This window comes from Cimex lectularius, unplaced genomic scaffold (genome assembly GCF_000648675.2).
Source record: "Cimex lectularius strain Harlan isolate CLEC.00 unplaced genomic scaffold, Clec_2.1 scaffold141, whole genome shotgun sequence".
Lineage (NCBI taxonomy): Eukaryota > Metazoa > Arthropoda > Insecta > Hemiptera > Cimicidae > Cimex > Cimex lectularius.
Window position 1 is genome coordinate 318,666 of NW_019392838.1, and position 144,179 is coordinate 462,844.

At 33.8% G+C, this 144,179-nt stretch overlaps 1 protein-coding gene across 4 annotated transcripts; it reads right to left on the reverse strand.

The window, feature by feature from the left end:
• Window positions 1-2,115: 2,115 nt before the first annotated feature.
• LOC106672043 (muscle calcium channel subunit alpha-1) lies at window positions 2,116-114,248 on the reverse strand. Of its 4 annotated transcripts, none has more exons than XM_014403141.2 (43): window positions 114,012-114,248; window positions 61,800-62,037; window positions 55,624-55,729; window positions 55,408-55,547; window positions 55,131-55,237; window positions 54,897-55,049; window positions 52,597-52,799; window positions 52,326-52,429; window positions 52,090-52,256; window positions 51,397-51,496; window positions 51,111-51,256; window positions 50,830-50,903; window positions 48,974-49,125; window positions 48,014-48,224; window positions 47,810-47,930; window positions 47,400-47,491; window positions 46,689-46,822; window positions 46,494-46,585; window positions 42,348-42,471; window positions 41,008-41,137; window positions 40,782-40,948; window positions 40,597-40,684; window positions 37,101-37,208; window positions 27,166-27,218; window positions 26,761-26,907; window positions 24,868-25,069; window positions 24,539-24,808; window positions 24,385-24,468; window positions 24,127-24,315; window positions 23,967-24,069; window positions 23,717-23,868; window positions 23,420-23,644; window positions 23,139-23,343; window positions 19,909-20,042; window positions 18,816-18,917; window positions 18,651-18,752; window positions 18,361-18,399; window positions 12,717-12,832; window positions 11,176-11,277; window positions 11,016-11,063; window positions 5,788-5,996; window positions 5,366-5,496; window positions 2,116-2,568 (listed from the first exon to the last, which is right to left on the reverse strand). In XM_014403141.2, the coding sequence occupies exons 2-43, from the start codon at window positions 61,973-61,975 to the stop codon at window positions 2,368-2,370; spliced, it is 5,709 nt and encodes a 1,902-aa protein (XP_014258627.1). In that variant the 5' UTR covers window positions 61,976-62,037; window positions 114,012-114,248; the 3' UTR covers window positions 2,116-2,367. The 4 variants fall into 4 exon arrangements, with proteins under 4 accessions (XP_014258627.1, XP_024084384.1, XP_014258645.1 ...); XM_024228616.1 differs by lacking the exons at window positions 37,101-37,208; window positions 42,348-42,471 and adding exons at window positions 31,497-31,604; window positions 42,806-42,920; XM_014403159.2 differs by lacking the exon at window positions 37,101-37,208.
• Window positions 114,249-144,179: the final 29,931 nt, after the last annotated feature.

Sequence of the window (144,179 nt, forward strand, 5' to 3'; positions counted from 1 at the left end):
ACCCCACTTCTCTTCTCCACTTCTTCAAGTAATTATACTAATCATAATATCAATACAAATTTTGTCATTATTTGAAACTTGCAAAGCCTGAATACAAAATGGCCAAATAAGCAAGAAAAAGTATGGTTAAAAGTGTTAACGCCCATTATTGTCAGATGCCACATCACTCCTTCCCAAATGATAGCTAGGAAGGTAAATTTTTGGCCAGAGGAAGTAGTATAAAAAACTGACATTCTTACATATTTTACTCTTTGAAATAGCAGAGGGCTTTTGTTCAGAACCAGAAAAGCTCTCTGTAATATTGCATTTACGTTATTATCTACCACTTAAAGGCTTAAAGCTTTTTATCAGATCCCAAAAGGACTCTTGGCTTTTCTCCCATGAGTAGGAATATCTGCTTGCTACCAGGAACAACTGAGGACATGTTCTTCTTTCAGGCAATACCTGGACAGGCGTGTTTCTGCTGCTTCGAGTTTCCTACATATTTTTCAAGTTGTACTGGTACTGCCTTTAGTTTCAGTCCTTTACTCTACCCCAATGTTTCATTGAACAGAGAACTTATTCTTGGCCTTATTATCTTATTAAATATTAATTGTGTTGTGCATTTTCTTACATGTAAGAATTTAAACATTTTTATTTAGATTCCTTTAATTATCTGGCAAACAAAACATTTTAAAACTACTTACTAAGTACCATATTTTAAACCTAAAATCACAAGTCCACTTAGGAGTCATTTCTTTAAAAAAAAAACATCATAACATGGTATTGTTTAGTTAGTCTAACATTATACAGCCGGTACCACCCATTATAGCTTTGATGACTTAAAAAATAAAGTAATTAAAATATCTACTTTCATTTTAAGATAAAAATTCGATATATTTATAAAATGAATTATAATCCAGGTTAGGCTTGTTTATTATTTCATTACACGAATTAAAATTTTGCGAATTAATAAAATAATGTGCATTTTTTTATGAAATACAAATGTAAAACTTACACAATTGTTCAACATTCAGATTCCTTTATTAGTAAATTTTATTCATTGTTTTTATTTTAAAAAGCCTCCATTTTATTGGTAATGATAAAACCAAATTTATTTGTACAGGTAACAAAAACAACATTTTAAGTGGTATAAAAAATTATATAAATTTCATTAAGAAAAACATTTAAACCCTTTTATCACATTTTATAACTGAAAATAATAAGTGTTATATTATTATATTACAATACTGATGAGTTGCTGAAGGGGAAATAAGGGTGAGGACTTTGAATAAACAAGTTTCATACAAGGAATTTGAACAATGCAATGTAAATGATTTTAACCACCAAATTAATTTATATTTCAAAATGCCAATAAAACTGAATACATCCAAATGACAAACATTGACATACTCACATTACCACTCTAATTTTCTTGTCTGTATCAAGAAGGCATTTATCATTTGCATACCAATTTTTTCTCTCTTTTTATATAAAAAGTATAAAACATTCACTGGGTATATTTTAATAATAAAAACTTTCTTTTCATAAAGTTTTTCCAATTTTCTTCAAAAACTTTTAATGGACATTTATAAAAAAACAAAACAACAAAAGAAAATATAAGAAAAAGAAACAAAAACATACAATTCCTTCATGCTCTTAAAATATAGGTATTTAACACATATTGAATGAACACACATACAGACATCAAAATATTTGGGTTGTAAAATGCAACATTTTTTCTTTCTCTAAGAACTGGATTCATTGTCAGGAGCCATTGTCAATTGTACTGCTTTTAATAAGCAATTATTTTATTCTAGTTATTTTTTAAAATTAAATTACATTGGTGAATAAAGTTAAGAATAATTACTGATTGAATTAGAAATATCTTAGATATGTATCACATGTTTACCTAATTTACATAAATTGAATGCAATAAAAATTAACAATTTAGATAAACAATAAAAAATAACAATAACTGATGTCAATCGTTATTAACATATCATATAAATGTACAAAACAGCCATTAATGTATTTTTCTTACCTGTGGTCTTTAAACATCTTATTTATTTTTACAACGTGTAACAACATCAACAATAAAACCTTTATAATACTCTAGCCTTATTTTAATTCATATGTTTGAAAGGCAAAAGAGAAGGAAGGACTGTAAGAAATTTGCATATTACTTTGTTCATATATATAAACAAATTAATCATAGTTATTATTATATATAATTATTATTAACAACAATCCACCAAATAATACATAATTTATCAGTGCGATGAAGTTTGTTTAAAAAATATATAGTCATAAAGATGGAATCCTAAAGTCATAATTATTGGACCAAAAATACTTTAGGCACTTAGATTTTAAGAATTGGGCAATTTGCTATAACTGAGGACACGGCCTCGAAACGTTTTCAGGATTTTGAAACGACAACGGTCGGCCTTGTCTCTCTTGCAACAATATACGGTGAGCGGCTCGATCCATTTCTTCCTGCGTCATATCCAATGCTTCTTGCATTTCTCTCGATGTACAACGCACAAACTCTGGATCGCAGAATTTTCCTAACCCTTGCTCAACCAGCACCTGTAATTAATAATAAAATTCAAATTCAATTGTTATACCAAGTAATTAAATAAATTACAAGTTATTGAATTTAAAAAAAAAATTTGATACAACAGTGCTAAAACACAAAAAAGCAACTTTGTTTATAAGAAGAATGGGAAGTAATCTACTTCTATCTTAGTACCATTTACTCACTAGGGAGGAAATTACAAGTCCATTGATGCTTTAGGCATCTTAGAGGATTGTCAGGAAGAGTTAGGGAGGAAAGGTGTTTAATTAAAAGGTTGGGATGAGATTTTATTGAGGTGTCTATCGGCTTTGGTTTGAGGACAAATGAAATTTGAGGGTCTATGTGGATATTAAGGTTGGATACTACAGCTTGAGCAATGGTTTAAAGGATTTTAGACTAGAGAGACTGAATTCTTTGAAGGTTAGAACACTCGGTTGAACACCACAGATCTGTACAATAAGATTTTTGATCTTTTGTCAAGTAGTCTTTTGAATGGTTCAATTTATCTATTCAGTTCTAATCTTTTAAATCGAGTGAGGAAATTCCAAGTATGGTACGGTATGGTAAAAAAGGATACTAGGAAGCGGGGTTTGCACTCCCCAGGCACTGCAGCCTTCTGGCTTATTGTACCTTCCTAGTTCCTTAGTTCTGTGCAATAGACTCAATCCTTCTCCTTAGAAGTATCAGGTCATTGACTGTCGCTGCTGCAATTTGATTCCCTAAGTTTTTTCCGTACGTTAGGCTAAATCTCCATTGAGCTGTTGCTTCGCATTCGAAGATGATATGAGTGGCTGTTTCTTCCTCCTCATTACATAATCTGCATATGGGATCATCGTTGTATATACCCATGTTGTGTAGATGTTTTCTCAGATACCAGTGGCCGGTTAGTAGTCCTACCACTCCTCTGAGTTTGGCCCTCTCCAATTGCAGCAATGCTCTGCCAGTCTTGGTGAGGGTTGTTTTATCATAAGTTTACTATGTCTAGCACTTTGCTTCGTCTTGCTTAGCGTTGTAAAGACCAAATATTTAAAAAAAAATCCCATTTCACCAATTTAATAAACAAAATTGTCAGAGGCGCATTTCAATTGCTCCCATGATCCTTCGGGTTCCCTATTGATAGGGCGTTGCAAGAAAATAAAAACAAAAGGGCATTCCAAGTTGGGAGCTCCATGAAAGTACTTGCTACCATCCAGTGAGTCAATTCCCTTTTTTTTTTTTCTGTGAAAAGAAAATCATTTCCCTTTCCATCTTCTGGGAGTGCGCCCGCTCCTTTCATTAAAAATTTTGTTTAATAAAATTATTAAAATAGGTTTTAAAAGAGCTTTATATATTTTATTCATGCTAAGAGAAGCAATTATGTTCATTTTTCCTATGGTTTCAGTCTTTTCATTTTAGTTCAGAGCAGGTTCTTATTTTATTTTATTTTTATAATAAAAGCGATTTTTTTATGTTCCAATTTTTTTATTTATTTCTTTTCCTCTTTAAATTTTTGATTTGTGGGCATACTTGAAGCACAAGTCATTTTGGAACTTTCAATCTCCATTTATAAAATTTAAAAAAAACCATGCTCTGCTACCAATATTTTACCAAACTCCGATTGGAATGCGCCTCTGACAATTTTGTTTATTTAAATTGGTGAATTTTTTTTTTTTTTTGAATATTTGGTCTTTACAGCGCCTTTGCTAGAGTTTATCCACTTCTCCTTTTGTTGCATCCATTCTGCAATGGTGGATTCTATATTTGTTTTTGTTATCCCAAGTATAGGTTCAGGGCCTATGTACGGTCTTGCAGATCCTCCTCTGGCCAGACTGTCTGCTTTCTCGTTACTCAAAATTCCCCTGTGCCCTGGCACCCAAGATTTCATCAGGTTGTTGTGTTTCCCCAGGTTTTGGAGATTTTGGATGCATTCACTGACTAATTTTGATGTGATTCTTTTACATGCTAATGCTTAAATGGCTGCTTGGCTATTAGATCTTAAGAGGATTTTTTTGCCAGCATAACCTCTTTTAAGATTTTACAGGGCACAAACATTGATGGCATGTATTTCTGCTTGAAAGACCGAAGTGTACTTCCCTAATGAGTTTGATTGCTCATGTTTTGGGCTTGTACAGAAAATGCCTGATCCGGTTCCTTCGTTTGTTTTGGAGCCATCTGTATACCATATCGTGTATCTGATGCTCTCCTGTGTTCTTCCTCTTCTTTGTAGTCCGTTGAGATTTTATAGGAAGTTGTGAAGAATGTTTCCGGGATCATATAATCAGTCCCATTTCAAATAATAGGTGTCTGATTTTGTTGATTATGGTTGTATGCCCGAATTGTTTAGTTCCTTTCCAATTTAATTGTTTCTGGAGGTTAAGTGAGCTTTTCCTAGCCTCTCCTTGTACGAATATTTCCAATGGAGGTAGGTTTAGCAGAGTTTCTAATGCATTTGTAGGGGTTTTTCTCATTGCCCCTGTGATACATAGGTTTGCTAGTCTGCTATGCTGCCTAATGTTTGGGTAGGTACTTTTTGTTGAGGTTTGTTCCACCAGATTAGTGATCCATAGGTTATTCTGGGTCTTATTACTGCTATGTATAGCCAATAGGCCATTTTCGGTTAAATTCCAAGTAAGTAGTTTGTTGCCGTAAAATCCCAAAGAGGAAGAGTAATAGATTAAAGGGGAGGCGGTACGTTGAAGGTCTTTATTGGACTTTGGTTCTGTTGAACCCTATCGACCATTTCTTGAAACATTCTTTCAAAACTGAAAGATGGTCCTGCAGGTTTGTAAAGACTATTGAATCTGTGGAAAGAATGTTAAAAATATTTACCCTCCCAACTAGGCTCTCAGCAGAGCCTACGACTTCTGGGAAATTAGGTCTTCTGTCTGCAGGGCTTCCTGGTAAAGAGTGAGAAAGTCTTTCACCTGCTATACTTCCATTTGATTCTGCTCCCTTATTACCTATAAAGAAATTTAGCAAATTGTTAAATATTTATATATTTCAGGTTAGTTAGGCAAATAATTGAAATCGGATCTTAATTATTATAATTCAACGTGAAAAGAAAGTTACAATTTTTTTCTTTCAACAAACAATCTTACCAATATTTCATTCATGAGAAAAGTTAACCATCCCATAAATTCCAAAAATAACAAACAACCCCCATTATTTATATTACTAGTAACTAAGAGTGAGATTATTGTTATACAAGATTTTCCGAAATTGAATTTTAGAATCGTGTAAATTAAGCATACCTCGTCCGTGAAACGATGCCCTGTGCAACAATGGGGATCGTTTCGGTTGGGGGTAGAAACCAGCAACTGCAACAGCCATTGCTTGCGTCTGAGCAAGTTTCAAGCCACTTGCAATTCTGGGGAAGTTAACAGGAGATCCCGTACTACCGGTTACGAGGCGGACGCGTGCACTGTGCAGTGGACTTGTCTCAACCCGACTTTCTTCAACTCTGTTAGTAATAAAACATATGCATGCATTATATAACACAAAAAAAGCTTGGTTATTTCCATAAAGTATAAATTGTAATTAATAAGCATAGCAAAATCACTAAATATACAAAAGAAAGTTAATTTTATAAGGGGAAGAAAATTACAATTCACTCATTTAATGGTTACGTTAATAAAAATAAATGGATATTTTTCCCTAATAATATAAAAACTAGCAAACTACAGTTTTTGGAAGTTTATGTACACATTTCATTAGAACTTAGTGTTGATATAAAAAAAAAGTTTAACCCCCCCCTTAATACATAAAAAACAATATTAATGCAATAATATTTACAGTATATCAGTAGAAGGTAAAAAAAATTACTTCCGATTTTTTGTAATACACATATCATTTTTATGTATTACATTTTTATTTAATAATTAATCTGAATTCCTTTGTTATTTATGCCTATTTATTTTTCTAGGGTAGAAATAGCAGAAATATTTTTTTAAACATTATGTTTGTAATGCCCAAATAAGGTATAATTTAGGTATATTTGCTTGATAATCATGTGTTTAACAAGTATTGAAAGATTAAGGATTTATGACTATAATCATACTAAAAGGAATAAGAAATTTTTTTAAGGAACAGAAGAGAACATAAAAGCTCTCTATATTCAATTTTTATTTAATGATTGTTCTGAGTGTAGGAGATATGCTGTCTAATTACTCTTGGTATCTATAAACATTTGGAATCTAATATTGTAAATTAGTAATTTTTATTTGCGTTATTTTAAGTGAAATTTGCCTTATTCCAGAGAATTTTTTGCTCTACCAATTTTTCAATAGATGTTGGATGATGTACATACATGCTTTTTGGTATTTGAAATTTGGTTATTTATAGTTGTCACTTTTTTAATAATTATTATTGTGTACTGGTTCAGATTAATTCAAAATTCATTAGCATTTCATTTTTGTCTAGCCTATTAATAATCTGTATTGTCCTTTTTAAGTCTTCTTAACCAAGTCTATTGTCAGATTAATATTTCCTTTAATAAAAACATTAAGGTTGATGATTTTTTAAATTAATTTTTTTTAATGTACATTTTTGGGGATGTGGTAAGGGGTGGGATTAGGGTAAAGTTGGGTTGGGTTATGCTAAATAAGGCTAGGAATGTTTTGGTAGGGATAAAGTTAGGGTTAGAGTAAAGTTAGGTTGGGATGGGTAAAGTTTGGTTGGGTTAGGTTAGGTTAGGCAAAGTTTGGGTTTAGGATATTGTTGGGCTGGGTTAAGTTAAGGAAGGTTAAGAATGAATGGTTTGGTAGGGACAGAGTTATGGACAGATTAAGTAGGGTTGAGCAATAGTTAATGGATAAGGTTATGGTAAAGTCGAGTTGGGTTAAGTAAGGTTAGAAATGGTTTGGTAGGGATAGAAATATGGACAGGGTTAGGTAAATTTGGGTTAGTGTAATGATTTGAGTTGGAATGGGCAAGGTTAGGATAAAGTTGGGTCGAGATGGGCAAGGTTAGAGAGGGGCTGTATTAGATTAGGTAGAGTTCAGTAGGTGTAGTTCTTAGAAACAGAAAAAAATATGCGAGTGAAAATGTTCTATAACACATTCATACAGGAAACAAGAACAACATGTAGATCTCTTTCTTTGCATGTGAATGTGCGTACATATACATGTATCTTTTTGCAAGTTAATTTTCATATCTTTGATTTCACATTACTGGGGAGTGCCCATCATGTGGGTTAGATTATTTTGGCCAGAGTTATCTGTCCAGAATAAACTGCAAAAAATTATCAAAATGTATTCATTCAGATAAAAGAGAAAAACTTATCTTTCGTATTGCCTAATGAAAAATTGAAAAGTTGTTTAAGGCGAAAATCAAAATTTTGGCAAATCGCATGTTAAATTAAAGGTTTATTTTTTCCCCAGCATCCTGTAGTGGATAAAATTTCCCATAAATAGGGTTTTCAAATTTGACATTGACATACTTGTTTTGCGCAATTTTTGACTTAATCCACTTTTCACCGTAACCACAAATTTACGAGACAATCCAAGAAGACATTTTGTATAAAAATAAATACATCAGTGAAAATAAACGAAAAAAATTATCTCACAGTGAGTGGTATGCTTCACAACTGCTGTGAATTCAAAACAAATTCATGTAGATTAAAAAAGGAAAAATCAAATAAAAATAATCACACAAAATATAAAAGAAAAAGCATAATAGCAAACACATTGTATGTGTGTATTATTCCAAGTGTTAGAGAAATATTGATGGTAAACAGAGTATCCACTGTATTTTAATACTGGTGATTAAATAGAGAAAAGATTGTAGTTAGTACTAGGATTGATAAGTTGTCATGAAACAATTGTCATTTGTGCTTATTGTTAGTTTTAAGAGGAGTGGCCGAGTGGTTTGGGCATCCGACTTTTATTTGGCTTGTTAAGCTTTCTGGATTCGAATCCTGACCCAGCCAATGCAATTTTGATTTTTAATATATAAAAGTGGTTTGACCCTTTGTCTTTACTCTTGTTAGTTTTGAAAAATGCACATTGAAAAAACAGCAGTACTGAGCAGTTCATACTTTGTTGTATAAGATTATCTCTTGCTTGTATATGCTACAAGGACTTGTTTACATAATTCGCAGAACAATTAGTTTGAATATTGTTATATCGTAATAATAGTGTTTTTTGTGAAATGAAAGAGTAAAATTTTAGGTTAGTTTGTAGGTTAGAAAGTAGAATCTTTTTTATTTTGAATTAAGCATGATGTTACTTAAAAGTAAATAATCACAGATAAAACAAAACAATTAGTATAATATTACGAAATATTGACTAAAATATATTTGATTTGCTGTTTGATGCTCAAATAGTAAGTTAGGAATAGTATTTTCAACAACAAATGAAAATTGTACTTTTTATGTCTCGCAATTTTCTTAATCTTACCATAAGCACCTGGCAATTGAAGATAGTTCATTCCTGGTTTTCTGAAAATGGATTTTTAAGAATGAAAAATAAAAAATAAAATAAAACTTATATACAAATATAAAGAAAAATAAATTAAAATAAAAAGGAGAATGAGAAACCAATAAAATTGTAGGTATAAAATCATCAAAATAAGTCTATCCTAAAATCAATGAATTTTTTTTTTAAACATAATTTGTGCATTTCATGAAAATAACATTGATATATGCTAGAAAAAAATGTAAATAAGAATAGCTGTGCTGTAGTCAATAAAAATAGCTATTGAATGCCAGTAAAGTTGCATAGTTAGTCAGGTTCTGGATTATGACATAGACAAAATAAATGGCAGTTAGAATTGTAATTAAGCCTGCATTAAATGTTAACAAACAACCAGTAAATGTGATGCGCAATAGCTAAAATATTTATTGACATGACGGTGATGTGGAAATACATACTATTAGTTGAAACGTGAGCTATAATTTCTAGAACATCAACATTGCTTATCCTTCAAGTGCATTCTTTCGTAAATGAAGAAACAGTGATTGAATTTAATAAAACAAAACCGACCAATTAAAGAACAGATAATCATAATGGTGTCTAATATTTTTGTTACTGGTGTCATTTTTAATGTGCAGTAGTGGAATAAAATAAGTGCAAAGTGTACTTTCAATGACTGCCGTTGTAAATGAGGCAACTAGGAGTAGTGTACAGTTATGTTTTAATTGATAGTGATTGTTTGAAGGGTTCTTATGTGACCTTAGCACTAAGAGCAGTGTTTTGTGTTTGATTAATTGTTTTTTCCCTGAATGCAATGAGAATGCAAATGTATACCTCATCGATCGTAGAAGGTGATGAGTCATATTTGTAAACTGGATTGGCAGAGGAAATGTTTTCAGTTATTTTAATAAAATGTTTCAGGTTGTCCTGCATCTGTTTCGTAACACCTGAAAACCAATGATCCACCCATTTTTAAATTTGGACTATTGAGTGTTTAATTTAACTGTCTAGGTTAAATGTGCTACTGCATACTGTGTTCCTAGTGTGTTTTGAGAGTGAATGTATTTATTGGTGTGAATGTATAGTGTAAGAAGGACGATAGCGGAATATTGAGTATATTGAGTAATCATTGACCCTCAATTAGGTGAGGTTATGCAAAGAAGTATTACTGGGAAACTGATTATGTCGGGGGATCAAAATAACCTAGCAGCAACGTGGGATGCCATCGTCCATTGCCCCTGGAGTCCAGAGGTATGACCCTCAACTGCCAACACCCAAGGGGAGTGGTTCTCAAGGCCTACCAGTAATTTATTGTAAATCCCAAATGCAGGATTTGCTGGTGGACTGCAAGAAGTGATAGGTTCAGCTCTGTACAATGTGCAGATTTGAGCTTGTATAAAATAAGTAATCTATTTTAATTACTACTAGGGGAAGCATATTAACAATATTTTGTCTTAATTATTTTATTTCATTGTATCCGCTAGTGCTATATAGTAATTTTCTTTTTTCTTTTTTCTCTAATATTATCACTTCAAATTATTTTATTTTCTATTCTTTATATTGCGCTACCAACTCTAACTTTATAATATTAACAAAATGAAAATAAACGCTTAAATAAAAATAAACTAAACATTTTACTTTTGCAAAAACACTTAAGTATGAAAAAATTATGCTGGGTATCTTAATATATTATATACCGAAAAATCAAGTATTGGATTGACCCGACAAGAAGTTATTACACGAATTAAATATTTGTAATTTGTCCAGTTTCTAAATATTTTGTTCCTCTACCTGGCACTGTATCACAGAAATGTTCATGAATAAATCACTTTGAAAAAATTAACTTGGTGCTACAATGGGAAGGATTACAAACAAAATGTGTACTCATGTTTTACGATTTGTCATAACACTTGTTAAGCGAGAGATAAACAGAACTATTCCTTCTAGATTTGTTGGAAATGATGGATCATACATTTCTATTTATTTGCATTAGCACATTTAATTCTTCCATTTATTTTCTTATGTATATTTTTACTTGAATAAGCGTTATTCGTGCTATTTATACAAACCTTATAGACAACGTTGTGTCTTTGCCTTCTTTAAGTTCCTTTATTTCCCTGATGGCATGGAAATATGGAATTTCGGGTTTAAATATTTAATGAATGGAATTATGGTTGCAAAACTACTAGTTTCTATAGGTGAAATTGACCAGTTGAAAAATGAACTTACTCCATGGCTTGAAACGGTCTGTACGTTCTATCTGGTTCTAAATTTCCACCTGGTAAAGAGCGTAATGGGATGCCATCGTCATAATGAGACTCTTGCATTCCTCTAAAGAAAAAAATATTTAAAAAAATATATAAATAAGAACTATAGTTTATAAAAAGTATTTTTTTAATAAGCCAAGGATTTGAACTTATTTTTCAAAATTATATTCAAATAGATAGAACACTGTCATTCCTTTAGACTTGCAGGAAGAAGTTATGTATATATTTTCATCAAAAACATACATTTAAATTGTTAACATATTTCATGAGATGGCGTTATAATGACAAAATGTGATGGCGGCTCAACTTTGACAGACCATTCCAAGTGGTCATAGATAAACTGATCTTAGGAAGGAAGGCAACCTGAAATTTCAGAAAGGGGCCGAAAAAACCCCTTGGACTGGCTGCAGCAGTATTCCAAGCTGAGGACCATGAAATCCAATCAGTGCACAGGAGGTTATAAAAAAGAAACTGAAAGATTTACATACTTTAGACTGTCAGGCAGTTATAAAAGCACTAAATGCTTTTAGCCCCAAACTAGTCCGAGAGTACCTAAATTTCCTAACCTTGGTCTAGGTTCTACGATATGAAGGTATAGAAGGACAGGCTGACCACTAGCCAAAGAAAGGTCTGTACAACCTGAAATTTCAGGAAAGGGCCCTAATGTGGTATACTGATGGTTCAAAGAGAAGGTGTAGGAGTAAAGGAGGCTTGATAACACTCAAGAAAAACCCCTTATTCTGGGGGCGAGGCAATCCATCTCTGTGCACAGGAGTTGATAAAAAAGAATATGAAAAATTCATGGTTTTACCTACTTTTGGACAGTCAAGCAGTCCTATAAGCTGTAAGTTAACTTAATGCTTTAAAACTAGTCTGAGAGTGCCTAAATATTCCAATGGCCCTACCAAAAAATATTTTGAGGTGGTTATAAAAGGACACAAATTGAATGACTGATCAACTAGCCAAAGAAGGGACAGCTCCGGAACCACAATTTGGCACACCGTAGAATGTGCTAAAGTTGTTGCTGGAATAAGAAAAAATCAAGCATTGGGCAAAAGTACGAAGTATAAGGCAAGCTAAGAGATCTCAAAAGTAAAGTAATTCCTGTTATACAGGAGGGCTTAATCTCTTTAACATCCGAGTTGATGGTTGCGGACGACACATTACAATACATTTTTCATACTATAATACATTAAAAATCCATGAGCTCTGAAGGAATTCGAACCCCGAATCGCTAGTGTGGCAAATACGAGTCGGATGCCCTAACCACTCGGCCATCGCGGTCATCAAAAACGAATGTATTTATCACTCTGGGCAGGCAAGATTTTAGGAATATTATAGAGCCACTGCTCTCTGAACTACCACCTAAAAAGTGGACAGAGACGGGAACTCATTCTCTAAAGAGAGACGAGAGACATTAGCACACATGGTATAGCCATTTCAAAATGGAGGGAAAAATTTATTAAGTTAAAAAAAATAATTAAGTAGTTTCACAGAACTTACGACAGTTGAGGTATCAACGTATTCCTGGTAAGATTTGTAATATGGTTCATCCCATCAGTGACCGTCTTTTGCAACGAACTGAACGGTAGATAATCTATAGAGTTGGTTGGCGAAACCTAAAATATTAAATAGGTTAAAAAATATTTTCTATTATGAAAGATTAGTGTATGTATACATTTTTATACAGTGTTGTAATAAGTTTCATCAACTAGAGATACAAAACTTATAACAAAAGAATACTTTATTTCTTACATGCATTAGCAACCAGATAGCTCTGTGCTAAATCGCTTAATTCATGCACATGACAGTAGCTGTGAAAAGCAAAATATGAGAATAAATAGCTCATTTAGAGTTTGCTATTTATTAAAACCTTCAGCTACTTTCTATAAAATAAACAAAATGCTTATATTAAACTAAACTTGTGTTATTCTTGAGATCAAAGTAGTAAACATTCAGTTGTTTAAAACTGCAATAGCGGGGATACAAATTATTTATAGTTATTTTACTGTGTGGGAGTAATTTTAATACACAAATTAAATAGCAGTGTAATTCACTTATATGAAAACTTTGTTAAAAGAATGAACTAACAAGTCATATCTACGTCCAAAAACAGATTAAGTACAAAAACTGATCATACAAACAAATCTATCAATACAAACCTTAATAGAAAACTACACTTTATGTAAACAAAAATAATAAATATTAAAGTTAGTGATTATTTAAAGATCGTGAGATGCAGTTTGGTGTGATATAGGTTAGAAAAAGATTTTCTTTATCAGGCCAACGTTTCAATCTTTATTGAGATCATCTTCAGGGCCTGGGATTTAGAAATATTGTTTAAATTATACAAATACATATCACATATAAAATTATACAATGATGTATTCAATATGGAAATTTTAGGTTTAATCAAAGTATTTGTACTCATTCAAAGTGTGTTTTCTGTGTAGTCGTGAAACTGTTGTGTGTCATGTTGAGAGTGTTAGTGAGATTTTAATTTTTTTGTTTATATATGTTTGCTTTTAAAGGAGTGGGGAAGGAGGTAGGGATAGAAATTGGTTTTTCTATGAAGAGTCAGCTTTTTTGAGGTGAAAGGGACCAGCAATGGAAAAAAAGTAATTGTTTGTCGTTCGGGCCTGGTTCGCCATTCAAGATTATTATAGATGGGATTATTAGGAAAAGGAGAGACAAATTGTTGAAAATTTAAACTCTGTACAATTGTTTGATGTGTGGAGTGTAATGTTGTTGTATTGTTTTATATACTGTATTATATCTTTTGTAATGTAGCTGTAGCTGAGTTTACATGTGTCTGTTCTGTAAATGAAGCTGTGTTTATCTCTGTTGATGTAAACCATTACTAAAAAGTTACATTTGTTTGTTTTGTTCTGTGTTTAATATTTTTAGATTGTTGAAATCAAAATTGTGTTGGTGTTCAAAATAGCGGGTAGCCAGTGCTGTAGGATTTTGTTTGGTGTTTTGCAATCATAGATATGTTTTTATAACCTCTTATCCAGATGTACAGGTTACTGACAAACTGATTTTAATTCTGAAAAAGTGTTGAAAAATTCATAGGTGAAAAAATAGTAAGTTGATAAAGCTCAATTTCCATTGCATATGTAACCTAACCCATCCCTAACCCTATCATACCAAATACTAACATTAACCCCAACCCTACCTAACTTAACCCGTCCCTTATTCTAACATAAACTAACTTGACCCTAACTGTCGCGGCTATCTCCCCCGCTAATAATAAATCATTATTATAAAGCAAATGAAAATTCTGTAAAAGTGTTTATAACATTTACTGATAAGGTAATTAAATTTTAATATGGATTATTATACCACTAACAATTATTATTGTCATTTGTTGAGATTAGTGGGAACTAATGTATTGTAATTTGATATTTACCAACTATAGTAATAAACTTATATATTTTTTTACAACATTACAAAAAATATACAAAAGATGATCTGCTAATCTTAGGAAAATTGTCTGTCACACCCACTCAATTTTCTAAACGTTTTAAATGCAAAAAACATATTATTTAACAATTTTCCATTTTAAAAACTTATTAATCGATAAAATGAATGCATGTCTACCGCAAATTTTCCCTTTAAAATAAATGGATTAAGCAAAGCTTTAAAAAATGTCTATTGATCATTAAAACGCAAATCTCTCTCTTGTATATAAGAGATAAAATTAGGAGGAAATGTATTTATTAATTAATAAAGTTGTGTATCATGATACATTTTCAAGCATCAACAAAAATAAATTTTAAATGTCAACACCACAGTTTGCAAGTTGCATCTGAGATATTTCATTTTTGGCACATTTTCGGTTCAAAGGTCATCACAAGTTGTTCCTCGAGCTTCTCCATTTCATTTAAGTTCATAATTTTTGCCCAGGATTCTGATTTCCAAATTTGCCTTTTTCATCTTCTACAGAAAGTTTTCATTATCTCTTTATGATCTCATTATATCTTTCCAAATTTTTAAAAAATAAATAATTAGGTTTTAGAATTATAATTCACTACCATCCATCAACCGTATCTAAATAAATTTACACTTTTGAATGTTGAAAAATTAGTAAATGCTGAATAATTTAGAGTTGTTAAATTTTGAGAGATACACCTTTTGCCTAGACCAAGACATGGCAACCTGTGGCATTAAATGTTAAACTCTTTGAACATTAGAAAATTTTGGGACCTTTTTTTGTGGAAGAAATCATCAAAATTTGCTAAACTCCAAAGAATCACAATTAAAGGCTAATGAATACATCCTCACATTGTTTATTAGTAATATCAATAAAAAGTATATAAAATATAACTCAATTCTTTGATTAAATTATGAAAATGGAAAAATAACAGTTTTTGTTTTAAAGATTGGATTTTTTTAAAATTTGGATGAATTATCAGTTATCAATAGTAAACTTTCATATAAACAAAAATATAAAACGAAAATATGTTATCATTCAAAAATGTTTATTGTAGTCAATATTAAATAAGCACTACTCAGCATCACCTAAATAAAAAAATCAACACAAAAATAAAAATACATTAAAATAAAAATAGATGAATCTGCTATCTCAATTTAGTGTTTAAAAGAAATGTGTAGGCAGTGTAGGTTTAGGCAATTAAAAAAAAAAAAAAAAAAGATATATACGGTTTATCCTTGTTAATGGTTAAATAAATTTAACTATTTTGACAGAAAACGACGCCAGATTCATGTTAAAAGTTATTTTTGCTTAACACAACCTATGAGTTAATCAAGTTAACCTATGAGCGGTCACACTGGAATAGTTTTGTATCTCAGTGTAATTACGTGTTCACCTTTATTTGTCGTTGTTTACCTCATTGTAAATGGTTTTCTTTACATCTTGCAAAACTGAATCCCCTAACCTTGTTCATTTCTAAAAATAATCTCTGACAGATGAGATATAAGGAGTGGCAAATGGCCATCCATATAAAGTGCACAACCTCAAAGAGCAAAAATAAATTTTTTTCAATAATCTATTTCAATATTTTTCCACTATCAATTATTTATATTTATGCCATCTAATTTGTATAAGGCATTTCTTAATTTAACTGTCTTGCACAATTTACTAATGAGATTATTTTCTAATCCTATAATTTACTAACATAGCAAAAATTCAAGCAATATTCTCTGGCCTATTGGATTCATCAAAGCATTTTTCTCATAAGAACTTGCAAAAATGGCTGCAAAATTGTTTCAGACGTACCACGATCTACCAGGAGTTTCTTCTTCTCTGTTGTCCTACACCATTTGAATTCACATCAAGAGAAGGTTATTTGCTGGGATTTGGTTTCGTTAAGTCTAAACCTCTATTCTTGGAACCATTCTTCTAAACAGGAGAAATGGTCCTGTTGTTTTATGAAGGTCTGGGTTTGCTGAAAGGCTGGCAGTATTGAACATATATTTGAGAAGAACTGTCTGCATTGTATATTGCATAGAGAATGGGGCAAAAGATGCTGCCTTGTGGAACACTTGTTTTTATTGATTATGTATACCAGGACATTTTGAGAACTGGCAACGTGTCTTTTAATTAAACCTCTGGTGTGCCAGCATGCTTCCATCAAAGAAATTCATTTCGATGAAGGTCACTAGTGGGCCGGGTTTGCTGAAAGGATGGCGGTATCGATAGCATATGTGAGGAGTATGTCTGCAATGTATATTATTTAGAGAATGGGACCTAGGAGGCTGCCTTGGGGAACACCTATTTTGATATTTTCATTTACTTTTTATATTTATTGATTATGGATACCAGGAACTGGAATTTTACCCTGAGACCTGCAGCTTTACAGCTTATTGTACTCCTTCCTAATTCAGCTTTTGGAACTGGCACCAACACGTTTAAATTGAGCCCCAGTGTGCATGGGAGTCAGGACCGAATTAAGGTTATTGAGACCCGATCCCATTCTGGACCTTCCATTGATGAATGTCATGCCAACTTTCACTCTATCCACTGAAATCAGAAAAATCCAGAGGCGACAGTGCGAATCAAACTCTTGACAGCACGCTCTACTAGCCAAGAGTAGAGTACACCTTAACCACTCAGCTGCCTCGGTCCCCTCCACTTTGGCAAGGTAGATGATGAGTATTTGAAAGTATCAGTCAGATAGGAACTTATGACAGAAAACCACCTTAGCAGCATTCCTTCACGCAGAGAAAATGATGATGACTTTTTAAATTTACAGTTGATTTTTACTAATTTTGTGATAAAATTATTGTTATTAGTAAATGAAAATAATTTTTGCTTGCTATTCATTTCTAATATATATATATATATATATATAACTTTTGGTAACTTTGTACAGCTTGTGTTGTAACACCGGCCGTGACCGCTCGAAGGTTAAATACAAATGTAAAAATGTAATTTATTATATAATATTTTTTTAAATTTTAAATATTTAATTGACCAGTTAGAAGTGTCAATTTACTTTACCTTTGAAATGTGATTTTGAAAACAAATTCATAAGTTCAGTAATAAATAATTAACTTTTAGTCAATTGCGATATTATTCATTAAAGAAATATGGTGAAATATGAAGTTAATAATTAACCCATGTTAAATTAAATTATCTTAAAAAAATGAATTTGCATTGTTATCATATGTTCTATTGTTTAAATTTATTTTGATTGTTACAGAGTCGTTTCTTTAAAATAGTTAAACCGCCATCAAAACTGCCTTAAATAAATACTTTGCTGGCTTTTTATAATAGTTTTTTTATGCTCTATTTTTATATTTTCTATTGTGCCTCTATGCTAGTGCTAACAGAAATTGAATATTTAAACTATGAAATCCAGTAGTCTTTACAAAAATATCCGCTACCATACTATTTTACAGAAACATGGAATAACTACAGATATTCATTCATAACAATGATAAATTCAATTATATTCTAATCTAAGATTAAAAAAAAACGTATTCACTCACTAAAAAATTAGACAATTTATTTTCATTATTTACGATGAAAATTTGTAACTAAAATAGTTGCCATTTGTAATTATAAAGGGAATTTATTTATGGTAATATAAAAACTATAAACCATGAAGTGTTTGCTTTTAATTAAAAATTGATCAATAAATGTAGTTATCCATTTATCACATATGCAAATTGAGGCTACCTTTCTAAGATTTCTTCCTGGTAAGTCCAGATGACTCATCTGTTGAAATATGTAGTATCAATAATTTTATTTTGAACTAACTATTTTTAAACAATCAATAGTGGACTATAATACGTCTAACGAAATACTGCTGAGTAGAGGCATTTAGCCTTGCAGACATGCTACAAAATTAAATATTTCTCCAACAGTTTGATCTTTTTGGAGAAAATTTGATAATGTATGAGAAAACGAAGAATATTTAGTGTGGAAAAATGTGGATCAAATTTTATATATAAATTATGCAAGTTTACCTTAATGTTAGACGAGTTTAGCTTTAGTGATTTTGCTCTGTTAAAACCTCCATGTCCTCTCCTCATCGAAGACCAGACACTTCCAAACAGAGAATGATTTCTCTGAAAAGATAAATGAAAATGTTCTTTTATGTTGTGATAGATTATTACATTAATGAAATATACCCTGTGCATTGGTTCTGGATTGTCATCGAGAAGTTCTTCAAGATTTCCAGAAATGGCACGCTTCAATTCAGGACCAGCATCATGAAGAGTCCTGAGCCCTGCCTAAAAATTAATTAATTGTCAATAATAATAATAATGTTTGCGAATATAAAATTAACTTAGAGATCTACATGTTATTACTGCTCAAAAAAATATATATCATTTTGTTAATTCTTGCTCACATAAAAAGGTTATGTTTTTGTTGGAAAATTACAAAAAAAGTTAACCTTTTCGGGATTGATTTTAGAATTTTAAAATGTGTTCCAGGGCCTATATTCTCAGCTGCTCATGAGCACTGTCGATAGGTGGCCCTCAGAGGATCTGACTCGTAGAAGAAAGTTCATCCTCACCCAATAAAGATAGGTCATGCGAGGCTGACACACGAACCCTTACTTTTGGGCCAAAGCCCATCTATATGTAGAGAAAGATTGCTTGATGTATACCACCTAATTGAAGGATGGCACTCCTTGGCTTCATATAGAGAGTGTGCAGGAATGCCACCCAATGCTTGAGCACAGTAGCAAGTATTTGGGTCTCCTGTTCTGTTTTGTTGTTGTGTATTGGATAGGATTGTTTTACTGTATACAGTTCTTTATAGATATCTGGCTTTGTGTTTCTTTTGGTACATTGAGAATAATGTACTTATTAGTGTGAGTGCTGTCATCCATTTACTACCAAGGTGTCTGTTACACATTGATTCAACCTCAGCCTAATCGCTGTCGTGAGTGTCCAGCTTGAACTCTTAAAATGCAAAAAAAACATGAGAACAAAATAACTCATCACAAGTCCTAGCGAGTGTATAAGCCCAAACGAGCCAACTTGTCATGAGTCCTGAAAAGGTTAATTATGAGATTTATGTTGTCTAATGAACCTGAAATTTGGTCATTATTGATAATTTTTGTCCGCCTATTGTCACTGGGTTGGTCTATCAGACACCATTTAGACAGTTCTGACAGTCATGGACAGATCAAAATGAGCAGTAATGATAAATTTCAATTATATTGATCGCTAAAATGTTTAATGTTATTGGAAAATTGTTAATTGATTGCAATACCTGTAGGGTAACTGTGTTATGAGATTCTTTGTCACCATCTTTAAGTTCTTGTTCTTTCCTCTTTTTAAACCTTCGGAAGTAATCCTGAATGAGGAATGTGGCGTAGAATTTGCCGACTGTCACCTCATCATCAACTAAAATATTAAAATACAATTTAACTAATGAAACATTAAATAGAGTTGTATTTTCTTTCAAAAGTGAACTATGTTACAAAACATACTAGAATAATCCATTATGCCAAATCAGAAAAAAAATATTGATAAGAATAAAAATATTAATAATAAGAAAACAACCAAAGAAAAGAAAAAAAGGGATTATTGATGTTTTGCTTGTTTTGTAAACTAAATTATTTTTATATAGGCTTGAATGACCATAACAATTAAATACCTGGTAGGAAAACCAGATATTACAAATTTGAAAAAAATCATTTTTGATAAGGTTATTTTGATGGTTAAAAAAATAGGTTGTTAGTTGTTCCATTTGCTAAGAGTTGGTTGAGAATAGTCCTAAACCGAATGATTCTTGTCTTTAATCTGTGGAAAAAGGTTGTATGCTGCAAATGGTGCTAATGTATGAATGAACAGGCACTCTGAAAGATCGAGAAAGAAAGCTGACCAAGCTCACCCCAAAATGATCCAAAAAATGACAGTTAATCTTGATCTGGGATTTTCACTGAAAAGTTCTTGATGAATAATCACAGTTTCTTTTTCCCCAAACACGATGTTGCTTTTACAGCAAATGTAGAGACAGAAGAAAAAAATACGGGCGATATAATTTTTCTGTTGTTGTTTTTTTTTTTTTTTTAATTATTATTGGCCTTATGATCTTGCATATTAGCCATGGTACGAATTCTTGTGTGTTCAAATTGGGGGTTATCGGGAAAAAAGGGCCAGAGGCGACGGTGGGAATCGAACCCACGACCGCGGCGTGAGAGTCTCTCATGCTAACCACTCGGCTACCGCGGTCCCCCTCTGTTGTTGTTGGGTGTTCGAAATAAATCATCAGACATAATAGATATTGTGTTTTCAAAGAAAACTAAGAAGATTAAAAATACCAAATTTACTTGGTATAAACTAAATGCCGGTGACCCTGCCTGTATGCTAGAGAACAAGGACTTGGATTTCTGGCCAAGTTTTCCCAAACAAACCCACCAGACTATGAAAAAATCCCACTTTTGTACAATGGATCCTTAGAAATTGAAATTTTGTAATAAAAAATGCTGACGGGTATGATATAATATTTTTATGTGGAGTACAGAAAATTTCATGAAATACCACTGCATGATCTCTGAAGTTTCAAGTGATATAAAAAGTTCATTTCACATCTGTGTTACCTTTTGATTGGCTCATAATTTTTTTTTGCAATATAATGATTTTAACTGGTAAAAACACTTAAACAGTTCTCCAAAATTTGAAAACTGTAACACATTTCCCGCCAAATATACATTTATAAAACCAACTTTGTTATTTATTGTTTTTATTCAAAAGGTTGCTTCTTTTTAAAAATTCTGCCGGTTTCTTTTTTGTGTACAACCGGTAGAACCAGTCTTTTCATAAAATTGTATATATCTTGATGCAGCTTCTTAAGTAAAGTAATTCCTGTCACATAGAAGCGTTTAACATCCAACTACCCGTTGGATACCATGGACGATGGGTTAAACCACTTTACAATTCATTTCTCATGCTATAATCAATTAAAAAGCGATGAGCTCTGCTAGGATTCGAACCCAGAACTGCTAGCATGGCAACAAGTCAGACATCCTAACCACTCGGCCAGCATGGTTGCCTTGAAGTAACCTCTTTTTTATGCTTAAGAGATAGCAAGGCTGCTTTGAAATATATACAGTTTTATAAAGACAACTGGTTGTACTCTCCTACACAAAAAAGAAACTGACAAGAAATAATGTGTTTTTTTTTTTTTACTGACCGGTTGTTTAATAATTTGTTGGATTTGTGAAGAGTGGTCAATAATAATGTAGGTTAGAAAAACACCTTTTTCATTTTTTTGCCAATGTTTTGACCTTTATTCGGGTCATCTTCAGAGCCTGGGTGAATTACAAAATATATGTTGAATAGAAAAATTACACTACAGATGTAAATGTAAACTTTGAACCAAGTATTTAATACTCACATGAAGTGTGGTGATGTTCTTGTGGTGATATATTAGTGTTGTATGAAATTATCGTGAAACAGATTTATATTCTGCTGTTTTTATATGATTGTGACAGGGTGGGGGGCACGATAAATCTGGGAAATTTTCTTTGATCATAGACGGTTTTATTTAACTCAAAGGAAGTTGAGAATGGGAATTTTCTGGATTGGATTTGTAATTTGAGGTTATTCAATATTGGAATGGAAGTTAATTGTTAAGCATAAGAACAAAGGAAAGGGAAATACAAAAATATATTTTAATAATTTATTTGCTTTATGAAGTTAGTGTAGCTACAGCTGAGTCTGCATGTATTTGTTAATGCTGTGTGTGTCTCTGTTAATGTAAACCAATTCCAGAAAGTTGCGTTTTTTTTTCCAATGTTTAGTATTTGTATTTTGTCTAAATAAAAGTTGTGTTGTTTTCAACATTCAACTCAATTCTCGACTTCCTTTGAGTTAAATAAAACTGCCTACGATCAAAGAAAACTTCCCAGATTTATCGCATCCCTCACCCTGTTACAATAATATAAAAACAGCAGAATACAAATTCACATTTCACAATAATTTCACACAGCACCAATACGACACTACAAGAATAGCACCACACTTCATGTGAGTATGAAATACTTGGTTCAAAGTTTATATTTAAATCTGTATTGTAATTTTTCCAATCGATATGCTTTGTAATTCACCCAGGCACTGAAGATGACCCAAATAATGGTCGAAAAATTGGCAAAAAAATGAAAATGGTGTTTTTCTAAACTACCTCATTCTTGACCACTCCTTACAAATCCAACAAATTAAGAAATAAGATTTGTACCCAAATTGTTTTGATAAAGTTTATCTGTCATCCTTCTTTTTCTACATAACACCTAGAAAAATTATGTTTGAAATAAAATTAATATTATCATAGTGATTAATATTGGTGAAATACAGTACAGTTACAATGACTGAAGTAAAGAGACCTTAAGTCTGTATGTAAAAACCAGAAAAAAATTGATGCTTAACATTGCATCTGCTTTACAATATGCTGCAAAAATTTTCATAAAAATAATACTAAAATAAAATAATAATATTTACCACCAGGAGGAGGAACAACTTGGTCCAACAATTTAGGACTAGTCCTTTTCCAAATTTTCTTTATTACAGCACGTAATTCTGCATTAGCGTCATCAATGTTTCCCTCTGTTTTTATCCTAAGAGATGTTCGTACCACAGCAAATAGAGTGGCGTTGAATAAAACCGTACCATCACTATTCAGTGGCATATTCATCGACACTAAGCGCTGTAAAGTACATTGATTATAAATTTTTGTTTATTTTTATTGTTGTTATTTTTAGATAAAAAGTTGGCTATTTTACCTTACATGCTACCCTATGAGGACAAAGTTTTCCAAAACCTAAAGGAGGTGATATTTTACGCAGTAATGTAACTACGTCTAAATGTTTAATACGACCTTTTGCATCTGGATCGTATTCACTCCACAATCGGATAAATTCATCAAGATGATGAGGCCCAAGAATGGACCAATCTCGTGTGAGATAATCAAAATTGTCCATGATTACAGCTACAAATAAGTTGATAATCTACAAACGACATAGGGAAAGTATTTTCAGTTTCTTAATAAAATATCAGTAGGATAAAACAAAATTAATTACCAAAAAGGAACAGAGCACGTAAAATGATATAAAATATGGAAATGCTATATCAGATCCACATGTAGGGCTATTTACATCGTCTGACATTGGATCACATTTTACTTTATCAGGCCAAGCTGATGAATCAAGCATGATATCTTGCCAAGCCTCACCTATATACATCATATTTGATAGATCTCACATTTGGTATTATACAAAAATTTAAAAAAAATCTTTGTGTGAGAAGATTGTAAATAAAAAGATAATTCACCTGTGGCTGAACGAAATAAAACGAGTACAGCCTGAGGAAATGTTTGGAAATTGTTATTCCTATTTATAGATGTATCATCATCCAACGCGATTTTCCCAAACACCTATTGAAAAGAGTAACAATGAGTATGGCATCTTTGTATCTTTCAATTCTACCATACCTGCATCCCAATCACAGCATAAATGAAAAACAGCATTACAATTAGTAATGCGACATAGGGAAGGGCTTGGAATGACTTAATAAATGTCCAGAGTAATGTTCTTATGCCCTCTCCTCTACTGAGCAATTTGACAAGCCTCATGACACGAAAGAGGCGGAAAAAATTAATTGATATAAGACTAGACCCTGGCTGAATAACAAAACAAATTTTAATTCATTCAAACACTTCATTTAAAATGTATACTTTTTTTGTACTTACATTAAGTTCTGAGTAAATAATATCTATAAAACTTCCTAAAACTATAATGAAGTCAAAAACGTTCCAGGCATCACCAAAATAGTTCTGAAATATAATTATTCGTTAAAAAAAAAGAAGAAAAGAAAAGATATTTGAAAAGATTCTGAATACAAACCTTAAACCTAAATGCAGCAAGTTTAAATACAAACTCTAATGCAAATACAACGCTAAATACGATATTCAGAACATCAAGAATATTAGTGTAAAAATCGGGTTGTTTATAAAACTTCATTGCTAGAGTAATCGTATTTATCATAATTAAGGTGAATATAGTATACTCAAAGGGTTGTGAAGTCACAAACCACCAAACTTTATATTGGAATCTTTGTTTCGGTATATACCGTCTGACTGGTTTGGCTTTCAATGCAAACTCAATACAATTACGCTAAAAAAATATGTACATATGAAAAATAATTAAAAACATACAGTAATTAAACTAATTACCTGATTTTTATCGAGTTCGCAATTCTTGTATTCTTGCTCACCTTCGTTTTGGAATGTAACAATAACAAAACCAACGAATATATTTACCATGAAAAATGCTATTATAATAATGTATATTATATAATATGCAGCGACAATTGGCCTGAAGTTATGTATGGGGCCAACGTCTTCTTCATTGGAATCAATCGAGACATAAAGTAACCTGAAATAAATAATAAAAATTAAATATACAACTCAATAAAGATCGTTCAATACATATATTTGTGTACGTGTTAATGTACTGAACTACAATATGTTTTAGCTGATATTTAAATAATAAATTTTCATAACCCATATAACTGTGAAAAATAATTCAACATGGGAACAGTACTTACACACAGCAGTGTACCGTTAAGTCAAGTCCCAAGGTCTGAATTTTGAAATAAACATGGATCTTCTGTAGTATGTATTTGTTTGAAGTAATAAAAATGTTTTAAAGTGTGAAATCAGATTAAGGTCAATGTACGATGGTGCTGATGGTATTGACCCTCAATTAGATTAGTTGTATGACTTGTATATATGAAGGGTCGGGGGGAAAAATCATTTTGACAAAAATAATTTAAGGTTGTGAGGTTTACTACAATATCTAAAAGAATACGAGGTAATAACAATAACAGATTCATTTAAAAATGTATTATAAAATAAGTACGAATGGGGAAGATGATAGTAATTCTTGTGATACAGGAGAGTTTGGAGTTCAACTGCCCATTGGGTGTTGCAGACGTGGGTTCATATATCCGCACAAAAAAATGTGAGGTAGGATTAGGGTTAGGTTGGGCTGAATTTGATTGGTGCTATTGTTTGGGTTAGAGACCGGTTAGTTTGGTTGGAGTTAGCGATCAGTTAGGTTAGGTTAAGTGGGAGTATGGTTAGTGACAAGTTAGTTTATGTTAGAGTAAGGAATGAATTATGTCAGGTTAAGTTAGGGTGAGTTAGGGTTAGGATTAGCGCTAGAGATTGGGTAAGATAGGTTAGGGTTAGTGTTTTGGTAGAGTTAGGGTTTGGGGCAGGTTAGGTTACATATCCAATGGAAATTGAGCTTTATCAACTTACTATTTTAACCCTATGAATTTTTCAATATTTTACAAATAACATTTTTTCAGCATTAAAATCACATTATCAGTAACCTGTACATCATCACTTATATGTCATGTGTTAATACTGACATACTTACAAATAGGCTTTTTTTTTAAAACACCAGCCCCCCCAGACTGATATGACTTTTGCTGTTGCGAAACTTGTAATATTGAGCTGAATATGTAATCCAAAGGGAAGTTAAATTATCAAAATACCTCAGTAATTGTATCATAAATATATGTCGTGTGTTTATACCCAACATACTTACAAATGTTTTTTTTTCTAAAAAAAAGTGGTATAATACTTACTCAAAAATATTACATTTTCAATATTCAATAATTCACATTCATATTCAGTTCAATATTCAAAAATACATGGTTGATATAACCTCTGCTGTTGCAAACTTCTGTTTAAAAAAAAAGTTACATTTCTTCATGAAGATAAGAGATGACTTTGTCTTCATCTTGCAGAATTTGTATCAACCCAACCAAGCCTAAATTATCGCTACTATAAAGTGTGTGGGAGCATTTTAGTCAGTTGCTATAAATTTTACATGACAAAAAACTTTTTTTTCTGTTTAATGAGTGAAAGTGTGATATATGTTTAGGTACAAAAACATTCACATTTGTGGTAGCCTAATTTTGTTTGGATGGACTGATAAGACTCAAATTTAAACCACAGACTGCCAACAAATCAAGATTAGGCGATTCATGACTTGCCACCCATTTAGAATTATAAATAAATAACATATTTAATGTGCACTTATATATTATTTACCCAGGCCAGCCTTCGAAGGTAGACACAGTAAATAGGGTCAGCATAGCTTCAGCAACATTGTCGAAATGGAATCTGTTTTGCATCCATTCTCTTTCCAATATTGTAGGCCTGTTGATATCTCCTCCTTCATATTCAATGTATGAACCTCTGAAAGGATTTTTTGTTTTTAACTGTATTCGATACATTTATTTGTGAGATACTTGTAGTAAGTTTACAATTATGTTCTAAAATGAAGCATAACTGCCCTGATATGTATTTTTTTAAAATTCCTAGTTTATATTGTAGAAACAATATTAACAAAACAATCTGTGCTAAATGTAGTGTACGACTGTTGTAGACTAGCACAAAAATGCAAATAATAATTGAAATATATAATTATAAAACAATAGTAAAAGGAAAACTAACCTGCATTCTAATTCTGTCATTTTTGAACCATCGTTACATTGATGGAATTTACCCTGAAAATACAAAAATATAGAAAATAACAGACCAGGTAGAAAGTGGATTCTCGAAATGTAATATAATGCAAAAAAAGTCCTTGGACTAACAAAATGCCAGTTAATTTTTATTTATTTAAAAAAATTGTTTTACAGAAATTATTTGTCTTTTCCAGTATTAATGTGGCCAAGTCCTTAAAAAATGGGACAATATGGGTATATTTTGCAATAAATTTGTATTAATTTGATGAACATTTATCCAATCTGATGTCTCTCTGGTAACTCAAAACTATAAAAATTTGTGTAGATGTAAATATAATTTATTAGTTTATTTTGATAGGAAGATGCCAAAGTAAAAGTGTACATCTTGAAAATAAATAATTAAGGAATACATTTCTAAGGTTCGTTTAAACTTCGAGCGGCTGCGCTTTGTACCCCAGAGCTTTGCTTTTAACCACGAGTACATAAACTAAAACTTAGCTTTGTTCTTTTCTAAAAAATAAGCTATAATAAAAGAATGGACAGGTGATGGTTGGCATGTTAGAACACAATCAAGCCTCAAAGAAAAACCCATCCTTGAGATACAAAATTTTTTCTGTTATGTTTTAATTTATCTGTCTTACATAGTTTGCTTATAAGATTATTTTCTAATCCTGGGAGAAGTTAATTGATGGGGAAAAATGAACTCACAAAAGTGGAAGAGAAAATGTTTCAAAATTTTGCATCTTGCCATGAGCTGTAGGAAGTTTCTTCTTATCCCCAGATATCTTACATTTGATGATTGAATTCACGTGAAGACATTGATTTGTCAATAACTGTAAGCAGTGTTACAAGATACAAGTACATACAAGTGAATATATGATTGATGAAATATAGTATCAAGATACTAAGTTTTATGCGCACAGACACTCTACACCGAAATGTATGTAAGGATTCATCTTTCTACTGACCCTTATCATCCTTTTACTTCATCATATTATAGTGATTGAAACTTCCAACAAGAATCTAACAGACAATTGGTATTTATGACAAAAATATTGTTTGTTTTTTGAAAAAAAAATTTGTACACTTAATTATTGATAAATTATTGTAATCAGCAAATAAAAACATTTTTCTATGTTTAACATTTGTTTCCTATTCATTTTGTAAATAATAACCCTACAGCAATATACAAATGGGCTGGGGGTAACTAACCTAACCAAACTTAAACTGTCCCTAACTCCAACCAACTAACCTGTCTCTAACACTAACCAAATTCAACTCAACTTAACCTAACCTAACCTTAAACGTTTTTACAAAGTTATTTCAACTACGAAGTTATATGAACTGTAGGGGTGTCAGTGTTTTTGAAAAAATGTAAGTAGGTCGGAACCTTTATCTTAGTCGCTATGTTAACACCATAACCGTTGCAGCCACCGACGTCCCCAAATTCTTACTTTTTTAATTTTAGAATTGTTTTTGAAAGATTGTTCAATACAATTAAACACATTTGTATTATCTAACAGCACACCAGCCAAACAACAATAACAATTTTTCATTGTTTAATTTATTTTGTAAAGCATATAGTCAGTTTCTGTAGACATTTGTCTATGTGTAACGTTTATTTCTAATGCATTTTGTTAATAATAAACCTACAGAAATATAAATAACTTAAAAAACAAATGAGCTGGGGTAACTTTGTTCCTCACGCAACCTCTCGAAGGTTTTAAGATGGTATTTTATTTTAGTATGTAATAAGTCACAATAAATAAATACTGGATGACAAATATTCTGAAAACCAATTGTTGAAGTATGTTAAAACAAAATCCAAAATGTCCAAATCTAAAATATTTCATAATAAATTAAATTCTATATGAAATTTTATACAGTCTCATAATTTTCAATAAATAACTTTATTAAATAAGATTTACATAAAAATATACACTCATGCAACATGCATAGCGTTGTACTTCAATGGGGTGTTAAGTATTTCTGTTTTGTATGGTTTGTCTGGAAGTATTATACGAATATTAGTATATATCTTAAGCAAAAAAAAAATTAAATTTATTTACAATACATAAATTACAAATTTTGAAATAGGTTATAAAAACCCTTTTGACACTTACCATTACATTACACTAAACAGAAGAAATACTAGTAAATAAAAACATGCATAATATATAACAAAATATTGGTACTGGAAAGATTAGGATTGCATACACAATTGAGCTGCACTGTAATTATAAACAATTTTGAGGCAAGGCAAAAACTTAAAAATTATTACAATATTTTTAAAATATCCTGGTGATGGTAAAAAAAACTTCAATGCATGCTAACAATATAAACACTTAATTAACAGCAAGGTTTTTACCTATTCCTACCGTTAAAATGACTAATTTTATATCTGGCAGAACACTCACAATGTAATAAATATGGAATAAGCAGTGTAGTTTAGTTACATTTAATATTTTCTGCAAACCTTCTGTCTCACCACAGGGTAAAGATTTTAAAAATAAGCAAGTTCCAAGATATTTTTTTCCATTGTAACAGAAATCTTTTTGTAAAGTTCGTAATAGAGGAAAGGAAGCTTATATAGAGGAACAGGAGAGCATGAAGCCTATCGGGGCATTAAAATTGTAGTCTTTAAGCCAGCTAACTACTTAAAAGTATGCTTAGCTTTGAAAAGTAACAGTGGATGTTTTAATGTTGAGATAAACCTCCAAGGGAAAGCCTGCATAGTGACAGTAGTCACATTCTTTCCAAAATCAACAATAAAACAGTAAAAAGTTTGTTCGCATCAATTTTCTTCTTGTATATTTGTATTAATTAACAACTTTTAGAACTGAGTTTATTGGCTTATCCTAATGCAATTATTAAATATTAAAAAAAATAACATATACATTATATGTTCTCTAACTGGTTGAAAGTAAAATCATTTATATCGTCTGTTTGGATATAAAATTAACATTCTTAACTCAGGAAAAAAGAAGGTATTTTACTCAGTCATACCCATCACAGCCAATAACGATAATTTTAACAACTATAACTAAAATGCAATATTTAAATAAGTTATAATATTTAATGGACAATTTTTTTCAACAATAAACAAAGCAGTATAACATAATCATCTAGAAGAATAAATTGTACAATAAAATAAGTAGAATTGTTTAATAAAAAAAAGTAGAACTTTCTTGTTTAATAAAATTTTAATATAATCATAAACTGTCCCAAGTAGATAATTAAAAAAAAGGAAAAAACTGAATAATAAACATATTTAAAATGTTCCTTCCTTAAATTAATTTTCAAAAATTATACAAAAAATAAAACACATTTAAAAAAGGAAAGAAAATTTAATACTGGACTTATTAACAAAGTAAAAAGAAAATTGACGAAAAATTTAGGAAAACGTGTCTTCAATAAAATATACCAACATTTTATGCAAACGCATATAATACCAAATGTTCAGTTAATATTTGATGTATTAAAATCTTATGACTATGTTACAAACAGTTTCGGGCAAATCTTAGAACCGATACATGGTTTTACCTAATAGTGTTCAAATTAAGATCCAATTGTGGTTAAAGGGCAATTGTAAGCCAAAAATTTGTAATAAAAATAACTAAAGCTTGTTTTCATTGTGGACTGCAGGAAAACGAGTTTGTTTTACTTAAAATACTATAAACCTAAATGAAAACTCCATAGTATTTTGTTATGAACAATTAATATTTTGTATTAAGAGCTGTAGAAGTGTTATTTTTTACCATTTAAAGAAGTGTAAGTAGGTAACATAATCCAGGTAATATCGCACATATATATATTTTTTAATGTTCATTTTAACTAACATGTCTAATGCTATTTACATGAATTTAGTCTGTATTTCATATTATGTAGTTAAAATTTGTGTTGTGTGTTAGTATTAATCACTGTTCTATTGAAAAAGTTTGGTTAATAATTGTTTTATCACTGAAAATTGTGTTATTTGAACTTAAAGACAGTATATAAAGTGAAACCACATCTACTACTATGCGTATTTACGGCCATGCATATTTTCCAGTGAGAAAAGTACGAAAAAAGAAAAGAGTGCTTAAGCAATTTGCCAGCCGTTTAACTGTAACTCATTTCAAATAATAAAGTTAAAAAATTATCTAAATACTATTCAAAATGAGTTGAAAATCTAATGATTTGATAAATAAGCGGTCGTGCACAAATTTACAGAAGAAGGCGGATAGAGTGAAAGAGATAGATAATTGATGAGAAAAAGACATAATAACATGAGATAAGAGAAATTTGTTTTTTGACCATTAAGAAATGCCCAGTTACCTTAAAAAGTTGGACTCCTATGACAGCAAACATGAATTGGAGTAGATATGTTACCAGCATGATATTTCCTATGGTCTTTATCGCAACTATCACGCATTTGACTACGTACTACAAACAAGGAAAGAAACATCCGGGAAAGAATGGATTGGAAAAACAAATCTAATTCTGTAGAACTATAGCTAACATTAAATAGTTAAAGTTTTATAACCATTATTTTTCTGGAGTTTTTTTTTTTAATGCACCTTAATAGGTGAAACTGACAAAAATTGTATAAAACAAATGCATAATAATTGAATATGTCAACTTATATTTCAACCATTTCTAAGCAGAATGATCAATTCCACATAAGTGAAGTGAATTTGTACAATTTTCTTACCAGAGTAACTAAATGAGATCAAGATTAACAAATTATTTCTATGAATTTAAGCTTTGTCTTGCAGGGTTTGCCATTAAAATGATCTTAATACAATGAACAACTTTTAATGGCTTTAGAAAAACCAACTCCTTAAAAACAAAAAATGGAATATGTTAATAGAGAAAATAAGAGTTTTGTATTTTTGAAAAAAAAATCATTAAAATAAAATGCTCAAGTAATTATTCTGTTTTCAATAACAAAAACATACTTCTATATTTTAAGTAATGTTTAAATCTTTAAATATGTTACCATGTTGTACTTTTAAACGTCACAATGACACATTATTCTTCAAGCCTATTTTACTATTGCAACAAGAAATTTTTGTTGCAATGCAAACTAAAAAACAATTTCTTTGGAAGAAGATTAAATTTTTTCTTACAGGGGAATTTAAGATTATTGATCACTCTCCGATTGCCAACTTACTGAATAATAAATGTTTGTTTTTAACGTATAAATTATTATTGTTTACATTTGTATTGATTATTGGTCAAGGAGTCGGCCAGGGAAGAAGAAGAAATCAGTTTTTTATATAAAACGTTGTAATTCTTGATATTTTGTCCCAATGTAAAAGTAACGGATGTGAAATGCATTTTTCAATTTCGTTGTTTTTTTGTGGCACTATACAAGGCATACCTTACGGTAAAATTTCGATTCTCAATGGCATCCGGAAGGCTGGATCAACTATGCCATTTTTATAAATTTCTACTATTGTTATTATTATTACTATTCATGCTAAGAAACAAATAATCGTATTCGAAAGTTATGTTTTTTAAGATTACCTGAGGTTGTAGTAACATTACCAATTAAAACCTCGGCATAGTTGCCTACTTGAGTTGTAGTAATGTTACCAACTAAAACCTCAGCATAGTTGCCTACTTGAGTTGGTAGTAATATTACCAACTAAAACCTCGGCATAGTTGCCTACTTGATTTGGTAGTAATGTTACCAACTAAAACCTCGGCATAGTTGCCTACTTGAGTTGGTAGTAATATTACCAACTAAAACCTCGGCATAGTTGCCTACTTGGTTTGGTAGTAATGTTACCAACTAAAACCTCGGCATAGTTGCCTACTTGAGTTGGTAGTAATGTTACCAACTAAAACCTTGGCATAATTGCCTACCTGAGATGATAGTAATGTTATCAACTAAAACCTCGGCATAATTGACTACCTGAGATGATAGTAATGTTATCAACTAAAACCTTGGTATAATTGCCTATTAGTTTCATTTTAAAACAAAAATGCTCTGCAATTAAATTAAGTGTAAACTAGCGAATCCAATGGAAAAGTGCACATTACATATCATCCTTTCAATTTAGTGATTCTGCAAACCTCTATATATTTAATTTTATTTATAAGTTTTTAAATTATTTAAATGATGTCAATGACATTATATAACAGTTGTGCACATTATGAGGCTTAGGTATAATTTGTGCGCATTCTTTTAGCGAGTGTGATGAGAAGAATCATAAAACTTTTGTTCCAGCAGCAATTGTTGTTTTTAAGATATCAAAAATTACAATGTTTTATATATATAATATTTCCTTTTCCCTGGCTGTCTCCTTGACCAATAATCAACAAAAATTCAAAAATTGAATTTAACACGGCTGGTAAAAAACAAATTATTATGAATTATTTCAAAAAATATGGTTTGTAGAGTGAGTTTCTTTTATGGAACTTAACAACAACCAGTTATTGTTTTTATTTCAACAAATGTGTATATTTCAAGAATGAATAGACATTTTTCCAGACTCAGGGTAGGTCATCGCTGAGGAGGGGTTGTGGTAGTCCAAAACACAATTTTTGAAATGAAACCAATAACTGGCTGTTAAGTTCTCTAAAAGAAACCAGATGTACAATTACATGAACAACTTTTAAGTCAAAAACTCAAAACTTACAACAATTTATTACAGTTTGTCTTCTATATAATTCAGTGTGTTCTTGCAGCAAAGAAATTTATACTTTTATACAAGTACATTTATATAATAATAATAAAAATTCAAACAATTTTCAAACAAACTTTAAAAACCAATTTGCCTCATTAATTGTAAATTTTTAGCTTAATACTATTTTTTTTATTATTATTTCTTGTCTTTTGATTCTTTAAAATTATTTGCGAAAAACGAATTGAATGTCTAAAAATTTCATACACCATAAAAATCTACGTTTTGAATACATCAAAGCCTAATGTTACTTTGAATATGGATAGTATATAAAAATATGTATTACAGTACTCATCACAATATTTTTTTTTACATATGTATTTTATCCTTTTTCTTAACATACAGTATAAATATCTTAATACTGCATACTTTTCAGCAGGCGAATCACTTAACAGGGCTGTAATGTTGTGTTATATACCTCGATGTACTGACTGATATCAGAATTATATAAATTAAAAGATACATTGTAATAATTAAAAAAATCACCTTAAGAAAGTATTATTAAACAGTTTGATGAAATAAATACAATTTAATAATAATAAAAGACAACATTTTTGACAATTTATAGTAAATAATATGTAAGAAGTGTCTTTGAGAGTCAATATACTAAATGTTTGCATGTGAATGGAGCTTTCTTTTTAACAAATATAAACTTGCCATCATCATTAATTTTTTGTACTCCCTATTTACCTATGTGCCAGCAACATTATATCACTTATTATTATTTTTCTTTACATTCATACTTCTTTACTTATGCACCACAATTAATTATTGCACAATAGTAATGCACAGTAAAACAAGAGAAAGCTATGGATGTGGGATCACCGATTTTAATGAAACTTTTTTTGGTGATACTAGATCAAATATTTAACATCAGTACAGGCATTCTTGCCAATAGGCCCTAGCAGCCAAGAAATATTTTTTAAAAATAATTTACCTATGGTTTTCTTTGTTGTGCATATATTTCAGGCTTATTATATGCCAGTCATTTTTTTAAATTTTACATATTAAATGAGATTAGATATAAAATATATAAATAGGTATAAAATGTCAGAAAAACAGAAGCATCCAGTAAAAAATCTGGAGCAAGGTGACAATGGTAACTTCTAGACTTTAGACAGTGTTGTTACCAGTCCGAAAAATAAGGATATCAACAAAAACTCCTGAAACTGTTTATTTTATATTTCTGGTTCTAATTTATTTACAGAGGCCAAGTTTATGCCATTACATTTAGTTTATAGCGTTCTAAATTTTTGCACTTCCTGAAGATCGACAGAGATGCGTTAAAGCTATAGAAAAAAATATCTAAAGCATGTGGAAGAGAAGAAAAATAAAAATAAAATATTTTTTGATCTTCTCGAAAATTTGTTTTGGGGTTCAGAATATCAACTTTATTTCTTACTAACAAAAGGCTGAATAAATATCCCCCCCACAATTAATAGCCTTGATATAAATGTACAGGAAAGGCAGAAAACATAATTAAAAATTCTCTCTCTTCTTAATTCTCTAAAAATTATCAGATGACTTAATTTTTTCTCAGCTCCTATAGCCGGCCAATTGACAAGAATCCTGAGACAAGGGACTAACATTTTATGACCTAGTCACCAAAAAAGGTTTAGTTAAAATCTGTTATCTTAAGTCTGTATACTTCCCTTGTTAGTAAGATACAAATAATTCATAATATAGGTGTTATCTAATGTCTAGTATTACAATTTGGAGCCATAGTAATTTCCTAATTGTACTATTTCAATATGTGTTTGGTTAAAAAAAAAGTGATATTTCAGAATTGAATTTTACATATAATCATGCTGTAGCTTAAAACCACTTGTCACGTGTGCATAGAATGCTTTTTTCAACTGGCCATTTATGTACACTCAATTTAATATTCAAACGTATACAAGACAAACTTGTTATGTTCTTGGTGCATTTTAGGCGGTTTGTTGAAAACGTGAATAATTTATAAAAAGCAGTGCGTAATTGTGTTTGAAAAATAAATTGCTTTCACCTGGTTACAACTATTGGGCATTGACAGAAAAAAAAAACTTATTTTCATTTTTTTCAAGTCATAGAAATTATATGGAATTCACTGTAGTCTAAAACCCAATGGGGATTTAACAATTTGATATTGAATTTATTTACATTTTTTCACTGTTATAGTATAAAAAGAAATGGTTAAAAGCTGGTTGCATGAAAGTTTTGTTAGATAGCTCAACAGTACAGCCAAATTGTGAGATTTTTGTTTTTGTTTTAAACAAATGGCTGCTAAGCTGTAACAAAAGATGTTAAATAATTTGGGCTATAAAAAGACATTTGATTTCTCTAGGCACTAAGTAAAAATTAAATTGATACCTAACAAATTAATGATTGACAAAACTGTATTTACATTCAAGTTCTTAGTAATATTTCTTTTAAATTGGTTGTATTAGACAACTTTTATAAACTCTGTATACAACTTTTAAAAAAACAATTGAACAAAACCCCTATAATAATGAGATTTTAAAAATACATTTGTACACTAACAAATGTGTATGAAGGTACATAAGAATGTAAAAAAAACTTATAACGCATGTACTGAATATGTAATTCTTACCAAAATTTCAATAGAAACTTAAAACAAAACCAAAACCATAAACTCACTCCAAACCAAACAAGCCAAAAGTAGAGCAGTAATATTAGTTAGTGTTTAGAATAGTGACAATGAGTTTATGTTGATGATAAATAGTCAAATTTCTATTAGTGAGGATATAATTAATATTGGAAGTGTTTAACTAAAAATGTATCTGAAAATTTGTTGCATCCTCTGTTTTATTTTTGTCTCCATTTATACGTTTAACATTGAAACTTCAAGAAAGGCAAAATGTAAAAACCCGGTATGGTAGAAATAAACATTTGTGTATAATACATTAGTTTAATAGGGGAAGGGATTTCTATGTCTACATTGGATGTACTGGTGATACTAATCCTGTTTTGAAGAAAAAAATTAATCATAAGACTATTGACTCATGGTTTTTTTTAAGTAAAAGAAAAAAAATTCACAAATCTATTAATGTATTAATATCTTCCGTATTGGTATTCAAAGTTAAAAAGCAATAACAATATTGTTGAAAGGGTTTGTCAATATAGAAATAGTTGTATCCACTCTGGAATTTAGTGTTGAGGAAGGGCAAAACAGAAGAGATGAGCAGAAATGCATGGCAAAATTTTTGTGGTGGTTTGCACAGGTGGGGGCGCAGGCGTTCAGCCCTACCTTGAACAATTGAACTCCTATTACGGCAAACATGAACTGGAGAAGGCACGTTACCAGCACAATGTTCCCAATAGTTTTTACTGCGACTATCACACACTGCACTACATGCTAAACATTACATGATGGGCCAACATTAATCATCTTCTGAAAACTTGAAATTGTAATAAAAACAAAAAGTAAATTATAAAATACATTTCAATGATGATAGAGGTGTTCATTGGCTGAGATTATCTTTAAAAAAAATCAACATTCACATTCGAAGCATCCTCAATAACGTACAGTCAAAGCTTCACATCGATTGCGTTTATCTTGAACACATCTAAGTACTGAGTAGTACTTTATCCTTTCCTTATTTTTATACTTTATTAAAATTCACCAAAATTTGATATCCTTTTGTATGTCGGGCAAACATTACAAAGAGAAAACTTTCCAATTCTTTACAATAAGTGAGAAAGAACTTATAAAAAAAGTTATAATAATTCTATAAAATGAGTAATTATGTTATACAAAGTTAAGAGAAGAGTTAAAAATAATATTTCTTTGATGTTTCTTTGATACAAGTATGTGGTATAAAACAAATATTTAAAAACCGAGTGTTTTAAAAAAATGTTTAAAGTACCTACTTTGCTATTAAATACCATAAATATCAACCATGGCCGTGCAATATCATAGCAGGTCTTTATAAATATAAAACCCACACTTTATTTTCTGCTTTTTTGATTATGTTGCCAATTGTGGTATCATTCAAACTTAAGAATATTTTCACTTTTGTATCCTTTTACTTTCCAAATTGACAAGAAAAAACGGCATATTTGCTATTTTAAATAATCGTGCTAAATGAAAATTTACATGATTGATAATTGTAGTACTGCACTTAATGACTGGAATTCATAATACACTGACAGGCAAAAAATTCTGCCCACTTGATGTTCATCATTTTCGACTCCAGGAAGTTCGAGGAGTACAAACCTCCTAAAGAACGGTTCAAAGAACGTTAACTGATGTATTATTGGCTTTTTCCGTCAGAGCTGGATTGACCACAATAGTCAGTAAGGATGAGTCTCAATGATCTCAAAATGGGTCGTTTAGAATTGGTTGTTGTTTTGTGAATTTTGGAAATTTTGGAATCACATGTATTACCACCATTCTCAATGATATCAACGATTATCTGATTTGTATTTCCTATTGCCCATCCACATGTTGTTTGCATAGCCCAAACCCTTCTGGAAGACAACAACATTACTGTTTTCACCTGGCCAGCCCATTTTCCTCTCTTAAATCTCATCAGACAGGGGGATATGCTCAGGAGAAGAGTAAGAGCGCGTGCAACCTTTCCTGATACACTTTAGAATCTTGAAAGGGGGTCATGAAGAATGGATTAATGGCCATGGCGTCTTCTATTAACAAGAGGATGAACGTGATATTAGAAAGCTAAAAATGTAGAAAAAACATGGCACTTTCCACTTGCATATTTTTTCTGATTTGTTAAAAAAAAATGTTGGGTATGTAACCTTACCATAATTCTATCCTGCCTAACCTAACTTAACCCCATCCCTAGCCTAATGCAATCTGTCTCTAACCCTAGCTAACCTAATGAAACCATTTTAATTTTCTGAGCAATTATTGTTTTTCTTTTTGAAACGAAATATACTCAATTATTAAAGTAGAAAAACTTTGTAAATTTAAAACAAAATAGATATAAAAAATTATCAACAAAGAACAATATTTACAAGTGGGAGAGACATTTTGCATGTCAGTGTAGCATAGTGTTTTCACGATCTGAATCTGTATATATAACAATAAACAGTTGTGATGAATCTGTTTCAATTGGATTTTTTTTTTTTTAATTGGTCTTATGCTTTAAGTATTGGACAGATTCCATATATATTTTTTTTGTAAGAGGGAAGTGGGAAAGAAAATTCCAGAGGCGACAGTGGAAATCAAATTCAGGACCGCGGCTACGAGCCAAGAGACTTTCACACTGACCAGTCTGCCACTGTGGTCCCCCAGTTGTAAATTTCATTGATATAGCAACAATTCATAATTAAACAGAAACAAAAGTATGCATATAAAATCTTGCTTTTTAAAATATAAATTTGATATTGAGCTTCAATAAATGCATCACTGTTGATCGCAATGTGGTCTCAAACAAATTCTGACGACGAGTAAACTTTTCAATGCAACAAATATTCCTTAAATCTAGCTGCTGAGTTTAATTATTTATATGGACTTCAATAGTAATTACATCTTAATGTTTAGAAAACGTAGAACATTCTATTTTATTATGAATTTAATGATTCATAAATCTTTAATTATGTCTAATGCTTAGTGTTGTTTTTTCAGAATATAACATCACGATTGCACATTATATGTGCTATTAATATACAAAAACGTTTAAACATTCAAAAAAGTGCTATTTAAAATTAAAGGCAAAGAATGTCGCAGTAGAATGAATTAAGTGGTAATAATATCCTTTTATAAATGAACTGATCATTTGTTATCATTTAGTAAATCTACATGTGTTTAATGATTGAATTTATAACAGTATAAAGAAATTTACAAAAAATTGTATACATATAAAAGACTAAGAAAACAAAGATAATGAAAAATAGATTAGTGTTGTCTCTACTTTTTAATCCTTGATGCCACAGGTTGCTATGTCTAGGTCACAGATGCAATTTACTCAACAAGTCAAACCCAATTATTCAATATTTACTATTTTTTTTAACTAACTTATACTGGCATATCCCAAGATTTTATAAATCCAAATAATATGATTTTTTTGTAAAAGTGATTTGACCCACGTCCAGAACACCCGACGGGTAGTCGGATGTTAAGTCTGTATGACAGGAATTGCTTTACTCACTAGTACTTTCTATTATTTGTCTTTCTACAAATGGAAAAGAGTTAGAAAAACTTACTAATCCACTGCAAAAAGACAATTTGGACAATGGTCATTTGAACTTTCGAGCGCCACAGATACTTCTCACACACTTACTAACAGAAATGATGAACTTACACGAAACTGAAAGCAGAAACTTGAGGGACAACATATTGCGACTTTGAAAATATTGTTTGAGATTTACATTGGCGTCTGGCTAGTGCAAAACCGATTAAAATTAGCTATTAAATAACCTGTATAACAACAGACCTGTGGCACTGAGGATTAATATTCGTTGAGACATTTACCTATAAGGACAGGTAATATCATTAAAATAAGAGAAATTCTGACTTGTGACGATACCTTCCTATTTAATGTGCTTATTTATCGATGTGACATTAGAAAAAAAATTAATTAAAATTTCAGCCTGTAAAATAAATCTGTATGCATTTATTAATTAAAAATAGTTCAAAACAATTCAATGTTACAAGTCGTAATGATTGAAAAATATTTATCATTAATTATTTGACCTGTCTGTACAATCTTATTGCAGTAGTTGTTCCAGTATAAGTTTATGCTAATCAATGCTGCATGTAAAATTTAAAATATACTTACTTTCAATCCTTTAGCTCGATTAATTGCACGCAGTGGGCGCAACACTCTGAGCACTCTTAAAATCTTTACAACAGAAATCGCTCCTGAACTGAAAATTTGGTTGGTTTATTTAAATAATTTGTGAAAAAATATTTGACTTCTTATTACAAACTTTTTCTGTGAGATAAATTTTATATTATGCTTACCTGAAAAACATTGAGACAAGAGATACACAAACAACGAGTAAGTCAAGTAAATTAAAGGCTGATCGACAAAACGCACCGTCATGTAAAAAAGCACCATAAGAAATCATTTTCAAACATATTTCTATGGTAAAGACACTTGTGAAGAAATAGTCAAAGTACACCAATACCTGGAAAATAAAATACAGTAATTAAAAGCCTCCCTAAATTATGGTCTAAATTGTATTACTTTGTTTCTTGGGGAATCAGCTCTTAGTGGGTCTTCAGCTGCTAGTAGAGCAGAAGAAACCATAATACAAACCAATATGACATTTCCAAAGTAGCTGTGGTTGCAGAACCAATGACAGAATACCCGGAATCTGTGTAAATAATATTTATTAAAAAAGAAGATTTTCAAGTTTAATCAGTTAGTTTCACTTATAATTTATTCTAAAACTCATCTGAGTATTTCAAAACTATTTTTATAACATACTTTTAGTACAAGTAAAGTTAAAAGAAAAATGCTTTTAGGAATTTACTAAAATTATACAAATCATTGAAACACAATATATAAAGAGAACATTGTGATCTGATAACATACCAAAAAAAAAGCAAAATATCAGTTGGATCTATTCAAATGTTCTAATGGTGTAAATTTTGAACATAGATTAATAAATAGCGTGCATTTTTAAGATAAAAATTATTCAAAATATATAGTCAATCTATTTAAATGAAAAGTTTATTTACAAAATATTAGCAATGCAATTGAATATTAAAATGAATTATAATTAATTGTAATTAGTATATAAAAGCAAAAAAACATGCAATTTTTATTATAATCATTAGAATTCATTCGATACGCTTGCATTGTTTACAAAAACATCCATTTGTAAAAACCAATTGTGGACAAATTGTTTCAATATCACAATTGAAAAAAAAAGTATCTGCTTTATTACTTTAAATTCACTCATTCTTCTAAAATATCCAGTTGACTGACTATTTATTTAGAAACTCACCATAACAAGAGGATTAAAACTATCTGAGGGGGGGGACTTCCGTCGCTAATATTGTAAAATATACGTATGATTATTTTATAAATGATTCACATAAATAAATTTTTAAAAATTGGCCCAATGAATAACTGTTTCGAGTTTAATTGCATGAAATTTTGAAATAAAATAGTAAAAACATTGAAACATACAAGAATTAGTCTATTCTAAAAAGTTATCAAGCAAAATCTTATTTGTGTCATTGTTAGTTCTAATATGATCACTATAGTCACCATTGCTATGATTAAAATGCACTAAAAATTGACTATGATTACTTTTGTTGCTCTATCTGCTTCAAACAACACCTTCTTCTTTCTTTTGAAAACATAAAAGACTACATCACTCAGTAAATACGACTATAAAAACCCTTCTATAGAGAATTTAATTTAAAAAAAATGTTATGATGTGTACTGATTTTACTTTATTTTAGTTTCCAACTTAAAAAATTGAACAATGAATGCTACTGAAGTTTGCAAAGATATTTACAATGTCTTGTATTGTTTTATATACTATATGAACTATAGTAATGACTGATGATCACCTGTTGGTTCTAGAAAATAAGAAGAAAGAGGATGCAGCTGGAATAGGCTGTTGTTTGGTTGCCATATTGTACTCAGAGAGCCTTCTTGGTCTAGCGGTAACACCTTCTTCTAATTCCTCCATATCTACCATGCAACAGAAAATAACTGAACATTCTAAACTACCAATAATCGACGCCCCTCCGAAATGAATATTCAATATGCCAAATTTAAAAACTAGCTAAAACATTGCAGCATACTCATTCATTCCTATCATGCAAATGTGATATTGTCACAGTTTCCTTAATCATCCAATGTTATTAGCTATTTAAGCGTAGAGAAACAAAAAGCATTAAGTTAATTATTCAATTATACACCAATTTGGTAGAAGTATCAGAAAAATACACAAAGGAAGATGTTACAAGGAAACAGTGTCAAATCTCAAATTTGTGCGGTCAACCGATGGGTTTGGGGAACACACCTGTTATCTTTTGAAAATATAAAGAATGCTGATGCCTGTGGAAGAGGCTTTGTTTGTACTTTATCACTTGACTCAGACATCCTGCGAGGAACCGCTGATGGACGTTGTTTCCGCCCTGATTGTAGATTGAAAGAATTACTTTACAGTATCTTTTCTATTAATTTTTTAAAAAATAAATTATTTATCGTGTATTTAACAGATGTGGAACACCATAAGCCCAATTTGTCAATTTAAAGATATATATAAACTGTTTTCATCATATTTTGCTGTAAGCAAATTTACTAAAATATTTTGAGCAATTATCACGTAAATTGTGAGATTTTTTATATAGCCTATGGGGCGAAGAAAATTTGGTTGTTATCAATTATTTTGGTCTACCTATCTCACTGTGTTGTCTGTCAAGTTTCAGCATTTCACTATTTTCTTCGGTCTATAACAGACACACTGAAGATGGCAAAATGCGTTTGACATACCAAACCAGCGAGGATAAGCAGACCAAAATGATCGGTAATGACCAAATTACAAAGTAACATATAATTAAATATAGAGTTCTATGTACACAGTCGATTGTATAATCTTTATGTATTTTATTGTGAATTTTTCATATTCTGAAATCTTACCCTATCTAATTATTTAACATTTTTTGTGGTTGTTGGAATTTAATACATCTTTAAGAAACCCTTGCAAAATGTATCAAGACACACCCCCTTATTATTTAAACATTTGCATCTAAAAATTAGCATTCAAAATACAAATTGAGGGCTACATTTCTAACAATTCTACAATTGTTACATCAATGAAAAAAATATATATTTTAGTTTATTCATATTTATTTAATTTAAAATATAAATAATAAAATATGCAATTAATTGTGAAGTTTTGAGTGAACAATTGAGTGCTAGAAAGTGTGGGCTGTACAAGAGTAACTAACACTTAATTTATCTTCACAAAATCTATTTTTGTGCAAAGGGTTTTAACTTATAATTATAACTCTTATTGTGTTCTTACCAAAATCGAAATTAATAAGCATGCTCAAAATAATCTCCATGTTTCCTAATAAATTCACATATTCTATTGGGTTGTCCGGAAAATAATGCAGGATTTTAAGTTTTCATTAAAAAAAATCTATATAAAATATTCTGTTTACGTTTACAGGATTACTCATTTGTATGAATGTCAACACTTATTAATCCTCTTCCAAATGATATTGTTTGTTTACCTCTGTAGCATTCCGCTACTTGGAAATAATTCAGTCATCCTTATAATGTCAAAGCGAGAATTTCGTACGATTTTCTTTTACGAGTTTAAACTCGGCCGAAGCGGAGCCCAAACGGCTAGAAACATTAACCAAGTCTGGGGCGAGGGTTGTGTTAATGAGTGCACTGTGCAAAGGTGGTTTAAAAAATTTCGGGAGGGAGATTTCAGCCTTGAAGATGAAGAAGGTCGTGGAAGGCCTTCCTCTCTTAATGATGATGTTCTGCGATCAGTGGTGGAAGAAAACCCCAAAACAACTGTTCGAGAACTTGCAGAGCAACTCAAAGTCAGTAAAACGACCGTCGCTGACCACCTCAAGGCGATTGGAAAAGTGAAAAAACTCGAAAATTGGGTTCCACACTCATTAAACGATCGCCAAAAAAATCAGCGCTTTGATGTTTGTGCATCACTTCTTTGTCGAAACAAAAATGACCCATTTCTGGCCAGAATTGTTACATGTGACGAAAAGTGGATTCTGGACAGTGGCTCGACAAAGGAGAAGCTCCAATACATTTTCCAAAGCCCCCAACTCATCAAAAAAAGGTAATGGTTACGGTATGGTGGGCTTCATTTGGTTTAATACACTACAGCTTCTTAAATCCTGGCGAAACCATCAATGCTGAATCATACTGTAACCAAATTAATACCATGCATCAGAAATTGGCAGTAATGAAGCCCTCTTTGGTCAATCGGAAAGGGCCCATTTTGTTGCATGACAACGCTCGACCACATGTGTCACGTGTAACGTCACAAAAATTATTGGAGCTTGGCTATGAAACTTTGCCTCACCCACCCTACTCTCTGGACCTCTCGCCTACTGACTACCATTTTTTTAGACACCTGGACCACTACTTACAACACATAATATTCAAAAATCAAACGGAACTGGAAAATGCATTTATTGACTTTATCAATTCTAAAAATTCTGAATTCTACTCAGACGGAATTAATAAGTTACCAACACGTTGGGAGAAATGTATTGAGAGTATGGGAAATTATTTTGATTAAAGAACATTGCTTTAAAGTAACTAGTTTCTTTTTTTTTGTTTAATACCAAAATCCTGCATTATTTTCCGGACAACCCAATATTATAACTGACAGACAAAAAATCCCTCCCACTTGTAAATATTGGTTTTTATTGATTATTTTTTATATTTATATGTTTTGTTTTAAATTTATAAAGCTTTTCTACTTTCAATAATTGAGTATATTTTGTTTAGTTAGTAAGGTTAAGAGTGGTTAGAGTATGGGTTAGAGTTAGGGATGGGTGAGGTTGGAATTAGAGTTAGGTTACATATCCATGATTTTATGTTTTTCCCTGAAGCAGAGAAAATATGAAAGTGGGAAGTGCAAATTTTAAGCCTTCTAATAATGCGTTCTTCCTTTTGAATTAATAAGATCTTTAAGATGCCTTGACGTATTTTCTGCCAGCTGAGAAATGTCACTTAGCTGGAGGTTAGCTTGTTCTTCAAGAAGTCCTTTCATGTTCTAAAGTGGATCGGGAAGGACTGCATAAGCTTCTACTCAATTCCCAAGCTAGCCAGGTGAAGACACTAATGTTATGGTCTTCCAGAAACTGCTAACAACATGTGGATGAGCATTATCATGCATGAGAATAGGATGTTTGCTGATGTCATTGAGAATCGATAGCACATGAGATTACAATGTAATCTATGTAGCAAGCAACTCATTGACCCTCCACGAACACCATTCTGTAAGGAACTCCATTAGAATGCCTTTCTTAAATCATTAAAGAGCAACCTTGAAATGTTCTGGGAAAATTACATCTGAATATCTCTCATTTTGTCTTCTCCAACACTCATGCAAAATTGTCATGAGCATGCACTAGTCTAAAGACCAAAGCTTTCTTGGGAAAAGTGAAGCCTTCAAACTTGGTATGTTCTGGCCAATTCAGCTCCTCTGATAGAGCGAAAAGCCATTAACATAAATACTCCTCAAACTTCCTGGAGATGATGAATCGCATGAATAACAGATATTGTAGACAACAACTGACAGCTTCACACAGTTTTAGGGATTGATGGTATTCACTGTATATTTTGCCTACATCCTTCGCATTAAAAACCATTTTGAAATTCAAAAATTTAAATTGTTACTTAAACTTAACATGAATACACAAAATAAAGGGATTGATTTGGTCAGAACAAACACCAAGTGCGCATAATTTCTGGCCTGTCAGTATATATATAGAATTATAGCTATTTTAATTCTTTTTCTGATTAAGTTCAACTTCAATTTTCTTTAAATGTATGAATACATACATTCACTCAAAATTGTAGAAAACAATCTGTAGTCGAAATAAATATTTTGTCCAATAGTGACAAAACAAATATTACATTTTACTCAATAAGCTTGGCTGTGGAAACTTCCATTTACAATCCAATAGTAATTCAATATTCCTATTAATCCAACATACCATGCTGATCATTTTCTTCATCATAATGATATTCTTCTTCCTCTTCCTCTTCTTCTACTCGAACTTTGGCGCTACCCTCTTCTTTAACTGAACTAAAATTATAGGAAGTATTTTGATGATAGCATAATTCGTTTAATCATTTATGTTGAAAAGAATGTAAACAGTGAACAAGTTTGTTTTTGTTTATTCATTTACCCTTCTTCAATTCTTTCTTGAAATTCTTCTTGGCCTTCTAATTCTTCCTCGCCGCTATGTCTTTCTCTTTCCTCTTCCTCTCCCCACTCATCTCTAGCGGGGGAAGCACTTTTAGACATTTCTTGTTTTTCAGCCTTTAAATCATACATCAATAAAGAAACATATCAATGTAAAATATATAGAATATATCTAAGAAAAAAAATCAAAGTTGAAATTTTATCATTTTATTGAACCAAGGTAGGTAAGTGTTTTTGTTAAATCCTGGTAAAACAAATTAGACAATATCATTAAACAATTTTAACTTAATTCAAAAGTAAGTAAATTCAGTAAATAGAAGTTATTTAGCATTCGATAAACAATATTTGTGCAAATAATTATTAAACGTAAAATTCATGGCTTACCTTAATCTTTTTATTTAATTAAATTAATTTATTTATGCATTTACAGGGGTTCACAACAGTAGAGGTCATATTAACTAACCCAGGGCTCCAGTGTTTTGAAAAGAAAAGGTCCATTTTGAAATCAAAGCTGCTGAGATTTCAACCTGGGCCCTTACAGTCAATTCTCTAACCGTTGCGGCCACCGACTCCCGGTAATCTTATTTTTAATATTTATAATTAAATTTTAAAAAGTATTGTCATATATTTGCGCAAATTTGCATACAAATTTTATTTAAATACTATTTGAAATGGCTAAATACAACAAAATTACCTCTTCATCTTCTTCTTTCTCTATTGCAGTTAATGATTCTGCATCAGCTAAATTGTCAACGGCAATAGCCAAGAAAACATTTAATAAAATATCTTTGTTTATTCAGTTAAGGATGTAGACATTTTAAAATTTGGTTCTAATTTTTTTAAGCAGATATGCTTTGCGATCTTTTGCTGTTAGGCATTAGTGATTTATATGACCATAACAATTTAATATATTTTTTCTGCCTAATATTTAAACATTGTATAAATTCTTGCTTATCAATGAAAAGCTACATTACACAATAGATAATAATTATTAATCCTTGATGATCAATGCTAGTGTAATCCAACAAGTAGGGTTATACTGACGGTAATTTTGAAATATGGCTATCTATCTCACTAAATCATAATATTTTTTGAAAAGGATACAATTACCACAGATAAACAATATTATGAAATAAATGCATGCTAATATGCCTATTGATGAAACACCACCATAAGCTCGTATTCCATCGTACATCACAACATTCCAGTCTTCACCAGTTAATATCTGGAAAAGAAAAATACGTTAGCCCAAGGAAACAAAACTTACTTGTTTGGATAAAACAAAGAACAAATTTAAAAGAAATATACCTGAAATACAGTCAAAAGGCTTTGCCAAAAACTGTCAAAATTGTGCCTTGGTTTCTCTTTTGATTTATCAAAGTTAAACCGGCCTCCAAAAACTTGCATTCCTAGTAGAGCAAATATCACAATAAACAGGAAAAGTAGAAGCAGCAGTGAGGCTATAGACTGAATTGAATTGAGTAGAGAGGCGACTAAATTTGAGAGTGACCTCCAATACCTGTAAACATTACATTCTATTATATTACACATACATAATTTATCGATATAATTTTTTTATGAAGGATAACAAAACATTTTGATGAAAGGTAATATTAGTTAAAACTACAAACTACAAGCAGACCATGATTTGAAAGAGGAAGTGTTTAGCAGAAACAGAAATCATTTGAAAAAATTTTAACATGGATTTGTTTTTGGGCTGGCTTCACAAGTTTTTATGTGAACATTTTTGTGTTACCAGGGAATAATCATGGGTTGGGTTAGGCTAGGTTGGAGTTATGGTGAGGTTAGATAGGATTAGGTTAGGGATGGGTACCCAAATTTCAATGTTTTTCCATAAAGCGGACAATCTTGTTTGGCATTTAGATAATATTTATTACAAATACTTATTTAGAAATCATGAGATGCGGTCTGGAGTGATGTAGGTTTCAGAAAAACATTTTCTTTATTGTGCCAAAGTTTCGACCTTTATTGAGATCATCTTCAGGGCCTGGGATTTACAAACATTGTTTACATATTACAATTACATTTTGGATGATGATCTCAATAATGATCGAAACGTTGGCACGATAAAGAAAATGTTTTTCTGAAACCTACATCACACCAGACTGCATCTCACGATTTCTAAATAAATATCGATTAATGGTCACTAATCACCACACATTACAAATACTGTTGTCTTTCTTATCAGTTTCTTGTTACTTATGTATTACAATCTTATATTAATATACATGATTAAATAAATCTTACTTGGTAACTTTAAAAACCCTCAGTAGCCTGACACATCTAAGCACAGACACTCCTAGAGGGGGCATCACATCTGTTCTTGTGAGCACCATTTCTCCTATGCTTCCAATTACGACAAAACAATCAAACCGATTGAATAAAGATACAAAATAACCCTGAAAATATTAAAAACAAAATTGTCATTTCAAACAATGATGTAGGCAAAAATATTAATATATTCATCTAATTTATTTGTAAACCTCTTTGATGAATTTTGACTCAGTCTTGTTAAAATCTTTCTGCAGGCATTACATTGCAAAATTAAGCTAATTTTGCTATTAATGCAAAATTTAAAAAAATAAACAAAATATCCATAGGCAAGGGATGACTTGATGAAAGTAAATTTGAGCTTAATGTAACATTCATGCTTTTTGATTGTAAAAAAGAAAAGATTAAATATATTTTTAAATTTTCAAATAATAATATGCACAATAACAGGCTAAAAATTCTGCCCACTTGATGTTTTTCATTTTCTGGACATTAGAATATTCTGTTGTTAATTTTTTTCTCATTTTAACAATATATGTTTATTTATGCTCATTCTAATATATATCACTGAGGGAAGGTTAGGGTTGAATATGAGTTGTTAGTTCAGGATTTCGTTCACAACGTTTGCTTTTAATAAATATTTATTTAGTCTCATTTGAGCTCTAATCAAATCAATTAATCACCTTTATTTTGTGTAACCTTGTTATGTTTAAGTAAAAATTTGTTTTTGAATTTCAAAATGGTTCTCAGTGCTGAGGATAAAGGCAAAATATGCAGCGAATGCCATCGATCCCTACTGTGTGAAGCTGTTAATCACTGAGCAAGCAAACTGGTTCTTGACTTAGAAGGCAAAGTTCTGGGCATTCTACAGTATCTGTTATTCATACGAGTCATCTGCCCCAGGAAGTTCGAGGAATACAAATTTCTGAACTGACCTAAGAAGATTAAATGAATATATGTTAATGGCTTTTTGAACTATCAGAGAAGCTGAATTGAAGTTTCATGGCTTTATTTTTCACGAGAACACTATGGACTTTGGACCAGTGTTCAGCTGTACTTTTCACAGTTGAGTATAGATTTGTTCAACGATCTCAGGATAGGTCAGTAAGGGTGTGAAGAAGACAAAAGGAGATGTAATTTTTCCCAGAGCATTTCAAGATGCTCTTTGATGGTTCAAGGAAGGAATTCTAATGAAGTGTTGGTTGTTGTTTGTGGAGGGTCTTTGACTACTACAATAATGCCTGTCCAAATGGTACTGGTATAGTCCTTTCTGGGAGACCATATCAGTGTCTTAATCTTGCCAGGATGTTCTCCTTACTTAAATCCCATCGAACAGGGAGATATGTTTGTGAAATGAGTAAGGGCTAATGCAGCCCTTCGTGATACTCATTGGAATCTTGAAAGGCCTCTTCATAAAGAATGGTCTAACCTCCAGAAAAGACACATTTCTCGGCTGATAGAAAGTATGAAGTTTCATACATGACATAATGTAATCCTTTGTACTTAAACAAATTAAAGATAATAAACATGTTGAAACATCTGTATAATTAAATACAATTATTATTATTATTACCCTAACTCCATATCTAACCAAACCTAATCAATTCCTAACCCTACCTAACCTAACCATTCCTAACCAAACCCCCTAAAATTTTTTTGAGCTATTGTTGTTTTACTTTTTGAAATAAAATATACTCAATTATTAAAAGTAGAAAAACTTTGTACATTTAAAATAAAAAACTAATAAAAAAAGAACAATATTTACAAGTGGGAGGTTTTTTTGCCTGTCAATGTATTTTCAACATAGTGGAGTTTGTTATGGAAAGTCATACCTGAAATCCTAAACTGTACATTTTCAATAACATTTCCATTGTAAATAGAGCAACAAAAAATATATTAGTTATTTCTGAAAAAAGAGAAAAATTATTAATAATATCCACTTTTTATATAAATTTTCATTAATTAACAGTTGTTAGTTTATATTTTCAATTAGTCCACCTAAACACCACAATGTCATCTGTATTTTTTATTATATTACATCAAAAACAAATGAATTTATTATTTGTTTTTTAATGGACATGACAAACAACTATGTAGATTATAAACTTAATACCTTGGAATTGGTCTAACCATGCCGGCTGGTTATAATGTTCTGTTGCTAGTACTCCAGTATTTAAAAATACCAACACTATAATAAGCCAATAAAATGCTTGAGATTTGACCGATTTTCTACAAGCTCTTCTCATTCTTCTATTTACCCTGTAATAAGAAATTATATTAAAAAACTAATTTTATTACAACTAGTTAGTTTCTTTTTAAACAGTTACACGCTGCAGTAAATTTTACATTGACAGAAATTAATTAAAAGTTCAAAATTCATAGTAGTATTGAGAGCATACCTGTCGAAATCTTTCTTTTTCTTAACAAACCATGAATCTTGTTTTTCACCTTCATCTCCCTCTAATCTATCGGCTGACTCTGTCTCTGGATTGCTTTTATCTGCATCAAAAGGTAGAAAATTAATGTTTGGGCATCAACATATCAAAAGTGTTTATCAATTATTGAGTTCAACAATTGGTTCAACTGGGTTCTGTGTCCAGGACAAGACATTTTTCATATAGAATCAGTACAAATTTTTTATTTCCTTGAAACCCTCATATATGTCATGTGTAGCAAAGTATTAAATAATAATGAAAATAATATCTTTCAATTAATTAATCCTTATGTAAGGTATTGGTCGAGATAAAAAAGTCAGTGTCACAAGCGGGATTCGAACCCATGACCTTTGGCTAAATACGCCGCTGCTCTACCACTTGAGCTATCGTTGTATTACAGAGGTGACGGACTCAACCATGAAGGAACTGGGAGCTCTGGCATGGTTTGGTCCATGAAATTACAGACAGTCAGAAATCATTGAATGAATAAACAACAAACTGTAGAAATGTAAGAGATGCACGCAATATACTATGGTAGAGCACACAAAGAATATTTGCACTAAGACAGTTTGATTTATTACATTTTATTTGATAATGAAGAAATTAAAATTCTGTTTCCTAAACATAATTTTAAAATTACAATGATGTTTGTCATACTTTTTGAATCAGCGTTACGTTTCCTATCTTCCCCTTCAGGTTCAATATCTTCTGCTTGGGTTATCCAGTCTAAATAGCCTCTTAAATCTTCTTCTAGTTGTTGTTTTTCTCGCAATTTGTGAAAATCTCCTCTTGCTTTTGCCTTTTCTCTTTCTTTTGAGAACTCTCTAGAAAATAAAATATTAATTGGTACAACATTTATGTTATTATTTTATTAGCGTTTTTCTATTAATTACCCGCTAAGGACACCAAGAATTAGGTTCATTACGAAGAAAGCTCCAAGAATTACCATAGATATAAAGTACATCCATTGCCAAGTATTCCCCAAAGAATCTTCTATCTGAAATTAAAAAATAAAATTTTGACAATTTTATAAGGCTTTTTATGTTGCCTTTACTTCAATTTATTGCATTTAGAGTCATTATATCAACTATTATTTAATATGATTAAATTTAATGCCTCCTACTGCCAAAAAAGACTGAGGATGAGTGCAACAATTATACTTACATTATATAAAACTTCAGTCCATCCTTCAAGAGTAATACATTGGAAAACTGTCAGCATAGCTAATCCAAAGTTATCAAAATTGGTTATACCAAAATTTGGTCCTTCCCACCCATCGAGGCAAACATATTCACTCGAAACTTCATTACACTGATAACCAGCACCTTCAATAGAACTACAAGGATGTGGATCATCCATTGTCTCATCTAAAACATTTGTGATGCATTATATATTATAAATAATAACAATAATGGTGAAAAATTAAGTGTGAATGTCGATCCAGTTTACTTAATCATTATGAATGCACACATGATAAGTAGGTGAGTCGTCTCCTTACATTTTAATTATACAGGTTTGAAATTGAACCCTATATAAATGCATTTATGGTCATGAATGATGTGCTTTCCCAATCCTTCAACCTAAATCCCTCAAGAATTGGTACTGTCCATGATGTTATTTGGGATTGCTGTCAACAACATTGCTAATAAAATAGAAGCTCTGAAAAAGTGATCATTGTATGTAGATGGCCTAACAATCTTTCTTACTAGAAGGGATATAGAAGAAATAGCAAGAAAATTACTGTATGCTATAGATAAGCTTGTTACTGCAGCTGAGGCAGTAGGATTCGTGTTCTCAGGGGCCAAAATGCAAGCTATGCATTTTTGAAAGTTGAGGAGAGAACATATATGACCCCATCCCTATACAAGAAATGGTCCTAAAGTATGAGGAAAATGTATGATACCTTGGCCTAATATTTCGTAGTAAACTTTGATGACAACAGTACTTAGATTACACAGCAATCCAAATAAAAAAGTCCTTATTATTATGAAATTTTTGAACATTTTAAAAGAGGAGATTCAAGAGAAGTACTGCTTCAGGTGTTTAAACTCCTCTTCTACTAGGAATGGTATACTGAATAAGCTATATAATATATATCGCAGGAAAAGACTTGCAACAGGGGCTTTCTGGAATAGCCGAGTAAACAGTATCTGCATTGATGCTGGGGTCCTGCCCCCCGGTTCGATCAAGCCTGCAAGGAAGATACACCCAGCTAAGAACCCATACCAGGTCACTGGGAATCAGAATAAAAGAAATACTGGTCACAAGGGAAGCAACGGTTCCCAAAGTTCTAGAAATTAAAATTAGGGAATCAGGAAAGGAACCATGGATGCTCCCTTCATTCCCCATACGGGTTGATATAGCGGACCTGAAGAAAGAAGAAACTCCCTCGAATGTATATAAGGCAAAATTCCTGTCTCTCAAAGAATATGACACTGCAACATTTATATGTACAGATGATTCGGAGACAGTGAGGGGGTTGGCAGCATGGTATATTCAGAGGGCGCATCATAGAAATTTCCCTTCCAAACATTGCAAGAATATTTAAAGCTAAGTTGACCGCCCTGAGGGAGATCGAACAGATTGGGTGCGAATCCATATATTACATGCAATGATTCATTCAGTGCAGTCTTAGCCATCCATTGATCTGCTAATCCAGGCAATACAAGACAAAATTTGTGAAATAAATAAACAAAGAAAAGAAGTTGTAATTGCCTGGACTCCGGGCCATGTAGACATACAAAGTAACCTGAATGCTGACCGAGCTGCCAAATGAGCAGCAACAATGCCACATGACCCTGAGATCCTGCAGCCTGGCGGAAGCCAAAAATTATGTCAAAAATTTATACTGGGAAGATTGGCAGAAACGATGAGCCACAATGAACAACAAATTGAAATAAGTGAAACTGTTGGTCAAACTGGGCCATGGAGAGGATGGATAAAAAATAAAATAGTATTGACTCGACTATGTACAGGCCACAACAGACTAAAGCACAGGCATCTCCTAATTAACAAAAGGCCATGAAGATGTCCTCTGAGATGCCTGAATTGCCTAATGTCTCTAAGAAAACACATAAGATTACCTTAAAGTGGGTTCCGGACATGAGGGTATAGAAGGAAATAAACAGGTTGACCAACCAGAAAAAAAAGTGTATCCTTCACTCATGGCATGAAAACAAGCAGGTTTTCAAAAGTCCCAGACAAGCTCGGATTTGAAAGTATACGAATTTAGTGCCTGCCTTTCTGAGAGTATGTAAATATGTGCATGTTTCATATTTTTCTATTAAGCAGATACTCGATACGAGGAAAAAACACAGGATGGAAAAAATATAAGGAGCTTGTAATGACTAGCAAGCCAGGAAAAACAATCAACTTCTTAGAAGAAACGAGATATATTGAACAATATTTGTCATCTATACAATACTATTAAACAATTTGGCTAAAATAATACTGATTAAACTTACCTGTTCCATTTTTAAAACAGGTTTTATGCAATGTTCCAGAAAAAAGTTCCAAACCTATGATCGCATATATTATAATTACAAAAAGTACTAGCAGTGCAATATGCAATAAAGGCACCATGGCACGAAGAATTGAATTCAAAACAACTTGTAAACCTAAAAATCAAAAAATTACAGACATTTGATGTATACTTTAGAAATATTTTCAGCATAAATTGTTGCATTGTGCATACTTACTTGGCACCCCAGATACCAGCCTTAGCGGCCTTAAAACACGAAAGGCTCGTAACGCCTTTACATCGAACCCTTCTTTCATTAAATTGGATAAAGCTGTACTTATCATACTGTAAAAAAAATATTCCAAACAAAAATAAATTTTAATTTGATATTTAAATTATATATTAGAATTATGTAAATTTATTTATAACATTAAACGCTCAAATAGGTTTAAAATGGCAAAATAATTTAAAAAATTTCAGTACGCATTTAAAATATTTAATTCTATTGTACTTACCCTATAACTACAATTGTAAAATCTAATAAATTCCATCCGTTTCGTAAATAAGCTCCTGAATGCGCCACAAAACCATAGGCAATGATTTTCATAATACATTCTACGGTAAAAATAACTAAAAATATGTATTCTATTTTTTCCTAAAACAGAAAGAATTAGAACTCAAATTATTTGATACTTATAATTTAATAAATTAGTGTATAATTAATTACTAACCAAGTAGGCATTTGTGCTGTTTGAATCAGCATTGGGGTAAGGCGTGTATACAGCTAGAGCCACACAATTCGCAAAAATTGTAAGAAGAATCAGGTACTCAAATGGTCTATATCGGTTTGGTAAAGAAAATGATACAATTGGATAGAAAATAATTGTTAAAAAAATGCACTTCTAACTCAATATCACCAAAATTATCGATTTGGAATTTTGTACATCATCTTTTCTCAAAATGCAGGTGAAAATAAACTTCCCCATACATAGCCCCCCTTTGATAAAGAAAGTCAACGTATACAAATAATTACACAGGAAACAAATAATGTAACTTATGCAAGTTGATTCAGACAGATTGGCAGCATTGTACCAAATCATGTGGTTAAAAATATACACATAAATACAGGGTGTCCTGTTTAAAACGCAATATCTCTTTATACAGACAAGATAAAAAAGAACAACCCAAATAAAGTATTGATTATCGGTATGTTTGGTGCACAGACTTGAAAGAATGTACCAGTCGACCTGGAATTTCAAATGAATCCATCTATTGCCTACGTTTTCCAGTCGAATTTTTCTCCCTAGGTTTAGCGACCAGCCGAAAGTATCTAATGACAAGGATGTCAGTGCATGGGTAACATTCCTGATAGGACCTGGCAGCATGATAATTTCCTTTGCACTGACCAACTATTATTACAGCATCGACTATTTCATTAGCTGAACAATTAGGAGTCATAGCTTAAATTAAAAAAAAAAAAAAAACTTTGAAGAGAAATACTTCCAAACACAAAATATGCAATATGCAATAGGGGATAGGAGATAGGGATAAAAGAGTCGGCTACAAGGCCTACTGCACCTCGACCTGAATAGATCTACTGTGCTCCCTTGTTATTTATAACTCACAGGCCAGCTTTCCCAGTGGCTCCTTGGTGTAGGATCTGCTTGTGGTTTTTCTTGTTCGGTTGCAGTTGCCTTCCAGTAATTCTTTTGTAAGTTTTGCAGATGGTCCTTCTATGAATCTCTTCGCGTGCCTCATACCTGTGGTATTGTTCTACCAGGTTTTGGACCCATTAAGGATCCATTTTAAGATGTATCATCATTTGTGGCAGGCTGCTAGGCCGCCTTAGGGTTCTGGGCCCAAAGAGTCCATGTTGGCCTCCTTTTCAGCCAACATGTCAACTTTTTCGTTGCCTCTATGCCCCGAATGTCCAGGGATCCATGCCAGGTTCAGGTTATTAGTGTCACCGACTTCCGTCAGGGCCTCCATGCATTTCCAAACACTCTTTGCCTTAGCTTCACATGAGGCTAGGGCCTTAAATGCTGCCTGGCTGTCAGAGAAAATGGCTATCGTCCGGGATTTTCCTAACCTTTTTATTTCTCTGGCGCATTGTTCAATCGCTACGATTTCAGACTGGAAAACTGTAGCATAAAACATGCCATAGTAGACGTCAACAACATAAACTACATACTGACAGACCTGAACTCATAAAAAAGTAGAAAAACATACAATTCAAGACAGAAATAGAAAACAATGACTGTATGAATTTCTTAGACCTAACTATCACTAAAACTGACAACAAACACAATTCGACATAAACAGAAAAACAACAAGGGCGGACACTGTAGAAGCAGACAAGTCAACCCCTCCAAAACAAAATGGCAGCACTAAAATACATGACAGACTAAAAGCAGTGCCATTTACAAAAAAGAAATTAAAAAAAACGAACTAACGACAGTAAACATCATTGCGCAAATAACGGATACTACACATAAGTGATAAACAGATTAATAAACAAAACCCACACATAAAAACAGTTAGGATAGGCAGACCAAGATGATCGACAAGGATCAAATTACATTAAATTACGGTTCCTCATCCCGCAGACTACAGTAGGAAATTAAAACAAAAGTAAGGTGGAATTTTTAAAATTAATTCAATGATTAAACAGTAACAGGGAAATATAGGAAATCAGCGAAAGAAATTTCGTGCAATTGATCACGTGACCTGATTTAGTATTAATCCTTACATCTAAGTTTTCTTCCCGTTCTTTAAAATTAAATATTCCACCATCAATCAAAAAGTAACGTATATTTGTAATAAATAATTTAATGCCACCCAGACAGAAACTATTTATTAATTGAATGGAGATGCTTTGAAAGGAAGCTGGGAAAAGTTAACAGGCTACAAGTTGTTATCAGCAAGCGGTCCGAATAGGGCCGATCTGACAAACCTATCTGATTTCCACGTTGACGAGAATTGTAGGTATATTAGAGGATGGAATCGAAATTGTGAACCCATCTGTTCATGGAATCAACGGGGGAAAAATAATGTCAAAATTTGGAAAACAAATTATACCAAATTTTAGGCCGGTCTTATTTTTCAGCGATTTGTAAATATTTGATCGGTAAGTGTGAATATTCTAGGATTAGTTATAAAGGATACAATCGAATCACGATTTTGATATCACTCGTAAACTAAAAATAAAGGAAACTCTTTTACGAGGGTATTTTAACTACAAGGTTATATGACCTTTAGGCGGTGTTTTTGAAAAAAAAGCTCATTTTTAAGTATGTCGGGTAGGAATGCAGAGCCGCTGGATTCGAACCCGGGACCTTTACTTTACAGTGATGAGCGCCGTGTCAACACCTAAACCACCGACGCCCCCAATATAGGAAACAAATTATTAATTCGAGTGTTATGTTTTCACATGTTGCTTTAATTAAACCAAGTTTTTTCTTGTTTTGGTTTTAGATAGAATAACCGAACTTTAAAACACACAAAAAAAAAAAAAATAAAATAAGCAATAAGGACTTCTCTGCAACAATGAACTATATCGATTTCAACGGTGTTTTAAGTTGATTCAATAGTTTTATTAAATTAATATTTCTTAGACAAACTATAAAAACAACTAAAATAGTCACTAAGGCCTTTTCTACCACATTGAACTAATTTGGAGGTATTCGATGTTTGAAATCGGAGAGTATCCATATATGTTATCTATATCAAAAACAAGATTTGAGACCATACACTAGTTTAACTAAGCTGATATCTCTTAGAAGAGCAATAAAACAATAATATATTCACTTCGTCAACAATAATGAACTAATTTGACTTAGAGTTACACCGGTGTTTCAGATAGATGAATATGTACGATGTCTACATGAAAAACGATTAAAAACTATAAATTAGTTTAATTAAAGTTTAATTTCATACAAAAACCATAAAAACCAGTAATATATTCACGAAGGAGTCTTCAACATCAATGAACTAAATTGACCGAATTATCCCGGTGTTTCAATAGATGAGTAGGGATGTACGATGTCTACATAAAAAAGAAGTATACTTGAGATCATACACTAGCTTTATTAAACTGTTATCTTTTAGAAATAAACATAACAAATAAAATAGTCAATAAGGAATAGTCTAGAACAATGAACATATTTTCGACGGAAACCACGAAAGGTTTCAGTAACGAAGTAGTAGAAAATAAGTTAAAGGAAGCAGAAAATGAACAAAAATTAAGGTTTTAATTATAAACACGTACAAAGTGTAACAAATGAAATTCTCTATGTGCATTTCGTATTCGAGTTTATTTGCAAATTGAGCTCCAGACCACTCCGCGTAATTGATATTGGTGAAAAAGGCTGCCCTTCCAGGGGCGGCGGTAGGTCTAAATGACCCTTGTCAAATTTATAAGCAAACATGTAAATAGTGCCGAAGTGGGTTTTACACACTTCCAGAAACATTTCTGTTAGCAGAATTTAAAAGAAAAAAAAAATTGGCCGGCTTTTCCTAAAAAATTGACAACCAGCATTTGATCGAATTATAGTGGAATGAAGGGTTAAACTGCAAAAAATTATAAGCGTGTCCATTAAAGAAATAAAAATAAAATATGATTTTATTATTTACAAATCAGGCGCTTACATTAAACCAACAAAGTAGGGCCTTTTTATATAATTAAAGAGATCGCTCATTAGGATTATTAATTAATTGGTGTAATAAATGTTATGATTATTCAAATGAATGTGATAATCAATAATCACTTTATAAATACTTGCCTATATATGCCATTGAGCGTATCGCGTTTAAAACTGTAAGTCCGGAGTACATCTCTAATTTTATTTTTTGAAAAACCTAAAACCGCCGGCTTCTTTTTGCCGTAACTTTGTCATTTTTTGACCAATTTAAAATCCGATCGCACCATTGTTTATAGCGTAAAACCTCGTTTAGAACGATATGTCAAGAGGTATATGTAAATTTTGAAATTGAACTGGGCCTGAGATACCGTTTATAATTTTTCTCCAAAAAAAGGTAAAACTTTGAAACTAGATTAAAAAAATATTAAACGTATTTTTTTATAGCGTCATTGGTACAAGATTTCTCAGCCGAGCAATCTGAAAACGGGGTGACTGGCGATAAGTATCGAAAATTTCAGGTGTTTCTAATCACCATATGCAACAAAAAACTTCCTATAAACCCCTGTCCAAATCACAACGGTAAAGAAGTAATTTCAGATTTTTTGTTTTTTTAAATTTTTCGATTAAGGTACGCTAAATTGCTTATAAACTTCAGAATTACTGACTAGAAAAATCTGGTTTGTGCCACCTCAAAGAACGTTACATTTACTGTAAGGAAACCTATTTAAATTGCAGAATAGATGAAAAAATTCTGCACGAAAAATTCAGAAAAAACAAAAATGTTGCAATGTGGAATTTTTTTAAAATGGTGGAATGGTAATTGTTAATAACTACAAGCTCCTGGAGCTTTACAAATTCCCTCAAAAGTTCTCTATTCAATTAGCATCCAGCTGTATACCCACCTTTTTGGATTGCGCTTCTGGGAGGCCCAAAAATTTTGCTTTTTGTTGAAAAAAACTGGCGTCGACGAAGGGGGCACGTTCATTTTTTCCAGAAATCCGTCTGCTCTTGAGTTTCGTGTCAGCTGATAACATAAAGCAAACTGATTGAATTGAACATTAAAGAACTGACACGAAACTCAAGAGCCAGACGGATTTCCTGGAAAAATTGAACGTGCCCCCTTCTTCGACACCAATTTTTTTTCTCAACAAAATGCAAAATTTTTGAGCCTTCCAAAGCGCAAACCAAAAAGGTGGGTTTACCGCTGGAAGCTAATTGGATGGAGAACTTTTGTGGGAATTTGCAAAGCTCCTGGAGTTTGTAGTTATTAACAGTTACCAATCCAATATTTTAAAAAATCCAAATTTCATAATTTTATTTCTGAATTTTTCGTGCAGAATTTTTTCATCAATTCCGCAATGTAAATAGGTTTCCTTACAGCCAATTTAACGTTCTTTCAGGTGGCCTCAACCAGATTTTTCAACAGTCAGTAATTCTGAAGTTTATAAGCAATATAGTGGACCTAAGTTGAAAAATGAAAAAAAAAACCCAAAACCTGAAATTACTTTTTTACCGTTGAAATTTGGACAAAGGTTTTTCGACAAAGGAAGTTTTCCGTTGCATATGGTGAGTAGAAACACCTGAAATTTTCGACACTTATCGCCAGTCACCCTGTATATTAAAAAGCGGGAAAATTTAAATGTGAAACGATAGTAAAAATTAGTAGCAGATTTTTGACAAATCGCAATTATTTAAAAAAGTAATCAAAGTCGTGACATCAAGAGCAAAAATTACAAGAACGATTAAGCATGCGATAATAATCCAACTGAATTGTGTTTAAGCAAATCTCACATTCACATTTGAGATTTTGAGCCAAGTAATCAATCATTTTATAACTGATTATATATATTTGCATAAGCAAATAATATGGTAATAAAACAGGAACAAGAATAAATATGTAAAATATATTAAAAAAAAAGACACTTCTAAGGTGTGTCCACAGGGTTCTAGGATCATATATAACCAAATATGTATATATACAAAAATGTATATATACATTGGATGATCCATTTTTTTTAAACAACTTCCTTAGAAATATTTCGATGAGCTGTGTTTAATTAGCCTTAATTACCCGTATTTATTAAAGGAAAGGAATAAAATTGGTTGAAACAAAAATCCTGTAACTGAAAATTTGGCCTTAGGAGCCTTGAAAACATGTTATTTCGTATTTTTTTTTAAATTTGATTTTCTGCCTTTGTGGATTTCTATAAGGAGATGTTTTCATTAATTAAATCATTTACATTGCATAGCAGGCGGAAAAAGGATACTTCCATTCGACAATGTCTATACACAGTTTTCGGAGGGGGTTCTTTAGGGTAAGACAGAAGAGGGCCCTCTGTGGTCTATCCGGCGGGGGTTTTCCGCCTCTTCTCACAGGCCTCTTCGGTGTCGGTTTGTTCACATTGTTGTTATTGTTGTTGTTGTTGACGTTGGAAGTACTCATTGCAGCTCCGCTCACGACGTTGTCCCATGCACCCACTTCCTTTAACTCATCACTCAAAGGAACTGAAACACAAACAAATAAAATTGTTACAACGCAACAAGCCTCCGTGTTACAATGCAAACAAATAATCATGCTTGAAAGTTTGGTAAATTATAACATGAGGGGATTTGTCTTGTAAAGAAGAAGAAATAGAGTGCAGTCCTGTTCTTGCATCAATCAATCAATCAATTTTTCATTTAGCATGAAGTATGAAAATCTTCCACTGTGAAACGTAAAGGATTGGATCGACGTATCACTTATTGTACAGAAAAAAGTGGTCAGCTTGCATGCAAATTTCTGACATGTAGGTACTGGGTAAGAAAGAAGAGTCCGCCACTGGTGGAAGCTTTTACCAATTTAGCAAAGTATGAGAGAGAAACTGCCAAAAACAACAACTCACCATTTGATGCCACCTCACAATCAAACGAGGCGTTAAAGTCGCTGCTAACAGGAGCTTCTTCATCAACATAACGTGAACGAAATAATCTTGCGCCAATGAAGGAGCTGTATGCACTACACAATAAGCAACAGCAAATCGATTGGCAGTATAAATATTACGAAAATAACAAAGGAATGAAATATAAAACCAAACGTCGGTAGCTTGACCAACTTGGTTTCGTGAGGCCAGACAGCACCCAAATGCATATCCCTATAAAATTGAAAGAAACACATCACCTAACTGATACAGATATTGGACATACGAAGATTTATGCCATACGATATCTCAATGTACTAAACATACAGAAGAATATACCAGAGATTTGCGGAAAGGAAATTGATTTTACCACTGCGTCCATCATAGAAAAAACGTATTTATATTTTAGGTTATAATGCATTGAACTGATTGGTTGAAGCGCCGAACACGTCGTGAATTGAGAGAACCACGGGCAGTCTCACTCAGATGTTTCCTGAAGTCGGAAGATTCTTGATTGGAAGAATTGAGCCATTGACTGAATTCATCGCCTTCTCAGTCTACAGTTTGTCGACTTCGCATCATATCTTTTATTCAACGCCAGTGAGCCTTTTTTTTTGTATTTTTTATTAATGAATACGTTTGGTGATTTATTTCTTATTTAAAAAGAATGTGCTGAAACACGGCAGAGCCGCTATTCTTTTGTTGTTGTTCTCTTTTTTTACATTTTAATTAAAGTCCTTTTTTTAATACACAATTGTAATCAAATAATTTTTTAAAAATTCCTTTGCCATTATTCCTCGGACGGGGAAAGATCCACAAGATTTAGGTCTTAGTTTATTGGATTTCTCAGTAATACGACATAGTTCGTCATAAGGTCTAGGCATTTTTGAAATTGTTTAAAAAAGTTATTTATATGGTTACAATTAAATATTATTTTACTTGATAAGTTTAGTTAGGACAATTTCTTTTTTGGACTTGGTTTGTTATCACAGCCATACACGTTTTAAAAATTTATGATTTACATATATTATATTTGTTCGAGAAAAACATCATACACGAACAATTACTTGTGAGAGAATTAATTTATAAATTATGAGGAATTAATTTCCACGACTGTTTTGGGTTCCTGTGCCTAGAACCTTTATTTCTTGATTGATTAATTCGCATGAAGATGCAAAGGAAGAAAAAGGCTGAAACGACTGTAAAAGTGTTTTTCTCTTTGTATTTTGAAGAATCTTCTCGGTGTTAAAATTTAACTTGAACGAGAAAAAAAAACATTCAGAGTAGGGCTAGAAAGTCTAAAATTATTAGGAATTAAAATTTAGGGTAAATTTGATAAATAATTGTAATATTAGCTATGTCCTTTTGAGTCTCAGTTTTTAGTTGAGTCCCATTAAACACATTGTACAAGAATAATTATTCTGGCCTCGTTGAGTGTCTTGACACTAAAGAATGAACATATAATATCGTATTTGGTCCTCCGGGACGGATAACGACTAATTTACATCTTCGAAGAAGAAAAATGAAGTGTCTGTAAAAGTGTTTTTCTCGCTTTATTTTAAAGAATATTTTCGGTCTTAAAATAACATTTAAAAAAAAAAACATATACAGAGTAGGGGCAGAAATATAAGATTGTCATGGTACAGGATTGTGGAACATTAATATTACAAATACATCTTGTGGATTATGACGAACCGAGGGAGAAATAGATTATCCTGTGTAATGAGATGCATTAAACTCGTGCGAAGCAAAGCGAGGCGCACAATATATTCTCAAGCAACAGTCTGTTCAGACTGCCAGTGGGATCCTCATGGGGCTTGGTAAACCCCAGTTCCAATTGAGTATAGTTCTACTCCGCGCATTGAGATTTCACGGACTTCTAGGGAGGAGGAAATTGGACTTTTTCCAGTGATCATTGATTCATATCAGTCTCTCGTTCAACACGGAGGTTAAGAAGAAAGAAAGTTTCATTTTGGATCTCTCATGATGGGTTAAAGACAGTCTTACTTAAGTTGTGCAAACATGCGGTTCTTAAAGTTTGGCAGGTTTACCATATTTTTAAATCCATTATATTTAGTCCAAATTACTTCGTTCAATTAACTACTTTTTTTTTGTAAGGCTTTGGTTGAAATGAAATCGTGACTTCGATCCACTCGGACACCAACTCCCCATCTCAACCGACATTTCGAATTTTCCCTACTTTTTGCCGATGTCACGATAGCTCAAGTGATAGAGCAGCGGCGTATTTAGCCGAAGGTCGTGGGTTCGAATCCCGCTCGTGACACGTTTTCATTTTAACCCAAACCTTACAAATTTTTTTTAAAATTTCATTTTATAAAGCTGTGAATAATTTTAAATTTTTAAATGTGAAATTATGCCCAATGTAGAAAAATTGGAGAGAAGGGGAAAGATAGAGATAGAAAGAAGTGAGTGAGACAAAGTAAGAGGGAGAAAGAGTGAGAGAGAGAGAAAGAGTGAGAGTGAGAGAGAGAGGGAGAGAGAGAGAGAGAGAGAGAGAGAGAGAGAGAGAGAGATGGATGCATAGAAAGATAGATAGATAAATAGATAGAAAGAAGTGAGTGAGAAAGAGTAAGAGAAAGAGAAAGAGAGATAGATAGCTAGATAAAGAGAGAGAGAAAGAAAGAAAGAAAGAGAGAGATGGGGAGAGAGAGAGAAAGTGAGTGAAGGGGAAAGATAGAGATAGAAAGAATTATGTGAGAAAGAGCAAGAGTAAGAGGGAGAAAGAGTGAGGGAGGGACTAGGCACTAACTTTTTCATTTCAACCAAAACCGTACAAAAAAACAACATATTTTTTAAATTTTATTTTATAAAGCTGTGAATAATTTTAAAGTTTTTAAATATGAAATTATGTCCAATGTTGAAGAAATGCTTCTATTTTGTCCAAGCCAATTGTTTTCTTTATAGTGCATTTTTTAAATTTGTTAATAAAAATACATTTTACGTAAAATAAAACTCTCGAGAAGAAATCGCAGAACCATCGACCCATAAATCCCGTCACCAATTCAATTGTGATCAGCAGTACGTTTTTTAATGTTGAGAGGTCTTTCAATAAATCGGATTGCCATGCAGTAATTGCTCTGCCAGAGATAAGCGGATCCTAAAGGTTTTCCCCTAAGTACCAAGGCTTCTTTTTTAAACTGATAACGGCAATATAACGGAATGGAAATGGGCTGGAAATGGTAAAACTCCAGTTTAAAGGTTTTCCAAATGACATCACAGAAATATTATAGAAAAAAAGATACCCACGAACTGACAAATCTATTTATCAAATTATGTACGGGAAAGCAGTAAAGGACTAAAGGACCCACCACTGAATGTACTTGTTCGAATATTTTCTGAAAGTTGGAATGTACGAATTAACGAAAAACTAAGTTGGTCTAGCCACTAGTCAGGTTTGTTTTACCCCAGATCTGTTTACATTTTTGAAAGGGTGTATTTTGTAAATCGGCGCCGAAGAAATATCGAGTGCCAACGTCGTTGGGCGTGCGTCGTGAGAATTTCAGGGAGGCCCGCTGGCACTTAGGTCAGAGGGTTCCGGGTCGTTGAGGGTGTGGTCGCCGCACAACAAATGCACCACACCACTCATCTAAAAATAATGATAGTCATATTGAAAAATATTCCAAAACGAAACAATGATGAACTTTTGATAAATATTTTCCCTTAATCGTATATTTTTTCCCCTCGAGAGCATTTGAAAATGATTTTCTTTCCGACATTATAAGAGATGATGACAGTGTACCCGACATGCCCGCCCATGGGGCGCCTAAATTATAACTGTTTCTCTTGAAAAACAAATTTATTTTCATACATGTTTGAACAGTTGATATTTTCAAATAATATCCGCGGTATCGATTATACATCTATTTTAGGGATGAGTGGGATGCATGGAGCAACTCGAGTATTACAATTCTCCATTACTTATGGGTCTCATGGTTTGTATAGATTATTATTATTATTATAGATTTTATTATTACAAAAATGAGAAAAGTAATCCACGATGTTCCGTATTCATAAATAATGATGAACACTTTTTAAAATATTTTTTAAATAGATAAATAGATAGATAGATAAATAGATAAATATATATATTTAGAGAGAGAGAGAGAGAGAGAGAGAGAGAGAGAGAGAGAAATAGATAGATAGAGAAGGAGAGAATGAGAGTGAGGGACGAGATGAAGGGAGTGAATGAGAAACAAACAAACAGAAATATATTCAAGAAAACATACAGAAGTGAAGAGTATGTTACAGCGAGAGAGAGAGAGAGTGAGAGCGTAAAAAGTAGAAAGACAGTAAATAAGTGGGTGAGTGAGAGAGAGAGAGAATACGAATAATAAACTGAGACAAAGAGAAAATGTGATGGGGTGAGATAGAAGAGAGAGAGTGAAAGATAGGAAGAAAGCTAAATATTGTGATAGAGCAAGAGAGCAAGAGAGCGAGAGAGAGAGAGAGAGAGAGAGAGTGAGAGAGAGAGAGAGAGATAAAGCCACGGGATGGATAAGGACGACGACGACCACATCTCAATAACGGCTAATCTCCAGAATGCAAAGTCAACTTGGAGAGCAAGGGAGTCGTATTTCACGAGATCTTACCCCCCTGTCACGCTACGCGAAACACAATATTTCACTCCGCCTCGGAACCACTGACATCCTTTTACAGCTTCTATGGTCTTGGAAAGACGACAGACCCGCCATTTTACAGTGGGCGTTTACGTTGTTAAATCATATTTTTCTTTTACACTTTTATGTAGAGTCGTCTTGGCAAAAGAGAAGCAGATCACGACCATAATCACTGTTTTCAACAGGTATTTTTACACTTCATGTTCACAGTATAAATTAAAAATAATGATATGTATTCGTTAGAAACTAAGTAAATAAAAAATAAAGAATCAACAACAAAAATTAGTCAAATTAACCTTATCCGGGCAGAAGGACCAAACAAGCTATCTACGAAAATTCTTTTGGGTCAAGACAAACAATGAGGCAAGAATTATTCTTCCAGCTTTTCAAAAGATAGTTCTTACTGAAAGTTTGAGACATTTCTATTAATTCTTCCAGTGCGATGTGTTTCATAACTCTCGATAAAAAATCTCATTCAACAAGAATGACATATTAAAACTATTGTAAAAATTATTTATCGAATTTACGCAAAATTGACATGTCCTTATAAACATACATATCTACCCCTATTTCGTATAAGTGTTTTTTAAATGAAATTTTAAGAACGAGAAGATTTTTTAAAATGAAAATTTTACAGGAGTTTCATTTTTCTTTTTAGAAGAGTCAAATTAACCGTTAATGTATGCGTCCCGGATGACCAAATACGCTGTTCTATGTTCGTCCTTTAGTATCAAGGCGATGAACAAGGCCATAACAGCTTTCTCGGCATCAAGAAGAGACGTTTTTTGATCGGATTGTCACATGCAACAAAAACTGGATTATGTACAGTTATACAAGGAGGTTATACTACTGGCTCTCACCAAATAACCATGTCCCATTGACGCGAAAACCGAAAAGGGGTTTGGCGAATTTTTTTAAAGTAATCTTTTTAATAATGTTTTCTTAAATTGTTTTCGTAACCCAAATAATTTATGGTCAAACTATTTTGTGCAAAAAAACCGCTGAAACACGTCCCATAGACTAATACCTCGAGGATTGACCGGTAATAACCAAATTACATATTCGTAATTGGTATTTAATATCGTAACGTTTGTTCTTTTTCTGGGATGGGGTTATTGATCTTGTTGGCCATTTGGCACGCCATGAACCAAACCACTCAAAACCTGGCATATGCAGATGATATTGTCATGGTTGTCAGGAATTTGAGAGAGCTTGAGGAGAGTTGGCCATCAGGAAGCAGGAAGATAGGGTTTGATCATTAGCCGCACCAAGAAGATATACATGCATTCTCAAGAGATCAAAGGACAAGTCAATCTCGCTTTCATTTCAGTGAACACGACGAGGCTAATGAACGCTTCGAATATCTGGGAGCCCTGCTTAACGAGGATAACAGTAAGAAAGAAGAAATCCGAGCAATTGTTGTCGCAGGAAACAGGTGCTACTTACTCGGAGAAGATCTTTACGTCCCGATTTCTCAGCCGCAATTTGAAATTGAGAGTCTATCGAAGGCCATTGGTTCTTTATGGCTCTGAAATACGTGGTACATGACGTGCGCGGAGGAAAATGTTTTGAGATGTTTCAAAAGTAAATTGCTCCGGAAGATTTGCATATGGTCACTGGCGAAATCGTACAAACGGTTGAAAGTTTTGTACCAGAAACGTGATATTATGGATTAAATAAAAGCGAACCTCCTCAAATGGTGGTCAGCTGCAAGGAAGACCTAGGAAGAGATGTTTCCTCGACGTCGAGGACGACCTCAGAAAGACGCAGATTGTACGCGCGGAGGACAGTAGTGTCTGGGTCTGTGTTGGTACTGGAGGCCAGCGCCCTTCAAGGGCTGTAGCGCCAAGGAGTAGAAGAGTATTTATATTAATCTTGAAACATATTTACGGTGAATTGAATTTTTTCCTTTAATTATTGTAATTATATTAAATATAGAAATTTTGAGCCTTCGAACTGATGAATCCTGTTTTGAATCTTTGTATCCTTTAGGAAGATTTTTCACAAAAACTTTCAATGATATTCGTTTCCGAGGACAATCGCGAGTTATTCAAGGGGCTGAATGTTATTACTTATAAACAACCAATTTCCCCCCCCCCCAGTTTTGGCGTTATGGATCGGTACATTATCCTAATGAAAAATCGGATGCATGCAAAACGTAAAGGGTTGTTTTTCTGGTCTAAATTTTTCTTCATACAATTATAAAAAATTGTATTTTTTAAATATAAATCAAATAATCAAATATAGGTTATTCTTTATGGCGTAACTTGTTATAAATGTGCAAATAGACTCTAGCTGGATTTTCATCGACCAATCCTCGCCAATTCAGCTACGGAAGACAAAAACTTAAATTTTAATCTTTGGTCAGGTTTGTAAAATCGTGGAACGATAAACCAGATTTTTTTTAACTCGTATGTATTTCTCGTATGCAATTTTTGGACATAAGGGACTTCAACCTTATACTCCGTTATTGAGGATTCTTGTGGGAAGGAAAAACATTAGATATGCCAGTCAGGGGAGTTACGAATAGGGCGTCCGTTTGTAAAAAAGAAAGGATAGTGGATGAGGGGGTGGATTGGATTTTGGCAAAATAGAAGAAATCTGACATGCGAAATGTTCTAGTGGGAGGTCACCTGCGTCGACGTGAATGCTGTTCATAGGGCTAGTATAAAAGGCTCCGAAAGCCATTCTCAGGCCTGAGTTTTGAATTGGCTCGATGATGTGTTTTTTTTTTCACCGGCTGATCCATATGCAATCCATCCGTAATCAATCTTAGAAGAGATAAGAATTCTGTAGAGCCTCAACAAGCTACTCCTTCCTCTCTGCTCTCCAGCGAGTGGAAGTTAGTTGTCGCCAAGAGGTTCAGCGATGATTGATAGGATTGCTTTATATTTTTTGAATGAAGTTTCCAATTTAAGCCTATCAACAATCAAACCAAGGCAGCCAACAGAGTCTACGCACCGTATATTTCCAGTTTACATTTTTAGGAGAGGGAGAAAAGAGAGTTGTCTTTTAGTGAAACGTACTGCGGCAGTTTTCGTTTCGGAACCTCTGAAACCGTTATCACAGAACCAACCAAATTTGTCGTTGAGGTGTTATATTTTTGTATTTGCAGAATATTACAAGATCAACAGCATACAAAGCTTGCACAGGTGAAAAGATTTGATTAATACATACACAGAAAAGTAGCGCTGAGTATATATAAACTTTGTTTCTTATAAAAATATTTTAACCTTCTTGCTACGTCACTCGGTCACATGTACGGTCTGGATGAAGAAAAAAATGTATTATATACCGAGCTTTCGACCTCTTTTAAGGCCATCATCAGGGATAAACAATCTTAAAGATTTTTTTCAATTAATTAATATTTTTTGTAAGGTTTTGGTTGAAATGAAAAATGACAAAAAGAGGGAAAATTCGAAAGTCACGATAGCTCAAGTGGTTAGAGCAGCGGCGTATTTAGCCGAAGGTCGTGGGTTCGAATCCCGCTCGTGGCACTAACTTTTTCATTTCAATCAAAGCCTTACAAAAAAGATTAATTAATCGAAAAAAGTAATTTGGTCAATGGACCATTAAATATAATGGATTTAATGAGTAAAACGAAGTATAGCTTCACTAACAGCTCCCCGTTGCCACTTCATATATCGCCGAGAATCGAATCCTGATTACACGACATTCGAAAAATGGCAAAAAGAGGGAATATTCAAAAGGTTGTAGGTTGATATGAGGAGTTGGTGTCCAAGTGGCTCGAAGTCACGATAGCTCAAGTGGTTAGAGCAGCGGCGTATTTAGCCGAAGGTCGTGGGTTCGAATCCCGCTCGTGGCACTAGTTTTTCATTTCAACCAAAACCTTACATAAAAAGATTAATTAATTGAAAGAAGGAATTTGCTCAATAGAACACTAGATATAATGAATCTTAAAGATGTCTTCAAATTGATATAATTTAGTTTTTAATAAATGGTTTCAAATTTCTTTGAAAATAGATTCAGACCCAACATTGCCAAGGAATAGAATCATCATGGGATCATTTCGACGTAACAAACTAAATTAAAATCACTAGTTTTCGTGGTACGCTTGACCAAATAATATCTTTCAATTAATTAAGTTTTTTAGTTGAGATAAAAAAGTCACTGGCACGAGCGGGATTCGAACCCACGATCTTCGGCTAGATACGCCGCTGCTCTACCACTTGAGCTATCGTGACCTCGATCCAATCGGACACTCACTTCCCATCACAACCCCACGTTTTGAATTTTCCCTCTTTTTCTCAACTAAAAACCTTAATTAATTGAAAGATACTAAATTAAAATATTTTTAGCAATAAAAAAAATAATAGCACCAAAATGGTTTTATATAAATCGTTGATAACACATTCCTAGCCTCCTTTTTTAGTTCAAAATTGAATTATTTTAATCTCCTTTGGTGCTGAAGTTCGGCTTATTGCGTTAGATTACGGAACGTTTTTGTTTCTTCGGCCAAACTTTAGCTGACTGAAATAGCATATAGGTCGCAAATAATAAAAAACCTACTTCCCTTCAGTTTTAATAAGGGGTTGAACAGTTGAAAACGCAAAACATTGTGAAATTCGAATTCATAACGATAGTACAACGAAAAACATTTTTAAAATTTTAAAGTTAAAATGATACTTAATTGTTGGTCTCGTGTGTTTTTGTATCAATATGCAATGTGCGAAAAATGCAAATTCCGATAGAGTTATTTTACCAACTTGTCAGGGCAGAAGAGATACGTTATCGAGTCTAAGTTGATCAACACGTCCACGTTCAATGGTCTATGGATAAAACCTCTATTCTTATACTCTCTAACAGGCAAACTCATCCGCCTCACTGTAAACCTAGCATAGAGCAAGAATAATTAGGACAGAGTAGGGTGTGTTATAACAGAAAACCACTATCAATAATGAAATTAATTAATTAGTTAATATTCAATCTTGCTCCATACATTGATTCTACCCTGTAACCCGTAATTTCTGGCCTTTTTGATAATGCTTTTAACTAATTACAAGTTCTAGTCGAGTGTTTTTCTTCTGTTTTCTCAATGACATTAAAAAAAATAAATAAATAAAAAATAACAATGAAGCGTGTCAAGATAACAAATGTACATATTTCTACATTACTGAATAAACCGGCTGCATGTTGGTCGTTGAATTTTTCAAATAGAAATGCTGATTACACCGCGTCAGGTCTTTCACCTTCATCAAACGGTCTCGAGCCCTTTTAACTTTTGCGGACCTAATCATACTCCTTCTCGATACGTGCTCTGAAAAAAAGACCAGGTGGAGAAGAAAATAAAAAATATTTTTCACGGATACAACGAAAATCGAACTGAAGGGCGTTAAAGAATGGCAGGCATGGTTTGATTTGTGATTCGTTTCAAGAAAACAAGCGTTGATTTTATTTAATTGTTGTGTACGTGGCAAGAATGGATTTAAAATAAGTAAACGGTACTGTTCGATGTAAGATTTATAAATTTGGTGGGTTTACTTTCTTCCGATATAGTGTATGCCATAAAAATCTACCCAATAATGTTCCAGTACGTGACCTAATTACCCCTAAAGTTTTGCGCAAGTTGCCTAGAAAAGTACTTCTTTAATAACTCTGTTCTTCGGGCAACTTACTTCCCAATTCAGTGGAAATAAGCTATAGTAGAAATTATTCCGAAATCCAACAAATCTATCCAACTTTTACCCCAACGTAGTGCCCCATTCTTTCCGTTCTGGCGAAAATCCATGAAAAACATCTCCTCGGGTGACATCCTAGACGTAGCCCAAGCTTTCAACCGGGTATGGCACACTGGTTTACAGTGAAAATTCCAGAAGATTCTTCCCAATAACTTTTACCTTATTCTACGATTCTACCTCACAGGCCGGTATTAGCATGCCAGTCAGGAATCATCCTTTTCCTCTTCTATTCCAGTAAAATCTGGAGTACTTCAAGAAAGTATCCTTGGCACGATCCTTTTTACAATATGCACTGGTTACATTACTATTGGGTTGTCCGGAAAATAATGCAGGATTTTGGTATTAAACAAAAAAAAAAGAAACTAGTTACTTTAAAGCAATGTTCTTTAATCAAAATAATTTCCCATACTCTCAATACATTTCTCCCAACGTGTTGGTAACTTATTATNAATGAAAACTTAAAATCCTGCATTATTTTCCGGACAACCCAATACTTCCCCTAATGGTTATATTAACTTTTCACTCGAACCCATCCGTTTTAAGCTCCTATCTGCCAAGTCACCTCACCCTATTCAAAGACTGGGTACCGCAAATCAATCAAGTGAACGTAAGCAAATGTGCAGAAGTTTCGCTAAGATAGTCACTGTGCCCTCCATTGCGACTGAATGAATGTACTGATACCGACTGCTGTCATAGTTCGTTACCTAGGAGAACTGACGTGGAATCCGCACATCTGAAACCACAAGACATGAACCTTTGCTGAAACTACTCCACTACTACCGCTCTTTTTTTTGCTCGCTCAGTAAAGTGAGTTGACACTTTAGATCAGCTCTCGAGTGGAGCCCCATCACAACATCCTACATTCTCATAAAATAATTTATTTTCAACAATTCGGCTTCCAGCGAGGTTTCAGGGTTGTTGAGAACATTTTTCCCTTATATTTTTGCTCTAGAAAACGAATGCTAGGGTTCCTGGATGTGTACAAATGTGGATGTGTACTTCCTACATACTCGTTATTATCCCTGGAACTAGAAATTTTTCAAATTCTCTCCAGATATTTTTCGCTCAAAACTGCTCAATTTATTTAAAAGAATTTCTGATTCAGAAAGTACACCTCTCTCGTTCGGTCTATCCTTGATACTTCTCTTATTTAAGAGGGGCAATTTTAATGATGTGTTCAACTATAAAGGAATGTCGTGTTTGAATCTGTCACGAAGATGTTTACTGCCCTTTTACTTCGCCGCCTAGATTCCTATATACTAGGCAACTTTCTTCTTAACAGTTCCAGTAGGGTTTTTGAAGAGGCCGCTCAACAATCTGTTCATTCCAATGAATATTATCAAACTAAAATTTCTCAGCAAAAAAGGAAGTTATGCTGTTTCTTCTTGTTTTCAAATCGGCCTTTGACTCGATAGAGCGAAAAACCTTGTATCTAAAACTCTTTAAAGTAGGGGGTCTCGTCGAAATTCAATACTACATGACAATTAATTAAGGTTTTTAGTTGAGATGAAAAAAAGTTAATGGCACGAGCGGGATTCGAACCCACGATCTTCGGCTATATACGCCGCTGCTCTACCACTTGAGCTATCGTGACCTCGATCCACTCGGGCATCAACTTCCCATCTCGACCCCACCGTTTGAAATGACAAAAAGGAGGGAAAATTCAAAAGGTGGGGTCGAGATGGGAAGTTGATGCCCGAGTGGATCGAGGTCACGATAGCTCAAGTGGTAGAGCAGCGGCGTATATAGCCGAAGATCGTGGGTTCGAATCCCGCTCGTGCCATTAATTTTTTTTCATCTCAACTAAAAACCTTAATTAATTGTAATGTATTAATTGGTCAGGCGGACCACGAAATTAGTGAATTCAATACTACTTTGAAGAACTAGTACCATGAATCATCTTCGGCAGTAAGAGACAATCATGGCATTTCAGAATTTTTAGAAGACAGATCGGGTGTCCGTCAAGGTTGTATGCTCAGTCCCTTGTTGTTCTCTCTCTTCATTGATGACCTACCCGCAGCTCATGAAGGGGGTGCAGAGTGGCTGGTACAGTGATCAATGGAACTTCACAGAGAACGTAAAAACGTCCAAAATTATGGTTTTTGGAAAAGGAGGTCGTCTCGCTGCTAATGATCAGTGGAAATATAGAAACATTAACCAGTAGAAATATATGAGTGTAAGCCCCTCATTGGCTAAATTTGGTGCTAATCGTCTTTATTAACAACAGAAATGTCCCTCCTTCCGCCAAATATAATCCCTTTAAAGCTGTTTCGCGATGAATTGTCTGCTATGGCACTAAATGTTGGGGGTTTCAACGGTTTTATATGGTAGAAAAATTTCTGCGCTTGTTTGTTAAAAAGTTATTTCAACTACTCCCCCCCCACTCCCTAATTACATAATTACATGTTATCGATTGAGACATCGACTTGTCTTGTTAGTTTCCACCTGCGGTTTATTACATACGTACATTCATACTACATTAACATTTTAAATTTGCCTGCTCACCGCCTTTCTCGCGGTTATAAGTTATAAAAATAAAAACATTTTGGTTCAAACACTGGATCGATTTGGCGGAGATGCTCCTGCGATTTCGATTCCAACTTAGAAAATAGAAACATGTGGAATGCTCAGTTGATGGACATCATAGGATGTTACCGGGAGGAGTGTGTCCGTTGGATAGACACTCTAACCGTTTTCCAGTTTACAAGGATTTGCAGTACTCCCCAAATTTATCAAACTTAAATGCCTATAGTACTGAACTGTCAGTCATTGAGTTAAGTTGGATTTTCAAGTTAAGATGCGAGCTGGTCTATCTTAACCACCCTCTGTGGCAAAAAAGTTAGGTTTCAATCAGCTTTGTGTAACCTCGGGGGGAGAGAGGATGCCGTCCATTTCTTGGCTGTGTGACCATCCTCGCTGAATTTAGATATCCCCGTACGGAACACAAGAAGCTCAGCAGAACCCAGCTAATTAAATTACTGAATGGAAAGAATCGCTTAGAACTGATCAGATACGCGGGGCAAGCTTGGTCTTATCGTTTTGCACTAATTAAGTAAGTCAATTATGATTAACAGGTGTTTTCCTGGTTTTTAATTATTTTTTTTCTTCATGTATTCTTAAAACTTTTAGTGCCCGATTACACATTTCATTCTTATATATTTGATGGCGCAGTGTAGCTTCAACTTCCGGCAGACATTATTTACCATGAAGAATTGTATGTGTACCATGATGTAATTTACTTTGTTTTGTACTTCGACGATATTTCGTGGTCCGATTGACCAAATAACTGCTTTCAATTAATTAATCTTTATGTAGGTATTGGTCGAATTGAAAAAGCTAGTTTCACGAGTGAGATTCGAACCCACGACCTTCGGCTAAACACGCCGCTTCTCTACCACTTGAGCGATCGTGACTTCGATCCACTCGGACACCAATTTCCGACCTCAACCTACCTTTCGAAATTATTATTATTATTATTTAACAGACCGCTTCAGAATGAGGTGCGGCAACGAGTACTAAGACCACTACAAGCCGGCGTCCCACAAGGGAGCATCCTTGTCCCATCCTGTATTCTATATACTGCTTATCTTACTATACATTCCAAACCGAACGCTATCCTAATGAATTCTAAAGTTGAGCTTATCAGAAACTGATACTGCAGAGGGCGTTGAGAGAGGCTTGTCAAGTTACTGGATACCAGAGGTACCGGTCTGTTTTTCAGAGAAGTTCATCGCTTGCTCAGTAAAGTGAGTTAACTCTTTTGATCAGCCGACGATCTCCATCACTAGGAACCGTTTCCTTTGTGTAAACTTCACTTTGTTAGTAAAACAATGAGTGTTCTTCAAATGTTGCGCCAGGCGTCACGTCTAGTAGGTCACAATTTAACTTATGAACGGGATCATCAGTAGGAAGCCAAACGAACTGGAATAACTATCGTATTTTTATTGACCGATATTGAACGTTATTGGCAAGCTTTCCTACAATAATAAGAATAATAGTAGTAATACTCAAAATGTAAAATCTTTCATGTGGTAATTTGATAACAGTTTGAAGGAATTGCGTTTATCCTTTGCGACTTGGTAATGCCTTATTCGATATTCGGTAAAACTGGCCGTGTTGACTCGGTTCCAACTCCATAGCGGAGTCTGTAACTAACAGAAGTTGGTTAATAGCAACTTTACGGAGGTTAATAGTTCCACGTTATCATTGCTGTTTCAAAGTACCGGCATGGGCATTATACGGAAAATTTGTTATTACCAGTATCTAATTTGGAACAGGACTTAAGACGGAACTACACCATCGATAGATACTCATTTTAAGTTAATTATCTTTATTTTCTTTTATTATCGTAACGGTTTAAAATTATTAGTGAATATTATTTGATTTCAAATATGAAAATGATAGCGAAGCACGACTGATGTGTAGACATATAAATCAATGCCGTAACATCTCTTCGAAAACTATTACTGAGAAGATTCTCTCATAGAAAAAAAATAACCTCATGCAAAACCATCAACATGGGTTTAGAATAAAGCAATCAGCTATAAACCAACTTCACATAGCTACGTTAGAGCTATGTTAGAGAGAATTATAGAAGTAAAACATTGTGTCTCTGGGTTTCTGAATGTATCTGACAACTCTCGCATGAAGCTCAATACACTTCTTCTAAATCCCATTAAGTACTTCTTACCTCTCAGGGAGACTAGTTCATGTAAAGAAAGAAGTCTAATAATCCGACCTTTTAAAAAGGCTGGTATTCTTCAGGGAAGCTTCCTAAGACTAATTCTGTTTTTGCTTTACACCAGTGACCTCTCATCAACAGAAACTATAGCTACACTCGCGGATGCAATAGCCAGTGAAAATTGAATTGAGGAATCGACCTTAACACTGCAAAACATGAACAACCTGATTGACAAATATACAAAAAAAAAAAAAAATTACAGACGATCAATTAAACGGCAAGTTCTAAGATTCTATACTAAATTTAAAAACAGATTTGACAAATAATTGGTATTGGCTTTTGGAAAGGGCTTTGGGTCAATCCAGGACAAATCATTTATAAACAAATCAAGTAATTTATTAGCATGAATGAAAATACTTATACCAAATTACCATGCCGGATATTGAGTAATCTTAGGGGTGGAGTGAATGAATGTGTGAATATAATTTATTAGCGTGAATCAAGGAGATTACCCTAATTACCCGGACGAATATCTAGTCTTCTGGACGAGTGAGGATGTAATTTATTAGCGTGAATGAAGGGGCTTCACCTATTACCTCGAGGGATAATCGTAAGTACTCGTGGTAGTATGGACGATGTGTGGTGTATGAGTGTAATTAATTAACATGAATGGAGAGGCTTATCCACAATTACCTTGAGGAATATTGAATACTATGGTGTAGTGTGAATGCTAACCCTTATAATATATTAACTTGTTTCAACTTAAAAATAAATTAGTAGGATTAAGGCTAAGAAACAGATGATGATGAACATGTAGTTTGCCCGCCCTAAAACTAAAAAACAGTAAAGATCCTCGAACCGATCTTTATGTGTAGCATAAAATAGTGGGACTGGACCAAAGATTGTAACATAAAGTAATCTGCCCACTAAGAAGACACCTCTTCATAATGGGTATCTTACCAGATCCGTTTTGCCGCTTCTGCGAAATAAAAGAAGAAACGGCAAGACACTACCTCGCAGAGGGTGATAGGTATGATAGATTTGAAATCTTTGAAGGAGAGGACATACCAAATCACTCCCCGAGATTAAATAGTCCAAAATCTTAGGGTTTGTGAACAGCTCCAAGAGATTTATGCAAGAAACGTGAGCCGACCAAGTCCCGGGACCTTTAAGGGATGGGGTACGAGTCTACCCAGGCATTTAACCCCTCGGGTCATGGTCGCCCACCCTGCATAATATATATATACCATAAAGTAATATAAATGTAATAAGGTACACTACACTGGATTTCGGACATCTTTATTTAAGGTCACACAATATGTCCAAAAGCACAAATTATCTGCAAGCACATCGGAACATCGAGAAAGAAATGACGATAGCAAGAAGACCTAGGACCAAGCAGGGGCGTCGGTGGCCGCAAGGTTTAGTCTTTGACACGGCGCTCATCACTGTAAGGTAAAGGTCCCGGGTTCGAATCCAGCGGCCCTGCATTCGAACCCGACATACTTACAATTTTTTTTTTCAAAACTCAAAAATACTGGCACCCCGAGGGGTGATATGACCTCTACTGTTGCGAACCCTCGTTAAAAAATTTTTTTTTCACAAGAATGTGCCCAATGGAAAGAAATGTTTTTCTTAATAAATTATGCAATGGCTCTAGAACTTGTACTGCATTTTCCAAATATTTATAATAGAAATTAATTTTTCCTAAGAACTGGCGTACATTATTTTTTGTTTTCGGCATAGGAAATTTTTCATTGATATTAACATTAAGAGGTGTTTTTTTAAATACATGGCCTAAATATTTTACAGAGTTCTTTGCATTACATTTCTCTAATTTTAGTTTGTAGCCCTCTTCTTGGATAGCATGATGTAAAGAATTTATATGTTTTAAATGTCCTTCAAATGTTTAAAAAAAAATTAAAATATCATCTACATAGCATACACAAAAATCTGTAAGTTTATATTTTCGTAAAATATTTGCTAGCGTTCGGCACACCGGCACCCTGAGGGTTTATACGACCTCTGCTGTAGCGAACCCTCGGGGGGGGGGGGAAGACCAAGCCCTAAGTTGTTATACTTTAGTATGAAATTAAAAGTAGGTTAATAAGGACATAGTGGGTGAAAACTAAATTTAACTATGCTTCTCTATCATTAAATTAAAATTATTCTGAGATCGTGAGATGCGGTCTGGTGTGACGTAGGTTTTAGAAAAATATTTTCTTTATCGTGCCAACGTTTCGATCTTTATTGAGATCATCTTCAGGGCCTGGGATTTACAAACATTGTTTAAATTTAACAAATACATGTAGGATGTGGAACAAAATGAATTTATACAATGCAAAAGAAAACTAAACGCCACACATTAAATTAAAATTAAAAAATATTAAAGAGTATAATTGAGTCTTTTTTTATTGAGGGATTCCATTTGGAAACTTCTTTTGCCAAATTTGTACGATTAGATATCCGAGTGAAAACAAATTTCCCCCGATGAAATCATAGTTCAATCTGGCAAACCAACTTTTAATTAATGTTCATCGAAGTTCTATTGGAAACGATAATGGGCGAATCGAGGATTTGACGTGAAACATTCCCTTCGCGCCCCGGTGGAAGTGATTTTCTGGTAGAGATGAAATCAGACTGAATTTTAATAAAAATAAAATTCTCTCAGCGAAGGGGATGGAAACGAACATTTAAAAGTGAAAGTGTGAAATTCGAAGAAAAAGGAACGTAATTATAACTAACACAGTCAACATGAATTTTTTGACATACTTCTTTTTTTCGAAATTTTCCAATACTTAACAGTCAGGTTAAGATCACCCGCAAAGGACAAAAGGCTGATGAGAGGCCTGTTGTTGGTCCGAAAGCTTTCTAAAAAAATAATATAAATAGAACAATTCGAGAAAATGAAGGCGTAAATTTTGCCATTCTTTAATCATTTAATATCGATAAATATCAGTGTGTAAACAAATTGTTTAGGAAGGAAAACCGAGATTAGTTATAAATTCATATTGTTTATTATAATTATATTATTTATGTTATAATATTATTTAATATTATTATTATTTATTTCACAAAGCCCATGCTGCGCGTAAACGTGAAGCACGGCGGTGAAATTGTCACAATGTATTTTAAAGGAATTTGTCCAAATTGAACAATGACTCTGGCCTACCCGGCTTAAACAAACTCCTGTACAAAGACCAATAGTACACGGTTACTTTTATAATTATTTATTTGTTGCCTTTATTTATCCAAATACATATTAGGAACTAGGCAAAGGTGTATTCTTTGCACCCGGTCACAATACTTCCACCGGAGGGCACGAGTTAAGAGCAACCACTCAATATTAGGCGAGGTAGGGATAGATTAGGATTGATTGATGGAGAAGTTGTGAGATAGAGTGTGGAGTCTGGAAACGGGAATCAATTCTGTCTTTAATGATCTCTTTTTTGGTTTTCTAAGAACCCAATTATTTTATATTTTAAAAAAAATTGGAAATCTACAGGACATTTTACTTAACATGCGTATAACATGATTTCATACCATCACCTACTTTTTAGAGCTTTAACTTTGAAATTAAACAGGAGTGATTTGCAACTAAAAAAAGTTATCTTGAAATTAAAAAGACTAATTTGAAATTAAAAAGGTTTAATTTGTAAATAAAAAATGTTAATTTGAAGAAAAAGTTAATTTTATATTAATAAAGGCTATATGAAAGTAAAAACTATTATTTTTCATTTAAAAAAGGGTTAATTTAAAATTAAAAAGGTTAATTTAAAGTTAGAAAGGGTAAATTTGAAATTAAAAATGTTAAATTGAAGTTAAAAAGAGTTAATATGAAATTAAGAAGAGCTATTTGAAATTAAAAAGGGTTAATTTGAAATTAATAAAAATTGAAATGAAAAATGGTTAATTTGAAATTAAAAAGGTTTGTTTGTAATCACAAAAGGTTAAATTGCAGTCAGAAAAAGTTAACTGGAAATAAATAAAGATTATTTGACGTTAAACAATTTAATTTGAAAATGAAAAGCATAATTTGAAATTAAAAAGGCTTCCTTTGAAGTTAAAAAGGTTTAATTTGAAATTAGTTAAGGCAATTTCTAATTAAAAAGGTTAATTTATCGTTTGACTAAACATTTATCCAACGAACTGCAAAATTACCTAAACAACCAATACTCGACTTATGCACAATCACTAACTACTGACGACAATTCTTTATGGACTGCTACAAGAAAAATCCTCAAATATAAAAACACATGTCTTCCTCTATGACGGGCAGATGGTACTTGGGCCAAATCCGAAGAGGACAAAGCCCAACACCTCTCTCCAGTATTCAATCCACATCCAGACATCCAAGACCTCCACCATTCTGAAAAAATCCTTAACGAACTTGACGAACCATTACCTCTCTCACTCCCTCCAAAACCTTTCTCCCCTAAAGAAGTCAAGCAGGCCATCCTAAACCTTTCCAAAAAGAAATGTCCAGGTTACGACCTAATCACTCCCATCATCCTATCCCAACTACCTAAAAAAGCCATTATCTTTACAACCTACCTATTCAACGCTGTCCTACGTACAACCCATTTCCCCACCTGTTGGAAATTTTCTTCCATCAGGATGCTCCCAAAACCTAAGAAACCAAATCACCTTCCTAGCTCCTACCGACCCATCAGTCTTTTGCCCATTATTGGCAAAATACTGGAAAAGCTCCCATTGAACCGCTTGACCAAGGAAATTCCTACAAACACAATTCCCCATCACCAATTCGGCTTTCGGAGTTGCCACTCAACTGTACAACAAGCACATCGCATAATCGACGTTATTTCCACATCCCTTGAGCTAAAACAGTATTGCCCGGGTGTGTTCTTGAAAATACACCAAGCCTTTGAACGAGTATGGCACTCTGGGCTGCTGTGGAAGCTCAAGAACATCCTACCAGCAACGTATTATCTTATCCTAAAATCCTATCTTAACAATCGTTACTTCCAAGTATCCCACAAAAATTCATTGTCTCATATCCATCCTATTCTTGCAGGTGTCCCGCAGGGCAGCGTGCTCGCTCCTTTCCTTTATTCAATTTATACCTCCGACCTAACACTATCACCTTCACCTTTGCCGACGATACCGAAAGGATACCGCAATCCTTTCTCGTGATAAAGATCCTGTGACTGCTTCCCGTAATATTCAAAATCACCTAAACACCCTAGAATGTGTGTCCGTCGTTGGAGAATCAAGATCAACGAAACCAAATCAACGAACATAATATTTACTCTAAACAAGAAAACACTCCCACCAGTATACCTCAACAACATTCCCATCCCAATTGCGAACCATGTACGATACCTCGGACTCTACCTGGACAAACGACTGACGTGGAACCCCCATACACGACTAAGCTCACGGACTGTAATATACGATTTTTCATGCTTAAACGACTACTCGACAGACGATCAAAACTCTCACTAACAAACAAAAGAAAATTTTACATTGCCCTCCTGGCCCCCATCTGGACATACGGACTTGAACTTTACGGTACTGCTAAGCGTTCCAACCTCAATCGAATCCAATCCCTTCAATCTAAAATCCTCAGAACAATAGTACAAGCCCCTTTCTATGTATCCAATCACATCATCCATACCGACCTAAATGTCCCTTTTGTTACCGAGCTAGCCCAATCCCGCTACAAAACGTTCCATTCCAAACTACTCCACCATCCGAACCCTTTTGTCAAAAACCTGTCATCCACCACGTTACCTAATAATCCCAACAGAAGACTGAAGCTTCGGTGGCCCCGCGAAAACCTTAACAATTGACATCGGTCTCCTACAATGGAGTACATCTCGCTCATCGTATCGATTAACTAACGGCTACCATCATTGGATGGTAATTGTTCAAGCTTTCACGCTACCGTTAATAATTTTATATGTAAATACTATCTGTTTTACTTGTTGCGTCGAAGAATGCACTTGTAAAAAACAAATAAAAAGTTTTAAAACAATAATAAGTTCAATAGTGCATTTTTTTCTTTCCTCTCTTTTCTCCTTTTATATTTCCTTTAAATTTTGACCAAGAAGGTAGACAGATTTAATTTTAATATTTTACCTTTTCCTATTTTTAAAAGGGTATTTTGAAGTTAAAAATGGTTAATTTGATATTAAAAAGGATTAATTGAAGTTAAAAATGGTTAATTTGAAATTTATAATAACTATTTGACGTTAGAAAGTTTTAATTTGAAACTAAAAAAGTTAATTGAAAGTTAAAATAGATGATTTTCAAGCAAAAAACTAGAATTAGGTCACGTTCAGGGGATTTTCAACTTAGCTGATGTTCATAAACAAATTTAATTTTCTAACGATCATCCGTAAAACCGAAAATTTATGAAATATTTAGAGTAAATCATTTATTTTGCTTGTAATTGGTCGTTATAATGGTTCATAATCAGTGGGTGAGGCGTAAACATCCAGGAGGATGAACATGTTTACCACCGTCTTTTCTATGTGTGACAGTGCTTAGTGTTTTTTTTAAATTTTCTATCGAATTACATACAAAAATATTATTACTTAACATGGTAATTATTATTATGATTTTTTTTTTGAATTTGTAGCGAAGAGGCTTTTGTGAAAAGGTAAGGCGAGATGAAGGGCTCTTTTTTTAAATTTAAAATTGTTGCTACTTTGCTGAAAGATAGTGTTCGTAATTAATCGCCAGTTCTTATAATGATTAGGGGCGGTAGGGAGGGAAAAAAATCATGCAAATTTCCCAACTGTTGTTCGCTGCTTCTGGAGAGACGCCTCATTTTACTGAAAGCTGCATAATTTGCGAACTCATTTTCTCCATCCACCGCATGATTGATGTCAGTCTGGTACAGTTTTTTTACACCGGTCCGCCTATCATTTTTAACCGCAGTCAAAAAATGATTACCGTGGCAGAGCAATTCGGCTTTATTCCACCGGCGGAAAAATCCCGGTGGTCACGGCTGGTTTAAACCGAAAATCGACGGGGATGTAGTGAATATTTTAATTTTTTTATGCACAGATAAAACTTATTTAGGTTTAGTAGATGGATATATGTTTACACAAAAGTGAGACTTTTTATTTTATAATTATTTTTAAAAAAAATTAGTGGCTTAGAGATAATCTCCCCGAGCAGCTTCCTCCTTCTCAAGATGCCATTAAGTCTACAACACGATAGCACAGAACAATGAAATGTTGACGCCTAAACCTAAATATATGGTCGGGGATTATGTTAGAAGATTGGAGGATGGATGAATCGGTTGTTTAACCCCGCCCCAAGAATTATCGGAGACCTTGAGGTGTGCGTGTGACGTCTGGAGAGTAAAAGTAAGTTATTAGCGAGAATGGAGTGGGTTCAACCCCACCACGGGGAATATCGAGTACTTTGGGGGAGTGAATGTGACAAGACTTCTATGTTTCTGGTGATGTGTAGATAAATATTGCATATTTTATTTTTTAGTTATTATTCGGAGATCGTGAGATGCGTTCTGCAGTGACGTAGGTTTTAAAGAAACATTTTCTTCATCGTGCCAACGTTTCTTTCTTTATTGAGATCATCTTCAATGCCTGGGATTTATAAACATTTTTTTAAATTTTACAAATACATGCAAGATGTGTAAAAAAAAAGAATTTATGCAATGCTAGAATATTTTATATTCAATCAAAGTATTTGTACTCACTCAAAGTGTTTGTTTTCTGCGTAATTGTGCCATTCTTGCGTGTCGTGTTGAGAGTGCCAGTGAGATTTTGCTATTTTGTGTTTATATACGTTGGATTTTGAAGGGGTGGGGAAGGAAGTGTAGAAAGACATTTTTGTACAAGGAGTCGGCTTCTTCGAGGTGAAAAGAGCCGACGATGGGAAAAACGTGTGGTGATTAGTGACCGTTAATCGATAATTATTCAGAAATCGTGAGATGCGGTCTGGTGTGATGTTTCAGAGAAACAAAACATGAGGGCACTCTCAACACGACACGTAAGTATGGCACAATTACACAGAAGACAAACACTTTGAGCCCTGAAGATGATCTCAATAAAGATCGAAACGTTGGCACGATAAAGAAAATGTTTTTCTGAAACCTACGTCACACCAGACCGCATCTCACGATTTCTGAATAAGATGGGAAAAACGTCGGTAATGGTCCTTTCAGGATTATATAGACGGGGATAATTAGGGAAAGGAAAGCTAAATTGTTGAAAAATTAGACTATGTAAAAATGTTTGATATGTGGAATATGATGAATGTTTTATATGTTATATTATATGTTTTGTGTTATTTGATGATGATATATGTATGTTATATATCACCGATGTAAGTTGCCGGACAGTATAAACAATTGATTTTGTAGATTATGTCACATTTATTTGTTACTGGTGTGGGATCTTTAATTTTGGAAAATAGTGTGTGAATTGTTTTATAGTTTTTGAAAGCTATTTTAAAGTTATCGGAAGAGAGAAATGTGTTTAATTTATGTGACTCACTCAAAGTGTTTAACTGTACGTAGAAAACAAACACTTTGAGTGAGTAGAAATAATTTGATTGAATATAAAAATTATATATTTTGCATTGCATAAATTCACTTTTTTCCACATCCTACATCTATTTGTTAAATTTAAACAATGTATGTAAATCCCAGGCCCTGAAGATGATCTCAATAAAAATCGAAACGTTGGCACGATAAAGAAAATGTTTTTCTGAAACCTACGTCACACCAGACCGCATCTCACGATCTGCAAATAATTATAACCACTGGATAACTGTGAAAAATCTCGATCTAGGAATAATCATTATTAGTAATCCATTACAGTTCGTGGTCCGATTGACCAATTAACATTCTTCAGTTAATTAATATTTTATGAAAGGTATTGGTTGAGATAAAAAAGTCAATGTTTTTTATTGAGTAATAGAGGACCAATCTGCGCCAAACTCAACAAGTTACATAGGTAAAAAGATAATTCAAATTAAAAGAAAAACGAATAGACATATGGAGAAGTCTAAATACAACCCTAGTTAGCGGATGGCGTTTTCGGTAGGGATTGTTGTGAGGTGCCGGAGGGTGAAGGTATGTTTCGGGACTTCGTGATTTTTAGTTTGATTCGCCATTTTTTCAACCATTGTTCAATTGAATATCGGCGTGTGAGATATGTGAGTAGAACCATCTATCAAGAATGTGAATCTACATAGTCACCCCACCTTCATCATTTCTACGGAATGATAGTGTCATCTGAGTATGTTAGGATGACGGGATGGGATTTTGGCAATATATACTGAGAACAGTAGCAGGCCCACATAATAGAGGCGTGTCATGCCTTGGCTCCATACAGAGAGCGTGTAGGCATGCCGCCGGATTTAAGAAGAGTCCTCGAGCACGGAAGCGAGTTTCAGAGTCCCCTGTTCCGCTTTTTAGGGGAAAAGTGTATAAATGTATTTATTTGTATGAATGTTGTGTTTGAACGGGTATAGAATATAGAATATGGACTTAGTGGGGGGCTGAAATGACCTAGATGTCGGAAGCCCCAGCAAAAAAAAACAAAAAAAACAGTAGCAGGCCGAGGACGCTGCTCCGAGGGGTTCTCGCGTCCATCCCGCACAAAGGGGAGTGTGAGGGTCCGACTCATGCTCTAAATTACCGGTCGGTAGGATATAAGGATGAGGAAATGTATGTTGGGTGAGATGACCTTGAGTTTCCAAAGCAAACCCCAACTCGCTGTTCGTCATCGGGAAAGACTCCTGAACATCGTTCTTTTTTCTCAAGGGATGATGTGACGACGTCCTCAACGCGATGGCATTATTGAACAGTGGAATGATTACGCCTAAATCTAAACTGATGGTCGGGGTTTATTTTACAGGATGTAAGGATGGGGTGTTTGAAGTAGTTTACCAAGAATTGGCAGTTGGAATTCAGTGGTGTGAGTTGAGTTTAGGGATTGGGTGAAACATGGAAAATTTCCATCGCGTCGGGAAGTGAATTGTATGGAGAGTTGCATTATAAAGAGTTGTTAGGAAAACTATGGCTTTTTGCGTAAGTTTTCTAAGGATGGAATGGCATTACAAAACAATTACTCTTTCGTTTTTGTGTTAGAACAAAATGAATTCTCCCAAGTGAGAACTTCAAAGGAAAAAAGTATCGCCTCGTATTTTCGTAACATGCACATTAATAAAGTGCAATTTTCTTTCCTAGGATTTGTTTTGGAAGTGAGATTCTCATCACCGTAGACCTTTCAGATTAATACAAATTGTCAAAATATAAGCCGGAATCATTTCCAACACGTGAGATACACACAATAGGTGAAATCCCGCTACAAAAAATCCCGTAATCACATCAGTTTTCAATTCCGCGCCTCTTCGTCAAACTGGCCGGCGAACAAATCCGATTTTTTAAAACTTAAAATCCATTCTAATCGGAAATTGGCTACGGGAATGACAAGCAAACAAAACACACCCCCGGTAACGGGGTGAGAGAGAAAAAATTAAAAAGAAAGTGTTGAAGGGACATCACAAACAAAGATACTCAATTAATGAATGCGGATTGTAAATAAATAATTATATTTTTAATTTATTTACAGAATTGCCCATTTCCGTCCACTGGAGGTCGAGACAATATATTTGCAAAATTATGATATAAAGTTAAGTAAATTTTTCAGTGTGAAAGTTAGGGAAGAGAGAAAGAAAAAAGTGAAAGATAAGAGCTTTATATAAAAACACAACTACGATATACAACTTCCTATATCCCCAGGACTTCATAACAGAATTTATAATATTTAAAATATTTTATTTTTTGTGATTGTGATAACTATTAATTAAAAGGGTCTTGCTTTAAGCGACTTCCTACAAAGCAGAGCATACACTCTGCGAGCGCATAGTCAGCTAAGAAATGGAACATATTTTCATTGGCACGGGAGTTACGCAGGTATATATTTTTATCTATCTTCTTAAAATAAGGCTAGAGCTTAATGTGGGTAGCCCAATTCTGAATTTAAGAGGGTGGCGACCCTTTTTAGAACGTACTGATGAGTTTTTCCTATCTATTTTTTCAAATCTTCTTCTGCTCGGTGGATTTTATTTTTTATACGCATTTATTTTGTAATAAGGCTGTATCTTACCTTTCGAGCATTAATGAAATCAAAATAATACAACATTTCAGCAGTTTTTCTAATTCATTTAGATGTCCAAAGAAAAGGCAAAAGGTTAAATTTTCCTGTATAATTTTCGCGAAATCTATTTGGTATATTATGACCCATCTTTTTATTTTATTTCTTGTAGGGTAGTACAATTCGTAGAAGGGTTTCTGTGACAATATTTTACAAATTAAAGAAAAAGTACTATTTCTTCTCTCCTATTCAGTCTATTACAAACAACCTTTTGTTTTATTTTTCTTAGTCCAGAATGAATTCGTATTAAGATTTTTTTTATAATGAACTAATATAAATATATATTAGTTCATAAATATTTAAAATATAATAAAATATTTCTCCACTCCTGGGTGATTTCTGCAAACGAAAATCTGCACGATTATCTGTCCATTACTATAATATATAAGATGAATCGTTTCAATACGTAGAATAATATATTACAATTAATTAAGGTTTTTTGGTTGAGATAAAAAAGTCAATGGCACGAGCGGGATTCGAACCCACGAACTTCGGCTAGATACGCGCTGCTCTACCACTTGAGCTATCGTGCTCAAACTCGATCCACTCGGACACTAACTTCCCATCTCAACCCCACTTTTTGAATTTTTCCTCCTTTTTGCCTCAAGTGGTCGGCGTATCTAACCGAAGATCGTGGGTTCGAATCCAGCTCGTGCCATCGACTTTTTTATCTCAACCAAAAAACCTTAATTAATTGTAATATATTAATTGGTCAAGCGGACCACGAAATTAGTGAATGTAGAATAATTTTGGGCAAAGGTGTATCAAAATGTGCAAAACCACTACTCAATTTTCGGTACCATTTTCACAAAATCTATTTGGACGATTATTACCATGATTTTTGTTTTATTTCCCTTATTATACTACTTTAAAAAAATACACGAACAGTTAATGTTTAGCACAATCTAAATTCGTCACAATATTTTTAGATGAAGTAGGTTTAATTATTGAAAAAATTTTACTGGAACATATTATGTCATATATATTTGTTGGCTCAGTTTTTAGGTTTCAATTTGATACCAAAATATCATAAATTGGACAAATAATATTTAATTGACCGAAAAACAAAGAATATAAATAGTAATTACATGGCGTTGATTGTTAGGAAAAAAAGTTACGTTATACTAATAATTCGTCTTTTAAATTAGAAATATATGTTTTGCGTGGGTTATATAGCCCATTCACGGAACCGGATACGCTAGTGATTTTCACCATCGACGGGATCATAAACTCCAATTATGTACGCATGAGTGTCTATGACCATCGAAGCGGACGACGTCGGAGGGAGGAGAGTGCTTAATTCGAGGGTACGTACGCCCCAGTTACGCGTTTGTTAATATTTTGAACTCAATTAATAAATAAGGGCAGGAAATGACGGATTAATGTATTCAAGTGATCCGGAAAAAGCGAAAAATAAGTTTTCCGTGAAGTATTGCCTTCAAAAATAAATAAATTAATTAATTAAATTTTCCCTTTCAAATATTAATCTACAACCTGTTAAATGAATAATCTAAATTGTTTGTCAATAAACCGAGTTGTTTTTTTAAATTATGAAAGTAAAACTTTTTTAGTTTTTAGTCAGATGTACAAATCGCAATAAAATTGGTAAAATATACAATCTCCGACAGACTTCTGTAATCCTGAATAATCAGCTATATCTGTATTCGTTTTTTGGACGTTGGTTTTATTAAGTATTAAATAAAAAGAAAGTTATATGAATATGGGAATTCAGAAATTACGTTATTCTCAATAATAAGCAAAGATTTTTTGATTCTCTGTCCTTGTTTCTGATAATAGAGAAGGCCTTTATAAAATCTATAAATCATTTACTTTATTTTCATACAAAGTACATTTTTATTGGCTCAAATAATATCAAAAATTGAGAATCACCAAAAGGGGTACGCAAAGGATAAACAAAACAACAAAAATTAATACAACAGCAAACACAAGAAAACTTGGGTATTTCAGTCATGTTCTACTGGTTAAGATTATTCTAGAAGGAAAAATCGAAGGGTGACGAAGTCCTGATATGAGAATTTCGTGACTGAAAAATCTGAGACAATGGTTCAACCTAAGCACTGGATCTCTATTCAGAGCTGGGTAGGCAGGTGCGGTCATGCGGACCAAAGTCCGTTAACGGATACACAATGAAGAAGAGAGGCATGCTGGAAAATTGAAGTTTCTTGGGATGACATAGAGATGGAGAGTTTACGTAGGAGATTCCACGTGGATTTGGGGTGAAGGCCAGGAAAAATACTTTTTTGTTATTCACATTGGCCTCAAGCCAAAGAACAAATTTATCTTCTTCTTCTACTTTTTATATTACGTCTTGTCCAGGAGCTTTAAGCTTCTGTTATTACAAAGTACAAAAAGCTTTTTTTATCACTTGTAATGAAAACGGCGATTTCTGGTGTAAAAACATCCTGAAGAATTTAAAACACAGTATTCACACCCCGACCACTCGTTCTTCATCTTTTTCTGTTGCGATTTTTCGTGGTTGCCAGCCTTTGTGACATTCAACTGAAACTCGGAATGACAACAAACTTAGAAAAGTTGCTTAAGAATAAAGCAAAATTCATTGTGTTTTATTTAATTTTTTTTGGCCTTGAAGTAGTGTACATCTAGCCATCTACATTCATTGCTTGATGCTACCGGCCCCCGAGACCGGCCAGGAAGGACACCTGGGCTCTCCATTTGTAACGGGGAGATTCTCAACATAACAGACTGTTCCCGATGGTGGTGGATAAAAACCTTACATGGTAAAGCTACCCTTGGAAAAGTTCAACACCATCACCCAGTCCGGACCGTAACGCGCCCTGAGAGCGCAGAGATGTCCCCCAACGGTCCCCAGCCGACCATCCCCGCGCGGCCCCCCTCCCGGATGCCAACATGCCTCAAGGATGGTTATATATATTAAATATCTATGTCGTTATCGGTGATGAATTTGTATACGGTATCTAGTATTTCAATGAAGTTTGTATAGCTTAGAATTAAGTTTACCGAGGTGGGGAGTGGGATTTTATATTTTTTGAGCGCTTTAAAAATATATTCTCTTCCCGTAGTCTTCAGTGGGCATCCCAGCATGATGTGGTTTGCGTCCGCCGTTGAGGTTTCGTCTCACGAGCATTTGCTTGTTTGTGTAATTCCTATCTTATGCAGGTGTGATGGGAGTCTATTGTGGTTGAACCTCAGTCTACATATAGTGGAAAAGAATTTTCTATTTCTTTTGACGTTTGAAAACCACTTTTTTATTAGTTAAAAAACCGCGACGGCAAATTAGAACCAGTCCGGAATCATGTAGCATGGCGCAAGTAATATTGATAATGTCCAGAGTAGTACAGTCATCAAAAGCCAAGTTGAGGAATCTGGGTATGGGTGATTTCACGCTTCACCAGCCTTCGAACCTCGTCTAAAAGGGATGCAGTTTAATTACATGGGATGTGCCGTTCAACTTTTATTTGAATGAAACCATTAATATAAAGTCTGTATATTGAAATGTGTTAGAAAGCGATGGGAAAACCATTCCTGCCAATAGGAAACATTTTACGACTACCAGTATCACTTTTCTTCTAAATGCTGAATCCAACAGAGTTCATAAACCTTTGCCCTTTCTGTAAGTTTTATAAAACAAAAGGAAAATATATAGAAAGTAGAACATTGAAATCACTGGTTTTAAACCTAATTCATTTGGAGTTCATGAGACGCACACCGTTGACATACTTATAACCCTAACACCCACATCACAATCTTCGTGGACGACACGCAATCTTCTCTTCTCATTCTACCCTTCCTTGCAGCTAAAGCTACTCAAGATCATCTAGACCTTATGACCGACTGTTATGAATTTACTGAAAATTGACCGGTTATGTTAAACGAACAAATGAAGCGGCACGTGACTATCACACTTAGTAACTGCTACACACAGTAAGGTATTACCTTGAGTTCTACTTGGCCAGCAGGCTTGGAACACACACAAAATACACAAATAAGAGCTCGAATGAATTCTCACTGAATTTTCAGACATCAAGCTCATAAAGAGCGGCGTTCCCCCAAGGAAGACAATTAGGACCAATCCTCTGACATATTTAAACGCCCTAACGCCTACACCACGACCTTCCCGGACGACACCGCAATCCTCTCATCACATTCTGACCCTATTCTTGGAGCGAAAGCAACTTAGACGTCATTACCGACAGGTGCACGCGGTGGCGCATCAAGCCAAATGACCAAAAAGCCGACAGGTGACGTTCACACTTAGAAGGGCCCACCAGCGCACATATTACAGCAGAGTAATCTCTCCATCTGACCAAATAAGCTACCTTTGGTCTTACTTGGACATCAGGCAGGGAACACGCACACACGAATGACAAGAGCTGGACCGAAGATACAGACAACTCAAACGCCTATATGGACCCAAATCCTTAGAGAGAGTACACATTTAAATTACATACAAGACGCTAATTTACCGATTTGGTCTTAAAGAGCGGGTTCAGCCAGCTGTCTTACATCCAAAGAATTCTTTCAATCAAAAGTCCTCCGTCTCATACTCAACGCAACCTTCTACATCACAAACCATTTACAAAGACCTAGATATCTCATCCGACAACATTCACACCGATCCACTCAACCTCTTTCTTTAACGTCCCACCCCAAAAATCCACAGTGACCTCGTGATCTAACACAACCCTAAACCGATAAACCAACAATCCTAAATACTGAAAATTCCAGCAATGGCCGGCTCCGCTCCCTCATCCTCGTGGCCTGACACGTTCCTGCCAGATCGTTATTTTATCGTTCACTACCACAACATTGTTAATTGTATAAATTTTTTAAATAAAACAATAAAAAAACTTATAATGATAAATAATGCCATGTTATGCAAATGCCAATTTTAACAAAATATTGTGTGGGGGGGGTCGGTGGTTGCAACGGTTTAGTCGTTGACACGGCGCTCAACACTGTAGGGTAAAGGTCCCAGGTTCGAATCCAGCGGCCCTGCATTCGAACCCGACATACAAATGGGCTTTTTTCTAAACACCGGCACCCGAGGGTTGATATAACTTCTGCTGTTGCGAACCCACGTAAAAAAAAATTAAAAAATGAGATTAAATTTAATAAATGAAATTTTCCGGATATTTCCTTGAGTATTAATGCAATCAGACACACAATAATAGATTAAATTTTAGCGGACGTTCAATAAAATTTCCTCAAAACCCTAGTTGATATTTGATTGCTACGTCAGACATAAAAAACATATTAGAAAAAGTACATATACTTACATTTAAAAAAAAATCGTAAAGACAGAAAGTATCATATTTTAAGGATTTCACTAAAACAACCAGTTTCGCTCTTATTCTTTATATTCCCATCCGATTAGGAAAAAAAAGTTTTCTCGTGGATTGCTTCACTAGCTCATTTTCAACAAAAACTTTCCATAGCGCGGGTCCATAACTTGTGTTTATATTTCCACGAACAATGCGACGGCCATAATTACCAACGTATTTCCCAGCTGGGCCGGTTATTAAATATAAATTATAATAACTGTAGAGTAAAGTTATGGTAACTAATAAATAACTTTACATTGACCCAACTGTGGGAAAGAAAGTAAAGTTGATAGAACCGTGCTTCTCGGCTGGGGAGGGATGAAAGATTATTAAGAAAACGTATTACTTGGATAAATTATTTCACGGAATATTTTAAAAATTAATGACTACGTTTTTTCAAATTATAGTAATATTTTTTCATTAATGTATTAAAAAATTTCATAAAAAAAGTGGAACACATCTTGTTTTGATGTACTCGCTGCCCGACATCCATTAAGTTGTTCTCTGAGGATTCTCGTCTTTTAACGACATTCTTTGTCAAAACTTGCCATCCCAAACAAAGGAATCAAGTTCAAACAACTCTCGACTGGAGGGAGATTGGGATGTAACGTTATTATGGCGTAATTTGGCCAGCAAAGTGAAAAATTCTAGGTCGATTAGAAAGCAAAACTCAAGAAAAGTTGTATTTTTTCACCTTTCTCCAAAACGCTTCGATATATTGATCGGATTTCTTTTATTTGTAGAACAATAGTGGCTAACGAATTATAACCAGGATTCATTTAACAAAAACTGCCCAGGAGCGAAGAAATATTTTCCACAAAAAAAAGTGTAAAATTTGTCACAATTTTATATTATTGCCCCGAATAAACGATTGGTTATTTTAAAAAAAACCTTACCCACGAGTTCGTGATTTCGTCGTATACTGAGAAAAATAATAGAAAAAATGATTGAAAAAAAAAAATAGATTTTGTGAAAATGGTAACTTAGTCGCTTCTAGCTCAGCAACTAAACGATCTTGAAAAATTGCCGAATTACGGTAAAATTTTGAAGTTTGATGATTAACCAGCAGGCACAGATTTTTCAGGAAAAGCAAGTCGACTCAAAATCTCAATGTGCAGTTCAAAAACAATAAAAAAAAAACAACTATCCATTCGCACAAAAACAGTTACCACCCTATTAACGAATTATCTCATTTATTCTACCATTTCATTCTTTCTTACTCCCTCTTTCTCTCTCTCACACTGTCTCACTTCTTATCTGTCTATCTGTTCTTACTTACACCCTCCATGTCACATTTTCTTTCTTACAACTTTTTTCCTTCTTCATACCTTCATCACACGCTCTCCCACCCTTTCTTTCTCTTTTTCTTCTTCACTCTACCTTTGTTTCTCTCTCTCTCTTTCTTTCTTTCGCTTTCTCTTTCTCTTTTACACTCTCTCTCTTCCTTTCCAATTTTCTCCCCTTCTTTCTTTATTCTCTTCCTGTCTCATTCTTTCTCTTTTTCTCTCATTGTCTCTTTTACACTCTCCCTCTATCTTTGTCATCTCTCTCCCTCTATCTTTGTCATCTCTCTCCCTCTTTCTTTTACAATCTCCCTTTTTCTTTCTCATTCTCTCTCCATTTTTTCTCTCTCTTTTACACTTTTCAACTTCATCTCTCTCTCTCTCTCTCTTTCTCCATACCGTTCTCATGCTTTCTCTTTTTGATTTTCCCTTTCTTTCTCTAACTTTCTCCCTCGTATACTCTCTCTCTCTCTTTTCTGTCGATGTCTAAATGTAGTCACGTATCTTTTATTAAATTTATCTATCTATATAGTTTCACTAGCACTTTATTGTTGTAAAAAAATGTATTTTTAAATACATATTTGATTTATAATTACTTAGTGGACAACAACGAAAGATAAATTTCAATAATTTGTTTTCATGCCTATGATGAAATGTATATTGATATATTGATTCTTACTAGCTATCGTATTTTGTCTTTGAAATTAAGTTTGTCGCATGTATGCTCATAATTATTGATGGCGGTATTGTTTCATAAAATCGTCAATCAAGAAACTTTTTGTTTTTAGTTTTAAATAAAAGAGGATCGCATTTTCATTTTTCATAAGCCACTAGAGCCGGGATACTTCTCTCGTTTTATTTTGGGCCGATCTTCTGCCAGTGGAAGTTCAATGGCTTTCAGGGCAAGTAAGTCTATATTCATGAGGGTTCCGATGTTGTCAACAAAAACCGGCTTGACTTCTGGAAAACCACTCGACACCTTTTCGAATAAAAAGTAGACTAAATATCTGTTCTACCGTGAGTTTTGACTATAATTCTCTTTTTTTTATTTACCTATCGGATTGAACCCATTGTGACAAGAGTAGAGGTATTGAAAGGTTTTACATTGCCGAGGGTAAATAAATCTATTTTTATCCAATCAGGAGCGTAGGATAAAATGTGCAGAGAAGTCCATTACAGTTCGTGGTCCGATTGACCAATTAATTTTTTTCAATTAATTCATATTTATGAAATGTATTGGTTGAAATGAAAAAGTTAGTGTCACGTGCGGGATTCGAACCCACGACCTTCGGCTAAATACGCCGCTGCTCTACCACTTGAGAGTGACTTTGAAAAATAGCAAAAAGGAGGGAAACTTCGACGATGAGGTAGAGATGGAAGGTTAGTGTCCGAGCGGATCGAAGTCACGATAGCTCAAATGGTAGAGCAGCGGAGTATTTCGCCGAAGGTCGTGGGTTCGAATCTCGCTTATGACACCGACTTTTCATCAAAACCAATACCTTTCATAAATATGTAGAGAAGCTTCCACCATTCACACGTTTCAATTATTTTCTTGTAATCTTGTTATTTAGACTGTATTGTGGTTGAGACGTAGAGTTTTGTCCTACATCGACATAAACATTTGTAGCATTTATCCTGTTTGCTTTGGGTAAATAAAGAAAACATTCAAGCGCAATCCGGTCCCTTATTGTTAGTGTGGAACGGGCAAAAAATCAATAAAATATTATTGCTAACACAATATAGAAATATAGAAACAAATTGATTGTCGTATCCTCTCTTTAGCGAACAAACTTTAGAATCCATAATTAATGGATAGGTAACTTAAGTGTAAAAAAAATTACAACCGAGATCATGTGACCGTAGATCACATATGAAGTGAAAATGTTCATCTAAGTGTTCGGTCGACTGAGAACCACTCCCAATAAAAATAAAACATCCTATCAAAGACGCATTATACGTTGGTAATGGTATCATTCCCACATCTCATCCCTCTTTACTCGGCGGGAAATCGAAGGAGGAAAAAGAGGAATAGGTCGGCAAAAAATTATATCGGATACGTGACATTTTCCGGACGACAGGGTTAAAAGACTACCAACCTCTTAAAAACGCTTCTTTTTATAGAAATATACGAACGAAAATATACGACAGACGCCTGCGCAGGGATACGCAAGGCACTTTACGAAGAATAACTCGAATATTTATTATTTATGTTATTTTATCGCTTAAACAAGTAATTTTTGTTTATTCCTCATAAAAAACGTTGAACGGTTAAACTACACACACACACACACACACACACACACACACACACACACACACACACACACNCACCTTCTAAGCTTTTTGTTTTAATTTTTAACAATTTTGTCAACATAATAAAATTAATTTTAACAAATTTAATTCTCATTATGATTTCAAGAAAATGTGTTTCTGTAAGAATTTTAAATTTATAATTTGCACTTTCTTGGTGGTATATTTGGCATCATATGGTAATTACTGTATTCTTTATTTTATTTTTTTGTTTTAAATTTATTTTATTATGGTTTTTCTCTTTTCATTATTTTGACTTTTTTCTTTCATTTTTTTGTCTTATACACCTAAGCTTTTTGATTTAATTTTTAACAATTTTGTTAACATAATAAAATTAATTTTAACAAATTTAATTCTCATTATGATTTCAAGAAAATGTGTTACTGTAAGAATTTTAAATTTATAATTTGCACTTTCTTGCTGGTATATTTGGCATCATATGGTAATTACTGTATTCTTTATTTTATCTTTTTTTTTTAATTTATTTTATTATGGTTTTTCTCTTTTCATTATTTTGACTTTTTTCTTTCATTTATTTTGTCTTATACACCTTCTAAGCTTTTTGTTTTAATTTTTTACAATTTTGTCCACTGTCATAACTCCTCCCACCTGTTACAAATCACGGTTTTTAGTGACAGACGAAAATGTGTTGATTCATTAAAAGACTTAATTTTTATTTATTGTTTTATTATTTTATCCTTATTTTTATCTCTCTTTTTATGTTTTATCTTACTCTATTACTGGAATAAAGGTACTGTGAGTGGCAGAAGCATCGATTAAATTTCTCAGTCAAAACATAAAATACACATTTTTAACAGAATTTTAATTTTTTTAATCTCTTAGCAATTATATTACTTCGAGCAATCTGTTCATATTTTTACGAGAGGTGAAATTTATTTTAAAAATAATCAAAAAGTAAAAATAGCCAACTTTAAAATAATATCTGTCTAATCAATTTTCATTATACAATTCCAATGTTTTGTGTTTTTTTTATATTATAAATGTGATTTACACTAAACATAGGTCGCACATTCGCGCACGTATTTGGATTTAATGAACGCTACACAAATAAATAAAAATATAAGTTGTGACGATTTTTTACGTTCCGTTGTTATTTATCATTTTTTTACACATCGTCGAACCCAGGTCAATCATTTAAAATAAACCTTTCTAGAGTGTAACATTATTTTAATATAATATTTTTATTTAAATTTTTATTGTTTTTTATTGAAGAAAACGAATATTAACTCTAAAACCCTTACATAGGAATGTTTATGCCAATAAAAATATCCAAAAAGATAAAAAAAAGGACAGTTTTTCTCTCTCCTAATTCCAGTGTTCCACTTCAAAATTCTTAACTCCTCTTAGTTACACTCAAATTCAATGTCATTCCAACTATTGGAAAGCTGAACGTTTCTTCCTTTATCCTGTCTCAACGAGGTTTTGGTTTTTTGCCATTATGAATGAGAAAAGTAAAGATGAATTCGACAAACACTCTCTAAACCTTTTATTTCATTTCTTTAATTACAACCAAGTTTATGTCTTTATAATGTTCTAACCCCTGTAAAGCTTCCAGTGTATCGGTGTAGTAATTTTGAAGTTATATCCATTTATGTATATAGTTTTTGAAAAAAATCGGAGGCCGAATTTTTTTTTCATAAATGGTTTTGGACAATATTTTAACCGATTTAGCCAAGCATACTGTCAGAAAGTCCTTTATTAAAATCCAAGCGAAATTGGAAAATATGACTGACTTTACATCACCCTAGTCTTATTTTAGATGCCCTGCTAGTTTAGAAAAAGTACCTAGCAGATTCGTAGATATTGAAACAATCCGCCTATGTTGCCAAATTTTTAGAAACCAACAAAAAACATGGAAACGTGAGGTTGTTTCTATGAATTCTACCAAGTCCGAAGGAGAAATCTGATAAAATATCTTTTCCCTATTCTAAGTACAACTTAATATTACACGTTTACGGTTTATGGAGCTATATTTCTACATACTCACTTGCTTGACAGGGGCAAGCTGTTGCTTTATCTCTCCTTTAAACAAACTAGACTTTTCTTATTTATAAAATGTATTTTACCATACTGTCAATTAATTATACGGGCTTTTTTTGTTTGCCTTCGATGATGTGGAACGTTTGCGAAACGTTAAAATTTTTTCCAAATACAAACGGTTTTTAAAAATAAATGGCTAATTAGTTCGTCAAGCCTCACTCTACAAGTTAAAAGAGAATGTTAAATTAAAAGGGTTAATTTTTTTAAAATCAGATTTGTAATATGTTAATTTTGTACTTGAGGTGTCATCTCGGTTTATGATTACGTCCAATTTAATATTGAAATATGAAGGCAAAGGATTTCGTCAGATGGAAAATAACGAGTTTTCAGCTTACGGACTTTGGGAATGGTTATCTCAGAATGTCAAACGCATCCTGCATATGACTTCCGGGCTACTTTTAATCAATTCCTCCTGGTGAAAAACAAAAAAGAAAAAATCCATACCTGTCGGACATGGCAAAACTGTTCAATAAACGCTTGTATACAGCTGTTATAACGTCTCTTTATTTTCAACCGTACTTATTTTTCCATTTGAACACTACGTAACAACGTTACGCATCGATAAATCTGCGTGTAATATTATAATAATAATAATTATTATTATTATTATTATTATTATCATTCTTTCTATGTAAGGTCTTGGTTGAGATAAAAAAAGTCATTGTCACGAGCGGGATTCGAACCCACGACGACCTTCGGCTAAATACGCCGCTGCTCTACCACTTCAGTTATCGTGACTTCGATCCTCTCGGACACCAACTCTCCATCTTAACCTACAACCGTTCGAATTTTCCCTCTTTTTGCCATTTTCAAATGTCGTGAACAAGCGACCGCCTGAAACACCTTCCACAGACACAAAACTAAAAAAGAATTTTCCAAAAGTTCTATTAAAGCCTAATTTAGGGACCGCGATAGGCGAGTGTTCAGCTGGTAGGCTCAGCTCGTAGACCCCGCGTCGTGGGTTCGATTCCCATCGTCGCCCATGGCCCTTTTGTCACGCTACCCTTCTTCCCCTCCCAGTACATATATGTTGAAACAATCAACTACGTTCTCTGGCTAATATGGGAGTTCATAAGGCCATTAAAAATTGGCTAGTTTTATTTTTTCCAACAAATGTATCGTGAAATTTAACTGAAATGTCAATGAAACCCATAAATATTAATTTGTTTTAACTATTTTTAAAATTTAATTTTTAAGTTTTACTTTTTCATCCATCTTTCGTTTGGTCGTAAATTATATTTATTGTATTTAAATATTATAATTTTTTTATTTAGCCATATTAACGGTATGTTTACAGTAGTCACAATGCATTTCTAAATTCTAAATCTTCTATCAAGTTTTTTAACAACAAAGAAGAGTCTGCCAGCAGTACCACATCGTCAGCATACATTAACAGTTTAATTTTCTGATTCTAACTTCATCTCCTAAAAACTTCGATAGGTCCTCTATAAACAAATAAAAAGCGGGGCCATTCCGAAAGGTACTTATCATCCCAGATTGTAGATTTTGTAATGTCCTTGCAACGGCCTGATGAAGTTATAGAATACACCTAGATTATTTTAAAAAATAGAGCATTCCGATCTATAGAGGCAAAAAGTACAATAAGTAGTAGAATCAAGTAAAATCATCCGAGTCTATATATATTCTGAAATAAGAAAAAAAAAATTATGCGAATGTAAACTCCATACGACCAATTCGATTAACTTTCATTATGCTAATCATATAAAAATAGTCCTACTAACGATGATGTGGGAGGCTTGCAGAAAAGTCAAAGCATAATTCGATTCATTTATTACTTCATCCTAAATCGAGGTACTTGTAACTGCGGTTCGGAACATCCGTCTTTCTCATTCACTATGCCAAAGAAACGGGTGTCCCGCAAGGCACCTTCCTTGTTTCCCTTCTTTATTCAGCATAACGCAGAGATAATAATTTCGATGCAGTATTCCTCAGATATGCAGACGATACTTCCATCCTTTCAGCAAACCAGACTTTCTGAAACCTCCAGGACCTGTTTGGAATTGAGAAATTGAGGATCAGACTTAAAACTAAAGGACTAATCCAAATCTGATAAAACACTTAGTTGAATCCTTTTTCATTCATTCTACTAAAATATTCGTTACTCTTCCATTAAACAATGTCACCAGCAATTTGGGTATTTATATCGAAAAAAAGGCTTACTTGAACCCCCCCCCCCCACATTAGACTCAAAAGAATAGAACGGACGATAAAAACAACCCAAAATACTACATGACCGCAGAGTTTTCCAATCCGTAAAATCCACCACTTTATTCCACCACCGTACAGTTATCATCAGGCGTTTCAACTGCATAAATTTTATCCATTTATTGTTTTTGAATTTTTATTCCTCACATAAATCGTACTTTCAAATTTGGCAAACAGAAGTTTAACGAGAAAAAAGTCATATTGTAACGGCGTTTTACGACGGGCACACTTTCATCATTAAGGACGCCATTGTTCTCCCTAGAGGCGAAGATTATGTAAAGTCACGTAAGAAAGCCCGGAGCTTATGTAATAAAATGACACTGTAAATTACTTATTTAAAGCCCATAGAAAACTTCAGTAACAAAGACTTCCACAATCAACTCCTTAAACGTATTTCTGTTCGTACTGACCGTACAATTCTGAAAAAAAAAATATAGCAATAACAACGTACACGGAAAAAAAAATCAATTAAATTATCACGCCCGGATGATGTATTTAAAATAGACTACAATTTGACCGATTCCTATCAACGAGTTTATATCATAACTGGCAAGATTTTTCAATCAAGCGGCAGAAAAATAACAATAAAATACTTTTAAGAATCTCGTGGAAAATTGGCTGGTTGATGGGGCACAATACAATTTACACGATCGGGTTTCATACTTGCCTCGTTATAGTCTAAATACAAGCAATAAATTGTGTAAAGCATTTGTTTATACGTTACTTAAAAGCAAAAGAAAAAAAAGCTCGTCCAAAAGTAGTGAACACCGCGACTACTCTTGTGAAAGACTAAAATTGCGATGCTTTGTGGTTCAATGCGATGTTATGCGATCCACTGTGATGCTATGCGATGTAATGCGATACAATGAGATATAATGCTATACTATGCTCTTGCGATGTTATGCGATACGATGTTATGCAATGGTAGGTTGCGGGAAGCAATACGATGTACGCTATGCAATTCGAAGCTATGCAAGCTAATACATTGTCATGATGTAATTTTGTAAGCGTGTCTCTTCTTTTTTGGGCCCAACCCTGAATTCGGAGAACCGAAAACAAGGTCCCAGAGGTTTTCTTATGAACCTGACTACATTAATTTAATTTAATGATCAGGTAACTTTTTTTGATATATTGGGTTGTCCGGAAAATAATGCAGGATTTTGGTATTAAACAAAAAAAAAGAAACTAGTTACTTTAAAGCAATGTTCTTTAATCAAAATAATTTCCCATACTCTCAATACATTTCTCCCAACGTGTTGGTANAGGGGCATGGCGGTACATTCAAAATTCGGTGTTATGCAATGTTATGCGATACAATGCGAGACTATAAATTGTTATGTGATGCAGTGCGATGCTATGCGATGTAATGTCTTGCGATGTTATGCGATATAATGTTATGCAATGGAAGGTTGCGGGATGCAATACGATGTACGCTATGCAAGCTAATGCGATTCAATGCATTGTCATGATGTATAATTCGGTGTTATGCAATGTTATGCGGTGCAATGTGAGACTATAAAGTGTTATGTGATGCAGCGCGATGCTATGCGATGTGATGTAATACAATGAGATGTAATGCAATGCTATGCTATTCACTGCTATGTGATGTAGTGGGTTCCATTGCAGTGCGTTATAATGAGATGTTATGCGGTGCAATGCGAGACTATAAAGTGTTATGTGATGCAGCATGATGTTACACGAAGCAACGCCATACATTGCAATGCGACGCTATTGCAGCAATGATATGCGATTCACTGCTATGTAATGTGAAACTATGTGATGTAGTGGGTTCCATTGCAGTGCGTTATAATGAGATGTTATGCGAAGTAATGCAGTAACGCCTTGTTTATATAGAAAATAATCAAATTTTAAATTTTCTAGTCGTAAAATTTACAACGTTAGGAGTAACACAAGAGGAACCAAAAGGCTGACTGTTTCCTAATTAATGTATAAAAATGTGTGTGAACAAAAAATCAACGGAATTGAACATTTAAACCAAATATATAACGAGTTTGGTTTTTAAAATCTGAGCACCACCATGAAATAAGGGGGATTTGCATAGAACTACCACAGTTGGAAGTAATAAGCGGTTAAAAAAACAAAAGTTTGGAGGCAAATTAGGCCATCATTGCAGCATTCTTTCAAGGAAGACGAGGCGAGAATTTTTTTTTCTCTCTCCGTTTCAAAGAAGAAAGCGTAATATATCAAACAAACCGTGAAAAAGCGTAATTGGCAAGAAGGGCAAAAACGTCAGCTTATCGTCTTCACCCTCCAACGATCCAACAACTTGGACGGGTTCTCGTCGGCTATCTTTGCCACGTCAAACTTCACGGGAATACGCCTCGGTCGTCTTATGCTGTAACATCGATCCGGCCTTGTCATATATCAGATTCTATACACCTGTTATAAAGGCTAATGAAAATGTTCATGTTTAAATTTTACAATTAAACTGTTAATAATTTTTCGTACACGAAAGAACGATTTAATGAATTTTGAAGTTGGCTTAATTGGCCCACGGGGGATAAACTTTGGCAACACTTTGGTCTTAATTGATCTCCTCTTGTATATTATATAACAATAACGGGGTTGCTACATGTTATTAAACCACTGTTTACTTGCTGGTTTACTGTTCAACACATTATGGGACTTCCTTTTGGGGCTACGGGGTGATGAGCCAATTTCATAAAAACCTACACTGAAGTCAACCAACAAGATTGGATTATATATATATTCATTACAGTCTGCGTCATATTTTCATTGTGTCACAAGATATTTACAAAAGGATAAGATCAAATGTTTAATGCAACTATTGCTCTTCTTTCTTCAAGGACTAATCGAGGATAAAAAGGTCGCAAGGTCCTCTTAAGCCACTTGATGGGGATTCGGGAGTGGTTTCTATAAGAATAAGAACTGATCTAATCGATTGATGTGATGCTAGCAGTTACAGAAGTGCGGAGGAAAATACGTAACAGCGAAGTTTGATGTTGAGGATGACGTGACTCTATTTGACCGTGGTTTAATTGGCTTAAATGATTTGTACGATAAATTGGTTAACGTATTGTTCGAACAAATGTCGCAAGTCTAAAAGTAACATCCAGCGTACAACCAAACTTTGTTATAAACCCCAAAAATTTCCAATTACCAATTTAAGGTCTGATGGGAGTATTTTTCATTTGCCATTGCGTAGAGACTGGCATTACATACTCACATTGCCGATAAAATATATTACCCGTTTTCAAATTAAATTGTGGGCACATCTTATATTGTTTAAACGATAAACAATTTAATAACTGTTAATATGCTTTGTTTACTTCCTTCATTTACTTTTGTACTGATTTATCCCATTTGTTCAAAAAGTAGCATTAGGGCCTTTCATTCTGAAACGGCTAAAGATCGCTTTTTCCTTCATTGATTTCATTGGATATTATTTTTATTTTTAAACCTTTTTCAATGGATCCAGTCAGGCATTTGAGTGAGTATGACAGTGTCAGGGTCATAACATCATAAGAGGAAGGATACAGCCAGGCCGAAGTCGGCAGGAGACTGAATGTAAATCACTCTACAATAGGAAGGGTTCCGCGGCGCTTCAGGGTAACAGGGATTGACATAGAAGGTAAGGACAGGGTCGAACTAGGTCTACAGACCAGAGAGACGATAAATTTATCCATCATCGGGCTCTACGAAACCGCAGCATTACGGAAAATGAGATAAGAAATCTGATAATACAAGTCTGAAATGTTTCGATTCTTTTAAGACTGTAAGAAGGAGGATCAACGAAAATTACCTCAGGGCCCGGCACCCTGCTCATGAATCACTTCTTATCACAGCTCAGAAAATCACGACGCTTCAGTACGCACGAGAACATATGGTGAATTGGACATTGGAAGATTGGGGACGTGTTCTCTTTACGGATGAGATGAGATTTGGCCTCAAATCTTCAGATGGGTATAATTTCTCGAAGAAACTCAAGAGAAAGGTACGCCCCATGCTGTATGATTTCTCAGTTGGCATTCCACGGTGCGTCATTGATATTCTGGGGTGTCATTTCCTTGGGCGCGCGCACTGAATTGGTTTTCGTGCAAGGTGCTCTCTAACATTACAGAGGCACTTACGAGATATAATCGAAGAACATGCACTGCCATTCCCTCCCCCGCCAACATCATTGAGAGATTCTTTCTAATGCAAGATAATAACAGGCCCACAGAGCACAAATTGTCGATGACTACCTGAATGAGGTTGGAATTGAGTGATTAGTGTGGCCAGCTCGAAGTACAGAATTGAACCCAATCGTACATATTTGGGACCAACTTAAACGATGAGTATGACGGTGAAAATCAGGTCCTAACGCCCTAGAAGTGTTGGAAACGGCTGTTCTTGATGAATGGGAAAGAATTCCTCAGGATTTTATCTGGAATCTTTTCCAAGGAATGCAAAGGCGTTTAACGTGCAAGAGGTGGAAATGCTCGGTATTAAAGGCGAAAAAAAGTTTTTTTAAAACATTTTTATTCCTTTTTGATTTTTTGTTCTTTACCCAATAATTATTGCTTTTAGAATTATGCAATAAACATTTTATTTTTAAACGTCTTATTTTTCATCCAAACCTATTTTTGGTATGCAAAATATATTTGCAATTAATAAATGCAAGTAAAATATACTTAAATACATTAAAATTTATGGCGTCAATTTTCTATATCAGTGTATATAGGAGAAATTTTTTTCATTGATTTAATTAATTTGAATAAAATTTTCTATACACCGTCGTGAATGAGTGACATTTAATTATGGCTAAGAAAATTTGCATAAAGTTAGTAATTTTAATTTGACAAGAATTTTATGTTTTTTTCATAAACTATACATTATTTTTTATTATTCAACTATCGTAATATTTTATTTTTTCATAATTTATATTCCAAGAAAATTATAGCGTTTTACGTCTCCAGGAAATTAATACGATTTTCTGTTTCAAATTCTACCGATGTTTATAATCAACCTTAAAGCATCGGTTTGGGTTAACAATCGATAGGTAAAAGCTATTGTGGCGATTTAATGATACATCGTTATCAAAAATAGCTTCCTCGGAGATAACAACTTTATTGATGTAACCCCAATTCGATCCTGACTCTGAGTCTTAATCGGCACAACTTTGATGTTTTGCTTTTATCATCAGAATTTTTGTATACTTGGCGAAATACAAGCCGACCTGAATATTTGTTTAATATTATTATGGGTAATATTCCTGAGATCTGCAGCCAGCGGTGTAAACATGTAAATTGGCCGTTACTATTCATTTTGGTCTAACTATCTTCCTTGGGTTGGTCTACAGAAGTATTTCATCAGTTAGCCATTTTGAGTATCGGGCCATATCGATATCATCATATTGAAACAATTCTTAATCATTTCCATTCCACATACCAACAATTAATACAGCATCGATAATTTCATTTCCTGATTAGTTAAGATCCAAAGCAGTAATATAAAAATACAAACATGTACACTGCAACTTCAAACAAAAAATAAGCCCGCTTGGAACTTCTCTAGTTAATGCAGGAATCAAGGAAAGATAGGAAGAAATCACCCAAAACAATTTTCACACATTGTGCAGTTTTTAACCTGCAGCATTAATTATTAATGTTTATGGTTTTATGTTGTTCTTTTTCAAAATATTTTGAATTATTTTCATAGAAACGAGTAATTAATGAGATGGTTGATTTAATTTATATTAGTGTTAATTTGCCCTAAGGCGAGACCAACACTTCTGCACTACTCACAAGTCATGCGGGTTTAGTATCCCGGGTGTCCCGTTGAAGATAAAATGACTATACAACGAAATAATATCACTTCACGGAGGCTAAATACTAAAAAACTTAGCAAGTAAAATATTTTAGCAACAGATTTAATTATCTGCATAAAATTTCCTAAGCATCTTTGTGATTGTGTGACGTTTAATTATGGCTGACAAAATTTTCCTAAAGTAAGTAATTTTAATTTGACAAGAATTTTAAGTTTGGTAAAATATTGATTATTTTCTAACATCAAAATTTTTTAATAAATCATTCATTATTTTTTTACAATCCCTTAGTTATTACTATTTTAAATCATCCGTTTACTGGCTATTAAAATTTATTATCAATTAATTGATAATATTAAGAGAAAGGTTCATTTTTATGATATATATGATAACATCTTTTTTTCAAGGGGGGGAGCAAAAGTAAGCCTCGCGCAAAATTCAATTCAAATTATGGGATCTGTTTGATACTTATAGACACTAATTAACTATAGATTATCACGGTAAAACCTCGCAAGAAGCTTATAGAAATTTTTGCCGGTTTTGTATTCGAAAGTTACATTCAACTACTGTACCATTTTTCTTTTTTGGATCCTAAATTTTCTCACAATCAAACGGTAAATTCTGTTCTGAAGCTTCCAAAAATTGAAATTGGAGCAAATAAAAAAAGGCGGAGGGTGCTAAACAAGTACGGATATCAAGAACAAAAACAGGCTTTTTTTAAAATGTGACTTAGCGTATTAACCAGGGCACTGTTGTATATTCGTATAACGAATATTTTTGGTAAGAATGCGTGAAAGAAAATTGTACGGTGTGCGACTGTGGGAATCGAACCAACGACCGCGTGAACAACGCCCGGGAGTCTATAATGCTAGCCAGTCGGCTACCGCAGTTCCAAAGCTGAACGTTGGATTTAATATAGTGATGTATGGTCTAAAAAAACAAAATAATTACCAAATAAAAAAATAGTTTTCAATTTCCATGAAATTCGCAGAGTTCAAAAAATATTTTAAAAAGAAAAAAAGTAAAAAAAAAATCTGAAAATGACCAAACTATTGACACTTCTAAAGCTTCTTCTTAAGCTATGAAAGCATACTTTAATTTTTTTTTAAATACTTCCAGTTGTCGGATTATTATTTTTAAAATATGATTGGTTGCACAAAAGTCTGATTGGTTTAAAAAAAATGAAATAATGATTTATTTCTGTCTTGCTTTTTGTTAGGTAAATTGATGAATATTAAGGTTTAAGAAAAAACTTTTAAAAATCGTCAAAGTTATAAAATGAGATGAAAACTGCACGATTCGAGTGTTTAATTATTTTGTGAAACCCTTTTCCCTTAAAAGAGCAGCTAAGATGAACGTTCATTTTTCCAGTTCGACGACTAATTAAGGAAGAATCAGACATTTAAGTCCTCCAGGACTCGCTCATAATGAATTTTAGCCAGCTGAAAACCGACGCCCTCTCCATTAATTACTGTGACGACATTGGGAGACAAGAAACCACGAATATTCCGGCCTCGGAGAAGCAAGAAAATTGTTATCCGACTTAGAAATTAGCTATAATGTCTTTAGCCTGAAGGATATACGGCTGTCGTCCTCGTTTCTTACTGGAAGAGAAGAAATATAGCTCGCCCTTAGAAACCTCCAAAACAAGTTTAGGTTTTATCTGGTTAAATCACAGTGACGTAATGGCAAACATTTCTTTATCCATCAGAACTGACAATAAGTAAGATTTTTCTAAATTAAAATTATTCCAAACATTTTCTTTTTGATAAATTCAGAGGTCTTCAATACATAGAAATAAAAGGTTGATTTATTTAAAAAAGATATTTATCATAAACCATGTATAATAGTACTATTATTCACGGAAAATCGTTAAAAAACTGCCGTTCTCCTTTCTTGAACTGTACAGTATGGAAAAAATTCATTTTCACATTTCCTGAACCATTTGCTTTTGTATTTTGGTTTTGTTTTCTGTGTTCTATGGTTAGATTTTAACTTAAAGATAACTGCCATAATCGGACAACAAAATCGAGTTCGTAATAGGATTTACGTCATTTACAAATAGGACGGAAAATTTTAGCTGATGTAACATGTGAAACAAGATGGAGAAATTGTTTTCGAGGACTAAGCTCAGTTTCAGAACGTATCTGTACATTGTTTATCGGATGCTTCTATGCAAACCCTATTAATAAACCGTAAATCCCGAGTAATCTTTATACCTCGCCAACGGATCGCACATAAGCTCGCTTATTCATCTCACACTCATCTCAATCTCTTGCTAACTCTTCACTGTCAAACCTTACGATCTATCTTCCACACACGATCTACCACATAGTGGTTTCATTATGATAATACATTTCTACTCTTCTCTCTCATTTTCTATATCTCCGTCTCCTTCCTGTCTCTCCCTCGTTTTCTCTTTCTGCCAAAGGGTTAAATTTGAACAAGAAGTTAAAGTTTTCTCTTTCCCAAGTTCAGCCTGTTGTCGTTTCCTTTTTCTTTTTGTCTCTCTTTCCGTCTGACGGTCGTCTCTCTTTCTCACTCCTTCTCCGGCCTTTCTCTTGGTTCGTACACATTTATGTCGCTCTCTCCCTCTCTCTCTCCCCCTTTCGCTTTTACTCACTCATCCTTGAATTCTGGTAGCCTGCCTTGTTTTCCTTTTCTTTCTCCTAATATTTACCAATTCCCCATCCTCTGTACCTTCTTCCATTTTTCTTACTCTTGTTCTTCGCCTTTCTCTCATTCTCAAAAATTCCATTCTTTATTTCGCATTAACCTTTTATTCCCAGAGTCTCTTTATCCCCTCTATTGTTTGATCTGAATTATTATTCTAAATCAAGTTTTCTTCTTTCTTTCACTTATTCTCTCTCTCTCTCTCTCTCTCTCTCTATATATATATATATATATATATATATATATTTCTTATTTATCTTACGCTCTCACTCTATGTACCTATCCATGTCTGTGTCTGTTTGTATCTCCCTCGTTCTCTCTCTATCTGTCTACCTCTCTGCCTATCTCTCCGTACCTAGCTCTTTCCTTCTCTCTTTCTCTTCGTTCTCTTCGACAAAAAGGTTTAAATTTAAATAAAAATAACAAACTTCCTCTTTCCACGCTCAGCTTATCTGCATCTCTCTCTCTCTCTCTCTCTCTCTCTCTCTCTCTCTCTCTCTCTCTGTATCTATTGATGTATGTACACATCTACCAATTTAAACCACTACCTTCTCTCTCTTTCTGTCTCACTCACTCCCTATTTGTCTATACCTCCTCCATTCTCTCTTCTCCCTCTTTCTACTTTTTAAGAGTGTTGATTTTCTCTGCTATTCACACACACACACACACACACACACACACACACACACACACACACACACACACACACACACACACACACACACACACACACACACACACACACACACATACGCGCGCGCGCGCGCACGCGCACGTACACACACACACACAGACAGAGTCTTTAATTCACACTTATTCACTCTCACTGCCTCTCTGTCTGTCTCTCCCTCTCTCGCTCCCTGTCCAGTCTCTCTCTATTTTTCTCTGTCTCAAATGCATTGACAATAATTAGTCACTGATCTTTATGATTTCATTTTTTTAAACATTTTCACAACCTTTGATGTAACATCATATTAAATGTCACGTCCTTGATTATCCTGGATTATTTCCATTTTTTATCAAAGAGTTGCAAAGTACAATTGCATTGACGTTAATTCGACCTGCAGTGTTTTGGTTTTGTCGATTTTATTCATTTAGTTTTATGCCGGCTGTGGTAAAACGAAATTAGATTGTATCGCATTGTGAATCTTGAACTGGAATAAGATAAGTTACGGGGGGGTGTCTAACACAAACCGTGCGAATTGGACGGATATTAACAGATGGATGACGTTTCTGTAAGACGCGGGCTCCAGGCTATCTTAATTAGGTCAGTGTCAATTGTGTTATAGTTCAGTTTATAGAGTCTCAACCTTAAAGACTGCCATAAAACCTGATTATTCCGCAATCTCTCGAACAATTAGACACTTTCTAATGTTAAATATTTCCAACACCTCGGAATAGTTATAAAACGATATTGTTTTCTCCGTTAGTGAAACTTTCCCAGACGGGTTAAATAAGTTGACGCGGTTTTAGCGGGACAAGGGGGCGGGAGATCGGGCGTCTTTTCTTATCTGACGCGTCAAAGTTGAAATTCAGCGAGGGGCTGAAACTGAGAGGTGAAGTCAAGCAGATTCAACTCAAAGTTTGTCAAAAGTATATCTATCAACGTCATAGATATCTACCAACGCCCTTAGTTACATAACTTTTGATGCGGAGAAAGATAAGATATATATTAGTTAGTTAGAGAGAGAAAGATAGATAGGTAGACAGATAGACAGATAGATAGATAGATACATAGAGAGAGAGAGAGAGAGAGAGAGAGNGAGTGAGATAGAGAGTGAGATAGAGATAGAGATAGAGTGAGTGAGAGAGAGAGAGAGAGTGAGTGAGAGAGAGAGAGAGAGAGTGAGTGAGTGAGAGAGTGTGAGTGAGTGAGTGAGTGAGTGAGAGAGAGAAAGATAGATAGATACATCGATAGATACAAAAAGAACAAGAGAAAGAGAGAACAATCGGAAAAGGAAAATATGTATAGGCCTGCGCAGATAGGCGAGCGTTATACTTAATTATTACAATTAAGTTTGGCTTATGTTGACGTTTAAAAAACTATCATCTGACAAATTTTTCACTCACAGTGAGCGATTCCTAGACTGCTATTACTATCATTTATTAATCTAATAAATTAACATAAGCAAATTTATAATAATATTTGCTTATACAGCTTTACTATTGGAACGTAAAAATGTGAAAAGTAAAATTAACTTTTTTTTTAATCGTATTGTGTTAAAGCGTTCTTGAGCAAAGCAAAGGTGATACAAATAAGTTGATACGCCTTGCGCAACAACCATTTTGTACACGATTGTTTATTTAATTTATAATTAATTGCTAAATTACACAATCCGTAAAAATTGAAATTCTTTCAGAAACTCAACACAAAAAATGGAAAAATAAATTTTCCGAGCCCTCGTGTTTGTGTAATGTCTGTGTTATTTTTATGTTAATTTATTGAAATGAATTAATTTTTTAGCAAGAAAGGAGGAGTTTAAAGGAGTATAACTCCGCCCCGAGGAGAATATCGATACTGTGGGGTGAGTGTGTGATCTGGTGCGTAAAAGCAAATTATTAATTTGCTAAGTTATTAATTATTAAAGTAAGTAATTGTAAGTAAGAATGGAGTGGATTCAATCACGCCCCGGGGATATCGAGTTCTCTGAATGTGACCAGACTTCTACGTTTGTATCAGGTGTTGTGTTTATGTCAATTTATTAGAATGAATGTAATTTATTAGAGTGAAAGGGAGGGGTCGTTTAACCCCGTTCCGAGAAATATCGAGTACTGTGGGAGCGTGAATGTGACCAGACTTCTACGTTTGTATCGGGTGTTGCGTTTAAGTTAGGTTATTAGAATGAATGTAATTTATTAGCGTGAAAGGGAGGGGTCGTTTAACCCCGTTCCGAGAAATATCGAGTACTCTGGGGTAAGTATGTGATGTCTGGACAGTAAAAGTAAGTTATTGATGATGACATCTGATCCGAACCCGATTCCATTCACTACACGCACTATCGTACAAAATTACGTCCGATCCTAACAACCCTCCACGCCGCTTAAGAAGGCCTTGTGACCACCTAACATAACCTAAAACCAATCCTCATAAATACTGATAGTTCCAGCAAGGCTTCTCGCCATCGGTTTAACAGGTTCTTTCCAGATTTTTATTTCTATTATGCTGAATTCGGGCAGTTGATTGCAAATGTTGGTTCTTCTGTACTTTGTATTAAAAATCCCAATCAGTATAATTATTATGTTCAATTTCAATACAACAGTTTGTATCTAACGTATATTTAGAAAAAAAATTGACAATCAAACTGCTGGTAGAACTTTTCACAATTCTGTATGATTGGGATAAATCAAGACGTTTCTATAGCATAGATGGCGTAAAGGTTCTGCGGTTATAAAGGGGGGAAAAGCACCAAACGTGGGGTACAAAAGAAAAAAAGGGGGGAGCTTGTAAAAGAAGGGGATGATTTGTGCTGCCTGGGAAAAAAACGGATGTGAATTTATTGAGGTTGGCTTATTCGCGAACGACAGCAAGCAGAAAATCGGTTTTCATCCGTGAACACCTATTTCTGACAATTCAGTAAATTTAACTTCAACTAGATTAAAAATAACATTTAACACATCAAATTGGTTGTAATTTAACCCTTAAAATGTAGGATTATGTATGATTATTTTTTTCCAGGAAAAGTTATATTTCTGAAGAAAACAGGGGAACGTCACAATGTACTAACACAAACTACTCACTTGCGGCTATATTCGATACGTTCTTGAGAGCCTATAACAATGAGAAAAATGAAAATGTTTAGAATATGTGTTAGATAGTCGTTAGTTGAGCATTGCAGCATAGCAGGGGATTGCTAGCAGACAAATCACTGGGCATCACGGCAACGTTAATTGCTATAATGGGCAAATTCGCTTAATGGACGATTCACTGTTAGCGACTGTTACCAAAATATTCCAGTATCACTGAACACTTTCCAAAACTGATGATGATATCAAAGAAATGTGGTCGTGAAGTAACGATTTTTCTCGATTTTTTGGCAATGGGAAATATTTTTCAAAGCTGAAGATGAACTATCCATTACACGTTTGACGACTTTTTATGAGAACCTTTCATCTTCAACCTCCATTAAAAATGCATCAATTATGCAATAATAAAAAGGGGGGATAAGCCTAGCATGCAAAAGTTTTAATATGATAAAACCATTCATGCACGGAATATTTTTGTCTCGCTTTCTCAGTGGTGTTTAGGATGATAAAACAGATATTTTCTTTAATTAAAAAATATGCATACAATCTAAATAATCAGCATCCTTTTTGTATAATTCATAGACCATACTGATCGTCAAAATATAATAATTAGTATTTGTCTTTTTGAAAGAATTATTTAAAAAAAACTAAATTAATAATAAACAACACTGGACTGTATTATATAGGTTATTCCATGGAGATGCCCCTTAACTTGATGTTTAATTCGTTCCAGAAACAACAATTTCATCGTTGTTTTTGATGTGAAGTACCCCCTACGGAACATTTTTTAAAAGGATTCCCTTGTTCACGTCGTTTTTCAAAATTAAACCAATTTTAAGAATTGTACGTATTATCCCGGGTTCGATATCTTAATTTTCGTAGACGTTATTAGAGTTTTATTAGGTATTAACACTTTCAAATCGGTCGGTTTAAAAAAATACCATTCTAGGAAACTTAATTTACCTATTTAGTGAAGAATGAATATGCAAAATAATCATGGCTATGGATAAGAGAAATATTAGGAAAAACAGACTGCCAGTGTTAAAGTTATGTTCAAATTGTTTTTCCTTATTTTCAACACATTTTTCTATCGTTTTTTAATTTCGATAGACGTCACATTCTTAATTACCGCTTCCGAAATGTAGTGACATTTCTCTCCTTATGATCATCGATGTCAATCAACGGAATTTTGTAGCCTATAGATTTTAAATGGCCCTCAAAAGGAAAAGTCTAGCGGTGTTAAGTGTGGGGAACTCGGAGTCCTGGGTACTTTGCCTCGAGTGCCAATTCATCAACTCTCAAAATTCTCTTCGAATAAATGTCAAATAGATTGTGAGTCAAAAAGCCAAAAGTTTCATCTGGTAGCCAGAGGTAATACTTCGAACTAGGTTGGTAATTGTCCCAAAAATCAAAAGCATTTTTCACTATTTAAAGCTCCTTAATAAAAAAGGGGCAATTTACTCGGTCGAGGATAATACCTATAAAAAAATTTATTTTTTGTAGTTACGCAGTCTTTCTTATCGAGTGCCCATGCGTCCCAGACAGGAACCACCAAACCACGGCACCCCGTCACGGGCAAACTTGGTGGGCAGGCGTCGGTAGTACTCGCTCCTCCTATGACATCGGCATCCTATCACCCGATATAAACATAAAAGTCTGGTCACATTCACTCTCTCCCAGAGATCTCAATCCAAATCAGGGGACAGTCCAGCAGACCCTTCCTAACCCTTGGTTGCAAGGGGTGGGGGTTTCCAGGTAGAAAATAATGTTGCAGCCTTGAGACCGTGAAGCACTGTCTTAAATAAAAGCTGGCTAGTGTTTCCTAGCACGCATGGTCGCCTTAAGCAGCCTCTGCATGCATTGGGACGATAAGACCAAAGAAACGTATAGAGTGCGAGGACGCTGAGACTACGCCTACCTAGTCCCTCGAGATGGGTTAAGGGGGTTGCTGGCTTGAAAGCTAGCCACGAACGGCGGGTGCTGTAACAGAGGTACACGCGGGTTAGGGTACCAGATCCTGTCTATATATATTTATGTACACGGATGGGAGATGGTGCATAACCATCTGAAGTGCGGGACAGCGTATTTTCGTTCTAAGCTCAAGCCCAGTTGCATGGGTAAGGACTCGCAGGGTTGAGTTGTGAGACCCCTAGCGAGGACATAGAGAAGAGGCTGTCTTATTCGTGGCTGTGAACCGTAGTAGTTATGAATGACCTCCGAATTACCTCCCGACCTCGCGGGAATCGGAAGGATCGGATTGCCGGGAGCGTATAGCCACCGAGGAGCTATGACTACGCAGACGGCGTCCCTCGGATGCGTGACGAATGGTGGGTGGGGGCGGATGCTTGTCGGTGGCTGCCTTTACCGTAGGCATAGTCTCATCTAGGGGATGGCTAGAGATTCCACGTCAGCGGAACCCCGCATGCTAAAGAACCTCAATGTTAAATGACATTGCGACCCCAGTGGGAAACACTCCCCCCAGAAAAGGTACTCGATATTCCTCGAGGCGAAGTTAAACAACCCCTTCCTTTCACGCTAACAATTACACTCATTCCAATAAATTAACATAAATAACACAGTCACAACGCAAGCACACACAATCGTGACAAACACTACTTTGATTGAAAAGTCCGTAAGACCTGAGGTACCGGAACGACGATCATCGGCGTCTGCCGTGCCCCAAGACTACACACATATCCGACGTTATGCCAAAATATTGCCAACGTATGTTAGGCCTTCTAGAATAAAAAATGGGCTCGACTGTTACTTTATCCTTGCACATCTACGCGGTCGCATTCCGGCAAAAACGTGCCCGTGAGTTATTCTTCTCTCACCCATCTTGTTTTCTATCAATATAGCCATTTATCTGCTGTTAAATTTATTATATAATTTTCTGCGAGTTTCTTATTTTTTTCAATTCCATCATCAGAATTTGCGTTTTTTGATAATTTTTTATCAACGGAATCACATCGTCTGCTAGCTTTCGTTTTTCATGGTTCAAGTCCCTCATTTTTCGGGGATCTTTATAGATATTCATTTACCACTATAGTAGTATTATTTCAAAGCATCTTGTGTGAAATTATTTAAGTTTTTTGCTTCACGATCAAGCAATCATTTTTTTTAATTTAACGTTTAGCCTGATTATATTTTAAATTTAAAATATAAAACTATTCCAGTCAGTAGTTTAATTGTCTAAGATATTCTGACTATTCGGTTTTTTGACCATCCCTCTATGTAGTATTACTATGATTGGACATTGATCAGAACGTAAATCAATAGTTTCCTCAACATTACTATAATTATGTGAGACTTTCCTTGGTACAAAAAAATCTAGCAGATCAGGTATTTTATTATCTGTTGGCCAATATTGTGGCAACTCTGTTGAGTATGCAAAAGCAATTTGAAAAAACCTTCTGATATATAATAATTTTGAAATACTTGAAACCCATGTTAAAACAATATATTTAAAGAACCCAATTTTTTGTATGGTTTTTTGACATGAACACGCGAATTGGTTTCAAATATTTTTGACCTAATAACATTCCTAATTCATTAAAATCCTTGATGTCCGTAGCCTCCCCCTGTAAGTGATAATTGAATATAAGAATTTTTTCTCAATAATGAACTATAGAAATATATTAAAATACAAGTAAAATATAAAAATTTCATAACAAAACATCTATGTAATTGGTCGCGCAAGTATATATTAAAAATAGTTTAAGACAGATATGTAGAATGATTATATACATGTTTCCGTCTTGTATTCTACGAGGAAAGCAACATGTGCAAATACCCCTCATTTTTAATAATAAATTATTTATGCAATCAAGAGGAAAAGCTTGATAAAAGGGAATATACAAAAAGAATACGTTTTGTCAGTTTTATATCATTGTCATTTGATGAATAATATGTACTACAATTACCTCCATATAATTTGCTTTTTGATATACAGGAAAACACAATATAAATAAATATTACCCGAATATTATTGAATTGTATTTATTCCTAATTGGCATAAATTATAATTTTTATCCATTCTCTCTCTCTCTCTCTCTCTCTCTCTCTCTCTCTCTCTCTCTNAACGGTATTTTGTTGAGTTGTTAGATTTTTTCTAAACCACGTTTTTTTAGTTAATCGGGGTCCGCTTATTCTCGCTGTATGATTCAATCGAACTAAATAAAAATAGAACCAAATAGGAAAAGAAAGTAAAACTTCAATTTTTCAATTCTAAAACAATGATAAAGGTTTTTTGCAATATGCAACGTTTTCCTGAACCGATTTTTAAATAGGTTTCTTAATTTTTTTAAAACTCAAAATCTTATTGACTCATTGATAAATCTACAAATATAGATACATGTTATTCTTACAAAACATCATTTCTCAAATGTTTTGAGAAATTAAAAAAAAAGCTTTTTATTGCAATGTTTCAAAGAGTTTATGCTAAAACAACTATTTTTTTCTAGGTCGAGTAGTTTTTGAGAAAACCAGGGGTGAGACCCACGTATTAATTAAACTACATAAAATTTTACAAATGCAAACGTAGTTCAAAAACAAAAATCACACACCAAGAATCTATTATTATCACGAATAAATCACTTTCATTGTACTGATAGCATCTAATGTTGTTAACAGAACTGTTTTAATTAAAATTGTTTTGGTTCTATCGTATGTGTCAAATCCTGTCGATTCAAATGACTACATGACTTCGAAACAATGAGTTAAATCTGGAACCGCCCCATGAAATAACTGGGCCACGGCTGACTAATTATTTTTATATTGCTCACCTGACTAAGTTATAAATGGCTTATTTTCTTTTCTTACAATTTCTTTAACTTATGAATTTATTAATATTGTAACAAACCAAACGTGAAAATATTGTTGTATCAAATTATATTTTTCTTAACACGTATTTAAATTTACGCTGAAGGGTTCAAACTGACATAAATGAAAACGAAGTGTGGAAATTAAAAGATTTTTGTTCATAAAACCATTTCATACGTAGTTTGTGGTATATTGTCACCAGAAGCAGTAACTTTAATATTATAATGTGTGTCCTGTTCATGATTTCCCAATCGTAATATCTCTTCACCGAGTCGAAATATAAAATAACGCCCAAAGAAAAGATTTTTCCATTTTACCCCCGGTTTATAGATATATAACTATCTGCCATGAAAATAATAAACTAAGCCATTTTACTAAAAACCAAACAAAAATCGTGGTAGAATTTTCTATAATTTTGGGCATTTTAATGTTTTTACTATATGCAGCTAGTTATGCACAGAAAAACTGTTAAAAAATTGTTTTGTATGATTTCTCCTTAAATAACAAATTTCGCGTTCATTGTTTCATTAGTGTAACGTTCCAGTTTATGCCCCGGTGGCCTGATTTAATATTAATCCTTTATGTTTCCTTCTAGTTTTTCTTGAAATATTTAGATTACTTTTTGTGTAAACAACAAATTTATAAGCTAATTGATTGATTAAATATTAGCATAACGTCACTTGTAAATCTAAAACACTTCTGCAACACTCAAAAGTCTTGCTGGTTTAGTATATACGGTGTTCCGTCCGAAGATAAATATTTGATTTTTACTTCAAAGGAATAACCTTTATTAATCAACTATCTATATCAATTAGTTTTATTACATTTTAAAATTTATTTACATATTTAATAGAAAAAGGAGAAAACTTGGATTAACACTTAAATCTGGTCGTAATAAACTGGACTTACTGTGTAAAAAGGGATTTCAAGCAAAGTATGCAACAAGAAATTTATTTTTCATCTAACTTTCAAAATGGTTGCATATTTTTCTAGTATAATTCAATCAGTTGTTACAGAGTAAAGACTTAAAATTAATCAGATTGAATTTATTTTTATGTATGCCCCCATCTAAGAGGCGTTGAGAGAATAANGAGAGAGAGAGGAGAAAGTGTGAAGAGAGCGAGAGAGTGAAGGAGGTAGAGTGATAGTGAGAGAGGAGAGAGCGTAAGAGGACTTCTCTAAACTGGACTATAATCTCAAACTGGATCTACGGATAAAAAGAGAGTGTGACAGAGAGAGAGAGAGAGAGAGAGAGAGAGAGAGAGAGAGAGAGAGAGTGAAAGAGAAGAGAGAGATTTAGAATGAGAGAGTGAGATAGATAGAGGGAGGGTTAGAGAGAGAAGAGAAAGAGAGAGAGAGTGCGAAAGAGAGAAGAGAGACAAAGGGTAGAGAGATAGAGAGAAAGAGACGCTAGAGAAAGAGACCGAAAAAGAGAAATATAGATAGGAACAGCGAGAGGTAGGAAGAGGGAATGGGAGAGGACGGGACAGAGAGAGAAGGATGGAAAACAAGGCGGTTGCTAGAGTTCAAGGATGAGTGAGTAAAAGCGAAAGAGAAAGAGAGAGAGAGAGAGAGAGAGAGAGAGAGAGAGAGAGAGAGACATAGGTGGGTACGAAGAGAGAGAGTGAGAGGGAGAAGGAGTGAGAAAGAGCGACGACCGTCAGACGGAAAGAGAGACAAAAAGAAAAAGGAAACGACAACAGGCTGAACTTGGGAAAGAGAAAACTTTAACTTCTTGTTCAAATTTAACCCTTTGGCAGAAAGAGAAAACGAGGGAGAGACAGGAAGGAGACGGAGATATAGAAAATGAGAGAGAAGAGTAGAAATGTATTATCATAATGAAAACACTATATGGTAGATCGTGTGTGGAAGACAGATCGTGAGAATTGACAGTGAATGGTGATTAGAAGAGGTTGAGAAGAGTGTGAGATAAATAAGCGAGCTTATTGGTGAGATAGTCGTTCCCAAAAATAATACGTTATACCAATATACAACAGTGTCCTGGCTTATATGGTAAGTAATAAAACCATTAAATATTGTGCAATACTAAAAATTTTGTGCTCGATATCCGTACTTGTTTAGCTCCCTCTGCTTTTGCAATTTTAACCGTTCCAATTTTTGGGAGCTTCAGAAAAGTGTTTACCGTTTGATCGTGAGAAAATTCAGGGCCCAAAAATGTAAAATGATACAGTAGTTGAATCTAACTTTCGTATGCCAAACCGGCAAAAATTTGTATAAAAACTTGTTGCGAGGCTCAACTGTGATAATCTATAGTTAATTAGTGTCTATAATCATCGACGAGATCCCGTAACTTCAAATGAATTTTTCGCAAGACTTTCTTTTCCTTGCCAGGCCTGAAAAATCACGTTATCACGCATAAACGTGCAACTTTCTCCGAATATTATTCATTATTTTGATAATAAATTTTAATAATTGGTAAACAAATAATTTAGAATAGTTATGGCTTAGGATTTATGAAACTAATTTAGTTTAAAATAGTCAAAATAATCAACTTAACATTCCTGTCAAATTGAAATTACTTCCTTAAGGAAAATTTTGTTAGCCGTAATTAACCGTCACACATTGTCAAAGATGCATACGAAATTTTATTCCAATTCATTAAATCTGTGCTGAAATATTTTACTTGATAAGTTTTCTAGTATTTAGTCTCTGTGAAGTGATATTATTTTCTTATCGAGCCATCTTTTATCTTCAACGGGACACCCGGTATACTAAACCCGCATGACTTGTGAGTAATGCAGAAGTGTTGGTCTCGCCTTAGGGCAGATTAACACTAATATAAATTAAATCAACTATCTCATTAATTACTCGTTTCTATGAAAATAATTCAAAATATAAAAAAAAACATAAAACCATAAAAATTAATAATTAATATAACACTTTACTGCAGGTTAAAAACTGCACCCTATGTGTGAAAATTGTTTTGGATGATTCCTCGTACTTTCCTGATTCGCTTTAATCCTGCATTGATTAGAAATGTTTCAAACGTGCTTATATTTTGTTTTTGTATTAATTGTTGGTGAATGGGAAGGAAATGATTTTAGAATTGTTTCAATATATCACTCGATACTGAAGAAGGGTGAGTGCCAAAATACATCGGAGAGCGAGGATAGTCAAACCACAATGATTGGTAACGATCAATGCCCATGTTTACCACACCGCAGACTACAAAAGATCTCACGAATACTCTCCATATTAATATTAAAAAAATATTCAAGTCGGCTTGTATTTCGCGAAATATACCAAAAATCAAAAATTCTGATGATAAACGCAAAACATCAAAGTTGTGCCGACTAAGAGTCAGATTTAGGATCGAATTGGGTTTATTTGAATAAAGATGTTATCCCCGATGAAACTAGTTTTTATAACGATGTATCATTAAATCGCCACAATAGCTATCACCTATCGATTGTTAACCCAAACCGATGCTTTAAGGTTGATTTCCAATATCGGCAGAATTATATATCGCGATATCATTTTCATGTCGTGTAAATGATCGTTAACTTGGGACTTTTTTAAAAATATTTTCTCTCTGTGATGATATATGTATGAATGGGGGGGGGGTAATAAATGGACACCCTGTATATTAAAAGCCGGTGAGGGATCGGATCAATTAAAAAGAAACATTTCAGCCTTCCAGGAATATCATGGCTATGGCAGTGGAATTAGTAATTTAAAATATAAAATAAAAAAAATGTAAAATTTTCGATGGAGATCATATCATCATTAAAACAAATAGTGAAATAAAAATAACCATGAAAAATCACCCTTTACTTATTTTATAAAAAACTTCCTTGAATTTAAGTATCAACATAGTCTTATAAAATCATAACACAAGGTCGATAAAATTTCTGTAGTTTATGAAGTGAATTTAATTAAGCTCGGGCTGTTATTGTAGCAGAGTTTTTGTTAAGTTTTCAAAGTAAGTATGCAACTTCAAGCGAATTTTCACTAAATTTACCAAAGTAGTCACACTCGCCAGCTTATTGTATTTTAACCATCACCAGTTGATTTTTCGCGTTTCACTACTATTTCTCCTCTTCTGTAAATTTAACTTTGCTTTGTTTTTGCTAGCAAACTATTTCCTAGGAAATAAATAGGCACGAAAATACTTTTTTTTGGTGAGAAGGAGTAAACAACTGTCAGTCCTTTCTCGATAGTGGATAATTTAGCCTCCAAGTCACATACAGAGAAGCCGTTTCTATTTGTCTTTCATGACAAAACTGCGCCGGTGGAATATCCACAACGCAAATTTATTCCAAAAATCTGATAGCTAACAATGGAAATTTATTTGGAAAATTTGAAGCACTTATAAACTTTGGCCTGTAAACAAAACTTTTGTCCAGTCAAATTAACACTTTTTAACTTCAAATTAACCCTTTTTACTTCAAATTAATCATTTTTTAAAGCATAAAAAATTGTGCGGGATGGTATGGAATATAAAAATATAACGCCAATTTCCTATATATTTACGCATTTAAAAAAAAATAATTTGACTCTTCGAAGTAAAATTAATTTCAATTAAAGTTAAGTTATACAAAATGAAATATAAAAACAAATGATTTTCTTCTTCCAATATTTCGAGATTTTTTAAAATATAGAATAAATGGTCTGTAAAATAATTATTTTATATTTTAAAAAAGGGAGTGCATCGAGGTCACGATAGCTCAAGTGGTAGAGCAGTGGCGTATCTAGCCGAAGATCGTTGGTTCGAATCCCGCTCGAGACACTACTTTTTTATCACAACTAAAAACCTTAATTAATTGAAAGATATTAATTGGTCAAGCGGACCACGAAAACTAGTGGATTTAAAAAAATTTTGAATTATTGGAAGAACCATTTGTTTTTACATTTAATTTTATATAACTTTAAATTTAAATGGAATTAATTTTCGTATCGGTCTTCTAAAAACAAATTTGATATTTTTAAAAAAAATCGCAAATATACAGGAATTGTGCATTCCTATATTTCAAAGCTCCTACAGTTTCCTAATGCTTTAAAAATAAGTTTAATTTGATGTTGAAAGTACAAAAAACTTAATGTAATTATTCAATAATTTACTTAATAAAATAAAAAAATTAGATCTACAGCAAATCAAACGACGGTTCCAATATTGTCGGCCCAGGAAAATTGTTTTTGGAAAAAAAAACTTCGTATTCCTTTCAAACTTTCTTTTTGTTACAAACTTTGATTTTACTTTGTAACTATAAAAAATCAACAACTCAATGCTGGGCCCTACACTAGAAACTCATCAACAGTTATAGATCCCGGATAAGGATAAGTATAAAGAAGAAATCCTTTTAGAAGGAAAATATCTGGTTATCTCTAAACATACGACAACAATAGTGTTTTCATTTTTTGAAATGTTTCTACTTTTAGACAAAGTTTAACTTGTCTTATTTACAAGTTAAAGATATTCCTAAAAAAGTTTTGTAATTTGTACGTTTATTTCTTGACTCCATATAGGGAGCCGGTAGCAATGCCACCCGCCATGATAATTGTCCTGAAGAATAGGAGCATTTGGGCGCCTGTTCCAATTTTTGAAGGGCTATTTTATTGTGTACAGTACTTCGTAGATATCGCGTTTTGTGTATATTAACAGTGAATGTATCTATTAGTGAGATTGCCGACGGCAGAATATTGAGATTCTACCATTCTAATTAAGTAAGCAGTATGATGTATTTTATCAGTGTAGTGTATTGATGTATTTAAAAATGAATGAGGGTGTGATTTGTATCTAGCTTTAAAAACTGTTGACAGCCCCTGGAGTTTAACTTCAGGACGGATAGACTGAGAAAGGACCAATCATTTATAAGGCCTAATTGTCTCAAATGAAGTTTTATGATCACGCCGATAAATTATGTCCACGAAAGATCGATCAGACCTCTCGGCCTCCAATCCTTTTGTGGCATAACAAACGGACTAAACGTCGATCCGTCGGACAATAGGTAAAGAATAAGTCCTCGGTTCAGGTCGAAAAAGTACATCAAAGAACCATCATAAACACTAATGGTAGGCGTACTGAACCTAGGAGGCGCTAGATCTAGAATGATAGCAGGTTGAATGGACACTGCAAACTCCGGAGGCATATAGACCAAGCACTAGAACCAAGATTGTGCAGATATTGCCAGGAAGAAGTAGAAGAAACCTACTCCTGGGAGGGTAAAAGCCAAGGCCGGAGGGGTTTCCAAATGTTTAACTTTTTTATTTATTTTTAAATTATATTTTTTATTTTTATTTATTATTTCCGGCAAAGAAAAACTATTACAATCAAGTAATCGGGAGATTGAGAGATGTAGATTTCATAGAATTCTGTTTTGCGGTCCGATGTGTCTTGGCCCGAAGGAATTTCATTGATATTCCAGCCGCGCGATGAAAGTGTATTTTATTCAGAAATGCCAAGAAACATTCCGAGATTTTGACAAGAGGAATTTTGGTTTGAAGGAGGTGTTGGGATTTCTCGCCCGGTGAGGTGGAAGTCTGAAATTTCAAAGCGTTTGGACCAAGATTTGAATAGTCTGCATTTCGCAATTTGCCATTCACCGCCTGATTTTTAACAAGAGTTTGGAAAATTATTTGCAATATGGGTCAATCTGACCTGAAAAACCCTTCTTTAGAAAAATTCATTTAAGATTTCTTTTCTCCATGATCCATGTCTAATCGTAGACGGATCACCTCGAGTTTACGAAAAATTTACCAATCGGAACAGATCAGCATTAATCTTTTTCAGGAAAGCTCTCATGTACCTTCATATAGCTAATCATGTTACTATTCAAAAAAAGGTATTTTTTTAATTGAAAACATTATGGACTTTGTACAATAATTTTTTTGTGTTTTGATCCTTACCGAACATTGTGGTCCGCTCATTTCATTCTGTTCACCCTTTAGAAATACATGACGGTTTTATAACTGGAACGATCTGCTGTTTAAATTTAATATTATTATTTTGTGATACACGACAACTCCTATAAAAAAAATATAAAAATATCACTTAGTTTCTTCCCCCATCCGTTCAGTTAATAGACCCTGGGTCAGGAGCGACAAAGATAAACCAAACCAATTTGTAGTCCATTTAGAATCCACCTTTACTCCTCATAAAGAGACAATAAATAATTCCCCTCGTGCAAATTCACAAATCCCTATGTAGAATATCCCTTGGGCATGATCTAATTGCCTCCAACATATTTCGAAACCTCCCTCAAAAGGGCCCTAGGATTCTTAACCACAATATACAATGCCATGAGGACAACTCAATTTTCTCTCTTCTGGAAATAAACCGTCGCTATTTTCATTCCTTAGGTCACAAACTTCCAACCCCATGCGCTGTGTTGATAATTATATTAGGGTGCCTAGGTATGCCAGGAGTGTAAAAGATATAAAGGATTGGATCATGCTCCGAGACCCATCAACTTTCTTTCTTCATTGCCAAAAATCCTTGAAAGACTCCTTTTAAAGCACTTAATACTCATCTTAGCTATTCATAAAATCATTCCTTCCCTCCGGATTCCGCCCTCATCATTCCATGTGCCAACAAGGGTTCAGAGTTGTAGGTACTATCTCCTATGCTGTAGAGAATAAAGAGTATTGCTTTGGTGCGTTCGTAGGTCTAGGACAAGCTTTTGATAGGGTATGGCACTCTGGTACGTTTTATAAATTGAAACTATTTCTACCCACTCTTTATTTCCTGAACCTGAAGTCCTACCTAACCTAATCAGAGTGAGGTGCAGCGACAAGATCTCGAAAGTCAGGCAGATACAAGGAAGTACGATCCCATCCTTTATATCATTTACACTGCTGGCATACCTAGAAACCCTAATACAATTATCACCACCTATATAACTCGAATCCTATCCAAGGTTCGTCCAACATTCAACAACACCTCGAGCTTATCAGACTGATGAAAAAGTAGAGGACAATTCTGAATGACGAAAAATGTACTCAGTACGTTCACAATGGAAAAACCGTCTTACCTCCAGTGTACAACAATAAAGAGATACCGATTTCCGTGTAAGTCAAATACTTAGGACTATAACTAGACAGCAGACTGACGGGGAATTCTCGCACAATATTTAACATCATCATCATCTTAACAGAAGGCTCGGATTACTATCAAGACTTTTGGACCAAAATCAGTCTTGGACGTTAACACTAAATTAACCTTATACAAAACTCTATGGCGACCACTTAAAACATACGGAGTGGGAATGTGGGGTTCTTCCAAGCCATCCAGCATCCAGAGCATCCATACTTCCTAAAAAAAAATCCTCAAAAGCTGCTTTACTACGTCACTAACCTCACAACGACCTCAGCATTCTTTGGTTAACGAACTGATCCATTCCTCAGTCCAAAAGTTATACACCGACCTCTCGATTCATCGTGACTACTGCTCTATACACATTCCCATACCGAGAACCCACCATGTCACTTTAATAGACGAAGTCCCGTGACCTCCTTGTCCCCATAATTCTTCATACTGTGTCATGTGTCCTCCGAGTGCAGTACTGGGGCATTAGTATTGGTGCCAGACCGTGTGAAAAAACAACGTTTCACATGTATATTATGTATTGGATACACATAAAATAATTTTAAAAATTTCGTATTTGGCAATTGTAAGTTTTGAAACTAGTCGAAGCGTTAAAATTCATGTCTTTTCAACTTAATCCATATAGTTTTTCATAAAATCAATTAGCCTGCTTAAGTATCTTCAATTAATTTGAAATGTGTATTGAATTTAAGAAAATAAAATGGTAAACATATACCTTCCATCTTTTATTAATTATGCCACGCATAAATATTTTCTTTACTTTTATATAGAAGTATGCAAGTATTTTATGATTTGTTTCTTCTTCATCTTATTTGCTATTATCATCATTAATGCACAATTGACAAAAAAAGAGGATTAGGGTGACAAATAATAAAATCATAGAATGACGCCGAGGGGGAAAAAATTATGCGGAAACGTTTGTGTCAATTGGGACGGGGCTCATCGTTGTGTCCTCGAGAGAAAGAGATTAATTCATAATTCGGAATAAAACCCTCTCAATCCCGCCCACGTTGGTGGGTATATTTAGTCCAAAACGATTCAGATGGGATTTGAATAACAATCCAGCCGTGAAAAACCGAAAAACAGAAAAATTCCCAGTTTTTTTAACGGCTTTTGTGGTATCCTGAATTTCTCAATTTTGAATTAATTAACAGCATTTAAGAGTTATAAACCTAAAGGTCGATTGGATTTATTTTACATTAAAAAAAGGGTTTGATAATGAAGTATTAAAAATAATGAATGTAACAAAATCGTGGTTCCCAGCTGGGGCTGACCGAAGGAAAAGGCTCATCTCTCGTTAATTCCTCGATTTCTCAAAAACGGCCCAAGGAATTGCATAATTTTTTTTATTAATTCAAAGCTCCCCATCATAGCTTTTCTAATTTTCTAATATTTATATCAAAACAATCTCTAGACAGTTTATACGACATTTTTTAAATGAACGTAAAAAACCATATTTTTTACGAATTGCAGAATTTATTTAAAAATGTTTCTCCTATATCCAGGAATATNAAATTGTAATTGTCGTTTGGTTGTTTGCGTTCATTTTAGTCAGTGTGCCGCGTTTCCTCTTCTTGTCATCTTATGTTCATTCTTATATATATAAAATATTGTATTTATAAAAAGATTTTTTCTTAAAAAAATTACTTAAATTAATTAAGCAGGGACTATCCAAACCTGACCCTTTTTTTGCTGTACATGCAATCATATAATCATAGTCAAAATGATTCAGCTCAAAATGTTTTTCGAAAGGCATTGTTAAATTCTAATCTATAGTTTTTTGAGAAAATATACTTTCTAAATGCTAGAATGTTTGAATGGTTGGTCGCCCACTTTTTAAGAGAAAGCCACACATTCGCGATAAAAAATGCATCTTTTTAATATAAAATTTTGCGTTTCTGTTTAGTTTAAAAATAATGCTGTCTTATGATGATCACTGCAAATAGGTCAATAAAAGTTTGAACAAAAAATTATGGAGTTTTCGACGTCCTAAAATAGAGACCAGTCCAACCCTATAAACCTGTAAAAGCACACCTTTCCTGACACACCTTAAACTAAACATTAAAGTTTGAAAACTCAACAGACCAAAGGACATACAATAATATCACACACCCATTCTTAGAAATAGAAACTGAAAACATGATCCCGGAAATACCTTTACAAAGACTCAACAGATCACAAAGGGAACATGAATTCAAGAGAAAATCAAACACAATGATATGATGAACACATGGCTCCAAAACAAATGAAGAAACGGCGCATTTTCAGTACAAGACCAAAATAAGAACAATCGAACTCGTTAAGAAAGTACAACTCGGTCTTTCAAGCTGAAATACGTTCCTCTGTGCCTTAGAAAATTTTAATAATCACTAACAAAAACCCTCGTAAGGTCGAATAGCCAAGCAGCAAATAAAGCATTAGCATGTAAAAAACACATCAAAATTATTCTGCGAATGCATCAAAAATCACCATAAAGCTGGGAAACCCAACAATCTGATGATATCCAATCAGGCACAAGGGAATTTTAGATAACGAAAAGGTGGTCAGAGGAAAGCCTTTATTATTGGGATAATACGAACAAACTGAGAATCCTCCATCAGTGAATTGATCCAAAAAGACAAAAGAAAGGATAGGGATGCTAGATATAGTAATTACGTTACAACAACCCTCACCAAGACTGGCAAATTCATACCTGTCATTGGCATGTGAGAAAACATTTTACGCAACATGAGCATATTCAATGATGATCCCATTTGTAGAATATGCTAGGAAGGGGAAGAAACAGCCACCCATATCATCTTTGAATGCGAAACAACAGCTCAATCGAGACAACCTGAGGTAAAAAGAAAACCAAGGGAATAGAATTGCAGCAAGGAAAGTCAATGACCAAGTACTTCTTAGAAGATTGATCGAGTCGATTGTATTGAATTAAGGAACCAGGAAAGTACAATAAGCCAGAAAGCTGTAGTGCTTGAGGAACAAAAACTCCGATTTTCTAGTGGTATCATACAATACAAGGTTTAAAATATCTACAGACCTCATTAATAAAACAAAGGACACAAATTTCTACCAAACTAATATCATTGAACGTAACAAACCTATATTGATTCCAAAAATTTTTCCACTTATCAAAATCAATGTTAATTTCTTAATAGCAGGAGAAAGTAAAAAGTGCTGCATCGTCCACAAACAATGCTTTAGGTCGGTATTTTAGGGAAAAGATTTAGGTAGATATGAAATGGTGTAGGATCTAATACCGATCCTTGTGGTATCTCTGAGACTGCGATGTGGCCAGTCGAATTTTCAGAAAGGGCAAAAAATGACCAGGACGCAAACTTGGATATTTACATACAAAACATATTTAACGGTTAAAAGAACTCAAAAACATACAAATTTACAAATAATAAAAACACGAACAATAAAAAAGTAAATTTAATCAAGCAAAGATAACAGCATCACGATCTTACTTAAAAGACTTGACTTACCAGAAATCACACAGAGCCAACACTGAAGATGCCGAAATGTCGAAACTCATCTGAAAGACCAACACAGGGAGGACAGACAGACCGGGATTAAAACGACGTTTTTTCTTTCTTTTCCTACATGAAATGTTTTTCTCTGGACCCATAAATTATGTAATTACTCAACAACAAGGTGATGTAACCAATTCCCTTCCAGTAGAATAGTACGAATAAACGACTGAACCTTTAATAACTGAAACCCTTCATCAGTATTTTTTTTATAATAAAGCTCATTAACGAATGAAAAGTTTCAGGAAAAATTAGTGTATATTGAAAAATTGCGAAATGACTTTTTAACCATAGTGATAGTTAAAAAATCAATAAGTAATTGTTGTAATTAATCTACTGTTGAAGTTTAGATGTGAAATTGTTGTTAGTATCCATTAATAATAATCTCTTTTATTTTTGCCGACCTAAGATATATTTTAATTTTAATTTATGATTGCTTTATGAAAATATTATAATTATAATTAATTAGATGTCACTTGTTACTTACTCTCACATAGCACCTTGGAAATAATTACATTTCTCTGATGATTTTGGGAGAAACATTATATAGTAATGGAATGTTGAAATAATTCAAGATAATAAAACATAAAGAGGATAAATACCTATACCGAGGAATATCGAGTACTCTCGAGTAGTGTGAATATGATTGATTAGCGTAAATTGATGGACTTATTCCTGATTAATCCGAGGAATATCGAGAATTTGCGTTAGTGTAAATGTTAACCAGACTATCTCGAAGACCAGATAATTGAAGACAACCGAAGGTACAGAGAGGCTAGCAATTTGATGAAGAAAAGAGAGTGTTGGTTACCGTTAAATCATAAAACATCATAATTTGGCAGGAGAAACAGTAAAAGAAATCAGTAGGTTTACAACGCGAGAAATATAAGAAAAATCAAGCTAAGGAAGAGATGGCTGACAATTAAATTTAAGAAAAAAGTATACCATAAGGATATGGTATATAGGAATGTGATAAAAGATGTATTAAGGATATGATCACTGGCATCTTCTTGGATATAATATAAATTTTTAAAGCTTTACAAACGGTCCTTGTTTGTGATGAAAAATGGATTAGAATTGGAAGCAGGGTAGATCGGTTTCAACGAGCACATCCTTTTGTTTCATTGCCATGCTCCCTGGGATTGGATTGATTGGCGGTACTCGATCGCCGGCAGGCAGCTCAATTTCACCCATTTTCGCCGAGAGCTCAATCCAATTCGGATTCTTTCGCAGGCGGAATTCACGATATTTCGACGTCAAGCGGTTTCGACTTACGTCCCCAATCGTCCGGGTAAAAGGTGAAATTCACCGACCTTTGACCGATGGAGAGAATTGAATTTTAAAGCTTGAAATACGAGGGATTTGACAATATGATTTTTACAAAGTACAGTTATGTTGGTCAATGTTCTACTTATGAGATTTCATGGTCTGCCTATCTTCGACAATTTAATCTGTCAAACGAATTTTGTAATTCTATGGCGAGTCTGTGGCACAAATAGTGTGCGATAAATTAATTTATAAATACAATATTAAATCCTACTTCTCATCATGAAATAATTAGAGAGAGAGAGAGAGAGAGAGAGAGAGAGAGAGAGAGTGATAGATAAAGAGAGAGAGAGAGAAAAAAAGAGAAAAAGAATTATAAAGAGAGACGAAGACAGAAAGTGATAGGGTGAGATAGAAGAGAGATAGTGAAAGATATGTAGAAAGCTAAATATTGTGATAGAGAAAGAGAGAGTGAGAGAGAAAGGGAGACGGAGACGAAAGGAAACAGAATGGTAGAGTGAGATAGAAAGAGTGGACGTGAAACATAGGTAGCGAGTGATTGAGAGAGAAAGAGAGAGGGAGTGGGTGAGGGAGAGGGAGAGAGAGAGGGAGAGAGAGAGAGAGAGAGAGAGTGAGAGAGAGAAAGAGAAAGGAAGGGAGTGGGAGAGGAAGGGAAACAGAATGATATAGTGAGATAGAAAGAGACAGAGGGAGAGAGAGAGAGAGAGAGAGAGAGAGAGAAATTGAGAGAGAGAAAGAGAAAGGAAGGGAGAGGGAGAGGAAGGGAAACAGAATGATATAGTGAGATAGAAAGAGACAGCGGGAAACATAGGTAGCGAGTGATTGAGAGAGAAAGGGTGAGGGAGTGGGTGAGGGAGAGGGAGAGGGGGANAGGGAGAGGGAGAGGGAGAGGGAGAGAGAGAGAGAGATAGAGAGAGAGAGAGAAAGATAGAGAGAGTAAGAGGGTTCTTTGCAAGAAGTTTTAACAGATATGCGAAAAAAGTTTGCTGTTTTGGCTCTCATTAGATTGATTGTATTTATAAACGGGAATGCATAATATGGACAATTGTAGCTAAGACAAATCCAATACAAATACTTCACCGATAATTAATAAACGATAATTACTCCGACTTTTCTATATCGACTTAAAAAATTAGTTAAGATAAAACCTACGAAGGCTTACTATTCGAAAACGTGATTCACAGGCTACTGTAGCATAATTGCGAATCAAATTTAAACAAACAAACGTGTTAGAGAAATCGACTATTCATGACACATGTATAGAAACCGTCAATATTCGCGGATCATCCCTCATACAACACCTGCCAGACATATTAATAGATATTGATTTAATATGAGTGCGATGGATAATGACGAGATTGACATTTGACAATGTTGAAGAATTAAGTCTTCACGTCTTGCCAAACGAAGTAGCTCAATATTTTTCTTTTCTTCTTTTCATCTTTTCAACACGCTTTGGCAACTTCCTATTTGCACGTGTTGACTTACAAAATATACTTGTCGGCGTTTATTTTTCGAATAGAGTTGCAAGAAGAATGAAACTGAAATTGAACAAACACAACAATGAATTACTATGAATGTTCCTTTTTTTTTACATCGATGCTTAATAAAGATCAATTAATAAATATTTTGGAATAAAGTATAATTACAATAAGATCGGATATAGCCTTAATTATACCTTTTCTGAGCTGCCAAGTAGTACTTAGAATCAGTTCCTTTAAGTAAGGAGAACTTTTCCTTTAACAAGTGATACACTAAAAAATATACAACAGGTTTTCATTATCAACGAGTAGAAGAATTTAGTATGTCCCAATGTCTAGGTACAGAATCAAGTTGTAAAGTAAACTATAAATTGGACAATCAAGGGAGCTTGTCCTATGAATTCACTTTTGCAGTATGGTTTATGTGCAAGGCTGAAATTTTATTTACTCTAAGATCTCCCTTCACCACGTGCCGTGAAAGTTTAATGAGGTCATTATTCTCCTTTCGCGATGGACCCATCACGGAGCAGCAACCTTTTATAATTTACGTTATATTGTTTGAAGAGAGACAATTATATTATGCAATCTGTTTTTCTGAATTATAGTTTAATTTTTGAGGGGAAAAAACAGTGCGAGAAAAATTAGAAAATATTTTCGCTCAATATTGTCGTATTTGCAGAAAGACTTATCTTCCGATACCGGTCAAACCGAGGATATTCGTTCTCTCGATAAGGTCGAAATCCTTTCGACATTTCAAGATGGAACCAGTGCTAAGGTATATGGATGGACTTTTGTGTCTCAGCAAACAAGGCAGATGAATATCTGAGGATGAAAATAAATGGTCGCTTAGAGGTAACAAACGAGCCATCTAGAACGGGTTCGTGATCCTATCATCCTGAACGGAATCCCCCGTTCGGTTGTATTTGCAAACGATCAAATGAACTGCCCTGCATAAATGGGTCCACTAAACAACAATCATTTTGACTGATGTTTAATTGGTATAATTCGCGAATAATCTGCATCTTAGTATGGACGAAGAAACGAACTTTCGACCTATTTTAAGGTCATCATCAGGGAAAAATAAACTTAATTAGCTCATTGTGTAGACATATTTAAGATTGCTTTGCCCTTATGACCATAAACTAGGTTGAAAGTTTGGCAGTAACAGCTGATTTTATTCCTTCATCCAGACCATACCAAGACCAAGATTATTCGTGAGTTAAACAGTGGTCGTATTAACCTAATACTTTAAATTTCTATAATTAATGTACTGTCGTTAATTTATTGTATATTGACGTGGAAATCTACGGTTATCAATGCCCTAGTAATTTTATTACACAATCGAACTAATAACATCGTTAATCATAACGTTCAAAATATATTTCGGGTAAACATTTTAGGAAATGAAATTCTGCCAAGGGAAGCTATCGGAAATTTTAAAACTTTTATGAGATGATTAAGTTAAAACGCATTAATGTTAACTTTAAAAGTATGGATTTTCTTAAAAGGTCGTCTCCGGAGCTTTATTTAATTACTCTAAAATTCTGTCACATGAATTCACGACTCTGTGAAACGTCTTCATATTTCCGCTTAATATTTAACGAACTAAGCAAGCCGGTTCCCATTTAATAAACCATATTTTTAATAATTGCTCATACGTGCGGGAAGAAAGATTTTTGAACTCTCTCATTTAGGAGGAAAATTGTTAATTTATCCGGATAGAAATTGAAACGCATAAATTTTTATGCCATGTGATGTATTAATAGGACGTAATTAAACTGTTTGCGTGACTCAACGCGGGTTATTAATTGTGAAATGGCCCAGGCTACACGCACATGGTGGACATGGTTTCTTGCACACGTCATTCAAAAACCTTGTTTTATAAACGTACACGTATCCACCTCATTAATTAATTTTCGAACAAAATATTATCATACTACTTTTAGTAAAAATTGATATCCGAAAGTATGTTTTTACATCATTCGAGCAATGATGGAGTGTATTTGTCATCAACACTCTAAATGATTACAGATTTTTTAAATGAAACTTCAACAAGCTGTTATAAATTAAAAACATAAAATTAAACGACGGACATTGTTTGAGTTTAACTACCAATTAACAAATTGATATGCCTGTTTACATTTTAGGATTTGCACACATGTTTTGGTTTAAAGTTGATCCAAATACAAAGAATGAATAAAGTTAAACGCAACTGGATATGCCACTAGAATCTAGGCTGAATAACTTCGTAATAATCGTATCTAATATCGAGTCAAATATGCGTTGACATAGATTTGTCGAAATTTGTTTGTGAGAGGAGGAGAGAAAGAAAGGTAGAGTGAGATTTTGTAATCGAGAGATAAATAGACAGAAAGAAAGACAAGCAGGCAAAGATCAACAGATTGATAATGTTGGATGAGTGACGAAGGAGTTGAGACAAATCGAGATAGATAGTGAAAGAGAAAGACAGAAAGAAAGAAAGAAAGAAAGAAACAAAAAAAGAAAGAAATAAAGAAAGAAAGAAAGAAAGAAAAAGAGAGAGAGAGAGAGAGAGAGAGAGAGAGAGAGAAAGGAGAGATAAATAGAGAGAAAGCAAGAGAAATCTAGAAATTATATATACATATATAGTAAAAGTATAAAATATATAAATATAATTAAATTGTAGTGAGGTCATAATTGATAAAATTGATGCCTTACATAAATTAATAAAAGATTGTTGGCAATTCCTACGGAATATACATTTAATTCACCAATACTTATATTTTAAGATTAAAAACCAATGTAAATAATTTTTTTATAGGATAAACAATTGTATATGTTCAATAACCTACAATAGAATAATAAAATATTTTATAATAGTTTAGAGAAAAGAAACGAGTGAATAAAGAAACGCATAAATAAAGAAATAAAGGATAAAAACATGGTAACTGCGGGAGAGAGGGAGCTAAACAGAGTGAGAATAAGATAGGTTACGTGAGAGAGAGAGAGAGAGCGCGGAAGAGGGAGAGAGAAAGAAAGAGAGAGAGCGGAAGAGGGAGAGAGGAGAGAGATAAAAAGAGAGAAAGAGAGAAAGAAAAAGAGAGAGAGAAAGAGAAAGAGTGAGAGCGGAAGAGGGAGAGAGAAAAGAGAGAAAAAGAGAGAAAGAGAGAAAGAAAAAGAGAGAGAGAAAGAGAAAGAGTGAGAGCGGAAGAGGGAGAAAAAGAGAGAAAGAGAGAAAGAAAAAGAGAGAGAGAAAGAGAAAGAGTGAGAGCGGAAGAGGGAGAGAGAAAAGAGAGAAAAAGAGAGAAAGAGAGAAAGAAAAAGAGAGAGAGAAAGAGAAAGAGTGAGAGCGGAAGAGGGAGAGAGGAGAGAGATAAAAAGAGAGAAAGAGAGAAAGAAAAAGAGAGAGAGAGTGATAGAGAGAGAGGAGACATTGACAGAAAGAAGGAAACTAATTTTATCTTAATAGTTTAGAAAATGGAAGAGAGTGAACAATGAAACTTGGAAATAAGCGAAGAGGCCATGCCACAGAAAGAAGGGAATTTTCGAGAAAGGGTGAGAACATTAGAAAAAGAGAAGAATATGAAAAAAGTGTGGTGCTAAAGATAATGGTAAATAGGTAAATATTAGGCGAGAGAGAGAGAGAGAGAGAGAGAGAGAGAGAGAGAGAGAGAGAGAGAGAGAGAGAGAGAGAGAGAGAGAGCGAGCGTGAGAGGGTATTTGACGATGGGTCTTCTTAAATAGGACACCGTGTATACTAAACCCGCAAGATTGTCAATGTTGGAAGTGTTGGCCTCTCCTCCAGACGGATTTACAAGCAACGAAACTCTAAAATTAATGAATCAACTACCTGATAAATTAGTCATTTATATTAAAAGTGATCAAAATATTGTACAGAAGAACAATTAGAAAACATAAAAAGATTTAAACAAAAACAGAGCGCGTAGTCATAACTTATTGTGTGGGCTTTTTTTTATTTTCCTCAATTTCCTTAAAATAAGGAGGGATATACAATTACTTAATGTAGTATGCATGTATTTAATCATATTTCGTTGTTTTTTTAAATTCAATGAATTATACTCAGCGTTTTTAAATGTATTTATTGGCCGATTTTATTTATGTTTTGTCAGTCGGTCAGCAGGCAAAGCGAAAGATTTTATCGACCCTTTCGGTCATCTCTAAATCCAAACAACCAGCGCATAACAACATTACGATTCGAAACTTTGTAAACAATAATTCTATTAAAATCACCATCTCGAGAAGGAATAATTTACTTTTCTTGCAAAGTGATGTAGGCCCTTGGACGAAGTTGTACTTTTTACAGTGGGGTACAGTGAACAACGGTGGATATTGTTTATTTCATTTGAATCTCAATTAGAAGCAAAACAGGAAAACTGGAAACAATTAGTATGTACTCATTTTATTATGTGTGACTAAAAAAACAAAACAAACACTGAACATGCTCTATACGTTTTTAGGGTAAAAAAGGAAAGTTTACCGTAGGTCAAATGCCATTGTTTGTGCTCTTACCTCCTGAAAAAAAGAAAAGGTTTATTAGACATAAATGATTTTTTTTTTCTAAAATCATAAAATAATAGTTTTTAATATGTATTTTAAGGTTTATTAAACATAAATGATTTTTCTAAAATCATAAAATATATATACAATACATAATATATATATACAAATTGTCTCGCGAACAGACAGATCTCAGTACTATGTAACGTTATTCTACATATCAATTGGGACTACATTGTACATAGTCTGATTCTCAATTGCAATCGAGATATTTCACATTTCTTGTTACTTCAATAGTAAAAGAGATAGGGGAGAATAAGCGAGAGAGAGAGAGAGAGAGAGAGAGAGAGAGAGAAAAGAGAAAGAGAGAGAGAGAGAGAGAGAGAGAGAGAGAGAGAGAGCAGGTGGAAAGGACGAAAGTAAGGAGGGAGATAGAGAAAGAGAAAAAAAAGAGATCTCCATATTCTGATTCTCAATTGAATTCGAGATATTTTGCTTTTCGTGTTATGTCAGCTTTTCAAAACTTTTTCCAGTAAAGCCCCCGTACCTCATCAAATATTAATACCACTGTAAATTTGGCTACATACAACAAATGTGAATTAAGAATCCTATAAGCTGCCTTTATTCTTTATTTAATTCACTAGTATTCGTGGTCCACTTGACCAATTAATATCTTTCAATCAATTAAGGTTTTTAGTTGAGAAAAAAAAGTCAGCGTCACGAGCGGGATTCGAACCCACGATCTTCGGTTATATACGCCGCTGCTTTACCACTTGAGCTATCGTGACCTCGATCCACTCGGACACTAATTTCCCATCTCAACCCCACCTTTTTTATTTTCCCTCCTTTTTGCCATTTTTCAAATGTCGTGTAATCTATTTGATTCCCGGCGACAAATGAAATGGCCACGGAGAGCTTTGGTGAAGGTATACTCAATTTAAACTCATTAAATTCACTAGTTTCGTGGTCCGCTTGACCAATTAATATCTTTCAATTAATTAAGGGCTTTGGTTGAGTTAAAAGTCGCCGAGAATCAAGTAGATTACACGACATTTGGAAAATGGCTAAAAGGAGAGAAAATCCAAAAGGTGGGGTTGAGATGGGAAGTTAGTGTCCGAGTGGATCGAGGTCACGATAGCTCAAGTGGTAGAGCAGCGGCGTATCTAGCCGAAGGTCGTGGGTTCGAATCCCGCTCGTGACACTGACCTTTTTATCTCAACTAAAAACCTTAATTAATTGTAAACAAGAAAGATGCTTCGGTTCAAAATTTAACTTAAGGAACAACAACAAAAAATTGTGCCCACTTAAAGCAATACGAAAAGTGAAATACCTCTAATATAAATGAGAATCAAACTATGGACAGTAAAAACTTTTTAGTCCCATTTGTAGAACTACATAACATTTGTATTAATGTAGACAAACCTCCTGAAGAATTTACTTCTGTTCACAGAACACTGCGTAAAAAGAAGAAATAGGCAAGTGTTAAAGGAATACATTATTATACACCAAATTTAGCAAGTTTGTTAAAGATTAAAGCTAATACCATGAGTTTAGGGCACGTGGTGCGTTTTTCCTCTAATGTTTCTGCCCGTGTATTGGCAGCGCTTATTTTATTTATTTGGCGCCAATCTGAACTCTATCACTAAACTCTTTCCCGCTAACTTTTTAATCAAATTGATAATGTTTGTGTTGCTCTAGTTCAACATTGGGCCATAAATGGTTAATAATCTACCGCAAATTAATACTAATACTGTCGGGAGGTCGGTTTATTTAAGCATGTAACTAATTGCCGTATGCGGTCACAGAGAAAACGTGCGATTTGCCCAGTTAAATACTTGATAAATGAAACTTGTGGAACTTTATTTAAATAAATTTAAAATTTGAAAATAAAACCGGACAAAACGCTTTTAGTATAATGTGTACATGTGTTGATTTTTGTTAATTAAGTCCTCTTGAAGTAGAAACTCGTTGCCTATCAACCTGCATCTGAAATGGCTCTTCGATAAATGCCTAACCTTCGTTTTTCATTAATTAAAGTGCGCACCAGAAAGAGAATGTCGTAAACAGACAATGACTTTGTGTAAGTGAGCTTCCATTTGCAGTATATTACTTCAGCTTGAAAGCGTAACTTCATGCAAGCATTAATCACAGAAATCAATATAACAAGACGCACTAAACGGTCTGAAACCAAACTGTAAAAGTCCAACATACCGTACTTGATTAATCAGAGCTTTATTACGACATTCGGGGGTAAATAAAATACGAGTATAATCTGGTCTTATTTTATTATCCCGGTGTTATTACCACCGTCCTCCATTTAATTTCAACCCAAGTACCGGTAGCGGCATTACGTTGTTTTTGCCGATCAGGCGACAGAATCCAACAATACGTTCTATTTTGAAATGTATAAATTGTAAAAAAGAAAAAATGATAATTCTATAAAACACACGTACAGTTATTTAAAAAAAATCTACATACCTACGATCTAGTTTCACTTAACCTACTTTGCCTCTGGGCAACCCCAAAGTTAGCAAATTTGCTAACGCTTAGCTAATCTCATGAGTTTAGGGCGGGTACAGTATTTCCTTCACTGTTTCATCCCGTGTATTGGCAACACTGATTTTTTTTGACGCGAATTTAAAAACTCCATCTTCGAATCTTCTATCTCCAACACGGCATCTCACCCCAGCACTGCATCTTGTATCGATTGTTATATTTGCCAGACTTGAAAGTTTTCATATCCAGTTTATAATTTAAATCGATTTATAACTTTTACGTAAAGTGTGATTGAGATGAAAACTTAGTGTCACAAGCGGTACTCGAACCACGACCGGACTATGGCTCTACACGGCGGTGCTCTAAACACTTTACATATAAATTACTTTCATTACTTTAGTAAACAAGGAACAACTTACAAGCACGTTGCTTATTATACTAATTTCTTAAGTCACCTGCACTTCGCGTACAGCTCTTCATGGCCACTTCATGTGTCACCGAGAACCATACCCGATTACATGAAATTGGAATATATGCCAAAAAGAGGGAACTTGAAAAAGTCGTAGGTTGAGATAATGAGTTGCTGTCCCGGGACCGTAGTCGCTATCGTATAACATAAAGGGTTAATAATGACTATACATTATATGTGTACCACTTAAAGATTTTTGAATAAATATCATTTCAAAATCGAAGAGGATAATAATGTTATATAATAAAAGTCTAGCTGTTTGTGATGCATTCTGTCACCCGTCCTCTTCATCCTTGTACTCATACAGTCAGTCACACGCGCATACCTCGAAGCATGGAAAAAATTCAACGAGGAAGATAGGAAAGATTGGAAAATCTTGATTTTTCCGACGACCTCTGTCTCTTGGCACCAATGATAATTGACCTGCAAGCCAAAACGGCCCTAAACATTACAGCCAAAAGGGGTTGGTTTAAAAATGAATACCAGAAAAACAAAGGAAATGAGAATAAATCCTACAACGGATATCCCAGTGACGCTGGAAAACGACAACCTTGAAGCAATTGATTGAGAACAATGTGAAAAATGTGTGGTGATTAGTGACCGTTAATCGATATTTATTTAGAAATCGTGAGATGCGGTCTCGTGGGATGTAGGTTTCAGAAAAACATTTTCTTTATCGTGCCAACGTTTCGATCTTTATTGAGATCATCTTCGGGGCCTGGGATTTACAAACATTGTTTACATATAACAATTACGTTTTGGATGCGGAAAAGTGAATTTATACAACGCAAAATATATTTTTTTATATATTCAATCAAAGTATTTCTACTCGCTCAAAGTGTTTGTCTTCTGTGTAATTGTGCCATTCTTGCGTGTCGTGTCGTGAGTGCCAGTGAGATTTTGCTATTTTGTGTTTATATACGTTGGATTTTGAAGGGGTGGGCAAGGATGTCGGTATAGAAAAGACATTTTAGTATAAGGCGTCGGCTTCTCTGAGGTGAAAAGAGCCGACGAAGGGAAAAAAATGTGTTGGTAATGGTTCGGCCAAATTATCCTTTTAGGATTATATAGAAAGGGATAAATAGGAAAAGGAAAGCTAAATTGTTGGGAAATTAGACTATGTGAAAAATATTTGATGTGTGGAATGTAATGTGATGATATAGGTATGTTATCTGTATTGAATTTGATTAATGATATTGGCGTAGCTGCGACTGAGTTTACATGTACCTGTTCTGTTATTGATGCTGTGTTTATCTCTGTTGCTATAAACCATTTCTAAGAAATTAAGTTTATGTTTGTTTTGTTCTGTGTGTAATACTTTTGGATTTTTGAAGTCGAAATTGTGTTGGTGTTCAAGATGGTGGGTAGCGAGTGCTGTATGATTTTGCTTAGGTTTTTTGCAATCATAGATATGTTGCTTTACTCTCTTGTCCAGATATTGGGATGTAAGAACGATTAAGTTGCTGGACAGTTTAAACAGTTGATCTTGTAGATTACGTCAGATTTATTTGTTATTGGTGTGGGAAGTTATCGGACAAGAGAAATGAGTTTAATTTATGTGATAGGCCTTGGATAAATGGTACGGAAATGTATGCTGGTTTGTTTGTATTCGATAGACTTAATGTAGTATTATTAGTAATAGTGGATGGTGTTAGTGTTGAGTTGTAATTGTTGATTATTCTGTTAATTATCTGTTTAGGGTAAAGATTGCTATGGTGGATCTGTTTGCATATCTTTATGTTTTTGTGGTAGAAGAATTCATGGCTAAAGGTAATCATTCTGTGAAGTAACCCTTTGGCCGTGTTTATTATTGTATGAAGGGGATGGTGAAATGTAAAGTTGAGGTAGCGATCTGTGTCTTTTCTATACCGACATCCTTCCCCACCCCTTCAAAATCCGACGTATATAAACATAAAATAGCAAAATCTCACTGGCACTCTCGACACGACACGCAAGAATGGCACAATTACACAGAAGACAAACACTTTGAGTGAGTAGAAATACATTGATTGAATATATAAAAAAATACATTTTGCGTTGTATAAATTCACTTTTCCACATCCAAAATGAAATTGTTATATGTAAACAATGTTTGTATATCCCAGGCCTCGAAGATGATATCAATAAAGATCGAAACGTTGGCACGATAAAGAAAATGTTTTTCTGAAACCTACATCCCACCAGACCGCATCTCACGATTTCTAAATAAACAATGTAAAAAGAAGAATTCGAAAAATCAATTATGTATTCATAAAATTATATCCGTTTTTATACAATCATAAAGTTTCTCTTCAACAAGAATGTCTATCTATAATATGGATCTGAAACAAGGCGGATTCTCGGAATATGGTGGCCTGAACAAATAATCAGTGTAGAGCTTGCAGAGTGGAAAAGAACCGTGTAGCTTCCCACACTGATGTATTCAAAAGAAAATCAGGACATACATTGAGAAAACGTGAAAAGTGTCTTAGAGTGGAAGCCGCAATGGGAACGCAAGATCGCAAGATTGGACACAACCGAGGCAAACGTAGAGACGATCACTGGAAAGGATCTTAGGACAGTCAGGAAATCGTGGAGAGAGGCCACGAGTTGTGCAGCTGACAGAGAGGAATGGAAGAAGTTTGTAACTATGTTCCACTGTGAGCAACAGGGATTAAGTCGAATAAGTCTTGTTTTTTACCCCTAATAAATCTACACTCACTCTGTTTTAAGTCAAAATACTTTTACGTGATTTTATATTTCTAAATTTGATAAGTGCAGTTACACTTTAAAGTGACAGATAAAACACCAGTTCAATTGACCACAATAGAACTTTGCCGAATGATAAGACAGTTCATTGGCCACAATTTTATGGGGAAAACTATTCCAAATCGAGAATTGTGAATAAGTTTACGGCTTAGACTATGATTAAAACTTGTAATGCAACGGGTCTAATATCAAGACCTAGATCAGGATCGGGGTGAGACCTCGATCTTATGCGTCCACAGTCAAGGTTGGGCATTGTGGGCTACCAGCTTTCAGCCCCCATCGGCATCAGTTCCTAAATTCATTCACTCATAAATACATTCTTTCCTATTTACATACCATTCACTCTGTTAGGGTGGTGGATTTCTCGATATTCCTTCATCATCCTTTACACATTTTATATAATTAACCTAATTGAGAGTCGATGAAGTACTCAATATTGCGCCATCGGCCTTCTTACACTACACATTCACGCCAATAAATACGTTCACTCTCAACGCTTGGGCACAAAACAATCATTAATATATACGTTAAAACAATCACGTTTCCTCTAACATTTGGAACAGAGGACCCGCTCGCTGCCGTGCTCATGCAAAATTCTAATGTCGGGTGCATTCTTACGCATTCTCCATATGGAGCCTTTAATTAGGCGGGACATATCGAGCAACCTTTCTTTGCAGGTTAGACATATACGCGGACTTTGGCCCAAAAGTAAGTATCCATTTGTCAGCCTATTGTTAATCGGGTGAGGGTGACCCCTCTATCATGAGT

What these genes read in the sequence shown, in the direction of transcription:
- LOC106672043 (XM_014403141.2), bottom strand. Translation starts at nt 61,975, where the DNA reads ATGAGTACTTCCAACGTCAACAACAACAACAATAACAACAATGTGAAC. An exon ending in GCCTTTTGACTGTATTTCAG is followed by an intron (nt 47,931 to 48,013) that starts GTATATTTCTTT and finishes TTTCTTTTCCAG; the next exon opens with ATATTAACTGGTGAAGACTG. An exon ending in ATTGTTTATCTGTGGTAATT is followed by an intron (nt 47,492 to 47,809) that starts GTATCCTTTTCA and finishes GAATAAACAAAG; the next exon opens with ATATTTTATTAAATGTTTTC.